At 43.1% G+C, this 144179-nt stretch overlaps 3 protein-coding genes across 3 annotated transcripts; all 3 read left to right on the forward strand.

The window, feature by feature from the left end:
* The first annotated feature begins 774 nt into the window (after positions 1 to 774).
* LOC141047811 (cytochrome P450 2K1-like) lies at positions 775 to 88686 on the forward strand. The gene is made up of 12 exons (XM_073543130.1): positions 775 to 984; positions 9708 to 9870; positions 10983 to 11132; positions 11545 to 11705; positions 69108 to 69270; positions 71198 to 71347; positions 71770 to 71930; positions 80706 to 80879; positions 82221 to 82362; positions 83204 to 83391; positions 83548 to 83689; positions 84879 to 88686. Exons 1-12 carry the CDS (start codon positions 790 to 792, stop codon positions 85064 to 85066), a joined length of 1977 nt encoding a protein of 658 aa, XP_073399231.1. The 5' UTR covers positions 775 to 789; the 3' UTR covers positions 85067 to 88686.
* Positions 11782 to 31446, forward strand: LOC141047810 (cytochrome P450 2K1-like). Its single transcript, XM_073543129.1, has 4 exons — positions 11782 to 13298; positions 27463 to 27650; positions 27807 to 27948; positions 29107 to 31446. Exons 2-4 carry the CDS (start codon positions 27534 to 27536, stop codon positions 29292 to 29294), a joined length of 447 nt encoding a protein of 148 aa, XP_073399230.1. The 5' UTR covers positions 11782 to 13298; positions 27463 to 27533; the 3' UTR covers positions 29295 to 31446.
* A 21847-nt stretch (positions 88687 to 110533) lies between the features above and the next one.
* On the forward strand, positions 110534 to 134257 carry LOC141047812 (cytochrome P450 2K1-like). Its single transcript, XM_073543131.1, has 9 exons — positions 110534 to 110879; positions 113469 to 113631; positions 115847 to 115996; positions 116415 to 116575; positions 121806 to 121979; positions 131114 to 131255; positions 132131 to 132318; positions 132474 to 132615; positions 133302 to 134257. The coding sequence occupies exons 1-9, from the start codon at positions 110685 to 110687 to the stop codon at positions 133487 to 133489; spliced, it is 1503 nt and encodes a 500-aa protein (XP_073399232.1). The 5' UTR covers positions 110534 to 110684; the 3' UTR covers positions 133490 to 134257.
* The last annotated feature ends 9922 nt before the right edge of the window (positions 134258 to 144179 follow it).

Below are 144179 nucleotides of genomic sequence, written 5' to 3' on the forward strand. Positions count from 1 at the left end.
TACGACGCCACTGCTGAGAATACAATTTTACCCAAATTCAATTAGAAAAAAATATTCACTACCGAAAACATGCATTAACGTGATTGGTTCTAATGAATGAAAGATAATAGAGCTATTACTGTAGGCGAGGAGAAAGCTTAACTAATACTGGGCTTATTCTAAACTTATGTCCTATGTGGCAAAACCTGATACAAATTTTGCGATGAGGTTCCCTTTCTTCAATGTAGACCACTGTTGGAGATGGCAACTTCAAGACACACATAGATGTAATTGTCAGACCTGTCCAAAAATGGAAAATGTTTTCAACCTCTTTCCCATCAAGTTCTGTTTAGCTGATTGCATTGGTAATTTATTAAAACTTTAATACACAAAATCTAATGCAAAAGGCTCGAGCACAAAAGATGTAAAGTTCATCATGACCTGCTATAACTGCAAATAGATTAATTTGTGTCCCCAAACATTAGTATGTGAACTTTACACCATGGCGCTGGTACAGCTGCAGAACAAATAAGATAAAAATTGCAAATCATATTCCTTTATCCCACTGGACACATCACGTTACAACACACCTTAGCCAACATTTATTTGGGTGAAATGTATAATGTTATGTATGTAAAAACAAGATTGTGCTATCTAAGCCAAGATTGTCTTACCAAGGTAAATGACAATTGACCAATTAGTTTTTAATAGGTTATTTGTGCCCTAGTAAAGATTAACACATGTAGGAAAAACAAGTCCATGTATAAGGACAGCAGCACAATCGGAACAGACTCTTCCCAGTACCTCACTATGGCTTTTATTGCCTACTTTTTGGCTAGAGCCGATGTGCTGGTATACTTTTCAATTTTCATTGCACTATTCATCTATTGGATAAATGGAATTAAGAAGAGCACAGCAAAGATGCCCCCTGGACCTATGCCTCTGCCTGTCATTGGAAACCTCAACCTGCTGGACCTGGAAAGGCCCCACGAATCTCTAATGCAGGTAGGATACTGTACTTACTGTATAGTCAATGGGAATGCAACATTATTTAGCTGGGGGCAAAGAAATTGGGGGTGGTTTCTGAATAAGACAGGTATGAATGGATTCATGGTGGGCCTTAAAGGTCTGGAGGTCTTGTTCTTTGCGGCATTATACACAAACCATTGATGTGAATGGGCATTGAGTAACTCTTCATTTTTTGTGGTGGCAAGGGAGAGAGATTGAATACTTACTGTCAGATTTCCCTGGAATAATAGCTGATCCCTCCAATTGCCAGTAGATAGACATTTTCTGATGAAACTATTGTTAAGGGACCATCTAATAAAATAGTGATTTTTCAAAGTCAAGAACCTCTTGAAGAGCCGTAGACTTGTCATGTTGCTGGAGATGCGTGCAACCATGTTCTGCTATCATGGTTTTATGTGTTAATTTGCAAAGTTAGTTCCTCATTCTTTTATCAAAACAATAGAAGAATAAAAAAAGGTTTAATAACAATACCATAGCATTTAATATATGGCCAAATGTAATTCTAATAATAATAATAATAAATTTTATTTTTATAGCGCCGACATATTCCGCAGCACTTTACATTTCAGAGGGGATTTGTACAGACAATAGACATTACAGCATAACAATAATCACATACAGTAGATTATAACAAATACCAAGAGGAGTGAGGGCCCTGCTCGCAAGCTTACAGTCTATGAGGAAAGAGGTAGACACGAAAGGTGGGTGGTAACAGTTGCCCTGATTGTATGGACCAGCCATAATGTTAAGTGTGTAACAGTACAGACACAGAGGGCTAATGGATGCATAAAGCATGTGGGAACATGATGCTGGGAACCTGGTTATGGTAAAACTTTTGGCTCTGCCACACAGGGATAGGTTAGGTTAATGTGTTGAGGTGATAGGCCAGTCTGAATAAATGCGTTTTCAGGACACGCTTAAAATTGTGGGGATTGGGGACTAATTGTATTGACCTGGGAAGTGCATTCCAAAGAATTGGCGCGGCACGTGTAAAGTCTTGGAGACGGGAGTGGGAGGTTCTGACTATTGAGGATACTAACCTCAGGTCATCAGCAGAATGGAGGGCGCGGGTAGGGTGGTATACTGAAACAAGGGAGGAGATGTAGGGTGGTGCTGAGCCATGGAGGGCTTTGTGGGTGAGGGTAATAAGTTTATACTGAATTCTGGAGTGGATGGGTAGCCAGTGTAATGACTGGCACAAGGTAGAGGCATCGGTGTAACGATTGGTGAGGAATATGATCCTGGCTGCAGCATTCAAGACAGATTGGAGAGGGGAGAGTTTGGTAAGAGGGAGACCGATTAGAAGAGAGTTACAATAGTCGAGACGAGAATGAATAAGAGAAACAGTAAGAGTTTTTGCAGAGTCAAAAGTAAGAAAAGGTCGAATTCTAGAAATGTTTTTGAGGTGCAGATGACAAGAGCGAGCCAGTGATCGAATGTGGGGGGCAAAGGAAAGCTCAGAATCAAGTATGACCCCAAGACAGCGGGCATGTTGCTGGGGAGTAATAGTGGAACCACACACGGAAATGGCAATGTCGGGTGTAGGTACATTAGTAGCGGGAGGAAACACAAGGAGTTCAGTCTTTGACAGGTTCAGTTTCAGATATAGTGAGGACATGATATTAGACACAGCGTTTAGACAATCGACAGTGTTTTCTAGAAAGGCTGGCGTGATGTCAGGAGAAGAAGCGTATAATTGGGTGTCATCAGCATAGAGATGGTACTGGAAACCAAATCTACTGATTGTTTGACCAATAGGGGCAGTGTACAAGGAGAAGAGGAGGGGGCCTAGAACCGATCCTTGAGGAACCCCAACAGTAAGGGGAAGGTGAGAGGAGGAGGAACCGGCAAAAGAAACAGTAAAGGAGCGGTCGGAGAGATAGGAGGAGAACCAGGAGAGAACGGTGTCCTTGAGGCCAATGGAATGGAGCATAGTGAGGAGGAGCTGATGATCCACAGTGTCGAATGCTGCAGAGAGATCCAAGACAATTAGCATGGAGTAATGACCATTTGATTTAGCTGTTAGCAGATCATTAGAGACTTTAGTGAGGGCAGTTTCAGTGGAGTGTAAAGAGCGGAAACCGGATTGGAGAGGGTCGAGAACAGAGTTTTCTGAGAGATAGCGGATAAGACGGGAGTGGACCAGGCGTTCCAGGAGTTTAGAGATGAAGGGAAGATTAGAGACAGGTCTATAGTTAGCGGCACAGTTTTGGTCGAGGGATGGTTTTTTAAGTAGTGGATGTATGATGGCATGCTTAAATGAGGAGGGAAAAATACCAGAAGAGAGAGAGAGGTTAAATATTTTAGTTAGGTGAGGGGTGACAGCAGGGGAAAGCGACTGGAGGAGATGTGACGGAAATGGGTCACTGGTGCAAGTAGTTGGGCGAGAAGATGCAAGGAGCCTGCTTACTTCTTCTTCTGTGACTGGTTCAAAATCAGAGAGTGAGTTAGATGCAGTGGGGGAGGGAGGACAGTGCATGGTATGAGGGAATTTGGAGATAATTTCCTGTCGGATCTGGTCAATTTTTTCTTTGAAGTAATTGGCCAGATCGTCAGCTCGGAGCTCCGTGGTTGGGGCCTGTACTCTTGGATTGAGTAGAGAATGAAAAGTGTCAAAGAGACGTTTCGGGTTATTGGACAGTGAGATGATGAGGGTGTTGAAATAGGTTTGTTTGGAGATGTGAAGGGCAGTGTTGTATGTTCTAAGCATAAACTTAAAATGGATGAAATCTTCGTGTAGATTGGATTTTCTCCACAGACGTTCGGCGCACCTGGAGCACCGCTGCAGGAAACGTGTTTGCACCGTGTGCCAGGGTTGTCGCCGTCTGCGTTGTGGTGTTCTATTTATAGGGGGTGCAAATTCATCCAGGGCACTTTGAAGTGTTTCATTGTAATGCTTCAATGCAGAATCAGGACATGAGAGGGAGGAGATAGGGGCCAATGAAGACTGCAAGTTCTTCAGAAGTTTCTGGGTGTTAATGGCCTGTATGTTTCTATAAGTCTGGACAGTGGGGGTGACCTGAGCAGCCTGGCAGTTCTTTATAGAGAATGAAAGAAGATTGTGGTCAGAGAGCGGGAGAGGGGAGTTTGCAAAATCATCCACTGCACAAAGCCGAGAGAACACCAAGTCGAGGGAGTTTCCGTCTTCATGCGTTGGAGAATTAGTAAGCTGCGAAAGGCCAAATGAGGAGGTTAGAGATAAAAGGTGAGTAGCAGATGGGGAGAGGGGAAGAGCAATGGGGATGTTGAAATCTCCCATGATGAGGGTAGGGATGTCACAGGAGAGAAAATGTGGAAGCCAAGTGGCAAAATGATCCAGGAACTGATGGGAGGGGCCGGGAGGACGATACACCACCGCCACTCGCATGGAGAAGGGGGTGTAGAGTCTGACGGCATGGACCTCAAAAGAAGGGAAGACAAGTGAGGGTACTTGAGGGATAACCTGAAAGGTACATTTTGGTGATAGGAGCAGACCAACGCCTCCACCAGCTCTATTGTCTGATCTTGGGGTATGAGAGAAGTGTAGCCCCCCGTATGAAAGAGCAGCAGCAGCGGTAGTATCTGACTGCTGGATCCAGGTTTCAGTAAGAGCCAGGAGGTTAAGAGAATTAGAAAGGAAGAAGTCATGAATGAAGGAGAGTTTGTTACACACTGAGCGAGAATTCCAAAGTGCACAATTAAGAGAGACAGATGGCATGCAGGGAATATTAATAAGATTAGAGGGGTTTCTGAGTGTAGCAGTGGGGGGGTTTGACTTTCTATAACATGGGGGACCAGGGTTGGGAGCAATGTCTCCTGCAACTAGGAGAAGGAGGATAGAAAGAGTGAGCAGATGGTTAAGTGATTTGTGAGAGCGTCTCTGGTGTTGAATGGTGGGACTGGCTGGATCTGTGCAATTTAACAATGTGAAAAGAGCATGAGTGCTATACATAGGAGAGGAAAGAAGCGAGGGGCCAATATGGATGGAGTGTGGAGAGTTAATTCCAATATCATTTCCAAGAGCGTTTATCATTTCATTCGAAAACTTTGGCTGATGTTATATTATGAGGTTGATTGTCTCTCCTGGTGCTATAACATTTTCCAATATCCTGGGGAGCATTTCTACCATTAGTAAAGTTGGGCATTGCTGTTGGACTTTCTTTGGGATCAACAGAGATCACCACCATGGATCAGAAAAGCCAAATCTGCTCTGGTCAACTGATCACTGTAACAGATTATTTTGGGTGAGCATCCACTTTAATATTGTTCATTATTGGGATCACAGTTTTGTTGGTTTCTTTCTCACAACACTTTGCAAAAAAACATTTTTAGCAGTTCCTAGTAGCTGTGGGAAATATAATTTGTATAGATGGCGGAGGTCTTTATTGGTTGCACGGTCCCTGACTTCTACACAGGTTGTATGTCTTTTGATTATGGCAGGACTTCATAGTTCATCTTTCTAAACTTTTTCTATGCTATTTCAATCTATGCAAGTACATTTTAAGGGTTAACATCTGAGAAAGTGCAAAATACGTGGATATATAAAATGATCAAAGAAGAACTAAAACGTTATGCATTTTTTATATTTTGCAGGCTCTTTTCATGGCTGTAGATTGGTGGGTGGTTAAGGAAATATGATCCTCACAAATCACTGAAAAGTTGGTGGAGAAGTATGCAGAGACGGAGGCAGGAAAGCAAAGCTTCTGCCCGAGTGAGCACACAGAACGTAGTAAAGACACATTAGAAAGTAATAGACTCTATTATATTCATACTCTGTTTTGTGTTCTCTCATGAACAAGAGCTGTGCACTCCTGGCTCACAGGCTGCACATTTCTCTGCCATGTTTGAGGCGATTGGTGAGGGTCTCAGGACCCAGGATCCCTCCATAAAGTGTCTTCAATATATAGAATATTTTATAAAAGTTATGATACTCTTTAAATAGTTGATTATCAGGATCCCTGTTTATAGTTATGACCCAAACTGAACTCCAAACAAATTAAATTAAACTCAAAAGTCAAGCTAGACAATTATGAGCGTGGGCGACATTCTTGCATGGTGGATCTAGGGTGCCAACCTCCATGGGCAGGTAGGGCTATTGAGAGGGCATTGTCTGACCTATCTCATCCTGTAGTTCACTTGGCACAATAGTGGATATTCAAACTACTTGGGCCATTATATATTTGGATAATTTGGGAACTTCAATGGTAATTTTTTTACTTTTAATTTTGAAAAATAAAGGTTATCTTTTATTGGGGGAATCTCTATATATAAAAGTGAATGTATTTATGTGTGTGTATCACCAACCAATCATAAAGCATCTTTCATTTCACCAGAGCTGTTCAAAATAAGCTCAGCTGTGATTGGTTACTATGAGCAACAGTTTTCCTTGCAACCAATCACTAAGCATCTCTAATTTCACCAGAACTGGTTAAAAGAAGCTGAGCTGTGATTGGTTGCAAGTTTTCCCACTTGACAACACCTCAGCAGACACTGACATGGTGGGAGAAATCTAGCATCCCTGGGAACATAAGCTCCCAGCCATTGTCTGCCCCCTGAAAGGAGCACAGAGCACATGACAGAAATGAATCCCCCCTCCCGTGGATCATTGGTATGCAAGTTAGGGCGAATCCACTCAGCATTTTGGTACTGACTCCAGGCCTTTCTTAAAGGGATCTCTGGTATGGAAGGCAGGGCAAATCCATCCAGTGCTTTGGTTCTGACCCCATGCCTCTCTTAAAGGGATCCTCAATATGGAAGTCAGGGCAATTGCCTTCAAATGCTCTGGTACTGACCCCAGGCTCTCTTAAAGGGATCTCCTGTACGGAAGTTAGGGAAAATCCCTCAGCGCTCTGATTCACACCCCAAGGTTCTATTAAAGGGATCATTGGTATGCAAGTCAGGGCAAATCCATCCAGTGCTCTGGTTCTGATCCCAGGCTTTCTTAAAGGGATCCCTGGTATGGAAGTTAGGGCAAATCCGATCTGCACTTTGGTACTGACCCCAATCCTCTCTTAAAGAGATCCCAGGTATGGAAGTCAGGGCAATTGCCTTCAAATGCTTTGGTACTGACCCCAGGCTCTCTTAAAGGGATCTCCTATGCGGAAGTTAGGGCAAATCCCTCAGCACTCTGATTCTGACCCCAGGCTTCTATTAAAGGGATCACTGGTATGCAAGTCAGGGCAAATCCATCCAGCGCTCTAGTTATGATCCCAGGCTTTCTTAAAGGGATCTCCGGTATGGAAGTTAGGGTAAATCCCTCTGTGCTTTGATTCTCTCCCCAGGCTTCTATAAAAGGGATTATTGGTATGGAAGTCAGGGCAAATCCACTCAGCGCTCTGGTTCTGACGCCCAGCCTCTCTTAAAAGGATCCCCGGTATGGAAGTTAGGATCGTTCTACTCAGCGTTCTGGTTCTGACCCCAGGATGACGGGATGATGTGGGATATTAGGGGTAGTAGTCCAGTGGCTCTAGCTGACAGGATGATGCGGGATATTAGGGGGAGTAGTCCGGTGGCTCTGACTGATGGGATGATGTGGAATATTAGAGGTAGTAGTCCGGTGGCTCTGACGGGATGATGTGGGATGTTAGGGGTAGTCGTCCGGCGGCTGTGATGGGATGATGTGGGATATTAGTGGTAGTTGTCCGGTGGCTCTAGCTGATGGGATGATGTGGGATATTAGGGGTAGTAGTCCAGTGTCTCTGGCTGACAGGATGATGTGGGATATAAGGGGTAGTAGTCATGTGGCTTGGACAGGATGATTAAAAACACATGTGACATGCACACATATGAACAAGTCGGTAGGACACTGTTCATACCACCCACTGACTCAAACACAAACAGAGAGCACAGAATTACAATTGTGCAGAAATATCCTGCAGTAAAACATATAACAGTAGTCAGCAAGTGCTGATAAAAAATGATAACAAATACAGGGTATTTAGTCGATACGGTTTTTTGCAAAAAAATGTATACAAAGCTGCCTCACCACGTCAAGGTAACCCCTAATGAAGCAGTCCCTATCTAATGTATTTAAAACCTGAACATGTGAACAGTGTCTAAATGAACAGGATGAAGACAGGCGCTTCCTAGTATGGGCACATGGTGCAAGCCAGCTCTTTATGTGCGTGTCACACAAGAGAGGGGTGGGGTCTCTCAAATCATGCATAGGCACGGAAAAAACTGGATTAAAAACACATGTGACATGCACACATATGAACAAGTCAGTAGGACACTGTTCATACCACCCACTGACTCATCTTTTTATCAGCACTTGCTGACTACTGTTATATGTTTTACTGCAGGATATTTCTGCACAATTGTAATTCTGTGCTCTCTGTTTGTGTAGGATGATGTGGAATATTAGGGGTAGTCCCGTGGCTCTGGGTGACAAGACGATGTGGGATATTAGGGGTAGTAGTCCGGTAGCTCTGGCTGGAGGGAAAATGAGGGATATTATAGTGAATGTTGCTATGCGGAGTGGGCGGGGCTTTATATATATATAGATATAATATATCAGCTTTATATATATATATAGATATAATCATTATAAATTGTTATAACTAACCGTAGTTAGTTATTATGCCCGGGCAGCGCCGGGCTCTTAAGCTAGTTCTATATATTAGTCAAACCTCGCAGAGTAATGAGACTGAGTTATGGGAATTTTTTTTTCTCAGATATGAGACCACTAACAATCACAGCCCAACTTGTGGTTCCAATAATCTCTCAGAGCATGCCTTGCACTGACTTACCTATGCAGGGTGCAACTTCTTCTAGAGTCACACATTGTCTCTTTGCCCAGTTCTCCTGGTGCAGGTCAAAATTTCTCATCACTGCCTCAAGTCATAGAAATTCCCAGTTAAGGCCACAACACTTCTCCAGTCACAGTTACTCAAACTGTTTTAGGCTACAGTACCATATTGCATTCAGGACAGGAATTGAGGCGCTACACTTGGTGGCTACACTTTAAAATTGAGCCAGAGAGCTTAGTGGTTGAGGAGTATTCTTTTTTACTCTAACATCAGATCACTTACAATCACAGCCAGAATCGCTCAACTGTTACAGCATGCTTTCCACTATCTAACGGTTCTAACCTATGCAGGGCGCAACTGCTTCTAGAGACACACACAGTGTCTTTGCTCAGGTCTCCTAGTGAAGGCCATCATTTCTCACTGCTGGCTCAGGTCTTAGAAGACTTCTATTTGAGGCCACAGCTTATCTTCAGCCACAGTTTCTCAAACAGTCTTTAACTATAGTACCCATTAGCGTCCAGGTCATAGCTCCTCTCTTACTGTCTTTGGGAACAGTAGACATTTTAAGGCAGGCAGACTGATGTATTCAATTTCCCAAAGTCACCAAAGGAGCTTCTAAGTCCAGAATCCTTCTTAAGGTCAGGACATTCCATCAGTTAGCTTGGATCCTTCAAGCACTGGCTATTTCCAACTCTCTCCTGCCAGGCTTAATTTTTTAGCTGTTCCGATCAGATCTTTCTTTACGCCTCTTGTTCCATTACTTTAGTGCTAAGGCAAAATTGCTAGATCATATAACAATTTTTGCATATTTCCCCAGCTTCATTGTCTCAACTGCAACTGTGGCTTGTTGGAAGTTTATCTTTAATAGCTCTATTTAGGTGACATTGTGGTTTGAGAATACATGTTTTGTCTTTACAGAAGTATGATTCAGGTTAATGTTTTATAAAAACAAACAATGATGATATTTTGCAGCTTTCTGAGAAGTATGGTGAAGTATTTACTTTGCATTTTGGACCCAAGAAAATGGTGATACTTGCTGGATATAAGATTATAAAGGAAGCACTTATAACGCGAGCTGAGGATTTTGGAGAACGGGCGACTTCTCCAGTCTTCGATATCATCTCTAATGGACATGGTATTTATAGAACTATAATATTGTGCATTCTATGAATCGCAAAATCCACAATGGTGACCTGTTAAGGGAGCAGAATACTATAAAGTCTAGTAATTATAGCTGATTCTACTAATAAAAGATTCACTAAAAACATCCACAAAGGTCATTTATGAGTGAATATTATGAATTGAAGGTAACTTTAAACATGTAAGCCAACTCTTAGAGGTTGCGTAATGACTGCAGAAAGTCGTAGCGGCTAGTGGCAATACTTCTGTATTCTTCTTATTCCTACTTTATTGTCATCATCATTCTACATCCTTTTTCTCATTTTCATATATGTTTTAAAACTTTTTTGTGAATTTTTCACAAATTAATATACATTAAAATGAAGTTGCTGATATTCATTGAACAAATCCAGAGGAACAAACAACTGAACATTTTTTATTAGTCAAGGGTGAACATGAACAAGAAAGACACAAAAGAAAAAGGGAAGAGAGGGTGGTGCTCAGGTTATTCCTAGAATGTAACCAACAGTCCTGTTTTTAACTTTTATCCACCTTCTCCTTCATCTTTCTATTTCATCTCCTCCTTCTATTCACCATTCTTCTTCCGTTTCCATCTTTTCATTCATCTTCCTCACGATCATGTTCAGTCTTCTTCTTTTTTCATTTTGTTCTTTTCTTTGATTTCATCTTCTTTCTTTTTGTTTTTTCTTTATCTAATTATTCATCTACTTCATAATTCCCTTCATTTTTTATCGTATGTTCACCTTATCTCTTTCCTGGCTTCCTTTCCATTTCCTTCATCATCATTATCATAACATCATCTTTATTATTATCATCTACATTTTACTTTTCTTCCTTTGTTTTTTCTTCTTCATTCATCATTTTCTTCTATAACTTTCTTCTTCAGTTTTATCATAATTTTCTTCATTCTCTCTTACTTACTTATCCTGTTTTTCGTCTCTTTTTTGTGGGTTTCATTTATAAATGCAATTTTTAAGTCACTGAATTAAACTTCTTCAACTATTAAAAGAAACACTTGTTGGATTGTTTAGATTACTAAAGGCTATTTTCTTTTCAGTTTGACTAATTAATACTTAGAAAAGTTTTTCATATTTAACAATACTTTAGGTATAATACTTTCTAATGGAGAAACATGGAAATCCATGAGGAGATTCACGCTATCAACACTTCGAGACTTTGGAATGGGGAAGAAAAGTGTGGAAGCCAGAATTCAAGATGAATTAATGCCCCTTATAGAAAGTTTTAGATCTCACAATGGTAAGATACATCATTCACATTTATCTAATAGCTTTCATATACTCTAACTTCTTGTCTGTCGCTTTCTACAACCCGGTCTACAAAATCCACATTGTCAATCTGCAACATAGTTAAACTACAATGTTATTCAGAGTGTGTGTAAACCCCCATTCACATATCGTAGAGGGTACACCACAGTGTGAAGTTTTTGCTCTACATTTGCATCACATTTTGCTGCACTTGGAAAAGATCTGCAGCATCTAAACATATCATTAGGATTTTAATTGGCTGTAGAGTTTCTCCAATTATCAATTGTTTGTTTCAGTAATCTACTGTCATTACTGAAGGTAATTTTGACCTGAGAATACAATATCTGGAGCATTTTTTTATTCATATTTTATTTTATTATATATATATATATTTGTTATTTTAGGCAAACCATTCGATACTCACATGCTGATAAACAGTGCAGTTTCCAATGTAATCTGCTCTATTATCTTTGGGAAAAGGTTTGAGTATGGTGACCCAACGTTTGAAAAATTAATCAAAATGTTTGATGAAAATGCCAAACTGGTCGGTACACCCAAAGTGATGGTAAGAAAACCTTCAGATCTTATATCTAACCTTTTTAGTGAATTCTCAGAAGAGTAGTTTCAGGGTCACCTTTAGGGCTAATTGTAGTGCCATCATGAACTCAGGCAAATGGACCCAAACTCATCTTTTGGTTCTCACCCAATATCCTCCAGTTGTTTCCATTATAAAATAAAAGTGCCCTGTATAGCAGATGATGATGTACAAACTTGGTTCCGTAGATGGTTCGTTACAATTTATGTACAATATCGAATTAATATTCTGTTTCCCCTTTTTTACATTTAGTGGGTTTACTGTTATTCGCTTCCCCCCCCTCCTCAGCTTGCTGAACGTAGCTTCATCTGTGAATATCACAGATGCGATAGTTTTCCGCGCTTGCTTATTAAAAAAGGCCTCTGGCGCTTGCGCAGTATGGCTTCCTCAGCACTGCGCGGGTCTTTGCTATGCATCCGGCGGCCAGGAAGTGTATCCTGCATTTGCAGACTTCCAGGGCATAGACCGCGCTGAAAAATACCGGTGCATGTGTAGTACTGATTATATGAATAAGAGCCACGGTAAGAGTTTTTGCTGAGTCAATAGGTAAGGTCAAATTCTAGATATGTTTTTGAGATGTAAGGTTAAAACCAGAAGTTTACATACAGTACACTATATAAAAAGACACATGCATGTTTTTCTCGATATCTAGCATGAAATGAGAATAAACCTTTCCTGTTTTAGGTCAATTAGTATTACTATAATTATTAATATTTGCCAAATGCCAGAATAATAAGAAAGAATGTTTTAAGACATTTTTATTACTTATTGCAAAGTCAAAAGTTTACATGCATTTCATTAGTATTTAGTACCATTGCCTTAAACTGAATGACTTGGGTCAAACGTTTGGGATATGATCCAGGTTTGTAGGTCGCCTTGCTCGCACCTGCCTTTTCAGCTTTGCCCATACATTTTCAATAGGACTGAGATCAGGAATTTGTGATGGCCAGTCCAAAACATAGACTTTGTTATCCTTGATCCACTTTTTTACCATTTTGTCAGTTTGCTTCTGGTCATTGTCCTTTTGAAAGACCCATTTCCGCCCAAGCTTTAACTTCCTGGCTGATGTCTTGAGATGTTGCTTCAGTATTGCCAAATAATCTTCTTTTCTCATGGTGTCATCTATTTTGCGATGTGCACCAGTCCCTCCTACAGCAAAACAACCCCACAACATGATGCTGCCACCCCCGTTTTTCACAGTTGGGATGGTGTTCTTATGTTTCTAAGTTTCTCCCTTTTCCTTACAAACATAACAATGGTCATTATTAGTGATGAGCGAGTATACTCGTTGCTCGGGTTAATATGCACATGTCAGACCAAATCACGTTCATCTCTGGGACACAGAACCCGTCTCCTTCCTGAGCAGTATGATGGCTGGACATTCCCATCTTGTATGTACTTGCATATAATTGTTTCTACAGGTGAACGAGGCAACTTAAGGTACCTTGAAATTGTACCCAAGGATGAGCCAGACTTGTGCAAGTCCACAATTTTCTTCCCAATATCTTGGCTAATTTCTTGAGACTTTCCTATGTTGCAACACAAAAAAGCAGTGTGTCTCAGGTATGTATTAAAATACATCCACAGGTGTGTCTCTAACTCAAATTTTTCCAAAAAGCCTATCATAAACTTCCAAAGACATGACATCATCATATGGGCAGTCCAGAATTGTTTAACCCCTTTCTGACATCAGACGTACTATCCCGTCCATGGGACCCGGGCCCCTATGCCCATGGACGGGATAGTACGTCTACCGCGATCAGCGGCGCCCACTTGGTGAGCGCCGCTGATCGCGGCCGGGTGTCAGCTGATTATCACAGCTGACACCCGGCACAATGTGTCAGGGGTGGTCACGGACCGCCCCCGACACGTTAACCCCTTGCACACCGCGATCAAACATGATTGCGGTGTACCGGGGGTTAAAGGGAAGCATCGGCAGGGAGGGGGCTCCCTCCGTGCTTCCCTGAGCCCCCCACGGCAGCGCAATGTGCAGCGCTGCTGCGGGGGGCTCCTTTCCTGCAGGCCCCCGAATCCAAGATGGCGACGGGAGCCTTCGGGGGCCTGCAGGAAGCTGGCTTCCTCAGTGCCTGCAAAGCGCAGGCATGAGGAAGCCTTCTGCACTGCCTGTGACAGATTGCTGATCTGTCACAGTGATTTGTGATGTGACAGATCAGCGATCTGTCACAGGACAGTGATGTCCCACCTGGGACTATTTAATAAAGTTAAAAAAAAATAAAAAAAAGTGTTAAAATAAATTTAAAAAAATCGCCAAATAAATTAGAAAAAAAAAAACAATAAAAGTACACATATTAGTTATCACCGCGTCCGTAACGACCCGCCCTATAAAACTGTCCCATTAGTTAACCCCTTTAGCGAACTCCTTAAAAAATAAAAATAAAAAACAAAGCAAAAAATAATGATTTATTATCATACCGCCAAACAAAAAGTGTAATAACGCGCGATCAAAAAGACGCATATAAATATCCATGGTACCGCTGAAAACGTCATCTTGTCCCGCAAAAAATGAGCCACCACACAGCATCATCAGCGAAAAAATAAAAAAGTTATAGCTTGCAGAATAAAGCGATGCAAAAATAATTATTTTTTTTATAAAATAGTTTTCATTGCATAAAACCGACAAAACATAAAAAAACGACCTAAATGAGGTATCGCTGTAACCGTACTGACCCGAAGAATAAAACTGCTTTATCAATTTTATCGCACGCGGAACGGTGTAAACGCACCCCCCCAAAAGAAATTCATGAAACGCTGGTTTTTGTTCATTCTGCGTCCCAAAAATCGGAATAAAAAGCGATCAAAAAATGTCACGTGCCCGAAAATGGTACCAATAAAAACGACAACTCTCAATATGTGGTGATGCAAAAACTATTTTTACAATAAAAAGCGTATTTTAGCGTGCAACAGCTGCCAAATATAAAAACCGCCATAAATAGTAAATCAAAACCCCCGTTATCACCCCCTTAGTTAGGGAAAAATAATAAAATAAAAAAAAGTATTTATTTCCATTTTTACATTAGGGTTAGGGTTAGGGCTAGGGCTAGGGCTAGGGTTAGGGTTAGGGCTAGCGTTAGGGCTAGCGTTAGGGCTAGGGTTAGGGTTAGGGCTAGGGTTAGGGCTAGGTTAGGGCTGAGATTAGGGTTAGGGGTGTGTTGGGGTTCGGGTTGGAGTTATAATTGGGGGTTTCCACTGTTTGGGCACATCAGGGGCTCTCCAAATGCAACATGGCGTCTGATCTCAATTCCAGCCAATTCTGAGTTGAAAAAGTAAAATGGTGCTCCTACCCTTCCAAGCTCTGCCATGCGCCCAAACAGTGTTTTACCCCCACATGTAGGGTATCAGCCTACTCAGGTCAAATTGCAAAACAATTTTTGGGGTCCAATTTCTCCTGTTACCCTTAGGAAAATAAAAAATTGGGGGCAAAAATATCATTTTTGTGGAAAAAAATGATTTTTTTATTTTCACGTCCGAGCGTTATAAGCTTCTGTGCAGCACTTGGGGGTTCAAAGTGCTCACCACACATCTAGATAAGTTCTGTGGGGGGTCTAGTGTCCAAAATGGGGTCACTTGTGGGGAGTTTCAATAGTTTAGGTACATCAGGGGCTCTCCAAATGCACATGACACCCGCAGACCATTCCATCAAAGTCTGCATTCCAAAACGTCACTACTTCCCTTCCGAGCCCTGACGTGTGTCCATACAGTAGTTTTCTCCCACATATGGGGTGTCAGCGTACTCATGACAAATTGGACAACAACTTTTGGGGTCCAATATCTCCTGTTACCCTTGGGAAAATGAAAAAATTGGGGACTAATTGATCATGTTTGTGGAAAAAATACAATTTTTTTATTTTCATGCCCGGGCATTATGAACTTCTGTGAAGCCCTTGGGGGTTCAAAGTGCTCACCACACATCTAGATAAGTTCCTTAGGGGGTCTCGTTTCAAAATGGTGTCATTTGTGGGGGGTTTCCACTGTTTAGGTACATTAGGGGCTCTCCAAAGGCAACATGACACCCGCAGAACATTCCCTCAAAGTCTGCATTCCAAAACGTCACTACTTCCCTTCCGAGCCCCGACGTGTGTCCATACAGTAGTTTTCTCCCACATATGGGGCGTCAGCGTACTCAGGACAAATTGGACAACAACTTTTGGGGTTCAATTTCTCCTGTTACCCTTGGGAAAATAAAAAAAATGGGGACTATTTGATCATGTTTGTGGAAAAAATACGATTTTTTTATTTTCATGCCCGGGCATTATAAACTTCTGTGAAGCCCTTGGGGGTTCAAAGTGCTCACCACACATCTATATAAGTTCCTTAGGGGGTCTAGTTTTCAAAATGGGGTCATTTGTGGGGGGTTTCCACTGTTTAGGTACATTAGGGGCTCTCCAAAGGCAACATGACACCCGCAGACCATTCCATCAAAGTCTGCATTCCAAAACGTCACTACTTCCCTTCCGAGCCCCGACGTGTGCCCATACAGTAGTTTTCTCCCACATATGGGGTATCAGCATACTCAGGACAAATTGGACAACAACTTTTGGGGTCCAATTTCTCCTGGTACCCTTGGGAAAATAAAAAAATGGTGACTAAAAGATCATGTTTGTGGAAAAAATACGAATTTTTTATTTTCACGCCCGGGCGTTATAAACTTCTGTGAAGCACTGGGGGGTTCAAAGTGCTCACCACACATGTAGATAAGTTCCTTGGGGGGGTCTAGTTTACAAAATGGTGTCATCTGTGGGGGGTTTCCACTGTTTAGGTACATCAGGGGTTTTCCAATCGCGACATGGTGTCCGATCTCAATTCCAGCCAAAAACGTCAAATGGCGCTGCTTCCCTTCCGAGCTCTGCCATGCGCCCAAATAGTGGTTTACCTCCACATGTGGGGTATCAGCGAACTCAGGACAAATTGCACAATAACTTTTAGGGTCCTGTTACCCTTGGAAAAATAAGAATTGAGGGTGAAAAGATCATTTTTGTGGAAAAAATATGATTTTTTAATTGTATGGCTTTATGTTATAAACTTCTGTGAAGCCCTTGGGGGTTCAAAGTTCTCACCACACATCTAGATAAGTTCCTTAGGGGGTCTAGTTTCCAAAATGGTGTCATTTGTGGAGGGTTTCCACTGTTTTGGTACATCAGGAGTTTTCCAATTGCGACATGGTGTCCGATCTCAATTCCAGCCAAAAACGTCAAATGGCGCTGCTTCCCTTCCGAGCTCTGCCATGCGCCCAAATAGTGGTTTACCCCCACATGTGGGGTATCAGCATACTCAGGACAAATTTCACAATAACTTTTAGGGTCCTGTTACCCTTGGAAAAATAAGAATTGAGGGTGAAAAGATCATTTTTGTGGAAAAAATATGATTTTTTAATTGTACGGCTGTATGTTATAAACTTCTGTAAAGCCCTTGTGGGTTCAAAGTTCTCACCACATTTCTAGATAAGTTCCTTGAGGGGTCTAGTTTCCAAAATGGGGTCACTTGTAGGGGGTTTCCACTGTTTAGATACATCAGAGACTCTCCAAACGTGACATGGCGTCCGATCTGAATTCCAGCCAATTTTGCATTGAAAAAGTCAAACGGCGCTCCTTCCATTCTGAGCTCTGCCATGCGCCGAAACAGTCGTTCCCCCCACATACAGTGGGGCAAAAAAGTATTTAGTCAGTCAGCAATAGTGCAAGTTCCACCACTTAAAAAGATGAGAGGCGTCTGTAATTTACATCATAGGTAGACCTCAACTATGGGAGACAAACTGAGAAAAAAAAATCCAGAAAATCACATTGTCTGTTTTTTTTTTCCTTTTATTTGCATATTATGGTGGAAACAACAGTGTTTGGCAACCTTGTGAAGACTTACAGAAAACGTTTGACCTCTGTCATTGCCAACAAAGGATATATCACAAAGTATTGAGATGAAATTTTGTTTCTGACCAAATACTTATTTTCCACCATAATATGCAAATAAAATGAAAAAAAAACAGACAATGTGATTTTCTGGATTTTTTTTTCTCAGTTTGTCTCCCATAGTTGAGGTCTACCTATGATGTAAATTACAGACGCCTCTCATCTTTTTAAGTGGTGGAACTTGCACTATTGCTGACTGACTAAATACTTTTTTGCCCCACTGTACATACATACTACATATATACTACATGCATGCAACATACATAGTACATGCATGCAACATACATACATACTACATATATACCACATTCAAACAATGTAAAGAACATATAGCCAGCTCACTATAAAGGAGTTCCTCTTAATGCAATAGTCGGTGTTCACCTTATATTCTGCACGGATCCAGGCAGGGAGTATGCCCCAACAAATAGAAATATAAGAATGTTACCAATTGATTGGAGTTCCTCATATTTTTTTTATATGATTTAATGGATTAATAAAGAAGAAGATTTTATAATTCTGGTGAACTTTCATCTTTTTGCTGGATCCCAATTCTCTTATATTTCTACATATATACCACATATATACTAGATGCATGCAACATACATATATACTACATGCAACATGCATACTACATATATACCACATGCATGCAGCATGCATACAACATATATACCACATATATACTACATGCATGCAACATACATATATACTACATATATACTACATGCAACATGCATACTACATATATACTACATATATGCAACATACATATATACAACATATACATGTCATGCATGCAACATGCATACTACATATATACTACATGCATACTACATATATACCACATGCATGCAACATACATAAAACATATATACTACATGCATGCAACATGCATACTACATATATACCACATATATACTACATCCATGCAACATACATATACACTACATATATACTACATGCAACATGCATACTAAATATATACTACATGCATGCAACATACATATAAACAACATATATACGACATGCATGCAACATGCATACTACATATATACCACATATATGCTACATGCATGCAACATACATACTATATATACCACATGCATGCAACATACATACATACATACATACTACATATATACTACATGCATGCCACATGCATACTACATATATACTACATGCATGCAACATACATATATACTACATGCATGCAACATGCATACTACATATATACCACATGTATGCAATGTGACGAACAGCCCACGGCCGTTCGTCCACTTACGGGCGACACTAACGGGGGTCCCGCTGCCACCAAAACGCGACGGACAGCGGACCCTGTGTCACCACTATGTCACAATCCCACCACTGACACCGGTGTATCAGCGGACGGAGGGGCGTGACACAATGCCGGCACACGGCTATCACAGGCGCAGTGGGGCTTATCTTAGTTATCCCAACACTGGCACCATGTGACCAAAAATATCCAGCAAGCTAATCTCGCTCTACAATTTGCCGCAGGGGGAGTTTAATTTGGATGCCCCACCACTGCTATCAATCTTCCAAGTACTGCGGGGATTTATGTATATCCCACTTTCTCAGTTCCACTTTGGAACTCGCAGCTCTCCGGCGCCCCCCTTACCCTCAGGTCAGTCAGGGAACTGCACCTAGGATAATTAGTCGCCGGACGGGCTGCCTGTTGTGAACCGGCAATTAGGCTTCTGCAGTAAGGGAATTATCAGCTGTGGCCGCAGCCCCTCATTCAGCTATATAAGACCCTTCTAGACTGCCAGCAAGCCGCAATAGCCGTGCACAACGTGCTGCCACCAGTCACGGTTACTTAATTCACAGTGTTAAATTAAGAGGGTCCGTGGCAAACCCCTTGAATTAGTAGCGATTATCTATCAAAGGCGTATAGTTCGAGTCTTAGAGCATAGAGACAGATCTAAATAATTATTTCATTTATTTTCTGAAAGAGGACAGTGATTACAGATAAAAGTTGCTATAAAATTGAGACATAAAATATGTACAGTACAGGTATAAAATAAAAGTGGAGAAAACAAAGAGAGTACACTCACAGTTCCATATTGTTCCTTAGGCAGACCATGCGGCTAAGGTGGGTGGAGGCGGAGCTGCACTTCTCCGCTCATCTGGGGATCTTTCTAGCACGACGACTTGAGCTGTTCTGCTCTGGTTTTGTCCAGGAAATGCTTTATAGACTTGCTATGTGACATCACGGAGAGATGCATGCTGGGTTAATCCCACCTCTCTCCTTTGGATGTAGAATTACACTAGAAAACTTATACTAATCATAACTCCATGGGGGCAGCCCGCACAGACACATATAGGGCATCATTGGTTGTGATTTGTTGAGTACAATAATTCAAGACCAAATATGCAGTAGTTCTGATACACCGTTTAGCTGGAACACATATCTCAGGTTCTGAAAGGATTACGCTTCGCCAGAACCACGGCAGCGACGCTGTGACCGCCCGGATTACAAAAATGTGATTTTCATATCTCTAGGGTATTTGGTTCTTATGGTATAGTCTCTCATAGTTTTATTCGTTTCAAACAAAGAAGTTTTTCCCGCTCTGAAGAGGAGAGAAGGAAACAAATGGTTGTAACAGCAGGGGGTCTCCTATTACTAGTGCGAACACAGGCTGTAGAGGAGGGGGGGTGGCACTGCTCTGTGTGTGTGTGAAGGGAGGAGGGATGAAGCTGCAGAGCTAGCAGCCTGGATTGTCATATCTGCCAGATCTTTCTGGAAAGTTACAACAGAAAACATCATATTTTGTGGACAAAACCCCATACCTCACAGACATTGTACATCACATGTAGTATGCATGTTGCATGTGGTATATATGTATGTTGCATGCATGTAGTATATATGTGGTATATATGTAGTATGCATATTGCATGCATGTGGTATATATGTAGTATGTTGCATGCATGTAGTATATATGTTGCATGTGGTATATATATGTTGCATGCATGTAGTATATATGTGGTATATATGTAGTATGCATGTTGCATGCATGTAGTATATATGTTGTATGTATGTTGCATGCATGTAGTATATGTGGTATATATGTAGTATGCATGTTGCATGCATGTGGTATATATGTAGTATGTATGTATGTTGCATGCATGTAGTATATATGTAGTATGCATGTTGCATGTAGTATATATGTAGTATATATGTATGTTGCATGCATGTAGTATATATGTGGTATATATGTAGTATGCATGTTGCATGCATGTGGTATATATGTAGTGTGTATATGTGTATGTATGTATGTTGCATGCATGTAGTATGCATGTTGCATGCATGTAGTGTATATGTAGTATGTATGTAGCATGTAGTATGTATGTTGCATGTATGTAGTATATATGTAGTATGCATGTTGCATGTAGTATATATGTATGTTGCATGCATGTAGTATATATGTGGTATATATGTAGTATTCATGTGGTATATATGTAGTATGTATTTATGTTGCATGCATGTAGCATATTTGTAGTATATATGTAGTATGCATGTTGCATGTAGTATATATGTATATTGTATGCATGTAGTATATATGTGGTATCTATGTAGTATGCATGTTGCATGCATGTAGTATATATGTTGTATGTATGTTGCATGCATGTAGTATATGTGGTATATATGTAGTATGCATGTTGCATGCATGTGGTATATATGTAGTATGTATGTTGCATGCATGTAGTATATACATGTAGTATGCATGCTGCATGTAGTATATATGTATGTTGCATGCATGTAGTATATATATGTAGTATGCATGTTGCGTCCAGTATATATGTATGTTGCATGCATGTAGTATATATGTGGTATATATGTAGTATGCATGTTGCATGCATGTGGTATATATGTAGTATATATGTAGTATGCATGTTGCATGTAGTATATATGTATATTGTATGCATGTAGTATATATGTGGTATCTATGTAGTATGCATGTTGCATGCATGTAGTATATATGTTGTATGTATGTTACATGCATGTAGTATATGTGGTATATATTTAGTATGCATGTTGCATGCAAGTGGTATATGTAGTATGTATGTTGCATGCATGTAGTATATATGTAGTTTGCATGTTGCATGTAGTATATATGTTGTATATATGTATGTTGCATGCATGTAGTATATATGTGGTATATATGTAGTATGCATGTTGCATGCATGTGGTATATATGTAGTATGTATGTTGCATGCATGTAGTATATATGTAGTATATATGTAGTATGCATGTGGTATATATGTATGTTGCATGCATGTAGTATATATGTGGTATATATGTAGTATGCATGTTGCATGCATGTGGTATATATGTAGTATGTTGCATGCATGTAGTATATATGTTGCATGTGGTATATATATGTTGCATGCATGTAGTATATATGTGGTATATATGTAGTATGCATGTTGCATGCATGTAGTATATATGTTGTATGTATGTATGTTGCATGCATGTAGTATATGTGGTATACATGTAGTATGCATGTTGCATGCATGTGGTATATATGTAGTATGTATGTTGCATGCATGTAGTATATATGTAGTATGCATGTTGCATGTAGTATATATGTAGTATATATGTATGTTGCATGCATGTAGTATATATGTGGTATATATGTAGTATGCATGTTGCATGCATGTGGTATATATGTAGTATGTATGTATGTTGCATGCATGTAGTATGCATGTTGCATGCATGTAGTGTATATGTAGTATGTATGTAGCATGTAGTATGTATGTTGCATGTATGTAGTATATATGTAGTATGCATGTTGCATGTAGTATATATGTATGTTGCATGCATGTAATATATATGTGGTATATATGTAGTATTCATGTGGTATATATGTAGTATGTATTTATGTTGCATGCATGTAGCATATTTGTAGTATATATGTAGTATGCATGTTGCATGTAGTATATATGTATATTGTATGCATGTAGTATATATGTGGTATCTATGTAGTATGCATGTTGCATGCATGTAGTATATATGTTGTTTGTATGTTGCATGCATGTAGTATATGTGGTATATATGTAGTATGCATGTTGCATGCATGTGGTATATATGTAGTATGTATGTTGCATGCATGTAGTATATATATATATGTAGTATGCATGTTGCATGTAGTATATATGTATGTTGCATGCATGTAGTATATATATGTAGTATGCATGTTGCGTCCAGTATATATGTATGTTGCATGCATGTAGTATATATGTGGTATATATGTAGTATGCATGTTGCATGCATGTGGTATATATGTATTATGTATGTATGTTGCATGCATGCATGTAGTATATATGTAGTATATATGTAGTATGCATGTTGCATGTAGTATATATGTATATTGTATGCATGTAGTATATATGTGGTATCTATGTAGTATGCATGTTGCATGCATGTAGTATATATGTTGTATGTATGTTGCATGCATGTAGTATATGTGGTATATATGTAGTATGCATGTTGCATGCAAGTGGTATATGTAGTATGTATGTTGCATGCATGTAGTATATATGTAGTATGCATGTTGCATGTAGTATATATGTTGTATATATGTATGTTGCATGCATGTAGTATATATGTGGTATATACAGTCATGGCCAAAAGTATTGACACCCCTGCAATTCTGTCAGATAATACTCAGTTTCTTCCTGAAAATGATTGCAAACACAAATTCTTTGGTATTATTATCTTCATTTAATTTGTCTTAAATGAAAAAACACAAAAAGAATTGTCCTAAAGCCAAATTGGATATAATTCCACACCAAACATAAAAAAGAGGGTGGACAAAAGTATTGGCACTGTTCGAAAAATCATGTGATGCTTCTCTAATTGGTGTAATTAACAGCACCTGTAACTTACCTGTGGCACCTAACAGGTGTTGGCAATAACTAAATCACACTTGCAGCCAGTTGACATGGATTAAAGTTGACTCAACCTCTGTCCTGTGTCCTTGTGTGTACCACATTGAGCACGGAGAAAAGAAAGAAGACCAAAGAACTGTCTGAGGACTTGAGAAACCAAATTGTGAGGAAGCATGAGCAATCTCAAGGCTACAAGTCCATCTCCAAAGACCTGAATGTTCCTGTGTCTACCGTGCGCAGTGTCATCAAGAAGTTTAAAGCCCATGGCACTGTGGCTAACCTCCCTAGATGTGGACGGAAAAGAAAAATTGACAAGAGATTTCAACGCAAGATTGTGCGGATGTTGGATAAAGAACCTCCACTAACATCCAAACAAGTTCAAGCTGCCCTGCAGTCCGAGGGTACAATGGTGTCAACCCATACTATCCGTCGGCATCTGAATGAAAAGGGACTGTATGGTAGGAGACCCAGGAAGACCCCACTTCTTACCCCGAGACATAAAAAAGCCAGGCTGGAGTTTGCCAAAACTTACCTGAAAAAGCCTAAAACATTTTGGAAGATTGTTCTCTGGTCAGATGAGACAAAAGTAGAGCTTTTAGGGCAAAGGCATCAACATAGAGTTTACAGGAGAAAAAAGAGGCATTCAAAGAAAAGTACACGGTCCCTACAGTCAAACATGGCGGAGGTTCCCTGATGTTTTGGGGTTGCTTTGCTGCCTCTGGCACTGGACTGCTTGACCGTGTGCATGGCATTATGAAGTCAGAAGACTACCAACAAACTTTGCAGCATAATTTAGGGCCCAGTGTGAGAAAGCTGGGTCTACCTCAGAGGTCATGGGTCTTCCAGCAGGATAATAACCCAAAACACACTTCAAAAAGCACTAGAAAATGGTTTGAGAGAAAACACTGGAGACTTCTAAGGTGGCCAGCAATGAGTCCAGACCTGAATCCCATAGAACACCTGTGGAGAGATCTAAAAATGGCAGTTTGGAGAAGGCACCCTTCAAATATCAGGGACCTGGAGCAGTTTGCCAAAGAATAATGGTCTAAAATTCCAGCAGAGCATTGTAAGAAACTCATTGATGGTTACCGGAAGCGGTTGGTCGCAGTTATTTTGGCTAAAGGTTGTGCAACCAAGTATTAGGCTGAGGGTGCCAATACTTTTGTCCGGCCCATTTTTGGAGTTTTGTGTGAAATGATCAATGTTTTGCTTTTTGCTTCATTCTCTTTTGTGTTTTTTCATTTAAGACAAATTAAATGAAGATAATAACACCAAAGAATTTGTGATTGCAATCATTTTCAGGAAGAAACTGAATATTATCTGACAGAATTGCAGGGGTGTCAATACTTTTGGCCATGACTGTATGTAGTATGCATGTTGCATGCATGTGGTATATATGTAGTATGTATGTTGCATGCATGTAGTATATATGTAGTATATATGTAGTATGCATGTTGCATGCATGTGGTATATATGTAGTATGTTGCATGCATGTAGTATATATGTTGCATGTGGTATATATATGTTGCATGCATGTAGTATATATGTGGTATATATGTAGTATGCATGTTGCATGCATGTAGTATATATGTTGTATGTATGTATGTTGCATGCATGTAGTATATATGTAGTATGCATGTTGCATGTAGTATATATGTAGTATATATGTATGTTGCATGCATGTAGTATATATGTGGTATATATGTAGTATGCATGTTGCATGCATGTGGTATATATGTAGTATGTATGTATGCATGTTGCATGCATGTAGTATGCATGTTGCATGCATGTAGTGTATATGTAGTATGTATGTAGCATGTAGTATGTATGTTGCATGTATGTAGTATATATGTAGTATGTATGTAGCATGTATTTAGCATGTAGTATGTATGTAGTATGTATGTTGCATGTATGTAGTATATATGTAGTATATATGTAGCATGTATGTAGCATATATGTAGTATGTATGTAGTATGTATGTAGCATGTATGTACAATGTAAGTAGTATGTATGTAGTATGTATTTTTTTTTACATTCAACACATTAGGCTAGTTTCACACTAGCGTTTGTGAGCGCAGCGACGGCCTGCGTACGGCCGCCGCTAAGCCCCGCCTCCTGCCCCACCTCCACCAGTATCTCCGCCTCCGGGTGCAAGACATTGCATGCGTCATGCGTCCCCTATCTTCATCACAGAGGGCGCAGGCCGTGCGCAGTCTGCGCACAGTCTGCGTTTGGCGGCGCATGCGTCCTTTTGACGGTGCGCCGAGCACAACCAAAATGCAACAGGTTGCGTTTGGCGCTGCTCGGCGCACCGTCAAAAGGACGCATGCACCGCCAAACGCAGACTGTGCGCAGACTGCGCACGGCCTGCGCCCTCTGTGATGAAGATAGGGGACGCATGACGCATGCAACGTCATGCGCCCGTAGGCGGAGATACCGGTGGAGGCGGGGCAGGGGCGGGGCTTAGCGGCGGCCGTGCACAGGCCGTCGCTGCGCTCAAAAACGCTAGTGTGAAACTAGCCTTAGCCAGATGATGGGACTACTACTGTCCCATCATTGGCTAATGTGTCAATCACCGTCATGGTAGCAGGCATCGCCCAATGGGACTTGTAGTCCCATCGGACGATGCCTGCACAGACCCCCGCAGCCTGCACAGACCCCCGGACAGTCGGCACAGACCACTGGCAGGCCGGCACAGCCCCCCGGCAGGCCGGTACAGACCCCCGGGCAATCGGCACAGACTCCCGGGCAGTCGGCGCAGGCCCCCGGGCAGTCGGCACAGACCCCCGGCAGGCCGGTACAGACCCCCGGCAGTCCGCACAGACCCCCGGGCAGTCAGCACAGACCCCCCCGGAAGGCCCGAACTGACGGCGCATCATGATGCGCACAGGCCGAGCATCATGATGACGTCATTTCGGCAGCCAATCAGAGCCACAACAGTGGCTCATTGCATTATGGGAACTTCCGATTCCGATATCCGGTATTGAAAAAATATCGGAACTCGGTATCGGAATTCCGATACAGCGAATATCGGCCGATACCCGATATTTGCAGTATCGGAATGCTCAACACTACTATAGACCACTAAATCACCTCTTCCTGAACACTACCACTTTACCCAGATTTTCTATTATTTATACACTTTTGCATAATATTCTATATACTGTATAATGGCCGGCTTTTTGATGACCGCCACAGTAGAAGTCAATTTTTAATTGCAGTTTACTATAATTGTACAAACAAATGATCAATTAAGTTGAGGTAATTCTAGTATAAATTTTTTGCATTTATTGCATGTTTTATATTTCTTAATATTCTAGCATGATGCTGACACCCACCCTAGACAGGGACATGTGATTTTTAACAGAGTGTGACACTTAGATTGCACCTAAAATATATTTTCTCATAGCCAATAAAAATCCAAGTTTTAGTCTCTTCAAGCATTAGAACTTTGTTATATGATGGAGTATACCGGGAATTCTTGATGTAATCTCCAGCAGTCCAATAGAGAATGAATGTAGCGGCAGTGCCCATGCTTGATCTCCATTTAAAAATATCCTGTCATGTTCCCAAATGGTATTAACCTGAAGATATAGGGTTAATATGCAGGTTAGTAACATTCCAAAGGTGCCTGGCCACTGCACTGAAAGCTTGGCTATTGGGAGGAAATTAACGTTATTCCTCTCAGCAGCCTCTGGCTTTCAGTCATAGTGGCGCAGCCGATGTGGCTTCAGTCACCGATCAGTACGTAGAGAGCGTCAGCTGTAACCAAGCCCTAGCACTGACTGACCATACAACTCACAGCAAAAGCCTATAAATTATATTAAATAAATGCATTGGTATTGTTGTGCAAGTACAAAATATAACAAAATATGTTTTCTTTTGCTTTATAGAGAAGGTACAGGAGGAAATTAAGACACATATTAATCCTGGACAGTTGCCGACAGTTGAAGATCGGAAGAAAATGCCTTATAAGGATGCAGTAATACATGAAATACAAAGGTTTGGAAATATTGTCCCATTGAACATTTCGCACTCAACTCCAACTGATGTGTATTTGCGGGGTTACCTGATCCCAAAAGTGAGTTTATGTAAAAAAATTGTCCTTATGTTCAAGTACTGTAAGCATTTACCTATTAGTAAAAGGGACTGCTATGGGGTCCACAGCCATCCAAATAATCCCAGATTTTTTAAATTTATATAATAAAAAATATATTTGCTGATTTATTGTTCACAGGGCATAGAGGTTATTCCATTCCTGACATCAGTTCTCTATGACAAAACTCAATGGAAAACCCCCTATGATTTCAATCCTAATCACTTCTTGGATGAAAATGGGACATTTTTCCGACATGACGCATTTATGCCATTCTCAGTAGGTAAGTAATGAGGAGCATTAAGATGAAAAATCAAATCATTTTACATGTCAATAAACTGACAAAACACTGTCCAACAGAAGGATCATATTTTAACAAGGAATAATATATATATATATGTTTTCTAAATCTCATATTTTTCTTCCAAAAAGTTCAAAAATATTCTATGGTCGTATTAAGATGCTCAGAATATGCATGTGCACTTTATATATTTTTTGTAATATAGCCTAGAGTAATAATAATAATTGTATTAATTCACCACCAACATATTATACAGCACTTTACAATAAGGTTATGTGCCCACGATCTGGAACTGTCAGCGCTTTGGATGCAGCATTTGTTCACTGCATCCAAAGCGCTGCCTTCTATTGAACCAAGGTAAATCCGCATGTGTTCACTGAACAATGCAGATTTACCGCATTCAATACATCATGTTGATTTAATTTTTTCTTGTGGAGACGTCTTGAAAGACGCTCCCCATGTCAGTGTCCATGGGTGTTCCGCCGGCGTACATGCACGTATAGAATAAGCTGGGGCTTGGTCTCGATACTAAACATCCTGGAGCCTTGAAAAAGATGTATTCAATTAACAATGCTTTCTAGGGGGTTCTAGGAAAGTTTTGTGATTTTATTGAGGTCTCCTTTTTTCCAGGACACTCGCAGTAGTTTAGAGACATTTGGAAAGTATGCATTATTTCCTATTTATTTCATTACTACAAGTGTTAGGAGTCACACTACCGTACAATACGGCTGAGTGCTATATGATAGGACATTGCAAAGTACTCAGCCCAGTGTTACTCTATGAGGCAGCTCACATCTGTGATTATTTTCTCATGCCGAATTGAGAATTGCATAAGTCTATGGGTGCGAGTGACACAATTCGCAGCACACGTTGTATGCCGACACCGTCAGCAGAGGAGATGGAGAATTTAATTTCTCTGCCGCCTCCACACTTGTGCTCCAATCCTCTCTGTTGCAAGAGGATCGGAGCGCAGTAGCAGGACATTTGGCTCCCGCTTGCAGCAGAGCAGGACCCGAGGGTCATTAGCATATCGCATCTGATGAGCTCGCATCCGATGCCATACGCTAGTGTGACTCCGGCCTTAGAGCCAAAATCTACTTTCAACATGACATTGTTAACTCAGTAATCCCATTTCTGCAGGAAGAAGAGCTTGTGCTGGGGAGGCCTTGGCCAAGATGGAACTTTTCCTGTTTTTTACTGGACTTCTTCAAGCATTTACTTTCTATCTGCCTCCAGAAGTTTCCAGAGAAGACCTCAATCTCAAGCCTGGCGTTGGATTCACATTAGTGCCCACACCATACATGACATGTGCAAAGTCAAATTATTAGTTTGTGGTGAAATACAGAGACAACACAGAGACTGATGTTTTTTGTTTCATTATGTTTTAATATATTTAATTTTCTATTTTTTATCTCATTTTCAAATCTCTTTAGTTGAAATCTGTGGAATAAATCTTGCAATGATCTCCAATTATCTTAATTGATCTTTAAACTAAAGGAATCTTTTTTAGTTTTAGTAAATTCTGATAGGCTTTTTTGATTGGTGGGGACCCCCTTACACATTAGGCTAAAGTCGAACAAACATCTAATCTGTATAGGGGCCCCTGACTTTTCACCAACTAATGAAGTCAGGAGAAATTAAGTTCAGTCATTATGAAGGTAAATGCTGTAAGCTTTCTCCACTTTTGCCATGAAACATTCACAAACCAAGAGTACACATATTTTGGGAAGTCAGTAGAGATAGCTATTAGTCAAAAGAGGCTGACATTTTTCTAGGTTTATCGGCTCTTGTAGATCACTAATCAGGGTCCGGGTCCATTCCCCATCACCTTGACTGATTACCATGTAAATATTCAGAAAAGGGAAGACGTGAAAATGGTCATTACATCCAATGGCGTAAGACAGAGGAAAGTTCTCTAAGGGCCTCCAGCTATGGTGAATGATTGTAATTGCTGCTGTTATTATTGCGCACACATGCAGGGAAATAATGTACTGGTATATAGATGTGTATCCCTGCACATCAGAATATTATTGCCTGTAAAAATACAAATTCTATTAAGATCTGTGACATCGGCGGGTATGCCCGCCGATGCCCCTGCTGCTGCGGCGCGCGCCGCAGCGTTCCCTCACCTGCGCGCTCCCGTCCGGTCACGCGCCCGCCGTCCTCTCGGCCTCACGGCGGCTCCTGGCTCCCGCCCCCTGGTTCGCGCACGCCACCTCCCACGCCCTCTCTCCAGCGGTGGGCGGCGCTGAGGGGCGGGTCCAGGGGACGCACTTCCGGGGGTGTGCTGTATTTCAGGCGTCCTCGCTGTCAGGAGGACGCCTGATGATTGTGTAGTTTCTCTGCACCCTCTGGCCTCTACAGTTTTCCTGTAGTTTAACCTCTCTCTGCCTGTTTCTCCCTGTCGTCCTCAGTCTCGTGTCTCCCTTCCCACCCAGCCTGCCTGGGCGCTGTCTTCCTTCCATTCCCTGTGCCGTCCTCTGTCTCCAGTCCGCCTAGGTCTTCCACTTGTCTTTCTCCCGTAGTGTTCCTCCCCTGTGCCACTGGTCCTTGCTCGTTATTCGCTCCGTCACCTTCCCAGTCCTTTTGTCCGTGGAGCCGTCCCTCTTGGTTCCGGCTGTCGCGCCTCCGTCCTCTGTGGTCCTGCCCCTAACGATCCCTGTATAGGGGTCGGTCTTCACCTGGCGTGCTCGGCCCAGGGGCTCCGGATCCGTGACCCAGAGGGTCCACTCTCTACGTAGTGTTCCCTCAATATTACAGTATCATCAGGCCATGGACCCCGCCGGTGCCGCGGCTGCCACTCAAAAGGAACTGCTTTTCCTTAGAGAGAATCAGACCCGTATCATGTCATTCATGAAGTCCATGGACTCCCGGCTCTCCGCTCTCCAAACCGCAGACCCAGCGCACGCACCCCTCTTAGTCAGTCTCCAGCAGGAGCTCGCACAACAGCGCGATGCTCAGTCTCACATTTTGGGGTATATGGCGTCCGTGGATGATCGGCTGCTTTCTTTGCAGTCCTCTGCGGCCGCTTCCTCCCAAGCCCGGGACGCCGTCTCTTGTCCCCCTCCCCGTCTCGGTAAACCGCCCAGGTACTGTGGGGACCCAAAATTGTGTAGGGGATTTTTAAATCAATGCAGATTGCACTTCGATCTGTTACCCCAACAGTACCCCACGGATCGTGCTAAGGTGGCCTTTATAATCTCCCATCTAGAGGGGGAGGCGTTGGCTTGGGTGAACCCCTTATGGGAGAGGGATGACCCGGTGGTGACCAACATTCAGTGTTTTTTGGAGACATTCCGTAAGGTTTTTGATGAACCTGGACGTCATGCTTCCTCTACAGAGGCCCTTTTTAACCTCAGCCAGGGGTCCCTCACGGTAGGGCAATACGCCATCCGTTTCCGGACCTTGTCCTCAGAGCTGGGGTGGAATAATGAAGCCCTGGTTGGTGCGTTTTGGAGAGGCCTTTCTAGTAAAATCAAAGACGAGTTGGCCGGGCGTGACCTTCCCACCACCCTGGAAGATCTCATCTCCCTTGCTACCAGTATTGACCTGCGTTTTCAGGAACGCGCTAGAGAGTCAGCCAGGGAGAAGAGGCCCTTTAGATTATACCAAGCTCCCATTCCGCGCTCCGTTGCTCCCCCTAGTAACCCTACCCCTGAGCCTATGCAAGTAGATCGCATCAAGCTGTCTGAACTACGGCGGAAGGAGAGGATGACCAAGGGACTCTGTCTCTATTGTGGAGGGGCCAATCACTTCATACGCACTTGCCCTGAGAGACCGGGAAACGCATCCGCCTAGGCCAGGTAGGAGAGGGCCCCCTAGGTGATTCTACCCCTTCTCTTCCACTTACTGTTTCAGCTCTGCTTATTTCAGGTCGGGGGCGTAGCTCTGTGGAGGCGTATGTGGACTCGGGCGCGGCAGGCAACTTCATCCACCAGGAGGAGGTTGACAGACTCCAGATTCCCGTGGTCGTCCTAAGTAACCCTCGAGCAATCACCTCCGTTGATGGCAAACCTCTTCCTGGGCTCATCACCACGGTAACCACTGAAGTAAACCTGCAAATTGTCGCACTTCATTCTGAGAAGATTGCCTTTTATGTCCTGCCTCAATTATCCCACACCATTCTCTTGGGACTACCTTGGCTTAGGCGGCATGAGCCAGTTGTCGACTGGCGCTCCGGAGAGATCCTGCGCTGGGGGCACGCCTGCCATGTAAACTGTTTGCGTACCCTGGTTCGTTCCCATCCTCAGTTTAAGTCTGCAGACCTCCCTGGTCTTCCTGTGCCATACCACGCTTATGCTGATGTTTTCTGCAAGAAAGAGGCGGATTCCCTGCCTCCGCACCGGCCTTATGACTGCCCCATCGACCTGATTCCTGGAGCGGTCCCTCCCAGAGGTAGAACATACCCTCTCTCTCCAGCCGAGACCTCTGCCATGACGGAATATATCCACGAAAATCTGTCCAAGGGGTTTATCCGAAAGTCCTCCTCTCCCGCGGGCGCGGGTTTTTTCTTCGTCCGGAAGAAAGATGGTTCACTGCGGCCTTGCATAGATTACCGGGGCCTGAACAAAATCACCATCAAAAATCGTTACCCCCTTCCGTTGATTCCGGAGCTTTTTGACCGACTGAGAGGAGCCCGGATCTTCACGAAGTTAGACCTGCGGGGAGCTTACAATTTGGTCCGGATCCGTGCTGGGGACGAGTGGAAGACGGCCTTCAATACCCGTGACGGGCATTATGAATACCTAGTCATGCCATTCGGCCTTTGCAATGCCCCCGCTGTGTTCCAAGAATTTATCAATGAGGTATTCCGGGATCTACTTTATTCCTGTGTTGTCATCTATCTGGACGACATTCTCGTTTTCTCCCCCGATCTGCCCTCTCATCGCAAAAGTGTACGCTTGGTCTTGCACCGCCTTCGAGAGAACCAACTCTACGCCAAGATCGAGAAATGCCTTTTTGAACAGTCGTCTCTACCCTTCTTGGGATATGTCGTCACCGACTCCGGTCTAAGGATGGATCCCGAAAAACTCCGTGCGGTACTCAAGTGGCCCCGTCCAGTGGGGATTAAGGCCATCCAGCGGTTTCTTGGGTTCGCAAATTATTACCGTCAGTTTGTGCCTCACTTTTCTACGGTTACCAAACCCATCACGGACCTGACCCGCAAGGGAACGAAGCCCAATACCTGGTCCCCTGAAGCGGAAAATGCCTTCCAAACTCTGAAACGTTCCTTTTCGTCAGCACCCATTTTGCATCGGCCTGTGACCAGCAGACCCTTTGTCCTGGAAGTGGATGCCTCCTCCACTGGAGCGGGGGCGGTCCTGTCCCAGCAGGCTTCGTCCGGACGACTGGTTCCTTGCGGTTTTTTTTCTAAAGTCTTTTCACCGGCGGAGTGCAACTACTCCATTGGAGATCGAGAATTACTGGCCATTAAGATGGCCTTGGCCGAATGGCGGTATTTACTCGAGGGGGCTGTACATCCCTTTACCATCCTCACGGACCACAAGAACCTGGCTTATCTGCAGTCTGCCCAAAGGCTCAATGCCCGGCAAGCCCGGTGGGCCCTGTATTTCTCCCGCTTTGACTTCCAACTTCGCTTCCGACCCGGTAATAGGAACGTCAAGGCCGATGCCCTTTCCAGGTCGTTGCAGTCTTCAGAGAGGGATGAAGTCCCATCCTATATTATCGAGCCGACTAAGATGATCACCGTGGCTCCTGTGAATTTTGCTATCCCTCCGCCCGGTAAGACCTTCGTCCCTTCAAGCAGACGTATAGAGGTGTTGGGTTGGGGACATTCCTCCAAAATTGCTGGACATGTTGGGACAAAGAAGACTCTCTTACTGCTGTCCCGGTATTACTGGTGGCCCACGCTTCGCCAGGATGTGATGGACTACGTGGCCTCTTGCACAATCTGTGCCCAGAATAAGGTGGCTAGGACTTTGCCCGCCGGTCTTCTTCACCCGTTGCCAGTTCCTGAGGCCCCCTGGCAGCAGATCGCCATGGATTTCGTGACTGACTTACCCCGCTCAGCCGGATGTACCACCATCTTAGTCGTGGCAGATCGTTTTTCCAAAATGGCCCATTTTATTCCCTTACCGGGACTACCATCCGCCCCGAAGTTGGCTGAGATCTTCATTCACCAGGTCTTCAGGCTGCATGGTCTTCCTCAGCGGATTCTGTCGGATCGGGGGGTCCAGTTCACCTCCCGCTTCTGGAGGGCACTCTGCCGGCTTATGGGTACATCTCTTGACTTCTCCTCCGCATATCATCCTCAGACCAACGGGCAAGTGGAGCGAATTAATCAGGGGTTAACCACCTTTCTACGTCACTTCACCAACGCTCATCAGGACGACTGGGTTGCGCTCTTACCTTGGGCTGAATTCTCGCACAATAATCATCCCAGTGAATCTACCACTAAGTCACCTTTTTTTGTGGTAACCGGTCAGAACCCAGGTATTCCGTTGCCTTTCTCCACCTCTACAGGAGTACCCGCAGCCGATTCTCTTGCTAAAGAATTCTCGCAGATTTGGAGTGAGACCAGGGACGCGCTCAAAAGTGCCAACGACCGAATCAAGAAACATGCGGACAAGAGACGGAAGGACGTGCCCCCATACCATCCTGGTGACAAGGTCTGGCTTTCAACTCGACATATCCGTCTGAGAGTTCCCTCTTACAAGCTGAGTCCTCGGTACATTGGACCATTTGAAGTGATTGGACGTATTAATGCAGTGGCTTACAAACTGAGGTTGCCTGCTTCGCTCCGGGTGCCCAACGCTTTCCATGTCTCGCTCTTGAAACCCGTAGTCCTGAATCGGTTCCAACCAGTTTCCATCGTCCCTCCCTCACCTGCGATCTCGGACAACGTCTTCGAGGTCAAGGACGTCTTGGCTATGAAAAGAGTCCGGGGTAAGACCCTTTTTCTTATCGATTGGGTGGGTTTTGGTCCCGAGGAGAGGTCCTGGGAGCCTGAGCCTCGGGAGAATATCAACGCCCCTCACATTCTGAAAAAGTTTTTGGCCAATCTCAGTAAGGGAGGACGTAAGGGGAGGGGTACTGTGACATCGGCGGGTATGCCCGCCGATGCCCCTGCTGCTGCGGCGCGCGCCGCAGCGTTCCCTCACCTGCGCGCTCCCGTCCGGTCACGCGCCCGCCGTCCTCTCAGCCTCACGGCGGCTCCTGGCTCCCGCCCCCTGGTTCGCGCACGCCACCTCCCACGCCCTCTCTCCAGCGGTGGGCGGCGCTGAGGGGCGGGTCCAGGGGACGCACTTCCGGGGGTGTGCTGTATTTCAGGCGTCCTTGCTGTCAGGAGGACGCCTGATGATTGTGTAGTTTCTCTGCACCCTCTGGCCTCTACAGTTTTCCTGTAGTTTAACCTCTCTCTGCCTGTTTCTCCCTGTCGTCCTCAGTCTCGTGTCTCCCTTCCCACCCAGCCTGCCTGGGCGCTGTCTTCCTTCCATTCCCTGTGCCGTCCTCTGTCTCCAGTCCGCCTAGGTCTTCCACTTGTCTTTCTCCCATAGTGTTCCTCCCCTGTGCCACTGGTCCTTGCTCGTTATTCGCTCCGTCACCTTCCCAGTCCTTTTGTCCGTGGAGCTGTCCCTCTTGGTTCCGGCTGTCGCGCCTCCGTCCTCTGTGGTCCTGCCCCTAACGATCCCTGTATAGGGGTTGGTCTTCACCTGGCGTGCTCGGCCCAGGGGCTCCGGATCCGTGACCCAGAGGGTCCACTCTCTACGTAGTGTTCCCTCAATATTACAAGATCTATAATTACAGCATATTATTTTATACATCACAGTGCAACATGTGGCTCACTGTTGGAGTTTCTGACTTGCAGGATAGGAGTCGTTAATTAAAATCCTAGGAAAGTCATTCGCTAAAATTAATTATTTAAAGGGAGTCTATGAGCCCAAACTGACATTATAAACTAAGCACCTCGCTTTGTAGATGATATAGCCCCTATAAAAAAACAAAAATTTAATGTTCTAATATCTGCCACTGTTCTGTAGAACCTAAAGCATAAGTAATTGGGGTGCTGAGTGAACCGTAAAACCCACTGGTTTTGCAAACTTCCATCACTGGTGAACAACAGCGCTGGCTGCATTGTCGGCAGGTAAAGCTCAAGCAAATCAGTGCTGTAATTCACCAGTGATAGAGAAGGGAGCATACACAATCAGTGGGTGGAATGGTGCCCTGGACCTCTTGACTAAGCCACTGGTGCACCGATTAGTCTAATTATCGTATGTGATTGAACTTCACCACTCTTTCCCAACACTTGTTACCTCTCTGGGTTGACTATTCCTATACTTCCAGCACACTCTCCAGAGCTAACCAACTGGCCTGATAATGCATTCAGCCAACAGTACTCCTACGGTAGCCTACAAGAGACATTCACAGGTTTTGCCTTATAAATACTGATGCAGCCAGAAATAAGGATGTGTGGATAAGGACTTATTCTCAGTTCTGAAACCCAAGAACAGGGTATTCAATAAAGGAAGCAATCAAAGAGTCCACTTAACATTTTATTCAGAAAATAGATCATACATAAAAGCAAGTGCAAACAAAAACAAATTCAAAATGTTCAAAAGGAACTCTGGAGGGAGAGGGGTATGCTCTCAGAAAAAGTGGTGATAAATTTAAATCACTATAATAATGTACCTGAATACAAAACACATGTACATAGCATCATGTATATCAAGTACAAAATAGAATTATCAGGCAATAATTACATTAGTTATTTAAAAATTAATTAACATAATGTACATGGTAGGTAGAGGTTCGAGAGTTAATAATGATACATTTCCTCCGTCCCAAATAATGCCTTCTAATCGTCAATTGTTATCTATTTTAAAGGGGCTGGGAAGAAATATAATTCATGATCCTGGGGAAGTAAATAAAGTGCAAGTGCTAATACATTTCACAGATAGTACAGTACATGCAGATTGTTGTACGAAAAATCACCATAGGAGGACAAACCTCAACCCCCTCACACCACTCTGTTATGATCGAGTCACCGTAGGAGGCAGACACAAAAATAGAAGCTACGTCCAGAAAACCGGAGAAGTTGGCAACTATCAGATTGCAGACCCCTGAACCTATCAACACAACTAGCAGTAGCCGTGGGGGGTTCCTACGGTGCCCTAGACCCCTCGATCACAGCCGGAGAGCTAAATAGCCTAAAGACAGAAAAGGAAATCTAAACTGCCCCAGAGCAGACCCCAAAGTAAAAGGCAGCCCCCAACATATAATGACGGTGAAGCAAGATGAAAAAACACTCACACAGACAGAAAGATAGGCTGAGCAAACGATGGGGCCCAAGCTCACTAAAATAGGACAGGATAGGAGAGCTGCTGTCTGCAATCTGCAAAAACCCTATGAAATACATAACCCAACAGGCTGATATGGAAAAAGGCTCTGAAGCAGCTAGGCTTCAAAAACTAAATCAGCACTCAGGTATTTTCTGAAGACAGAGCTAAAAGAATTCAGCTCACCCCAGCAGGGAATGACAGAAATCCAGCAAAACAAAAGTCAAAGCACAAATGCAAAAGGCAGAGCAGAAAACTTAGCTTTAGGAGAGCAGGAATTCAGACTGGTATCCAAGGATCCCACAGAGTAATCACCCGCAGGGCAGAAGGGCATCGACAGCCTTATATGCAGTCAGTGACTCCACTCAGCCAGTCATCATCATTAGTCTCAGATGTTTGATAATCAGGCTCACTACCTTTCTTAACCAGCAGAGGGAGTTCATCGGGCCTGAGTGGTGAAGGGGAAAATGAACTCACAACAGTACCTCCCCCTTGAGGAGGGGTCACCGAACCCTCAACCAAGCCACCAGGGCGATCAGGGTGAGCCCAATGAAAGGCACGCACCAAACTTTTGGCATGAATATCAGAGGCAGAGACCCAGGAATTATCCTCCTGACCATAACCCTTCCACTTAACCAAATACTGGAGTTTCCGTCTAGCCAGACGGGAATCCAGTATTTTCTCTACCTCATATTCCATGTTACCTTCCACCAATACAGGGTCTGGAGGTGCCACCCCCGGAACAACAGGCTCAACAAACCTCTTCAACAAAGACTTAAGGAACACATTATGGATTTTAAATGTGACAGGAAGAGCCAAACGAAAAGAGACCGGATTAATAATCTCCAAAATCTTGTAAGGTCCAATAAACATAGGCTTAAACTTAGGAGAAGCCACCTTCATAGCAATATTTTTTGACGATAACCACACCATATCACCAACCTTAAACTGGGGACCCATGGTCCTATGTCGGTTGGAAAACCGCTGGTCCTTTTCCTGGGAGAGAGATAACTTATCCACCACTTGGTCTCAGATCTGGTGCATTCTCTCCACCACAGTGTCAACACCTGGGCAGGCAGAGGGCTCCACCTGCCCTGAAGAAAATCGAGGATGAAACCCAAAGTTACAAAAAAAAGGTGACATCAAAGTGGCAGAACTAGCTCTATTATTTAAAGCAAATTCGGCCAAGGGCAAAAATGAAACCCAATCATCCTGATCAGTGGAAATAAAACATCTCAAATATGACTCCAAGGTCTGGTTTGTTCTCTCTGTCTGCCCATTGGTCTGAGGGTGAAAAGCAGAGGAGAAGGACAACTGAATTCCCAGCTTGGAACAGAAAGTTCTCCAAAATCTAGACACAAACTGAATTCCTCTGTCAGATACAATGTTCTCAGGAATCCCGTGCAAGCGACCCACCTGTTGCAAAAACAATGGCACCAACTCAGAGGAAGATGGCAACTTAGGGAGTGGTACAAGATGGACCATCTTAGAGAATCTATCACAAATCACCCAAATAACAGTCATTCTCTGAGAGACAGGCATATCAGAGATAAAATCCATTGAAATATGGGTCCATGGCCTCTTGGGGACAGGCAAAGGCATCAACAACCCACTAGAGCGAGAACACGATTTAGACCGGGAGCAAGTCCCACAGGACTGCACAAAATTCCTGACATCACGAGACAAGGAGGGCCACCAAAAAGACCGACTCACCAGATCTCTAGTACCAAAAATACCTGGATGACCAGCCAAAGCAGAGCAATGAACTTCAGACATCACTCTCTTCTTCCACTGGTCAGGAACATACAACTTTCCACTGGGACAATGCTCAGGTTTGTCCTCCTGGAACTCCTCCAGAGCACGTCTCAAATCGGGCGAGATGGCAGAAAGAACTACCCCTTCGCCTAAGATGGTAGCAGGCTTGGTCACCACAGGAGAATCAGCAAAGAAGCTCCTAGAGAGGGCGTCTGCCTTGACATTCTTAGTTCCAGGAAGAAAAGAAACCACAAAATCAAAACGTGTAAAAAACAAGGCCCACCTAGCCTGTCTAGGGTTCAAGCGCTTAGCCGACTCTAGATAAATCAAATTCTTGTGGTCAGTGAGGACCACGACTTGATGCTTAGCTCCCTCCAACCAATGTCTCCACTCCTCAAATGCCCATTTCATGGCCAACAGTTCCCGATTCCCCACATCATAGTTACGTTCAGATGGAGAGAACTTTCGGGAAAAGAAAGCACAGGGATTCATTTTAGATGTCACAGGATCCTTTTGGGACAAAACAGCTCCTGCACCAATCTCAGAAGCATCCACCTCTACCTGGAACGGAAGCGAGACATCAGGTTGCCGCAAAACCGGGGCGGAGGTGAATCTTCGCTTCAGCTCCTGAAAGGAAGAAACAGCCTCTGTAGACCAATTTAATACATCAGCACCCTTCTTAGTCAAATCAGTCAATGGCTTGGCAATACTAGAAAATTTTGCTATAAATTTCCGATAAAAATTAGCAAAACCCAAAAACTTCTGAAGGGCCTTCAAAGAAGTGGGCTGAACCCAATCGTAAATGGCCTGTACCTTGGCCGGGTCCATTTCAATAGTTGACGGAGACAAAATAAATCCCAAAAAAGAAATCCTCTGTACTCCAAAAAGGCATTTAGATCCTTTGACATACAGGGAATTCTCCCTCAAGATCCGGAACACAGTCCGAATATGTTCCACATGAGAATCCCAATCCTTGGAGAAGATCAAAATATCATCCAGATAGATAATCAAAAATTTATCGACAAAATCTCGGAAAATATCGTTCATGAAGCTCTGGAAGACAGAAGGGGCATTAGTGAGCCCAAAAGGCATCACCAGGTACTCAAAATGTCCCTCTGGAGTATTAAACGCCGTCTTCCATTCATCCCCATGCTTAATGCGAATAAGATTATACGCCCCCTGAGGTCAAGCTTGGTAAACCAGCAAGCACCTTTAACTCTAGAGAATAGATCCGAAATCAGGGGTAACGGATACTGATATTTAACAGTAATTTTGTTGAGAGCACGATAATCAATAAAAGGTCTTAATGATCCATCCTTTTTGGCTACAAAAAAAAAACCGGCACCTAAGGGTGACGAGGATGGTCTAATATGACCCTTCTCCAACGCCTCCTTAATATAGGATCGCATAGCCTCGTGCTCGGGTACAGATAAATTGAAGAGCTGACCCTTGGGGAATTTACACCCCGGGCTCAGTTCAATTGCACAGTCATAACTCCTATGAGGAGGCAGAGACGCAGACTCATTCTCACTAAATACATCATAAAAGTCCGCCAAATAGTCAGGAACATCATGCGTCTGAGGAGAGGTGGAAAACACCGGAGCCTCACTAAAGGCACACTGACAACCCCAACTCACCACAGACACAGATTTCCAATCCAAAACTGGATTATGAATTTGCAACCAGGGAAACCACAGAACAATGGTATCATGCAGATTATGCAACACCAAAAATCTGCAATTTTCTTGATGGTCTGGGGCGACCCGCATTACCACCTGGGTCCAAAACTGAGGTTTATTTTTTGCCAAAGGAGTAGCATCAATCCCCCTCAAAGGGATAGGCGTCTGCAGAGGTGTCATCGGAAATCCACAAGGTTTAGCAAAATCCAAGTCCATTAGGTTTAGAGCTGCTCCCGAATCCACAAAAGCCTTGGCGGAAAATGTGGACAGGGAACAGATCAGAGTAATAGCCAGAAGAAACTTAGGTTGAACACCACCAACTGAAAACGTGTGTGCAAAGCGTTTCTCTCGTTTAGGACAGACAGAAATAATATGCGAGGCATCTCCACAGAAAAAACACAACTTATTACGCTGCTCTCTGGACAAAACTCTATCACATTGCATAGGTTCAGACATTTGTTCAACAAGTGGCAACACTTCTCGTGCAGTTTTGCGTTCGCGCAAACGCCGATCAATCTGAATGGCTAATGACATAGAATCGTCAAGACCAGAGGGAACAGGAAATCCCACCATAGTATCTTTTACGGCTTCTGACAAACCCTTCCGAAAGAGAGCAGACAGGGCATTATCATTCCAGGTAGTAAGTACCGCCCACTTTTGGAATTTTTGACAGTACGATTCTGCAGAATCTTGACCCTGGTTCAATGCCAGCAGGGTCTTTTCAGCCTGATCAATGGCATTAGGTTCGTCATACAACAACCCCAAGGCTTGAAAAAATGCGTTCACATTAGTCAGAATAGGATCATCAGGTTTCAAAGAAAACGCCCAATCCTGGGGATCGCAGCAAAGAGTTGACAATTTTAACCTGCTGCGTGGAGCTCCCTGACGAGTTAGGCTTCAAGGCAAAAAATAATTTACAATTATTTTTGAAATTCAAAAATTTAGACCGATCCCCAAAAAACACATCAGGTGTGGGAATCTTTGGTTCAGCAGCATGTGAATGAGCAAGGTAGGCGGAAATTCCCCGCACTTCCGCAGCGAGCTGCTCCACGCGATCAGACAATTGCTTTATCTCCATTGAGAGAAAAAAAAATTCCCCCTACGGCCTCAGAGATATAGAAGAAAAAATATACACACTTTTTTTTTTTTTTTTTACAATTCTTTCCTGCTACTGAGTACCCTAGGATCTGCGGTTTGGCGGGTGATTCTGTTATGATCGAGTCACCGTAGGAGGCATACACAAAAATAGAAGCTACGGCCAGAAAACCGGAGAAGTTGGCAACTATCAGATTGCAGACCCCTGAACCTATCAACACAACTAGCAGTAGCCGTGGGGGGTTCCTACGGTGCCCTAGACCCCTTGATCACAGCCGGAGAGCTAAATAGTCTAAAGACAGAAAAGGAAATCTAAACTGCCCCAGAGCAGACCCCAAAGTAAAAAGCAGCCCCCAACATATAATGACGGTGAAGCAAGATGAAAAAACACTCACACAGACAGAAAGATAGGCTGAGCAAATGATGGGGCCCAAGCTCTCTAAAATAGGACAAGATAGGAGAGCTGCTGTCTGCAATCTGCAAAAACCCTATGAAATACATAACCCAACAGGCTGATATGGAAAAAGGCCCTGAAGCAGCTAGGCTTCAAAAACTAAATCAGCACTCAGGTATTTTCTGAAGACAGAGCTAAAGGAATTCAGCTCACCCCAGCAGGGAATGGCAGAAATCCAGCAAAACAAAAGTCAAAAGCACAAATGCAAAAGGCAGAGCAGAAAACTTAGCTTTAGGAGAGCAGGAATTCAGACTGGTATCCAAGGATCCCACAGAGAAATCACCCGCAGGGCAGAAGGGCGTCGACAGCCTTATATCCAGTCAGTGACTCCACTCAGCCAGTCATCATCATTAGTCTCAGATGTTTGATAATCAGGCTCACTACCTTTCTTAACCAGCAGAGGGAGTTCATCGGGCCTGAGTGGTAAAGGGGAAAATGAACTCACAACACCACTCCAATGCCATTTCATTCCTGATTCATCAGGGAATGTGGTAAGGGGGGAGATGCAAACAAATATATAAGGAGATCACAGCTGCACATGATTATTAATGAGTAATGCCATATTACTGGGCACCGTCAGTCGCACTTGCGTCCAGGGAACACATTCGGAGGTGAAGATACTGAGCATGTCACTGAAGGGCGTGTTGCCTTTGATGACTCGCCTCCGAGTCAGTCCATTCCCGATGCGAGATGCGAGCCAGGAGAATACGCACCACTGCGCATGACGCTCCCCACAGCCATTTTGATACAGGGAAGTCAGATGATTTTGAAAGGCTAGAGTATGGGTATCCACTCACACACACAAACTCAAATGATACTAGCATGCCCGCGTGCGCCGCTGGGAGCCTTTTAAACCTTAGGCTCCACCCCAAACACTCACGCCCAGCCAGACGTGACATCACCCGCTGGCCAATCCAGAGCTGCCACATCATGGACATGCTCAGTAAGGTGATCTCTGGACTTAGCCTCCAGAGCGCAATGCAGCACCTCCATATACCTAGTTGCCATGGCCTTGCCTGGAGAGCCAACAGTAGCCAAGCTTACGCCACAGCCTGAGCAAGACGCTGGGACCAATATCTGTGCTGAGCAGCACTCACAGTGGCCGGACCTGAATGGGAAACCACAGTGCCAGGCAATACTTGGGATCTACCCCGCGCAGAGGAAGAATCCCGGCGCCTAACACTTGTATTAACAAAATAACACAAAAAGAACAAAAATACAAAAGGTGAAAAAACACAAAAGTGTGTAAACCGGTGATGTTGTGAATTTAAATTCTGAATTAAAAAGTACGTATGCAAGGGAAATGTAACAAAAGACAATATGCCATACAATTTGTGCTACTTATTAAATGAAATGCAGATTGTGAAGTGAAAATGGTGAAAAAAAACAATGATTGTGTGTGATAAAAAATATATATGATAATGAAGAAATTATGCACTTGCGTGTATATACTGTACATGCTAATGACAGACATGCATGCATACACAAAAAATAGTAAAGAATTATAGATAATGAAAAAATAAATAATACAAAAACAAATATATAAAGGAATAATAGAAAAATAAAAAAATATTAAAACATATATAGATCAAAATAATAACATTAAAAACACTGATGATTGAATAATAAATAAGAAATTAAATAAATATAAATATATAACCAAAATAAAAAGTGAAAGGATAAATAATATAACAAGCCATCAATCACCACCACTTTAATACAAATATACAGTATATACAGATCATAGCATAACATTCGCAAATAATTTGTACAATATGATTTTCTGGATTTTAATTTTGATATTCTATCTCTCAATGTTAAAACTAGCCTACCCTTAAAATTATAGACTGTTCAAGTCTTTGTCAGTGGGCAAAGTTAAAAAATCAGCAAGGGATCAGCACTGCACAGATCCTCAGCACTAAGGTTTAGCACTTCAAAGGGTTATTCAGCATCTTTTCCATATTACGCATCACTCAACAGTTTTATATAGGCAAGAACTATAAAAAACAAGTTAGCTATGAAAGTGACAAATTACATAAAAAATTTATCTCAAACAAAGAGACCAACCAAGGGTGACATTAGGAAGGGGAAAGTGTTTATCATGTTTATCAAGTTTCTCCAAGACTATCATTTACAGGTGTGTTTGGCTCATATTCTGCTTTGTTTAGTTTCATGTTAAGTTTAAGTTAGAAGAAATAATAAATCTGCCTCAATATATAATGTTTAAAAAATAAAATATTAATTTCTAATTTGAGAAGTGAACCATTTTTTGGTAAAAAAAGTTCCTCAATGATGATCTGATTATTATTATTATTGTGCATTTATATAGCGCCATTTATTCCATGGCGCTTTACATGTCAAAAGGGGAATTATAGAAAGGGTAATGTATACAAGAATAATAAACAAGTGTCAGACAAGGGACGCACAAGTACATAAGGAGAGGGGGACCCTGCCCGCGAGGGCTCACAGTCTACAGGGATGGGTGAGGATACAGTAGGAGGGGGTACAGCAGATCGTGCGGTGGCTCAGTAGACCGAGGATCATTGCAGGCTGTAGGCTTGTCGGAACAGGTGGGTCTTCAGGTTCTTCTTGAAGGTTTCCGTTGATGGTGAGAGTCTGATGTGTTGCGGCAGGGAGTTCCAGAGTATGGGGGAAGCACGGGAGAAGTCTTGTATGCGGTTGTGGGAAGAAGAGATAAGGGGGGAGTAGAGAAGGAGATCTTGAGATGATCGAAGGTTGCGTGCGGGTTGGTACCTAGAGACCATGTCACAGATGTATGGAGGAGACAGGTTGTGGATGGCTTTGTATGTCATGGTTAGGGTTTTGAATTGGATCCTTTGGGCGATAGGAAGCCAGTGAAGGGCCTGGCATAGGGGGGAGGCTGGGGAGTAGTGGGGAGACAGGTAGATTAGTCGGGCAGCAGAGTGTAGGATGGACTGGAGCGGTGCCAGAGTGCTAGAGGGGAGGCCAGAGAGTAGGAGGTTGCAGTAGTCGAGTCAAGGCGGGAGATGATAAGAGCGTGCACTAATGTTTTCGTCATTTCGTGGTTGAGGAATGAGCGGATCTGGGAAATATTTTTGAGTTTGAGGCGACAGGAGGAGGCGAGGGCTTGGATATGTGGTTTGAACGAGAGCGTAGAGTTGGGGTATAACCCTAAGGCACTGAGCGTGCGGGACTGGCTAAAGAGAGCAGCCGTTGACATTGATGGATAGGTCTGGTGGAGGGGTAGAGTGAGATGGGGGAAAGATGATAAATTCTGTTTTGTCCATGTTCAGTTTGAGAAAGTGAGCAGAGAAGAAGGCTGAGATAGCAGACAGACATTGTGGGATTTCAGTCAGTAAGGAGGCGAGGTTGGGTCCAGATAGGTAGATCTGCGTGTCATCGGCGTAGAGGTGATACTGCAAACCGTGGGATTCTATGAGCTGTCCCAAGCCGAAGGTATAGATGGAGAATAGTAGGGGTCCTAGGACAGAGCCTTGGGGAACACCGACAGACAGGGGGCGAGGTGAGGAGGTGGTGTGCGAGAGGGAGACAGTGAATGTTCGGTCTGTTAGGTATGATGAGATCCAGGATAGGGCCAAGTCTGTGATGCCAAGAGATGAGAGAATCTGTAGCAGGTGGGAATGGTCTACGGTGTCGAAGGCAGAGGACAGGTCCAGGAGAAGGAGGACAGAGTAGTGTCGCTTGCTCTTGGCGGTTAGTAAGTCGTTAGTGACTTTAGTTAGGGCAGTTTCAGTTGAGTGATGCGGTCGGAAGTCAGATTGTAACCAATCAAAGAGGGAACAGGAGGAGAGGTGGGAGGACAGTTCAAGATATACATGCTGTTCCAGTAGTTTTGAGGCATAAGGGAGAAGAGATATTGGGCGATAGTTAGACACAGAGGATGGGTCAAGGGAGGGCTTTTTGAGGATGGGTGTGATTGAGGCATGTTTGAAGGATGAGGGAAAGACACCATTTGTAAGTGAAAGGTTGAAAAGGTGTGTTAGAGATGGGATGAGGTCTGTCGCCAAGTTAGGGATGAGGTGGGATGGGAGTGGGTCAAGGGCACAAGTGGTGAGGTGTGATCTTGACAGAAAGGTGGAGAGCTTATCTTCTTTCATGGTGGAGAAGCTGGCTTTTGCAGAACAGGGCTGAGCGGCTAAGAGGGGCATTGGGGGCTGCGGGCCAAAGTTTTGTCTGATCGTGTCGATCTTCTGCTTAAAGAAGGAGGCAAAGTCTTCAGCAGAGATGAGAGGAGGGGGAGGAGGTGCTGTGGGACGGAGTAGAGAATTGAAAGTGCTGAAGAGCTGTTTAGGGTTCAGAGACAGGGAGGATATGAGAGATGCGAAGTAAGTTTGTTTTGTGGCAGAGAGCATGGAATTAAAGCTGGCAAGGGACTGCTTGTATGCATTGAAATGCTCAGTAGAATGGGTTCTCTTCCATCTCCGCTCAGCGGCCCTGGAAACCCATCGCAGTTCTTTGGTCAGGCTGGTCAGCCAGGGCTGCCTGTTGATTGTTTGAGTTTTGCTCTGCATGAGGGGGCGGCCGAATCAAGTGTTGATGTTATTGTGGTGTTATAAAAAGTGGCAGCAGCATCTGTGTCATGAAGGGAAGCTATGTCTGTAAGAGGGAGAAGGGATTCAGAGAGTGATTGTAAATTGAGGTGTTTGAGAATCCTGCGAGGGTGAGCGAGATTATGGAGCGGAGGTTGCGCAGTAGGAGAGGAGAGGGAAGACAATGTCAGCAGCACCAACAGAACAGACTCTTACCAGAACTTCACTATGACATTTATTGCCTACTTTATGGCTAGAGCCGATGTGTTGGTATGCGTTTCAATTTTCATTGCATTATTCATCTGATGATAGTCTATGTCACTACTGAGCTTCCAAAGATCAGCTGCAAACTGCGATAGACAATAAAAAATGTTCAATTTTCTATCGGTGACACAGCTGCGAATAAAACTTGACATAGTTTCAATAAAAAAGTTAAATGGCCTACCCCAAAAATGCAATAAATTGATTGGTCCTCATGAATGAAAAACAATACCGCTAATTCTGTAAAAGAGGAGGAGCCTCAAATAATACTGAGCTAATTCTGTAGGTCATGTCCTAAGTGGCCAAGATTGTCTAACCAAGGTAAATGCAATGGGTCAGTTTATTATAGGTTATTTGTTCCCTAGTAAAGATTAACACATGTAGGAAAAATAAGCCCACATGTTTAAATATAAGGACAGCAGCACCAACAGAACAGACTCTTACCAGAACTTCACTATGACATTTATTGCCTACTTTATGGCTAGAGCCGATGTGTTGGTATGCGTTTCAATTTTCATTGCATTATTCATTTATTTGATAAATAAAATTAAGAAAATCAAAAGGAAAAAATGCTCCCTATGATTTCAATCCCAATCACTTCTTGGATGAAAATAGGAAATTTGCGTGATACATTTATGCCATTCACAGTAGGATAGTAATGAGGACCATTAAGGTACAAAATCAAATCATTTTCCATATCACTCAACTGACAAAACACTCTCTAACAGAATGATCATATATTATCAAGAAACAATATATTTTTTCTAAATCCCATATTTTTTCCGCAATATATTTCAAAACCATTCTACGATTATATTAAGATGCTCAACATATCCATGGGCACTTTTTAATTTTTCAGCAATATAGCTAGAGTTAGAGTTGAGCGACTTTTGGTTTTTTAGGGTCGAGTTTTGTTTTGTGAAACCCGACTTTTCCAAAAGTCGGGTCGAGCAAGATAGGCCGACTATAGGGAAAAGTCGGGGTCGTCCCGAAACACGAAACCCAATGTAAGTCAATGGGGAATAAAAGTCGGCAGTGAGAGGAGGACAGGAAACACACCTACAGTGCCCATTTGAATGCCAAAAGCATCAATTCTTCTTACTTAAGCTTGTCAACCTTAATTAACTTCATAATACAAGTTACGCACTGAAAAATGGGGGTTATTTTGCTAAAGTTGTGGGGGGGAGGGCTGGCTCCTGGCTCCAGGTTTTCATGTGCCCTGGGCGAAAGAGCGCCCCTTTAACACATACCACAACTCATCATGCTCCGATACGGCAGAGAAATAGCGGTATAGTACAATGAAAAATACTTCACTTTTTACATCTCATGACAAGGCCCATCTATTTCTCCATACAGAATCATTGGTCCCATATAATGTTTGAAACAGTATATGATGAGCTACACATAATGCTACAGTATATGTTGGTCCCCATGGATGAAGCTCCACTGTCTTATGGGCCCAAATAATGCTCCAAACATAATGGGCCCCATTTCTAATGCTCTAGTGTATAATGGGCCCTGTAAATGCTGCTCCAGTGTCTGATGTCCACCTTTGGAATGTTCCAGTGTATGGTGGGCCCCATCTATCATTCTCCAGAGTATAGTGCTCCCCAAAAATTGCTGTCCCAACATTGAAAACAATCAAATAAGTCTCCTCGCTAGGGAATCCCTGTACTAGTCTGGACTCCTCGTCGTTCCCATCTTCCATCTCACTGCACAGTATTTCAACCTTGCAAGTGCTGTGATCTTGAGCAAGCAGGGGGGGCCCACTTTTTTGGCGACGGCACTGGCACAGGGCCCCTGATAGTACGGTGGTGTGTCTGATGGCGGGTGGGCCGAACCTGCACTTTCACCTGCAGCTTCCTCTTTGTCACCGTGTAAGATGGAACTGTATATGGGAAGGGTAACCTGAGTTTCATCAGGGTCAGATTCAGGCCGTGTAGCGTGCGAGGGGAATGTAGTGGTCTGGGTCAATGTACCAGCAGATTCATCGAGCAGTGGCTGGGCATCAGTGCACTTGTGTCGCCCCCAGGAGTACGGTCGCCACAGTGGCATTACCTTCCTCCTAGGGAGTGTGATGTCATGCTTGGGAGCAATGAAGGATCTCTCTAGCAGGTTAACTGATTGGGCGGCGTTATTCCCACGAGTCGTGACCCTCCAAACAGCGTTCATGAAGGCAAAGTGTTTGTTTTACGTGGGCAGTATGGTTGCAAAGCTGAACCTTAAAGGAATGTCCAGAAGGGCACCACCAGGAGTGGAGTCTACGGTTTAATTCGACTCCACCTGGGAAACCTCAACCATGCCAGCTACAGAAAAGATGCACACATTGCAAGCTTAATTCCGTTAACGAACGAGACTCCGTCATGCCCCGCGGTCCGAGTCCGGCTTACTAGAGGGACACGTGAGGCTCTGGCACATGAGATTGGCCAATAACTGGTGTGTCATGCCCTTACATGTCCGTGGCTGCATGTGCGCTACACTGAAAAGGCCAGCGTTTGTCGCTTACAGGTGCAGATAACCCGCTGAACAACGTTAGTGATGGGGATCACTGATTACAATTATTACCCGCGAACAATGATTTCCCAGTAAGTGCAGGTCAACCGCAGTTCCAGAATTAGGCCTAACCGTCATTCCTGAAAAAATGAAAAACTTACGTGTGCAAACCACAGGTGCTGTAGCTTGCTTAACAGCTCGCCAGCCGTTCTCAGGCCCATTATGGATTACACGTGATTGCACAAAGGTGAGAAAGGGTACCGTATCCCCAGATAACATGTATGGATAGCATAGTGTACACATTCAAAATATATGTCTATACATCAGGAGGCAGGCTCAGACGGTGTCAGGCACAGTATGGATTTGACGGCCCAGACTACACAGCGGAGGAGCAGGGAGAGGTAAATATTGCAAATGCTGGAGCCCTGCCCAAGCAAGGGGGGCCCACTCGTGGGCGTCGGTACTGGCACTGGGCCCCTCATAGTACGGCGGTGTGTCTGACGGCGGGTGTGCACCACCACCGTCAGAGACACTTGATTGCACTATGAGGGACCCTGTGCCAGTGCCCGCGCCCAAGAGTCGGCCTACCCACCTGTCCAGGGCAACGGCACTCGCACGGTGTCGTGCGCTAGGTGGTGACCCCGGCCATGGGGGGGGGCAGCCCATTCAGGGCGGTTTACAAAGTGGCATATGTTGATGTGGGACATTCAGCTACTGCAAAAGGCGAAATAGGTCAAGTTCGCGGAATAGAAGGAGGGCCAAAGCAAGCCATTTTTCTGGTAACCTATGTGTCATCAAGGGAAGGTGGGACAAAATCCTTGGAAACCCATGCATGGTTCATTTTAATGAAGGTTAGATCATCCACATTTTGGGTTGACTGACGGGTCCTTTTTTCTGTCAGGATTGATCCAGCTGCACTGAAGACTCTTTCCGATAGCACACTTGCAGCTGGGCAAGCGAGCTCCTGTAAGGCTTATTGTGCCAATTCAGGCCAGGTGTCCAGTTTAGCGGCCCAATAGTCAAAGGGGAATGACCTGTGTGGGAGAACATCGATATGGGAGGAAAAGTAGTTTGTAACCATAGTTGACAACTGCTGTCTCCTGTCACTTTCCATCGATGCAGTATTACCAGTTGTGTGAGCGGTACTTGAAAAATCAGTCCACAACATTGTCATGAAACCCCTGTCTCCAACGCCACTTCTGCTGTGTGCACCACGAACACCTCTGCCAAGCTGCCCCCGGCCCGTACGGCTCGTCTGAGAACCATCACCGCTGCTGTGTGCTGGGATTGCCTCAAGCAACCGATTTACCAGAGTTGCTTGTTTATTAGCCAATATTAGTTCAAGGTTCTCCTGTGGCATGATGTTTTGTAATTTGCCTTTATAGCGTGGATCCAGGATGCTGGCCAACCAGTAGTCGTCATCGTTCATCATTTTGGCAATGCGGGGGTCCCTTTTTAGGATCTGCAAGGCATAATCTGACATGTGGGCCAATGTTCCCGGTGTCAATGATGCACTGCGAGTGCTGGTTGGAGGAGCACTTTCTGGCAAATCCACATACCTCCAGTCACGCACAAACCCTGTACCAGACCTTGCCATGCCAACATTTTCACTTGCCCCACGAGATGCATCCTCCTCCCCTAAGTAATCATCCCCATCATCCTCCTCCTCCTCTTCTTCCTCCACCTCGTCAAGGAGAGGTCCCTGAGCAGACAATGGCTGAATGTCATCAAGGATTCCCTCCTCGTCAACATTGGCTGCAGACGCCTGCTCCTTAAGGTGCATCAAAGTTTGCATGAGCAGACGCATAAGTGGGATGCTCATGCTTAGGGTGGCGTCGTCTGCGCTTATCAGCAGTGTGCATTCCTCAAAACACTGAAGGACTTTACAGAGGTCTTTCAGCTTCGACCACTGCACACCTGTCAACTCCATGTCTGCTCTCAAAGTGCCTGGCCGTGTATCCTCCCACAAATGCATTATGGCCTGCCTCTGCTCGCACAGCCGCTCAACCATGTGCAGGGTGGAGTTCCACCTTGTTGCAATGTCGATAATGAGGCGGTGGTTGGGAAGGTGGAGCAATCGCTGCAGCTTCTGCATACGAATGGAGTGTACAGGCGACTGGCGGATGTGCGCGCACAGTCTTCGCACCTTCTGGAGCAGGGCTGTTAACTCCGGATAATTTTTGAGGAAGCACTGCACCACCAGGTTCAAGGTGTGAGCCAAGCAAGGTATGTGGCTGAGTTTTGAAATGGCTATGGCTGCCACAAAATTATGGCCGTTATCACTAACTACCTTGCCTGCCTCAAGATGTACACTGCCCAGCCATGACTCAGTTTGTCGCTGAAAGTACTCGGCCAGCACCTCGGCGGTGTGTCTGTCGCCCAAACACATCATCTGCAACACAGCCTGCTGACGCTTTCCACTAGCTGCTCGATAGGGGGACACCTCGTGTGCAACAGTGGCAGCTGCAGATGGAGTGCTCGTACGACTGCGCTCTGTGGACGAGCTTTCGCTTCTGGAGGAGGAGGAGGAGGAGGAGGAGGAGGGTCGAATGCCTACAGCCAGCTGTTTCCTATACCGTGGGCTAGGCAGCACTGTCCCACCACCGATGTACCCTGTGGACCCTGCATCCACCACATTAACCCAGTGCGCAGTGATGGACACGTAACGGCCCTGGCCATGCCGACTGGACCATGCATCAGTTGTGAGGTGCACCTTTCCACTCACTGACTGCTTGAGTGCATGGACAATGCGGTCTTTCACATGATGGTGGAGGGCTGGGATGGCTTTGCGAGAGAAGAAGTGGCGACTGGGTAGGTCATAGCGTGGTAATGCATAGGCCATGAGTTCGCGGAAAGCTGCGCTTTCCACCAACCGAAAGGGCATCATCTCAAACGAGATTAGTTTGGCAATGTGGGCGTTCAAACCCAGTGTACGTGGATGAGAGACTGAGTACTTTCTTGACCTACTCATAGTGTCTGGGAGGGTGAGCTGGACTTGAGAGCGGCATATGGTGGAAGTAGCGTTGGACAGGGCGGACTGAGAGAGGGTTGATGATGGTGATGGAGTTGGTGTTCTTTCTGATGGCCTAGATTCAGTATTTCGTTGATATAACAGTGGGATTCCCTGACTGCTGTGGCCTTGCAACGACACCGCAACATTTGTTGCTGTGCTGACCGGTGGGCTTACAGTGGGGGAAACAATGTAGCATTGCTGACTACCTTCTTTGTGATCAATTGCACATGTGGTACTTGAGGTTTGGTGTTGTGTCCACGCTTGCAAGTGCATGCTGGTTAAATGTCTAAGCATGCAACTGGTATTCAAATTTTTCAGATTTTTCCCTTGGCTAAAGGTCTTTGCGCACTTCTTACAGATAACCTTGGCCTGATCATGAGGATTTTGTTCAAAAAAGTGCCACACTGCACTCTTCCTACTTTGGCAGACATTTTGCGGCCTAGCACGCTATGATATTTTGACCCTCTGGACAAGCTGTCCAGCAACTCTTTTGATTTTTGGAACCTGTCTTTGGAGTGCTCCATGCCTGCCAGATAACAGCTGTTGCGATGTCGATGTCTGCTGTGGATGCTCCTCATCTGAGCTATTGGTAGCAGCACCCTCTTCCCCCAATGGATGCCAATCTGGGTCAACAACTGGGTCATCCATCACCTCCTCTTCAATGTCATGTGCACCTTCCTCTGTGTCACCGTGTATGGTGGTATAGTGTGCGGGAAGGGGCACCTGAGTCTCATCAGGGTCAGAATCTGGCTCTGTACACTGCGAGGACAATGTAGTGCTCTGAGTGAATGTACCAGCAGAATCATCTATCAGTGGCTGTGCATCAGTGCACTCCATGTCAGATTCATCTTGGCCTGGGTAATTCACCATTTCACTTGATAATCCAGGCATGGTATGTGAAAACAGATCCATGGAGTAATCAGTAGTATGGCCTGCGTCATCCTTCAATCTTGGTTGGGGTGAAGGACACAAGGAAAGGTGTGGTTCATGAACATGAGCCTCCAATGACGACTCAGTGCTTTTACTTTTTACAACTGAAGAAGAGGAGGCGATAGAGCTGGAGGCTGAGTCAGCAATGTAAGCCAAAACTTTTTCCTGCAGCTCTGGCTTTAAAAGCGGTTTGCCAACTCCTAGAAAAGTAAGCCTTCGAGGCCTTGTGGAGCCAGACGATGACGCAGGCTCAACACCTCCTGCATTCGGTCCTATTTTGCTTTTGCCACTACCATCAGATCCACCACCAACACCATCATTACCAGCTGCCAACCCCCGCCCAATTCCACGGCCTCTTCCACCAGCCTTCCTCATTTTTGGTAGAAATGTAGACAAAATCCAACAAACTATATAGTAATGTAAAACAAGGTACAAGGTGTCTATAGGACAGGGGAGATTTTGAATTTCTGCACACACTTGTGGACACTGGACACTTATGGATTGTGTGAGGCCCACTGAATATCAGAGCGCTATGTCACAGGCTCGATGGCACAGGTGTGAAAAAAGTGACTACAGGATAAGGGAGATTTTGAATTTCTGCACACACTTGTGGACACTGGACACTTATGGATTGTGTGAGGCCCACTGAATATCAGAGCGCTATGTCACAGGCTCGATGGCACAGGTGTGAAAAAAGTGACTACAGGATAAGGGAGATTTTGAATTTCTGCACACACTTGTGGACACTGGACACTTATGGATTGTGTGAGGCCCACTGAATATCAGAGCGCTATGTCACAGGCTCGATGGCACAGGTGTGAAAAAAGTGACTACAGGATCACGGAGATTTTGAATTTCTGCACACACTAGTGGACACTGGACACTTTTGGATTGTGTGAGGCCCACTGAATATCACAGCGCTATGTCACAGGCAGAAATTGGCTAGTGTATCAAACTACAAGGTGTATATAGAATTGGGCAGAATAGGAATCTCCCTAGAGTGTAGGTCTGTAAGAACGGAACAAGTCCTCCACTTATCCTCCCACAGTGACACACAGATAGCTTCACTGTGGCCGTGATAACAGCCGTTACACGGTACTGAGAGGAGCGTGCACGTACACGGCTGTCCGGTGTACGTAAAATTGTCAAGCTCTGTGTTTTTTAAGTATACGGACTGACACACGCTGTCTCTCTCTAGTTTTGAATGTGATCAAACAGCAAATATATTTAACTGTTTGAAAGCTAGACAAAACTAGAAGGAGCAGGTCTGTAAGAACGGAACATGTCCTCGACTTATTCTCACAGAGTGACACACAGATAGCTTCACTGTGGCTGTGATAACAGCCGTTACACGGTACTGTGTGAGGAGTGTGCACCGCTGTATGGTGTGAAAAAATGCACGCTCAGTACCTCAGCAGGACAAAAAAAAAAATTGGGATTGCTTTTAAAAAAGCAGTTTGCAGAGCAGTGGGTAAACAGCAATGCAGCCGTCAGGAAGCCTTAGAAGGCAGCCTAACAACCAACACCGCTGATCCACCAAAATATAGCCTCCCCTTGCACTGCACACACAGTGACTGGTGTGTTGTACAGGCAAAATCGCTAGCAGCAGAAGCAGTTTTTTTTTCTTCTTCCCTGCCTAACGCTCTCCCTACAGAATCAGCAGCAGCAACCTCTCCCTATGCTAAGATCGGCAGAAGTAAGATGGCGGTCGGCGTGCACGCCCTTTTATACCCCCTGTGACGCCCACCAAAGCAAGCCAATCACTTGCATGCCCTTCTGAAAGATGGTGGTGACCCCTGCCTATGTCATCACGTTGCCCACAGTGTCCGTGGATCCTGATTGGCTGAAAAAGAGCGCAAAACAAACTTTTGAAACGCGACTTTGGCGCGTAAGTCGCCGACCTCGTGGCCGACCTCATCCTAGGGTCGGGTTTCGTTTCATGAAACCCGACTTTGCCAAAAGTCGGCGACTTTTGAAATTTTTCGACGCGTTTCGCTCAACTCTAGCTAGAGTCATTTCACAAAGTTTTCTCTATGTTTTGCTTTGCCTGGGGCAAGAATTCAGTTTGCTACTTTGCCCCTCTATCTAAATACCCCGACCAAGGCAGAGTGTGACGTCCGTGAGTTGCGAGTCTGAGCTGCACGTAAGACAGCACCCGAGGAACCCCGAGACCCTTTACCCCCATACAGGGATCTGGAATTACAGCGGAGCCCAAGAGGTAGCTGCCTGTGAGAGCAGCGGACCGGAACAGGATGGTCGCCAGGAAGGGACTAAAAACCGGGACCGAAAGCGTAGTCAGGAGTCAAAAGTCAGAAAACGGGCGGGCAGCAGAGGTACAAAAATCGGCAGGCAGTAGCAGATTCAAAATCCAGGCGAAGGTCAGAGTCAAAAGACTGGGCGGGCAGCAGAGGTACAAAATCGGCAGGCTGTAGCAGAATCAAAATCCAGGCGAAGGTCAGAGTCAAAAGTAGCAATTAAACACTAGAACACTGGGGAAACCAAGACTATCTCTGGCGGCCTGCAGGACAGGCTCCAAACTATTTGAAGGCTATGGCTATCCCTCACAGACTCACAGCCTGATGACCTAATCTGGGTCGCCCCCAGAACCAGGCCAGATGGCGATGCACCAACCCCTTCACCTCTGACTTTAGAGTGAAGCCTGCGCCCACCAGACGCCTGGGCAGGGGCTCCTTCTCTGTCACCACCATCACCCACAGGAGAAACACGGCAATGCCCAACGACAGAGGCATGCGTCAAAGGAGCGGGAACACATGAGGACATAGCCCTCCTATTGCCAGCACCACCAGTCGAAGGAGTCCGGCACCTCCCAGCGGCCGAGGCAGAAACACCGGTCCCCGAGTCCAATGGCGATGTGACAGTCTGGTGCTTCCCATTGGCCGAGGCAAGAACACCAGCCCCTGAGTCCGACGGCGACTTGACACAGAGTTGTTTGGTCGAGCCCCGCTTAAAGTTAGCAACAGGCCCCATACCCAAGGTGTGCCTTTGATATTATGGTTCTTTTAAAGAGAACATGTCAGCTTAATTTTGTAATGAGAAGTAAAGACATAGCTGTGATCTCACGTTAATACTCTTTAAATTGATACCTTTGGTGAAAAAATACGCTTTGTGGTTCCTCTTTTATCAGCATTTCTAGTTTTCTGCTAACTACATTTTGGTGCACAGGGGTGGACTGTACACTGGGTCTTCTCCTCCCTGTCTGTGAGTCTACAGACCTCTGCCTACCTCTGATCTTTGATTGAATTGCCTACTCTGTTTAAAATGTCAACAGTGACCTGTCATTCAAAGAGCAAGAAGAAGGGAAGGGGAATCACAGCGTAGGAGGAGAAGACTCAAAGTACAGTTCATCCCCTGTACACCAAAATCCAATTAGTGGAAAACTTCAAATGCTGATAAAAGAAGAACCACAAAGTGGATTTCTTCACCAAAGGTATCAATTTAATTAGAATTACAGCGCCATTACAGCCATGTATTTACTTTACAAAATTGTGTTCACAGATTCTCTGCTGCTTGGTCTTGCTCTCCGATATTTAAGCTCATGAAAACCAGTATTAATTTATAAATGGTGTTTGCTACATCAGGGGCAAAAAAGGGAGCAATGTCAAACTTTTCATCCCTTTTCAAAAACCACTTTTGGAATTGGCATCTTTATGGAGGATAAAGCATTATAATAATATTCTATGAATGCTGAGGCTTAGTTTGAATACAAAACATCCCTGTGCCATACACAGAAAAACTTCAGTCAACAATGATTTCCATGGCGTTTAAGGAATTTTTTGTGACTTGCAGGAGATTAGGAAGTGTTAGGGCCAAAAGTTAGGACCAAGATCTTATTTTAACATGACATAATTAAATAAATAATCATATTTCTACAGGAAGAAGAGCTTCTGCTGGGAAAAGCTTGGCCTAGGTAGAACTTTTCTTTTTTACTGAACTTCAATTGTCAAGCCCAGCATTGGACTCAGATGTGTCTCCACACTATTCATGACATGTGCTTTTGTTCATTATATTTTAATATATATATATATTTTTAAATTTCATTAACAATTATCAGGTGATCGCTGTGTTAGGCTAGTTTCACACTAGCATTACCGGACGCAGCGCAGGGCCGCCGCTAAGCTCCGCCCCGACCATGCCCCCTCCGGTCTGCTCCTCCTAGAATCATAGAATCATAGAATCGTAGAGTTGGAAGGGACCTCCTGGGCCATCTGGTCCAACCCCCTGCTCAAAGCAGGATTCGCTAAATCATCCCAGTTAGATGTCTGTCCAGCCTCTGTTTGAAGACTTCCATTGAAGGAGATCTCACCACTTCTCGTGGCAGCCTGTTCCACTCATTGATCACTCTAACTGTCAAAAAGTTTTTTCTAATATCTAATCTGTGTCTCCTCCTATTCAGCTTCATCCCATTGCTTCTAGTCTTTCCTTGTGCAAATGAGAATAAAGTTGATCCTTCTACAATGTGACAGCCCTTTAGATATTTGTAGACAGCTATTAAGTCTCCTCTCAGTCTTCTCTTTTGCAAACTAAACATTCCCAAATCCTGCAACCTTTCCTCATAAGACAGGGTTTGCAGACCGGTCACCATTCTGGTCGCTCTTTTCTGAACTTGCTCCAGTTTGTTGATGTCTTTTTTAAAATGTGGTGCCCAAAATTGGACACAATATTCCAGATGAGGTCTGACCAAAGAGGAGTAGAGGGAAATAATTACTTCACGTGATCTAGACTGTATGCTTCTGTTAATACATCCTAGAATTGCATTTGCCTTTTTTGCTGCTGCATCACACTGTTGACTCATATTCAGTCTGTGATCTATTAGTATACCCAAGTCTTTTTCACATGTGCTGTCACTTAGCCCTATTCCTCCCATTCTATATATGCTTTTTTCATTTTTATTGCCCAGATGTAGTACTTTGCATTTCTCCCTGTTAAAAACCATTCTGTTAGTTGCTGCCCACTTCTCCAGTTTATTTAAATCTTTTTGAATCCTCTCTCTCTCTTCTCTAGTATTAGCTATCCCTCCTAGCTTTGTGTCATCAGCAAATTTAATCAGTTTACCCTCAATTCCTTCATCTAAATCGTTGATAAAGATGTTGAACAATACAGGGCCCAGGACAGAGCCCTGTGGTACCCCACTTGAGACATTCTTCCAACTGGATGTGCAGCCATTTACGACCACTCTTTGGGTCCGATCACTAAGCCAGTTATGAATCCACCTAACAGTTGCCTTGTCCATTCCATACTTAGTCATTTTTTCAATAAGGATTGTATGAGAGACTTTGTCAAATGCTTTGCTGAAGTCAAGATATACTATATCTACAGCATTTCCTTGATCCACCCAATCAGTAATACCATCATAGAAGGAAATTAAATTAGTCTGACATGACTTATTAGTTACAAACCCATGCTGACTCTGTTTAATCACTTCATTCTTATCCAGGTATTGACATACATGTTGTTTAATAATTTGTTCAAAGATCTTTCCTGGTATAGAAGTCAGACTCACCGGCCTATAGTTGCCTGGGTCCACCTTCTTCCCCTTTTTGAAGATAGGAACAACATTTGCTCTTCTCCAGTCTTCTGGCACTTCTCCTGTTCTCCAAGAATTTTCAAAGATTATGGAGAGGGGTTCAAAAATTTCTTCTGCTATCTCCTTCAGTACTCTGGGGTGTAATTCATCTGGACCTGGAGACTTGAATACATTTAGGTTAGCTAAGTGTTTCCTCACTATCTTTCTGTTTATAGATATCCTGGATTCTTCTATTCCCTTAATAGGACAGTGAATAACAGTTGATGTTACATTTCCTTTCTGAGAGAAAACAGATGCAAAATAGGAATTTAAAAGTTCAGCCTTCTCAACATCCTGTCTTACCATTTCATCATTTTCATCCTGTAAAAATCCTATAGCATCTTTGACTTTTCTTTTACTTTTGACATATCCCCAAAATCCTTTATTATTGCTTTTGACATCTCTTGCAAGCCTCAATTCATTTTCAGCTTTAGATAATCTGATTTGTGCCTTGCAGGTTCTGCAGACAGTATTATATTCTTCTTTAGATATGCCTCCTTCTTTCCATTTTATAAACATTTTTTGCTTCCTTTTTAGCATGTGCTTAAGTTCTGTGTTCATCCATCCTGGTTTCCTTAAATGCTTCCTATTCTTCCCTCTTTTCGGAATTGTTAACAACTGTGCTTTGAGAATTTCATTTTTCAAGATTTCCCATCCTTCCTGGACATTTTTGTCTTTAAGGATATCCAGCCATTGGATCCCTCCAATTCTCTTTCTGAATCCCTTAAAATCTGCCTTTCTGAAATCTAACCTTGACGTCTGAGTCTTCACAGGTCTTCCGCCTCTAGTTATCCAAAATTCTAAAATAGCATGGTCGCTACCTCCTAGGGTCCCAGCCACTTTTACCTCCTCAACCATTTCCTCCCTGTTTATAAGGATTAGATCCAAGGTAGCAGTTCCCCTTGTTTTCTCCTTTACCTTTTGGAAGATAAAGTTGTCAGCAAGAGAGGATAAGAATTTCCTTGACCTGTTAGCTTTGCCTGAGAGAGATTCCCAACAAATGTCTGGATAGTTGAAATCTCCCATGACAACTATGTCATATTTTTTGGAGAACTTGGCCATTTGATGCATAAAGAGTTCATCCATATCTTCAGCTTGCACAGGCGGCCTGTAGTAAATGCCTACAATGGTGTCCTTTCCATTGTTCTGTCCTTGTATTCTTACCCAAACAGTTTCCACAGAACTCCCAGTCTCTGAAGCTTCAATCTCTGTGCAGATATACGCATTTCTAACATACAATGCGACACCCCCTCCTCGTTTATCAAGTCTGTTTCTTGCAAATAAGTTGTATCCTTCTAGTCTTGTATTCCAATCATGTGTATTGTCCCACCAAGTTTCAGTGATTCCAATGACATCATATTTCTTTTCCTGTGTTAGTATTTCCAATTCTCCTTGTTTGTTGCCCATGCTTTGTGCATTAGTATAGAAACATTTTAGTTTGTGATTGGTTTCTCTTTCTCCAATATTTTTTTTAATTAGATTCTTTCGTCTTTGTTCTTCCTTTCCACTTCTAATAGCAGAGTTCTCAGTAGCATTTGTCAGGTGTATGGCTTTTTCTGGTCTTTTGCTTCCCTTCCCATGTTGTTCTAGTTTAAAGCTCTCCTTACAAGTGTAGCAAGGCGACTTCCAAATACCTGCTTTCCAGTCTTCGTAAGGTGCACCCCATCTCTAGCAAGTAGTCCATCGTATAAGTAGTTCACTCCGTGATCCAGAAATCCAAATCGTTGCTGACGGCACCATCGACGTAGCCAGTTGTTCACCTGCAGAATCTTATTCCACCTCCTTGTTCCATGGCCATCCACTGGGAGGATGGAAGAGAAGACCACCTGCGCTCCCAGTTCTTTCACTTTCTTGCCTAAGTCTTCAAAGTCTCTGCAGATGGTTTCCAGGTCGTTTCTTGCGGTGTCATTTGTCCCCACATGTAGTAGCAGGAATGGGTAGTCATCTGTAGGTCTGAAGAGTCCTGATATCCTGTCAGACACATCTTTAATTTTTGCACCTGGAAGACAGCACATTTCTCTTGAAGTTATATCCGGTCTGCAGATAGCGGCCTCTGTTCCTCTCAACAGGGAATCCCCCATGACCACCACTCTCCGTTTCTTCTTCACAATATTTTTCTTTCTCCATCCAGGAGGACTCTGAAGGCGTACAAGGTTGCTGTTTGTTGGCAAAGTCTTATCCTGATGTATTTCTTCATCGTTTTCCTGCGTGAGAGCCTGGTACTGGTTTCTGAGCAGTATGGGTGCTGACTGCCTCCTGATCCTCCTGCTTCTCTGGGTCACATGTCTCCAATCCTCTGTTTCTTCAGGTGCACTTCGAATTTCTTCTCTTTCTGTAACATGAAGAGATAATTCTGCTCTGTCCAAGAACTCTTCACCTTCCTTAATGATCTTCAACGTAGCTAACCTCTCTTCGAGATTTTGCAACTTTTCCTCCAACAGGGTCACAAGCTTGCATTTGTGGCATGTGAAGTTTGGCTTTTCCACTGGTAAATCTGTGAACATGTAGCAATAAATGCAGCTCACCAAATGGCTCCTGGCCTCTTCCATCTTGAGATTTCTTAAAAAGATGAAAGATGAGCCGATTTCCTCTTTTCAGCTGCAACGGCCAAAACCCAGTGATCGTTGAGCTCGCGGAGACTCTTCACTTATCCCAGAAGGCACTGGGAATATGCAAATGATCTCCTCAAGACTCTTCCCCTGGTTTCTCCGATTTCCTCTTTTCAGCTGCAACGGCCAAAACCCAGTGATCGTTGAGCTCGCGGAGACTCTTCACTTATCCCAGAAGGCACTGGGAATATGCAAATGATCTCCTCAAGACTCTTCCCCTGGTTTCTCCGATTTCCTCTTTTCAGCTGCAACGGCCAAAACCCAGTGATCGTTGAGCTCGCGGAGACTCTTCACTTATCCCAGAAGGCACTGGGAATATGCAAATGATCTCCTCAAGACTCTTCCCCTGGTTTCTCCGATTTCCTCTTTTCAGCTGCAGCGGCCAAAACCCAGTGATCGTTGAGCTCGCGGAGACTCTTCACTTATCCCAGAAGGCACTGGGAATATGCAAATGATCTCCTCAAGACTCTTCCCCTGGTTTCTCCGATTTCCTCTTTTCAGCTGCAACGGCCAAAACCCAGTGATCGTTGAGCTCGCGGAGACTCTTCACTTATCCCAGAAGGCACTGGGAATATGCAAATGATCTCCTCAAGACTCTTCCCCTGGTTTCTCCGATTTCCTCTTTTCAGCTGCAACGGCCAAAACCCAGTGATCGTTGAGCTCGCGGAGACTCTTCACTTATCCCAGAAGGCACTGGGAATATGCAAATGATCTCCTCAAGACTCTTCCCCTGCATGCGATCAACGTACCCTATATTTAGTATGCACAGGGACATAATAAGGCTTCTATTTTGAGGGTCAGATGTGGACTGCCCTTGTCAGGGCAGGAGTCATGGGGGTCAGGATATGGTAGCTCTTACAGGGCTGAATAGGGTGAATGCACTTCCCTGTCTCCTGACTACGCATGACTTCTATTGGACATCTGACGTGGACGTCTTCCATACATATATGGTGAGATCATTCCATTTTATTGTGTTCATGGATTCTCTCTACATGACATCTTTATAAATATGCATGAACAGATAATTTCCCTGATAACCTGAACAGGGCAGAGGTATCTTTCGTTTTCTTTTTAGAATATTGTTGAATTGTATAACCTTTAATAAGGAAGCTGTTCACTGGCAGTTCTTGGTCTTATAAGCTTGTTGTCTTGGACCATTGGTATTTTGTCTAGTCCTCTCAAATTTTGGGACTAGGAATTGTCACAGGTATATTCTTTTTGTAGTCTGTTTTGTGTATTTTACGGACACACTCTGTTATAGCCTGTGACACATAGATCTAGTGTGTTTTATCTTCACTACATCTTGTCGTAGCTTTTATTCTATCATATTAAAAGTTATGTTTTTCTCAATTGCTGATTTATCTAATTATTTGTGAGATTTGTGGTTTTATTCACCACGTGTTGCTGCTTCTTTGAGGGCTATATTTACTCGCCTTCGTCTGGGGATCCTTGTCAGTGACACGTCTGTTCTGGCTGTGTGTCTGACCCCTGATATGCTTGCATACTGTGTAGTCCATTTGCCTTCTCATGTATGATCCAGTCTGTTTCTGGCTCTGACCTTTGGCTTGCTACTCTTACTAATCTCCGGTCTGCCCCATTTGTACTGCCCCGCTGTCTTCGGTTACCTGACCTTCTGCTACATCCTGACCACTCTCAGCATCTCAATTTTTGGCACTTCATCGACCTCCTGGCTTGACTTAGGCACGTTTAGACTACTTTCCGGTTTCTTCGCTCACTGCCATTACTCGGCATCTGGTTCCGCCTTCGGCCACTCCCCGGTGGTAACGTGATTCAGGCCCTGGGCTCTGGCAGGTAATCTCACCACAGTGCTCCCCTTTCACCCCCTGTCCTTCTGTATTTTGTGCACACACTCCAGCTGTAAATCTGCAGCAAGGTCCTTAGTACTTTACAAGACTGTAGCCAGAACATTATCGCTCAATCGTGAGGGACACAGATTTGATATTCTACGGGATGCCAGCTTAGGGGACCACGTTCCTGGCTGGAAGAATACAGATCTGCTCCATTGGCCATCGCTGAACCATGGATTCGTTTGGGGTAGTCAGGAATGGGATCCACTGGTCACCTGGCTCCATGGAGATGGTCGAAGAAGCCAGGTCGTGACCCTCTAGTCAACTGGCTTTGTACCTCAATGTTCTGTCATCTTCCTAAGCTTGTCGTTACCTACTCTCTGTGCGTGCCACAGTTGGGGTAGTTGGCCCTGGAAGCTCTGAAGTCACAGCTGCTCTTATCCCTGTGAGTCAGCAGAAGGGTAAGACTGTAATATGCACCATCTGGGGTATTTTACTGCGACTGTTCTATGTGTTATTTGCATGTTTTTGTCCATCAATAAAGTATTGCAGCACTGTTTTACCCTCACCCTGTGTTGTCTGAGTAATAATATGCCCACGGTAAAAGGAGAGCGAGCGTTCAGTCGCCGCCATTTTGGTAGAAAAAAAATTAGTCTCCATCAAGATGGTGCTAGTGTTGCTTGTGCAGTAACATCTATTTGAACGTGATAGATGGTAATGTGTAGGTGCCACCTCCGGTGCCACTTTACAAGAAAAAAATTGGCTACATCAAAATGGCGCCAGTGGCAGCTCCTGTGCAGTATCATCTATAATGGCGCCAAACTGACTGTAGGTGTCTGTAGATTACTGATTAGAATCCTGCTGACAGGTTCACTTTAGACACTGTTTTGGTCGAAAGGTCCCCCAATGATATTCTAATCTCGTCACTGCTGAGCTTCTAGAGATCAGCTCAGCTGCAATCCCTGATGGAAGACAGAAAAAGGTTTTCAACTTCTTTACAGCACCACTGCTGGGAATACAATTTTATCCAGATTCAATTAAAAACAAAATATTTACTATCCAAAACATGCATTAACTTGATTTGTCCTCCTGTATGAAATATAGCTGATACTGTAGGTGAGGAGGAACCATCTACTAATACTGGGTTTATTCTGTAGATCATGTTCTACGTGGCAAAACCTGGCACAATTTTCTCGATGAGGTTCACTTTCTTCAATGTAGACCACTGTTGGAGTTGCGACTTCTAGGCTCCAATACATGTAATTGTCAGACGTGTCCAAAAATGGAAAATCTTTTCAACCTTTTGCCCACCAAGTTCTGTTTAGCTGATTACATTGGTAATTTATTAAAACTTTAATACACAAAATCTAATGCAAAAGGCTCGAGCACAATAGATATAAAGTTCATCCTGCTATAACTGCAAATAGATTTATTCATGTCCCCAAACATTAGTATGTGAACTTTACACCATGGCGCTGGTACAGCGGCAGAACAGATAAGATAAAAATTACAAATCATATTCCTTTATCCCACTGGACACATCACGTTACAACACACCTTGGCCAACATTTTTTGGATGAAATGCATAATGCTATGTATGTAAAAGCAAGATTGTGCAATCTAAGCCAAGATTGTCTGACCAAGGTAAATGGCAATTGACCAATCAGTTTATTATGGGTTATTTGTGCCCTAGTAAAGATTAACACATGTAGGAAAAATAAGGCCCAAGTGTATAAATATAAGGACAGCAGCACAATCAGAACAGACTCTTACCAGTACTTCGCTATGGCTTTTATTGCCTACTTTTTGGCTAGAGCCGATGTGTTAATATACTTTTCAATTTTCATTGCACTATTCATCTATTGGATAAATGGAATTAAGAAGAGCACAGCAAAGATGCCCCCTGGACCTATGCCTCTGCCTGTCATTGGAAATCTCCACATGGTGAACCTGGAAAGGCCCCACGAATCTCTGATGCAGGTAGGATACTGTACTTACTGTATAGTCAATGGGAGTGCAACATTATTTAGCTGAGGGCGAAGGAATTGGGGGTGGTTTCTGAATGAGACAGGTATGAATGGATTCATGGTGGGCATTAAAGGTCTGGAGGTCTTGTTCTTTGCTGCATTATACACAAACTATTGATGTGAATTGGCACTGTGTACTCTTCGTTTCCTGTGGTGGCAAGGGATAGAGATTGAATACTTACTGTCAGATTTCTCTGGAATAATAGCTGATCCCTCCAATTGCCAGTAGATAGACATTTTCTGATAAAACTATTGTTAAGGGACCATCTAATATAATAGGGATTGCTCAAAGTCAAGAACTTCTTGAAGAGCCGTAGACTTGTCATGTTGCTGGAGATGCGTGCAGCCATAGTCTCCTGTCATGGTTTTATGTGTTAATTTACAAAGTTAGTTCCTCGTTCTTTTATCAAAACAATAGAAGAATAAAAAATGGAGTAATGACAATACCACAACATTTAATATAAGGCCAAATGTAATTCCAATACCATTTCCAAGAGCGTTTATCATTTAATACGAAAACTTTGGCTAATGTTACTGTATATTATGAGGTTGATTGTCTCTCCTGGTGCTATAACATTTTCCAATATCCTGGGGAGCATTTCTTCCATTAGTAAAGTTGGGCATTGCTGTTGGACTTTCTTTGGGATTAACAGAGATCACCACCATGGATCAGAAAAGCCAAATCTGCTCTGGTCAACTGATCACTGTAACAGATTATTTTGGGTGAGCATCCACTTTAATATTGTTCATTGTTGGGATCACAGTTTTGTTGGTTTCTTTCTCACAACACTTTGCAAAAAAACATTTTTAGCAGTTCCTAGTAGCTGTGGGAAATATAATTTGTGTAGATGACGGGGGTCTTCATTGGTTGCACGGTCCCTGACTTCTACACTGGTTGTAAGTCTTCTGATTATGGCAGGACTTCATAGTTCATTTTTCTGAACTTTTTCCATGTTATTACAATCTATTCAAGTACATTTTAATGGTTAACATCTGAGAAAGTGCAAAATACGTGGACATATAAAATGATCAAAGAGGAACTAAACCTTTACGCATTTTTTATATTTTGCAGGCTCTTTTCATGGCTGTAGACTGGTGGATCATTACGGAAATGAGATCCTCACAAATCACTGAAAAGATGGCATAGAAGTGTGCAGAGCCGGAGGCAGGAAAGCAAAGCTTCTGCCCGAGTGAGCACACAGAACTGAGTACGGATACATGAGAAAGTAATAGATTCTATTACATCAATACTCTGTTTTGCGTTCTCTTATGAACAAGAGCTGTGCACGTCTGGCTCACACGCTGCACATTTCTCTGCCATGTTTGGGGCGATCGGTGAGGGTCTGAGGACCCAGATTCCCTCCGTAAAATGTCTTCAATATATAAAAAAAAGTTTAAAAGTTATGATACTCTTTAAATAGTTGATTATCAGGATCAGTGTTTATTGTTATACCTCCAACTGAACTCCAAAGAAATATTTCTAAACTCAAAAGTCAATGAATGTGTTGATTCATCATGAGCTACTAAATGTCTAGACGATGGTGAGTGTGGGTGAAATTCTTGCATGGTGTATCTTGGGTGCCAACCTCCGTGGGCAGGTAGGGCTATTGAGAGGGCATTGTCTGACCTATCTCATTCTGTAGTTCACTTGGCGCAATAGTGGATATTGAAAACACTTGGGCCATTATATATTTGGATAATTTGGAAACTTCAATGGTAATTTTTCACTTTTAATTGTGAAAAATAAAGGTTATCTTTTATTGGGGTAATTCTATATATTAGTCATACCTTGCAGAGTAATGAGACTGAGTTATGGAATTTTTTTTCTCAAATATGAGACCACTAACAATCACAGCCCAACTGCTCAGTGGTTCCAATAATCTCTCAGAGCATGCCTTGCACTGTCTTACCTATGCAGGGCACAACTTCTACTAGAGACACACACTGTCTCTTTGCCCAGTTCTCCTGGTGCAGGTCACAATTTCTCGTCACTGCGTCAAGTCATAGAGACTCCCAGTTCAGGCCACAACACTTCTCCAGTCACAGTTCCTCAAACTGTGTTAGGCTATAGTACCGTTTTGCATTCAGGGCAGGAATTGAGGTGCGATGTTTGGTGGTTACCCTTCAAAACTGAGCCAGAGAGGTTAGTGGTTGTGGAATAATATGAGTATTCTTTTTTACGCTAACATCAGATGACTTACAATCACAGCCAGAATCACTCAATTGACACAGCATGCTTTACATTATCTTACCTATGTAGGGCGCAACTGCTTCTAGAGACCCACACTGTGTCTTTGCTCAGGTCTCCTGGTGAAGGCCACAGTTTCTCACTGCTGGCTCAGGTCTTAGAAGGCTTCCATTTCAGGCCACAACTTACCTTGAGCCACAGTTTCTCAAAAAATGTTTAACTATAGTACCCATTAGCATCCAGGCCATAGTTCCTCTCTTACTGTCTTGGGAACAGTAGTGTTACGTGGACCCGTCCTGTGTGACGCGACCCGCAAGCCGGTAACTGTAAACAACAAGATGCGGCACGTGATACAGTCCTGTGTGACACGGCCCGCAGGCCGATAACTGTAAACAACAAGACAAGGGAGAGGGAACACAGTTACAACGGTGGGCCCTGCGATAGGGAAAGGGGACGTGGAGACCTTCTGCACTCCCCTGAGTCAGCGTCCCTAACGCTCCTAATGTTCACTATAACGGTTCCGCACCGGGCGCCGCTCAGGATACCTGTCGCCCTAGCACAACCTACAGCTATCCCTTGCTAGGAAGCTGGGTGGCGCAGGCACTGGCCCCACCGCTGTACTAATACACACAAAGGAAAAACACAAACAGGGAACACCACTTAGCTTTACTCTGTTGCACTTGCTCCTGGCAACAGAGTCCACCACCAGAATGCAGCTCTCCTCCTGAAACGCTGCCACCAAGCTCTGTCAGAGCTACAAGGAAATCCCCTATGACTCCTTCAACACAAGCTAAGACAGTGCAGCAAGGAACGTTCTCCAGCTCCTTCCTCCACCAAGGATGATTGAAATGAATACTATCACCAACACTGATTGCAACACCTGTGACTCTTTTATAGCAGAGCCAGCAATCACACCTGCATATCATAAACATGTGCACTTAACTAAAGAAACAGAGTGCAATAACGCTCACCACCACCGGGGGGCAAATTTAGAGCAAAAGATACCACAGTGCAATAATCCAAATGACCACCGGGGGCAAAAACATCTCTAAGCACAGCTTGAGAAAAAAAAAGGTTACCTGTGCTTTTATCTGTCCTGATCCCGCATGGATCATGACAAGTAGTCGTTTCAAGGCAGGCAGACCAATGTATTAAATTTCCCATGGTCACCAAAGGATCTTCTAAGTCCAGTTTCCGTCATAAGTTCAGGACATTTCTTATGTTAGCTTGGATCCTTCAAACACTAGGTATTTCCAACTCTCTCCTGCCAGGCTTAATTTTTTAGCTGTTCCGAACAGATCTTTCTTTATTAGCCCTGTTTAATTGACATCGTGGTTTGGAAATACATGTTTTGTCTTTACAGAAGTATGACTCAAGTTAATGTTTTATAAAAACAAAGAATTATGATATTTTGCAGCTTTCTGAGAAGTATGGTGAAGTATTTACTTTGCATTTTGGACCCAAGAAAATGGTGATACTTGCTGGATATAAGATTATAAAGGAAGCACTTGTAACGCGAGCTGAGGATTTTGGAGAACGGGCAACTTCTCCAGTCTTCGATATCACCTCTAATGGACATGGTATTTATAGAACTATAATATTGTGTTTTCTATGAATTGTAAAATCCACAATGGTGACCTGTTAGAGGAGCAGAATACTATAAAGTCTAGTAAATATAGCTGATTCTGCTAATAAAAGATTCACTAAAAACATCAACAAAGGTCATTTATGAGCAAATATTATGAATTGAAGAACAATTTAAACATGTAAGGCTAGTTTCACACTTTCTTTTTTTTGCAGCGCGTTTTTCCCGCAAAAAAACGCATTGAAAAAACGCATACATAAGCATACAACTGCTGCGTTTTTTTCAAGCATTTTTATGAGCATGCATGAAAAAAACGCAGCGTTTTTATGCGTTTGTATGCGTTTTTAGCGCGTTTTTACCGCGTTTGCGTTTTTTCCAACATTTTTAGGTGGCCCCTCACACTACCCAAACCATGACTTTACTAACCCTAACCCTGACCCTAACCCTAACCCTAACCCTGACCCTAACCCTAACCCTAACCCTGACCCTAACCCTTAACCAAATCATACTTAACCCTAACCCAAACCCTAAACCCTAACTAACCCTAACCCTAACCCTAACCCTGACCCTAACCCTTAACAAAACCATACTTAACCCTAATCCTGACCCTAACCCTGACCCTAATCCTTAACAAAACCATACTTAACCCTAATCCTGACCCTAACCCTGACCCTAACCCTAACCCTAACCCTGACCCTAACCCTAACCCTCACCCTAACCCTGACCCTAACCCTTAACAAAACCATACTTAACCCTAATCCTGACTCTAACCATGACCCTAATCCTTAACAAAACCATACTTAACCCTAACCCTGACCCAAACCCCAACCCTAACCCTGACCCTGACCATAACCCTAACCCTAAACCCCCTTAACTAACCCTAACTCTAACCCAAACCCCTAAATTCCATGGTTTAAAAAAAAAAACGCATATGCAAAAAAACGCATACATGAGCATGCCAGTGCGCACATATGCGCATCCATAGGCTATAATGGCCATTTTTAGCGCAAAACGTGCGCATATGTGCGCATGCGCTTTTTTGCAGGGCCAAAAAATGCAACATGCTGCGTCTGGAAAATCCCAACGCACACCCCAAAAAAACGCAGCGCATGAAAATCGCATACATGCGCTTACCAGCGCGCAGGTATGCGCACCCATGTTAAATATAGGGGAAAAAACGCATGCGCAGGTGTGCGTTTTTTTCCAGCGCTAAAAAACGCAAATGTGAAACCAGCCTAAGCCAACTCTTAGAAGTTGCGTAATGACTGCAGAAAGTCGTAGAGGCTGATGGCTATAATTCAGCATTCTTCTTATTCCTACTTTATTGCCATCATCATTTTACACCCTTTTTCTCATTTTCATATGTTTTAAAACATTTGTGAATTTTTCACAAATTAATATACATTAAAATGAATATGATGATATTTATTGAACAAATCCAGGGGAACAAACAACTGAACATTTTTTATCAGTCAAGGGTGAACATGAACAAGAAAGACACAAAATAAAATGGGAAGAGAGGGAGGCGCTCAGGTTATTCCTAGAAAGTAGCCAGCAGTCCTGTTCTTAACTTTCATCTACTTTCTCCTTCATCTCCTTCTACTTCTATTCACCATTCTTTTTCTTTTCTGTTTCTTCTCTTCTTCTTTCCTCTTACTTTTGTAGCATTTTCTTATTTTTCATTTTCTTCTTTCTCGTTATTAATAAAATTATTATTGTGTATGACAACCTTGGTTGTCAATTTATATGTATTTTCTTATTTGTGGCTGTTTTTTTTACAAATGCAATTTTTCAATCACAGAATTAAACTTCTTCAGCTTTTAAAAGAAACCACTTGTTGGATTGTTTACATTACTAAAGGCTATATTCTATTCAGAATGGTTAATACTTACGAATGTTTTTCATATTTAACTATACTTTAGGTATAGTATTTTCTAATGGAGAAACATGGAAATCTATGAGGAGATTCACGCTATCAACACTTCGAGACTTTGGAATGGGGAAGAAAGGTGTGGAAGCCAGAATTCAAGATGAATTAATGCCCCTTATAGAAAGTTTTAGATCTCACAATGGTAAGATACATCATTCACATTTATCTCATAGCTTTTATATACTCTTAAGTTCTTGTTTGTCGCTTTCTTCAACCCGGTCTACAGAATCCACATTGTCAATTCGCAACTCAATTAAACTACAGTGTTATTCAGAGGGGTTTTGTGGCTCCCATTCACATATAGTAGAGGGTACACCACAGTGTGAAGTTTTTGCTCTATATTTGCATCACATTTTGCTGCACGTGGAAAACATCTAAACATATCATTAGGATTTTAATTGGCTTTAGATTTGCTCAAATTATCACTTTGTTTGTTTGTTTGTTTGTTTCAGTAATCTACTGTCATTACTGATGGTAATTTTGACCTGAGGTTAAAATATCTAGAGCATTTTTTTATTCATATTTTATTGTACATATCCTGTATATGTCTATTTGTTATTTTAGGCAAACCATTCGATACTCACATGCTGATAAACAGTGCAGTTTCCAATGTAATCTGCTCTATTATCTTTGGGAAAAGGTTTGAGTATGGTGACCCAACGTTTGAAAAATTAATCAAAATGTTAGATGAAAATGCCAAACTGGTCGGTACACCCGCAGTGCTGGTAAGAAAACCTTCAGATCTTACATCTAACCTTTTTAGTGAATTCTCAGAAGAATAGTTTCAGGGTCACCTTTAGGACTAATTGTAGTGCAATCATGAGCTCAGGCAAATGGACCCAAACTCATCTTTTGGTTCTCACCCAATACCCTTAAGTTGTTTCCGTTATAAAATAAAAGTGCCCTGTAGATGATGATGTACAAACTTGGTTTGTTACAATTAATGTACAATATCTAATTAATATTCTGCTCCCCTTTTTTAAATTTAGTGGGTTACTGTACTGGAGCAGAACAGTTCTTTTCAAACTTTTACCAAATACAGTCGGTATAAGATGAACATAATTGGAAGTTTAAAGGGAACCTGTCACCAGGTTTGGTCGATACGAGTTAATGCCACCGCCTTTCAGGGCTTACGGTATATACAGCATTCTATAATGCTGTAGGCAAGCCCCCAATCCAACCTGCAAGAGAAGAAAAATAACTTTTATTATACTCACCTATGGGGTGTTCCGGTCCGATGGCTGTCGCAGGTCTTGGTCCGGCGCCTCCCATCTTCTTGCGATGCCACCCTCCTGCTTGCTTCATGTGGATGTGAAAAATGAAGATGAATGACCTCATGGAGATCAACATCCAACACTGCGGAGACACCATCACATGTTTCTCAACGCAGTGATGCTAGAGCAATGCCCCCATCCCTTATGGGAAATATGCAAAAACATGTAAATCAACAGCCGCGGAGACACCATCACATGTTTCTCAACGCAAGCAATGACTAGCCAGGTCTTTCACCGGGAAGGAACAACCACGGGAAGGGCAGTCTCCAATGAAGGAAACCACCTATGCCAAAACATGGTATCCATCCACAGACAGCTGTTTCAGGGTATTGCCCCTCATCAGTGTGGAGTAGGAAACTGGCTAGTAGGAGCAATGCCTAGTAAAGACTGTGAAAAATGAAGATGAATGACCTCATGGAGATCAACATCCAACTCTGCAGAGACACCATCACATGTTTCTCAACGCAGTGATGCTAGAGCAATGCCCCCATCCCTTATGGGAAATATGCAAAAACATGTAAATCAACAGCCGCGGAGACACCATCACATGTTTCTCGATGAAAGCAATGACTAGCCAGGTCTTTCACCAGGAAGGAACAACCACGGGAAGGGCAGTCTCCAATGAAGGAAACCACCTATGCCAAAACATGGTATCCATCCACAGACAGCTGTTTCAGGGTATTGCCCCTAGTCAATGTGGAGTAGGAAACTGGCTAGCAGTAGCAATGCCTAGTAAAGACTGTGAAAAATGAAGCCAGTTTCCTACTCCACACTGATGAGGGGCAATACCCCGAAACAGCTGTCTGTGGATGGATACCATGTTTTGGCATAGGTGGTTTCCTTCATTGGAGACTGCCCTTCCCGTGGTTGTTCCTTCCCGGTGAAAGACCTGGCTAGTCATTGCTTGCGTTGAGAAACATGTGATGGTGTCTCCGCGGCTGTTGATTTACATGCTTCATGTGAATGACACATCCCTGCGTCATCCACACAGGCTCCCCGGTATCGTGCTCCTGCGCAGGCGTACTTATCTGCCCTGTTGAGGGCAAAGCATATTCCTGCAGTGCGCAGGTGCTGGGCCTCTCTGACCTTTCCCGGTGACTGCGCACTGCAGTACTTTGCAAGGACGCATCAGCCACATGAAGCAAGCAGGAGGGTGGCATTACAAGAAGACGGGAGGCACAGGATCAAGACCTGCAGCACCCATTGGACTGAACCGCCCTGCAGGTGAGTATAATAAAAGTTATTTTTATTCTCTTGCAGGGTGGATTGGGGGCTTACCTACAGCATTATAGAATGCTGTATATAAGCCCTGAAAGGCAGTGGCCGTAACTTGTATCAGCCAAACCTGGTGACAGGTTCCCTTTAAGGAAGCAGACTGCTATGGAGGCTAGATAATACTGATTGCATTCCTATATTGATTTATTATTTGTACAGCACCAACATATTTCTCAGCACTTCACATTTTAGAGGGGACTTGTACAGACAATAAAGACATTACAGAATTATACATAACTCAGATACCAAGAGAATTGAGGGCCCTGCTCACAAGCTTACAATCTGGGGAGGGCATGAAAGGTAGATTTTAAAAAGTGCTTGCGTTGTATGATCCAGCCATCAATATAATAAATGGGGTACTCACATAATGCTGCACGAACAAGTCACCAGCCAGTATGTGCACAAGTACTGACAAAGAGTGCTATTAAGTGCATAAAGCATGTGTGAATAGATGCTGCGAGGGTCTTGATTTTGAAGAAAATGTTCTTCAAAAATGTCTGGGGTTGTGCATTCCAAAAAAATTGGTGAAGCATGCAAGAAGTCTTGATGATTGGAGTGGGAGGTTTGGATTATTGAGGATGTTAGTTTTAGGTCATTATGTGTGGAGGGCACGGATAGGATGGCATACTGAGATGAGGGAGGAGATGTACGGTGTTGTTGAACCGTAGAGCATTTTGTGGGTGAGAGTGATAAGATTATATTGGACTCTGTAGTGGATGGATAACCAGTGTAATGGCTGGCACAGAGTAGAGGCATCGGTGTAGTGGTTGGAAAGGAATATGATCCTGGCTGCTACATTGAGGAAAGATTGGAGAGTGCAGCATTTAGAGGGAGACCGATTAGTAGAGGGTTGCAATAGTCCTGATGAGAATGAATAAGAGAAAGGGTAAGAGTGTTTGCTGAGTCAATAGGTAAGAAAGGCGAAAATTTTAGAGATGTTTTAGAGATGTATGGTTAAAACCAGAAGTTTACATACACTATATAAAAAGACACATATGCATGTTTTTCTCAATATCTGGCATGAAATCAGAATAAACCTTTCCCGTTTTAAGTCAATTAGGATTACCATAATTATTAATATTTGCCTAATGCCAGAATAATGAGAGAATGTTTTAAGGCATTTTTATTACTTACTGCAAAGTCAAAAGTTTACAAACATTTCATTAGTATTTGGCACTAGAGTTGAGCGAAACGGGTCGAAAAATTTCAAAAGTCGCCGACTTTTGGCAAAGTCGGGTTTCATGAAACGAAACCCGACCCTAGGATGAGGTCGGCCACGAGTTCGGCGACTTACGTGCCAAAGTCGCGTTTCAAAAGTTTGTTTTGCGCTCTTTTTCAGCCAATCAGGATCCACGGACACTGTGGGCAACGTGATGACATAGGCAGGGGTCACCACCATCTTTCAGAAGGGCATGCAAGTGATTGGCTTGCTTTGGTGGGCGTCACAGGGGGTATAAAAGGGTGTGCACGCCGACCGCCATGTTCCTCATGCTGATCTCAGAATAGGGAGAGCTGCTGCTGATTCTGTAGGGAGAGCGTTAGGCAGGTAAGAAGACACCAAAAACTGCTTCTGCTGCTAGCGATTTTGCCTGTACAACACACCAGTCACTGTGTGTGCAGTGCAAGGGGAGGCTATATTGTGGTGGATCAGCGGTGTTGGTTGTTAGGCTGCCTTCTAAGGCTTCCTGACGGCTGCATTGCTGTTTACCCACTGCTCTGTAAACTGCTTTTTAAGGGTACGTGCACACGCTGCGGATTGTGGTGCGGATTCATCCTCGCGGATTTTGTAAAATCCGCAGGTGAAACCGCAGTTCAAAAGACCTGCGGTTTTACCTGCGGATTGCTCTGCGGTTTTGCCCTGCGGTTTTTCATCTCCTCAATGGAGGAGATGGCAAACCGCAGCAGTCGGGACGACCCTGACTTTTCCCTATAGTCGGCCGATCTTGCTCGACCCGACTTTTGGAAAAGTCGGGTTTCACGAAACGAAACTCGACCCTAAAAAACCAAAAGTCGCTCAACTCTATTTGGCACCATTGCCCTTAAACTGAATGACTTGTGTCAAACATTTGGGATATCTTTCCACAAGCTTCTCACAATAGTTGGTCGGAATTTGGGCCCATTCCTCCTGACAAAACTGGTTTAACTGATCCAGGTTTGTAGGTCGCCTTTCTCACACCTGACCATTCAACTTTGCCCATAAATTTTCAATAGGATTGAAATCAGGGCTTTGTAATGGCCACTCCAAAACATTGACTTTGTTATCCTTAAGCCACTTTGTTACCATTTTGGCAGTATGCTTCTGGTCATTGTCCATTTAGAAAACTCATTTACGCCCAAGCTTTGACTTCCTGGCTGATGTCTTGAGATGTTGCTTCAGTATTGACACATAATCTTCTTTTCTCATGATGCCATCTATTTTGTGAAGTGCACCAGTCCCTCCTGCAGGAAAACAACCCCACAACATGATGCTGCCACTCCCATGTTTCACAGTTGGGATGGTGTTATTAGGCTTCCAAGCTTCTCCCTTTTCCCTCCAAAAATAACGATGGCTATTATGACCAAAAAGTTCAATTTTAGTTTCATTAGACCACAGGATATCTCTCCAAAAAATAAGGTCTTTGTTCCTGTGTGCAATTGTAAACATTAATCTGGCTTTTTTATGTTTCTTTTGTAGTAATGGCATCTTCCTGACAGAGTGGCCTTTCAGCCCATCTTGATACAGTACTCGCTTCACTGTGGATATTGACACAATCTTACCAGCTGCCACCATCATCTTCACAAGGTCTTTTGTTTTTGTCCTTGGGTTGATATGCACATTGTTAGGGCTGGCTGAACGCACCAAACATAAAATAATAGTAGCGGTGCGTTCGCAGCCCGGGGTCCACCGTGCAGAGGTGGTACACTGCTGCTCAATGATGGCGGAAGCTCAATATGTCGGTATAATGGCCGAACACACGTGGGTTAAATGTCACCTGGTGTGCACAGGGTGAACTCTGTTGCTTCACAGAGCCACCGAACCGCTAAACACAAATACCGAGCCTGTTCAAGCTCACAGAGCTCCGGGAGATGAACGCTCAGTATATGGTCACAGGACTCGGACCAAGGACACTGGCCGGCATCCTTCTAGACCTACTGAGTGTGCAGCAACGCAACCGCAAACGCCACTAACCGAGGCTGACTGCCATGGTACGATAGTGCCCTGTAGTAGGCGACACCATCGGACGCTAGTGCTGTGGACTGATGTGCACTGTGGCCTATAACTTAGCCACTGACTGGTGCTGACTCTAACACTGATGCCCTAACCACATGTGTAATAACCAAGTGAGGGGAATCTTAATGAATCACTCACCAGGTGCATGCATCCGTCATCATCCACACATATAGCAACTAGAGTCTATACTAGTGCATGGCCGAGCGGCCATGCGAGTCTTTTATAGCCGAGACCTTCCGGAACCTTCCAGATCCCCCTGATGGACCAATCAGAACTGGAGAAGGACCTGAGCACGTGACTCCCGATCCCCAATGGGAATCGTCCCATGAGCATGCTCAGTGGAGCGACAGAGGGACTTAGATTCTGGAGTCTTCTGCCACTGGCCAGGCTGCATTGTCAAACCTGAACCAGAGGTGGCAGCAGCAACCGATCCCACACTGCTGGTCTGGGCAGAGCGATGAGACCGCCGAGTCTGCTGAGCAGGCTCCACTGCGGCCGAAGGAGAATGGGAGACCGCCGAGTGCAAGGCTCTGGATTCCTGCTGTGCAGTGGCAGGAACCCGACGCCTAACACACATGTTGGACAAAAGCACATTCATCTCTGGGACACAGAACGCATCTTCTTTCTGAGCAGTATGATGGCTGGACATTCCCATCTTCTTTGCACAGATGAACAAGGCACCTTAAGGTATCTTAAAATTGTACCTAAGGAAGAGCCAGAATTGTGCAAGTCCACAGTTTTCTTCCTGATACCTTGGCTAATTTCTTGAGACTTTCCCATGATGCTACACAAAGAAGCTGTGTGTTTCAGGTGTGCATTAAAATACATCCACAAGTGTGTCTCTAATTAACTCAAATGTTGCCAAAAAGCCAATCAGAAGCTTCCAAACACATGACATCATCATATGGGCAGTCCACAATTGTTTAAAGGCACATTAATCTTAGTGTACGTAAACTTTTGACTTTGCAATAAGTAATAAAAATGCCTTAAAACATTCTCTCTCTCTTTCATTATTCTTGCATTTGGCAAATATTAATAACTATGGTAATCCTAACTGAGCTAAAATGGGAAAGGTTTTTACTGATTTCATGATAGATATTGAGAAAAACAATCATGTGTGTCTTTTTATATTCCGGTTTCAACTGTAGGGGATATGAGCAAGCGAGTGATGTAATGTGGGGAATGAAGGAAAGATCTGAGACAAATATGAACCCAAGACAGTGAACCTGCTGTTGGAGAATAACGGTAGAACCACACACGGAAATGGCAAAATCAAGAATAGACATCTTAGAGAAGGAAGGCAACAAAATGAGTTCAGTTTTTGTCACGTTCAGAGTTAGAATGAAAGACAATCAATGGTGTTTTGTAATAATGCGCAAGTGATGTCAGGAGACGATGTGTATAATTGGGGGTCATCCTCATAGAGATGGTACTGAAAACCAAATCTACTGATTGTTTGTTCAATAGGGGCAGTGTATAAGGAGAAGAGTGGAAGGGCCAAGGACTGATCCTTGAGAAACACCGACAGTTAGGGGAAGAGGAGGGGAAGAGGAGCCAGAAAAAGATACAGTGAGGGAGTAGAGTCAGAGAAGTAGGAGGAGAACCAGGAGAGAACAGTGTGTGTCCTAGAGGCCGATAGAATGGAGCATAGTGAGGAGAAGCTGGTGATCCACAGTGTCGGATGTTGAAGAGAGATCCAGGAGAATCAGCAAGGAGTAGTGACCATTAGGTTTAGCTGCTAGTGGATCTCATAGCTGTTTTTCATATTTCATGTAAAGAATAAGGAGCTTTTTAGTATTCTCATTGATAAATGGTACTGAGTTCATTATAGCATACAGATAAGTTGCTAGGTAACAATGTAGATTTTTGATTTCATCAGGTTTTTATGAACATGTGCAAAGGTCATTGTGAAAGGAGGGAGAGCAGGGACAGCTGTGACATCGCCTTTTGTGATTGGTGGATCATGTTTTATCAGCTGTGTATAGAGGTGTCACTAGTCATTGTAGTCCTACCTCTGATAATTTGGAGTCTGCTTCAAGCTCTTCCTGAAAACAAAGGAACTATGAGTCTGAAAAATCCCCAGTGCCCATTGTGAAAATTGCAAGATTACTATTGTGTTTTTGTAATAAAAATCTTAATAGTAAAAAGAAAAAAAAATCTATGAAACACAAACAGTAGGTCATTTTTGTCATTTTCTGATGATAGTTTCCCTATAAGTGAATTATTTTTAGGTGAAAAATTAGACACAGCCGAAGCATTACTCTTTCATAAAAAGGAGACCCTGTTTCTAATCGTAGTTCATGCCTATAATTAATTGATTGATGTGATATGCCCTCTCTTTGATAAAGAGGTTTGTACTATAATATTGTACAATGCTCTACAGAGATCATTATTACTCTCATTAGTTCTTGTCCACAATGAGGGACACAATCTAAATCTGTGTCTCACTCATATACACACCAGGACCAATGAGCCTACCCGTTGTCACGATCCATCTTTGGATGTGTCAGAGTCTGGACTCTCTTATATAAACCTTTTTCCATTCTGGCCCTCGGGGGTTAATATGGAGTTTTGCCCCGGTGGCAGCTGGTGTTACTGCATGTTTAATTAGTCTGCAGGTGGTGACCAACCCCCTCCTTCCTATAAAAGGTCATCAGCTGCTGTAGCTCACTGTTGGTAATACTGGTCATTTGGAAGCCAACCGTTCTGAAGAGAGAAGCTGTCCTAAGCAGTGGCGTTTGCAGCTGATCTGGAGCAGTGGTTATTCTGCTGGAAGCTGTGTTCAGGTGCCTTACTCTGCGGTCCGGTGCATGACTGCAGGGCAAGCGAAGTGTTGTTTGTTTTTCCCTGTCTGTTATTTTCCTTGGTGTCTTATTAGTACAGAGGTGGGACCAATGTCCGCACTTGCCAGTTCCCTAGTAAGGGATAGGTGCAGGGCAAGTGAGGGACCTAGGTATCGTGGTTGGCGACAGGTTGAAAGAACCTGTATAGGGAACGTGAGGAGAGTTCAGGGCTCTTCCTTAGGCGAGTGCAGGAGGTGTCCACTTCCCCGTTCCCTATTGTAGGGCCCACCATTGTAATTGTGTCCCCGGTGTTCCCTTACCTGTCTTGGTTGTTTTTGTGACCGACCAATCGTCGGGTCGGGTCACGCAGGGCAAGTCACCCTGTGACACCCGTATGCTTTTTAGAATATGGGAAAAAAGTGGAGAACCCAGAGGAAACCAATGCAAACCTACAATGAGAACATGCCAATTTAGGTCCCATTTACACATGTTTTGCATATATGTTTTGTGTTTTCTTATTTGCTACTATTATAGTCTATGGCCTTTCACAAACCCAAAGTCATGTCCGATTTTGATCCATTTTGGGGATAAAACTTATCGATTTCAGTTAATTTGTGCAGTGTCTGTTTTTTACTGAGTAATGCTAGTAGAAGCTTGGGAAACTTGTGTTTTTTTTCTCATATGAGAAAAATGGATGACACGCATGAATGGTAAAAAGAAATCCAACCACAAGGACCAAAAATGTATACAATTGGATTCAATACACTGATAAAAGTGATGTAGAAAAAAAAGTGAACGGGGCCCAATTCAGAGAATAAACTTGGCTGGATTCTAACCTAGGCTCCTGGTGATGTAGCGTGGAGCGCCACTGTCTGGCCAAGCTGCTCCCGATATCCACCGTTATTGAATATATTTTTTGTTGCAAGAAAATCTAAAGAGGAATTGTTGTTTTCACAGATCTATAATTATTATCCCTTCCTCGGATCACTCCTTGGTCTACATAAGAAGCTAAAGCAGAACATGGAAGATATGAAGAGTTTTATTTCCCAATGTTCGATGAATCGACAATTGGATTTCGATGCAAATGACATCACAGGATATATCGATGCATATCTTCTGAAGCAGGAACAGGTGCGTTAACGGTGCATGTGTTACCTTAATTTTCCTTTATTAGATCAAAAGGGTGTGATATCAATTATTCTGGGAACATCTAATGATTTTACTAGCTACTTTGTCACGGTTGGTTTTAGGCGACATGTGACCTTGTGGCAGAAAATAAACGAGAGACCAATAAATGCTGAACTATAAAGACCAACAACACAATCATGTTGCGTTACCACAGAAGGTCTTGTGCTGAGAGCAAAAGCAATGATCTATGGACTGAATGTACGTCAGGCAGAGGTCTGGGAGTAGCAGCCCAATTAAGTAACCTGGCAATCACCTGGGACTTTGAACACCTGGAGACAGCCAGCGCCTCCCAGTCTCAGATTGGGTGACTGAGCTGTCAATCAAAGTACTGATATCATGAGCATGTCTCTGTACCAGATTGGACGGCTGAGCTGTCAGTAACTGCATCCCAGACACACTGAGGGGTGAAACCGTAACGTTTCCTTAATACTACCCATTTAGGAAGCTATAGTCATGAGTAGTGATGGGCGAATCCCCCAATGATCGGGATCGGCGGGTTCACCCGAGTTTTTTTGTAAAGGTCGAGCTTGGGGCCGGAGATGATGGGAACTTGTGTCTGAACCCCGAACTTGGACTATACAGATATGGGATGGGGAGGGGGGGCTGTAAAGCAAAGCATAAAATTATTAATAAATATTATAATTATACTTACCGGTCCAGTGACGCGTCTTCCTGTCTCGCTGTCTCCCAGCCGAATCTACTGCTGGGGCCGCTCATTAACTTCCTGGTTTTTCACTCCACTGCCTGGCACTCCACAATTTTCAGTTGTCGTCAGCAGTGTTCGTTCGGTGACGTCAGGGTTCACCCCAGTTCATGGCCTGAGCCATGATCACGGGTGAACCCTGACATCACCGCACGAACACTGCCGGAAAAAGCCTAAGACAGCTGAGTCCATTGAATACCGCCGGAAGTTAATAAGCGCCCTGGAAAGTGATGCGGCTGGGAGACAGCGGGATGGCAGGATGCGTCGTTGGACAGGTAAGTATATTTATTATTTATTATTAATTTTATGCTTTTACCCGAACTGGACTGGAACTGGAAGTCCGCGTTCGGGACCTTGTGATCGAACACTATGTGTTCGGTATGGGTCCATAACTTTACAGTTTGGGATCGCCCATCCCTAATCATGAGAAGATTACTGAGACAAACTAAGTGTTTCAGGCTAAAAAAAATTTAAGTAAAAGGGGACAGTGTCTACCAAATAAGAAACCGAAGAAGGTGATAATTACCTAGGAACAAGCTGACTATAATAACATTGGGAATATTTGTGTTATGTAATTTTAGGAAACAACGAAAGCTCAGACATATTTTAATGAAGAAAATCTAATTAATTCCACCCTGGATCTCTTCGCTGCTGGAACTGAAACTACATCTACAACAATTCGCTGGGGAATTTTATTGATGATGAAGTATCCAGAGATTCAAAGTAATTCTTGATATATTTTTAAAAGTTATGTGAGACTGTAGGTGAGAAGCAAAGGTCTCTAAAGACGACCAAGTCACCTCTTCCTGAAGGCTACCACTTTACCCAGATTTTCTGCTATTTATTCACTTTTGCATAATATTCTATATACTGTATTATGGACGGCTTTTTGATGACTGCCCCTGTAGAAGTCATGTTTTAGTTGAAATTTATTATAATTGTGCAAACAAATTATCAATTAATTTGAGGTAATTCTAGTATATATTTTTTGCATTTATTTCAAGTTTTATATTTTTTAATGTTTTAGCATGATGCTGCCACCCACCCTAGACAGGGACATAGATTGCACCTAAAATATCTTTTTTCATAGCCGATAAAAATCCAAGTTTTAGACTCTTCAAGCTTTAGAACTTTGTTATATGAAGGAGTATACCGGGAATTCTTGATGTAATCTCCAGCAGTCCAATAGAGAATGAATGCAGCCACAGTGCCCATGCTTGATCTCCATAACCTGTCATGTTCCCAAATGCTATTAACCTGCAGATATAAGGATAATCTGCAGGGTAATAGCATTCCAAAGCTGCCTGGCCACTGCACTGAAAGCTTGGCTACTGGGAGGAAATTACCTTTATTCCTCTGGGCAGCCTCTGACTTTCAGTCATAGTGGCGCAGCTGGTGTGGCTTCTGTCACCGGTCAGTACATAGTGAGCGCCAGCTGTAACCAAACCCTAGCACTGACTGACCATACAAATCATAGCAAAAGCCTATAATATATTAATTAAATACATTGGTATTGTTGTGCAAGTACAAAATGTAACAAAATATGTTTTCTTTTGCTTTATAGAGAAGGTACAGGAGGAAATTAAAGCACATATTAATCCTGGACAGTTGCCGACAGTTGAAGATCGGAAGAAAATGCCTTATACTGATGCAGTAATACATGAAATACAAAGGTTTGGAAATATTCTCCCATTGAACATTTCACGCTCTACTCCAACTGATGTGAATTTGCGGGGTTACCTAATCCCAAAAGTGAGTTTATGTAAAAAAATTGTCCTTATGCTCAAGTACTGTAAGCGTTTACCTATTAGTAAAAGGGACTGCTATGGGGTCCACAGTCGTCCAAATAATCTCAGATTTTTTAAATTTATATAATAAAAAATATATTTGCTGATTTATTGTTTACAGGGCATAGAGGTTGTTCCATTCCTGACATCAGTTCTCTATGACAAAACTCAATGGAAAACTCCCAATGACTTCAATCCTAATCACTTCTTGGATGAAAATGGGAAATTTTTCCGACATGAAGCATTTATGCCATTCTCAGTAGGTAAGTAATGAGGAGCATTAAGATGAAAAATCAAATTATTTTACATGTCAATTAACTGTCAAAACACTGTCCAACAGAAGGACCATATTTTAACAAGGTGATGTTTTCTAAATCTCATATTTTATCTTCCAAAAAGTTCAAAAATATTCTATGGTCGTATTAAGATGCTCAGAATATGCATGTGCACTTTATATCTTTTTTGGAATATAGTCTAGAAAAATAATAATAATTATATTTATTCAACGCAAACATATAATACAACACTTTACAATAAGGCTATGTGCCCACGATCTGGAACTATCAACGCTTTGGATGCAGCGTATGTTCACTGCGTCCAAAGCGCTGCCTTCTATTGAACCAAGGTAAATCTTTATGTGTTCACTGAACCATGAGGATTTACCGCATTCAATACATTATGTTGATTTAATTTTTCTTGTGGAGACGTCTTGAAAGACGCTCCCTATGTCAGTGCCCTTGGGTGTTCCGCCGGCGTACATGCACGCATAGTGTAAGCTGGGGCTTGTTCTGGATACGAAACATCCTGGAGCCTTGAAAAAAGTTCTATTCAGTTAACAATACTTTCCAGGGGGTTCTAGGAAAGTTTTGTGATACTCTTGAGGTCTCCTTTTTTCCGGGACACTCGCAGTAGTTTAGAGAGATTTAGAAAGTATGCATTATTTCCAATTTATTTCATTACTACAAGTAAGTTACACTACCGTACAATACGGCCGAGTGCTATGCGATAAGACATTGCATAGGACTCGGCCCAGTGTTACTCTATGAGGCAGCTCACATCTGTGATTATTTTCTCATGCCGAATTGGCATGCGAGAACAATCGCAGCATGCTGTGTTTGGCACCGAGACTTGGCCGAGTGTTGGCTCACTCGCACCCGTATAAGTCTCTGGGTGCGAGTGACGCAATTCACAGCACACGTTATACGCCGACACCGTCAGCAGAGGAGATGGAGAAATTAATTTCTCTCCCTCCCCCACACTTGTGCTCCAATCCTCTCAGTGCGAGAGGATCGGAGCACAGTAGCAGGACACTTGGCTTCCGCTCGCAGCAGAGCAGGATCCCAGGGTCATTGGCATATCGCATCTGATGATATACGCTGGTGTGACTCCGGCCTTAGCGTCAAAATCTACTTTTAACATGACATTGTTAAGTCAATTATCCCATTTCTATAGGAAGAAGAGCTTGTGCTGGGGAAAGTTTGGCCAAGATGGAACTTTTCCTGTTTTTTACTGGACTTCTTCAAGCATTTACTTTCTATCCGCCTCCAGGAGTTTCCAGAGAAGACCTCAATCTAAAGCCTCGCGTTGGATTCACATTAGCACCCACACCATACATGACTTGTGCAAAGCCAAACTATTAGTTTGTGGTGAAAAACAGAGACAACGCAGAGACTGATGTTTTTGTTTGATTATATTTTAACCCCTTCAAGACCCAGCCTATTTTGACCTTAATGACCAGGCCATTTTTTGCAATTCTGACCAGTGTCCCTTTATGAGGTAATAACTCAGGAACGCTTCAACGCATCCTAGCGATTCTGAGACTGTTTTTTGTGACATATTGGGCTTCATGTTAGTGGTAAATTTAGGTCGATAATTTTTGTGTTTATTTGTGGAAAAATCAGAAATTTGGCGAAAATTTAGAACATTTCGCAATTTTCAAATTTTGAATTTTTATTCTGTTAAACCAGAGAGTTATGTAACACAAAATAGTTACTAAATAACATTTCCCACATGTCTACTTTACATCAGCACAATTTTGGAAACAAAATATTTTTTTGTTAGGAAGTTATAAGGGTTAAAAGTTGACCAGCGATTTCACATTTTTACTACAAAATTTACAAAACCAATTTTTTTAGGGACCACCTCACATTTGAAGTCACTTTGAGGGGTCTATATGGCAGAAAATACCCAAAAGTGACACCATTCAAAAAACTGCAGCCCTCAAGCTACTCAAAACTACATTCAAGAAGATTATTAACCCTTCAGGTGTTTCACAGGAACTAAAGCAACGTGGAAAGAAAAAATGGACATTTTAATTTTTCCAACAAAAATTTTCTTTTAGCATCAATTTTTTCATTTTCACATGGGTAACAGGGTAAAATGGATCCTAAAACTTGTTGGGCAATTTCTCCTGAGTACACCGATACCTCATATGTGGTCATAAACCACTGTTTGGACGCATGGCAGGGCTCAGAAGGGAAGGAGCGCCATTTGACTTTTTGAATGGAAAATATGCTGGAATATTTAGCGGTTGCCATGTCGCGTTTGGAGAGCCCCTGTGTGCCTAAACATTGGAGCTCCCCCACAAATGACCCCATTTTGGAAACTAGACCCCCTAAGGAACTTATCTAGATGCATAGTGAGCACTTTGAACCCCCAAGTGCTTCACAAAAGTTTATAACGCAGAGCCGTGAAAATAAAAAATATTTTTTTTTCCACAATTATTTTTTAGTGCGCGATTTTTTATTTTCACAAGGGTACCAGGATAAATTGGACCCAAAAAGTTGTTGTCCAGTTTGTCCTGAGTACGCTGGTACCCCATATGTGGGTGGGGACCACTGTTTGGGTACACGTCGGGGCTCGGAAGGGAAGTAGTGACATTATGAAATGCTGACTTTGATGGAATGGTCTGCGGGCATCATCTTACATTTGCAGAGCCCCTAATGTACCTAAACTGTGGAACCCCCCCACAAGTGACCCCATTTTGGAATCTAGACCCTCCAAGGAACTTATCTAGATGTGTGGTGAGCACCTTGAACCCCCAAGTGCTTCACAGAAGTTTATAACGCAGAGCCGTGAAAATAAAAAAATAATTTTTTTTTCCTCAAAAAAAAAGATTTTTAGCCAGCAATTTTTTTTTCACAAGGGTACCAGGATAAGTTGGACCCCAAAAGTTGTTGTCCAATTTGTCCTGAGTACGCTGGTACCCCATATATGGGGGGAACCATTGTTTGGGCACACATAAGGGATCGGAATGGAAGTAGTGACGTTTTGAAATGCAGACTTTGATGGAATGGTCTGCGGTCGTCGTTACATTTGCAGAGCCCCTGATGTGCCTAAACAATAGAAACCCCCCACAAGTGACTCCATTTTGGAAACTAGACCCCCCAAGGAACTTATCTAGATGCCTGGTGAGCACTTTGAACCCCCAAGTGCTTCACAGAAGTTTATAACGCAGAGACGTGAAAATAAAAAAAAAAAAATTTCCACAAAAATAATATTTTAGCCCCCATTTTTTTATTTTTGCAAGGGTACCAGGAGAAATTAGACCCCAAAGTTGTTGTGCAATTTTTCCTGAGTACGCTGATACCCCATATGTTGGGGTAAACCACTGTTTGGGCACACGTCGGGGCTTGGAAGGGAGCACCGTTTGACTTTTTGAACGCAAAATTGGCTGGAATCAATGGTTGCACCATGTTGCGTTTGGAGACCCCCGTGATGTGCCTAAACAGTGGAAACCCTTCAATTCTACCTTCAACCCTAACCCCAATACACCCCTAACCACAGCCCCCAACCCTAACCCTAACCCTCTTTCCAACCCTAACCCTATTTCCAACCCTAACCCTCTTTCCAACCAACCCTAACCCTCTTTCCAACCCTAACCCTAATGGAAAAATAAAAATAAAAATAATTTCTTTATTTTATTAGCTGTTCCTGCCTATGGGGGTGATAAACGGGGGGTTTATTTACTTTTCTTTCTATTTTGATCACTGTGAGAGTTTATCACAGTGATCAAAATGAATGAAAGGAAATTGCAGCCGGCGGGCGCACTGCGCATGCGCCCGCCATTTTCCAATATGGCGGCGCCCATTTTCCGGGACCGCGGGACACCGGGAGCCATAGCGGCACTCGGTGAGTACTGCGGGGTGGGAGGGGGGGCGATCGGAAGGCAGGGGGAGCGGAGGGAAGGTGGGGGGAGATGATGACAGTGGCGGCACATCTCAGCTGTCATTCAGTGGCGGGGGGCAGATCGCCCCCGTTAACCGGTGGGGGGGTCGGATTGGTGTCACCAGCCATGTCTGATGCTACAGAAGTGTCAGACATGGCTGGATTGTAATAATTTCATCAATTTTCATTGATGAAATATTACTATCGCTCTGATTGGCTGTTTCACTTTTAACAGCCAATCAGAACGATCGTAGCCACGTGGGGGCGAAGCCCCCGTGGTGAAGTACAAAGCCCCCTGTATCTGCGGGTCGGGTGACCTTTCAGTGAGTGACCTAGGTCACCCGACCCGCAGAGGGGCTTTGAAGTCATGACACAGGGTATGCGTCATTGGTCGGAATGGCACCGACTTTCATGACGCATACGCTGTGTCACTGGTCGTGAAGGGGTTTTCTATTTTTTTTAATATCATTTTCAAATCTCTTTATTTGAAAGCTGTGGAATAAATCTTGCAATGATCTCCAATTATCTTAATTGATCTTTAAATTAAAGGAATCTTTTTTAGTTTTAGTAAATGCTGATAGGCTTTTTTTGATTGGTGGGGACCCCCTTACACATTAGGTTAAAGTTGGACAAACATCTAATCTGTATAGGGGCCCCTGACTTTTCACCAACTAATGAAGTCAGGAGAAATTAAGTTCAGTCATTATGAAGGTAAATGCTGTAAGCTTTTTCCACTTTTGCCATGAAACATTCACAAACCAAGAGTACACATATTTTGGGAAGTCAGTAGAGATAGCTATTAGTCAAAAGAGGCTGACATTTTTCTAGGTTTATTGGCACTTGTAGATCACTAATCAGGGTCTTTGGACCATTCCCCATCACCTTGACTGATTATAATGTAAATATTCAGAAAAGGGAAGACATGAAAATGGTCATTACATCCAATGGCGTAAGACATAAGACAGATTGATTGTAATTGCTGCTGTTATTATTGCGCACACATGCAGGGAAATAATGCACTCGTATATAGATGTGTATCTCTGCACATCAGAATATTATTCCCTGTAAAAAATAAAAATTATATTAAGATCTATATCTGCAGCATATTATTTTATACATAACAGTGCAACGTGTGGCTCACTGTTGGAGTTTCTGCCTTACAGGTTAGTAGCCGTGAATTAAAATCCTACGAAGGTCATTCACTAAAATTGGTTATTTAAAGGGAGTCTATCAGCCCAAACTGACATTACAAACTAAGAACCTAGCTTTGTAGGGGACATAGCCCCTATAAAAAAAACAAAATTTTAGGCTATGTGCACACGTTGTAGATCTTTAGCGTTTTTGCTGCGTATTTGCAAAAACGCATGCACAACGCAACCCATTGAATTCTATGGGATTCCGCATTGCTGTGCTAATGATGCGTACTTTTCCGTGGCAAAATCGCATCGTGGAAAAATAAGCAGCATGCTCATTCTTTTTGCAGAATCGCAGGTATTTCGCACACATAGGAATGCATTGATCCGCTTACTTTCCACATGTGGCTATGCCCACCATGCGCAAAGTAAGTGGAATATGTGCGAATAGTACCCAGGGTCTGGAGGAGAGGAGACTCTCCTCCAGGCCCTGCGTACCATATCCCTGTTAAAAAAAGAATTAAAATAAAAAGTTGTGGTATTCTCACCTTCCGGCGGCCCTTGCAGCCTTCCCGGTCCTTACCGATGCTCCCGGCAACTCCCGTTCCCAGTGATGCCTTGCGACAATGACCTGTGATGATGTAACGGTCTCGCGTGATGCTACGTCATCTGGGGTCATTGTCGCAAGGCATCACTGGGAGTGGGAGCTGCCGGGAGCATCGGTAAAGACCGGGAAGGTTGAGGGGGCCGCCAGAAGGTGAGAATATCACGATTTTTAAAAAAATTATTTTTAACATTATGTTCTTACTATTGATGCCGCATAGGCAGCATCAATAGTAAAAAGTTGGTCACACTTGTCAAACACTATGTTTGACAAGTGTGACCAATCTGTCAATCAGTTTTCCAAGCGGTGCTACAGATCACATGGAAAACGCTAGCATTCTGCAAGCTAATTACGCTTGCATAATGCTAGTTTTACGTGGGAATGCCGCATGTGGACTTGCCGCATATTTATCGCAGCAGGGAGTTGCGGAAATTTCCGCGGCAATTCTGCACGTGTACACATAGCCTTAATGTTCTAATATCTGCCTCTGCTCGGTAGAACCAAAAGCATAAGCAATTGGGGTGCTGAGTGAACCGTAGAACCCACTGGTTTTGCAAACTTCCATCACTGGTGAACAACAGCGCTGGCTGCATTGTCTGCAGTGAAAGCTCAGGCAAACCAGTGCTGTAATTCACCAGTGATAGAGGAGGGAGCATGCACAATCAGTGGGTAGAATGGTGCACTGGAACTTTTGACTAAGCCACTGGTGCACCGATTAGTCTAATTATCGTATGTGATTGAACGTCACCACTCTTTCCCAACACTTGTTACCTCTCTGGGTTGACTATTCCTATACTTCCAGCACACTCTCCAGAGCTAACCAACTGGCCTGATAATGCATTCAGCCAACAGTACTCCTACGGTAGCCTACAAGGGACATTCACAGGTTTTGCCTTATAAATACTGATGCAGCCAAAAATAATGATGTGTGGATAAGGACTTATTCTCAGTTCTGAAACCCAAGAAAAGGGTATTCAATTAAGGAAGCAATCAAACGAGTCCACTTAACATTTTATTCAGAAAATAGATCATACATAAAAGCAAGTGCAAATAAAACAAATTAAAAATGTTCAAAAATAGCTCTGGAGGGAGAGGGGTATGCCCTCAGAAAAAGTGGTGATAAATTTAAATCACTATAATAATGTACCTGAATACAAAATGCATGTACATAACATCATGTATATCATGTACAAAATAGAATTATCAGGCAATAATTACATTTATGATTGATTATTTAAAAATTAATTAACATAATGTACATGATAGGTAGAGGTTCGAGAGTTAATAATGATACATTTCCTCCGTCCCAAATAATGCCTTGTAATTACTAATTGTTATCTATTTTAAAGGGGCTAGGAAGAAATATAATTCATGATCCTGGGGAAATAAATAAAGTGCAAGTGCTAATACATTTCACAGATAGTACAGTACATGCAGATTGCCATACGAGAAATCACCATAGAAGGACAAACCTCTACACCACTCCAATTCTGTTTCATTCCTGATTCATCAGGGAGTGTGGTGAGGGGGAGATGCAAACAAATATATAAGGAGATCACAGCTGCACATGATTATTAATGAGTAATACCACATTACCGAGCACTGTCAGTCGCGCATGCGTCCTGGGAACACATCCAGAGGTGAGGATACTGAGCACGTCACTGAGTGTTGCCTTTCATGACTCGCCTCCAAGTCAGTCCACTCCCGATGCGAGATGCGAGCCAGGAGAATACGCACCACTGCGCATGACGCTCCCCACAGCCATTTTGTTACAGGGAAGTAAGATGATTTTGAAAGGCTAGAGTATGGGTATAGCTCTGTAACTACTGTGTGACGTATATAAGGCAGGGAATGATGGCAGGTTAGCACTTGTTGTTAGGGTTGGCGAAATGCACTAATTGAAATATAAATTAAAAGTGCGATCGCAATCCGGGGTCCACCGTGCAGACATGTAACCTTCTGCTAGTGTGAATAATGACGGAACTAAATAGCGAGCGCTCACCTTAAACACACTGTGTTAACGACACAAAGTGTGAACAGAAGTCAGAGTGCCAGGCTCAGTTACTTCACAGAGAAGTACTATTTAAAGTAAGTGAAGTACTTCACCCTGTTTAACGTCACAGGGCAAATTAGCACGTGTGCTAACTTGCTCTCCATCTCAACTGTGCGAACTGCAAACATGTAGGAAGCAGATGCCGAGCCACGGAAAAGAACTCAAATGACGCTAGGTACAATACCCTGTTGCTCTCCTAGTATAGCTAAAGGTTTGCACTTTCTCTGTAACTCAACTGTGCTAACTGCTCACTTGAAGGAGACAGATGCTTAGCCAAGCGGAAGTTCCCCAGTCCTAACCCTACCGGCCAAGGAGTATAGTCTCTGAGCAAAGACTGACACACAAACATGCAAACAGAGAGGCAGAGTATCCACTCACACACATACAAACTCAAATGATACTAGCGTGCCCGCATGCGTCGTTGGGAGCCTTTTAAGCCCTAGGCTCCACCCCAAACACTCACACCCAGTCAGACGTGACATCGCCCGCTGGCTAATCCAGAGCTGCCACATCATGGACATGCTCAGTAAGGTGATCTCTGGATTTAGCCTCCAGAGCGCAGGGCAGCACCTCCATATACCTAGTTGCCGTGGCCTTGCCTGGAGAGCCAACAGTAGCCAAGCTTACACCACAGCCTGAGCAAGACGCTGGGACCAATATCTGTGCTGAGCAGCACTCACAGTGGCTGGACCTGAATGGGAAACTACAGTGTCAGGCAATGCTTGGGATCTATCCCGCTCAGAGGAAGAATCCCGGCGCCTAACACTTGTATTAACAAAATAACACAAAAAGAACAAAAACTACAAAGGTGAAAAAACGCAAAAGTGTGTAAACCGGTGATGTAGTGAGTTGAAATTCTGAATTAAAAAGTATATGTGCGTATGCAAGGGAAATCTAACAAAAGACAATATGCCATATAATTTGTGCTACTTATTAAATGAAAAGCAGAGTGTGAAGTGAAAATGGTGAAAGAAAACAATAATTGTGTGTGAGAAAAAATATATATGATAATGAGGAAATTATGCACTTGCGTGTATATACTGTACATGCTAACCACAGACATGCATGCATACATACACAATAAAATAGTAAAGAATTATAAAAGAATTATAGAAAATGAAAAAAAACAGATAATGAAAAAATAAATAATACAAAAACAAATAAATATATAAATGAATAATAGAAAAATAAAAAATATTAAAAAATATATAAATCAAAATAAATAAAAAATAATAAAATAAAAAATATTGATTATTGAACAATAAATAAATAAGAAATTAAATAAATATAAATATATAACAAAAATAAAAAATAATATAAAGTGAAAGGATAAATAATATAATAATATAACAAGCCATCAATCACCACCACTTTAATACAGATATAGAGTATATATATATATATCAGAGTATAACATTCTAAAATAATTTGTACAATGTGATATTCTGGATTTTATTTTTGATATTCTATCTCTCAATGTTAAAATTAGCCTACCCTTAAAACTATAGACTGTTCATGTCTTTGTCAGTGGCCAAATTTACAAAATCAGCAAGGGATCAGCACTGCACAGACCCTCAGCACTAAGGTTTAGCACTTCAAAGGGTTATTCTGCATCTTTTCCATATTGCGCCTAACTCAACAGTTTTATAAAGTGTTTAGCGGCAAGGACTATAAAAAACAAGTTAGCTATGAAAGTGACAAATTGAATAAAAAATTAAGCTCAACCAAATAGACTCACCAAGGGGTGACATTAGAAGGGGAAAGTGTTTATCATGTTTAGCAAGTTTCTCCAAGTCTATCACTTAGGGTAGGCCACTGGGGTGTATTTGGCTCATATTCTGCTTTGTTTAGTTTCATGCTAAGTTTAAGTCAGAAGAAATAATAAATCGGCCTCAATATATAATGTTTCAAAAATAAATTCTAAATATTAATTTAATATTGAACCATTTTTTGGTTGAAAAGTTCCTCAATGATGATCTGATGATAGTCTATGTCACTACTGAGCTTCCAAAGATCAGCTGCAAACTGCGACAGACAATAAAAAATGTTCAATTTTCTTTCGGTGACACAGCTGCGATTGAAACTTGACATCGTTTCAACAAAAAAATAAATGGCCTCCCCCAAAAATGCAATAAATTGATTGGTCCTCATGAATGAAAAACAATACCGCTAATTCTGTAAAAGAGGAGGAGCCTCAAATAATACTGGGCTAATTCTGTAGGTCATGTCCTAAGTGGCCAAGATTGTCTGACCAAGATAAATGCAATGGGCCAATCAGTTTATTATAGGTTATTTGTGCCCTAGTAAAGATTAACACATGTAGGAAAAATAAGCCCACATATATAAATATAAGGACAGCAGCACCAACAGAACGGACTCTTAACTGTACTTTGCTATGGCTTTTATTGCCTACTTTTTGGCTAGAGCCGATGTGTTGGTATGCGTTTCAATAACCATAATCTTTATTTTTATATAGCACTAACATATCCCGCAGCGCTTCACAGTTTTGCACACATCATCGCTGTCCCCGATGGGACTCACAATCTAAATTCTTTGGAATGTGGAAGGAAACCGGAGTACCCGGAGAAAACCCACGCAAACACAGGGAGAACATACAAACTCCTTGCCGATGTTGTCCTTGGTGGGATTGGAACCCAGGACTCCAGCTATCCACTGAGCCACCGTGCTGTTCCAATTTTCATTGCTTTATTCATTTATTTGATAAATGGAATTAAGAAAATCAAAAGGAAAAAATGCCCCCTATGATTTCAATCCCAATCACTTCTTGGATGAAAATAGGAAATTTGCATGATACAGTTATGATATTCACAGTAGGAAAATATTGAGGACCATTAAGGTACAAAATCAAATCATTTTCCATATCACTGAACTGACAAAACACGCTCTAACAGAATGATCATATATTATCAAGAAACAATATATTTTTTCTAAATCCCATATTTTTTCCACAAAATAATTCAAAACTATTCTATGGCTATATTAAGATGCTCAACATATCCATTGACACTTTTTAATTTTTCAGCAATATAGCTAGAGTCATTTCACAAAGTCTTCTCTATGTTTTGCTTCGCCTAGGGCAAGAATTCAGTTTACTACTTTGGCCCCCTATCTATATACCCCAACCGAGGCAGAAACACAGATAAACACAGTACAGCAAATGTGAAAAAATACTCTGCTGTAAAAAAATATCTAACAATAAACAGCAAGTGCTAGTAAAAAGATGATAACAAGACAGGGTATTTAGTTGATACGTTTTTTGCAAAAAATGTATACTAAGCCGCTCTACCAAACGTCAAGGTATACCCATATCAGAGCAGTCCTAACCAATGTACTTAAAACCTGATCATGTGAACAGTACCTATATGAGCACGATTCAGAAAGATAATGTCTGATGTGGACACGCTGTGCAAGTCGGCTTTATGTGTGCAGAGTTGTTTGGTTGAGGCCCACTTAAAGTCAGCACCAGGCCCCATACCCAAGCTGTGCCTTTGATATTATGGTTCTTTTAAAGAGAACTTGTCAGCACAATTTTGTAATGCGAAGTAAAGACATAGCTGTGATCTCACTTTAATACTCTTTAAGTTGATACCTTTGGTGAAAAAAATCTGCTTTGTGGTTCCTCTTTAATCAGCATTTATAGTTTTCTGCTAACTACATTTTGGTGCACAGGGGTGGACTGTACACTGGGTCTTCTCCTCCCTGTCTGTGAGTCTACAGACCTCTGTCTACGTCTGATCTTTGATTGAATTGCCTACTCTGTTTAAAATGTCAACAGTGACCTGTCATTCAAAGAGCAAGAAGAGGGGAAGGGGAATCACAGCGTAGGAGGAGAAGACTCAAAAAACAGTTCATCCCCTGTACACCAAAATCCAATTAGTAGAAAACTTCAAATGCTGATAAAAGAAGAACCACAAAGTGGATTTCTTCACCAACGGTATCAATTTAATTAGAATGACAGTGCAATTACAGCCATGTATTTACTTTACAAAACTGTGTTGACAGATTCTCTTTAAATTACGGTTTCAAGCATGTGTAAAGAAGAGTAGGAACTACTAGTTGAAAATGTCTTCATATGCTGCTTGGTCATGCTCTCAGATATTTAAGGTCATGAAAACCAGTACTAATTTATAAATGGTGTTTGTTATGTGGTAGGGGGCCGGATTGGGGGGTGGTCCACTGCTTACCACGACCAGACGATGCAAAGACGAGACGGAGGCAGATTTCAGTTGTAACAGGTCCGAGTTTATTGGCCGTCCTCCAGACGACCTTAGCTATGCACCGCAGTTCCTTTACAGCTCTCCGTTTCCAGGCCCGGGTACCTTTCACCTTTCCTTTAGTCGTGATGACGTCCCTCGCGGATCTTTCAGTGGGGCTGTCCTAGACCAATCTACCGCCAGTGCTTCACCTGCCGAGGTCATCGTCTAATTGCTACCCCCGGGGCCTCATCTGTCCTGCGGTACGTCGTGTCAGGGCCAGCCCCCTGACTGTCTTCTCCTGTCAGTCCCCTGGTCGAGCTCTTCACCGTTCTCCATCTTCTGTCCTGAGTCTTCCTCTGCTGAGCTCCTCCCGGGACTTGCCTCTGGAACCCCAACCAGTCCTATTTATCCCCTCTCTCACTGGGAATTTCCCTCCTGGGTTCCTATCTCCCCGCCCCCCATGACTAAGCAGTTTTTATAGCCATAAGCTGATGTTAAGTCCTGAACTACACTCCCCCCTGCCATCTTGTGGTCAAATTTTGGTACTGCACTCCCTTTTCTGTCTTTCCCTGCTGTTACCTTTCTGTTATTGCCAATCTCCATCTGTAGTGCACAAATCGTCCCCTCCTACTTCCAGTCAAGTCTGTCCGTCAAGTCACCTTGCCCACACTCCCCCTTCCTTTGTCCATTGTTGTCCCGACAATCATACTCCCTACCTACTTCGTCCTAAAGCTTGTCCACAGTCTGTTGTCGGACTGGTTGTTGGGTCAAACCCACTGCCCACGGGGGCCGAACCAAACCGGGAGCACCATGCTCCGAGCAGCCTACTGCTACTCGCCAGCGCCCACGTCACGTGACTTCTTTCAGGTTGGCGAGGTCCACCCGGACTACTCTACGGCGTGTACCTTCCACTGCTCTCCCCTTCTACTACCTTCAGCTGCCCAGAACGCCATGACTGAGGCCTTTTGCGTACCGGGTCATCATTGGTGCCCGCCCGTCCTTTGGGGTGCTCGTGGTGTCGGGGACCTGACTGACGGATCACTGTCTGGTTCGATATCTCTCCTCTCTTCATCCTTCACTTAAAAGAGTCATGGTCGGTGTCTTCATTACATCTACCTCGTACCCGGGACCTGTTACACACACATTTTTTTTGGTTACACACACTACTCATTAAATCAACTTTTAACATACCGTATATATAATTACCACTACTTTAATAACAATAGGAGTTACTCAACCGGAGTAGCCCTCCCTTTTTTTTTCCGTCTTCTCTTTTTTTTTTCCTTTTCTTCATAACATTTTCTCACAGCATCTTTAAAATAGAATATAACTACTCCCCCTTCCTTTAGCATTAGTACTTCCTCCTTCACACCCCCGCTATATCAGGAGAAAACAATAACCAATAAAACATTTTCCTTAACTTGGATGCATAACTGTCCTTTTAGGCCTGCACAACGGTGCAGCGATATCCCGGTAGTCTGGGCCATCTCCTGGTGGCCGATGTTACACCAATTCAGCAGGGAACTCCACAGCCATGGAGCTCCCGGGGTGTCTCGACTGTTCCTGGGCCCCGACTGTTCTCTTTGCCCAGGGCTCAGGGGTCATCTCCCTCCTGAGATATGCCTCAAAAGGGGTAGAAGGGGCCGAAGGTGGTTCCACAACACGCGTTCCGCGCCAGTTCTCTGCTTGGGAACCAGCAGTCCACCACCGGTGGTGGCGTGGGCGTGCTCATCTCTGCCGACGTGGTGGCTTCTTCCCATCCGGCCCCCAGTTCCTGCAGCTCCAACCGCAAGTGAGGGACCGGGGTCGTTGACCGATGAGAAGCGGAGCGGCAAAGCTGGGACCTGCTAGTGTAGATGGCAGACGGCTCCGCAGAGGCGGTGATGCCCGATGACCCAGCCGAAGCCGCAATCCGGAGTGGGGCTGGAGCAGCCATGGACCTTGATGGGCAGGGCGCAGCCGCGGTATGGAGTGCGGCAGAGGCAGCCCCGGGTATCCGTGAGTAGGCCGCAGCTGGAACCATGAGGAACCAGAGGTGGCCGTGGGTGCTGCCGGGTAGGCCGCGGCCGGCACCGCAAGTGAACCAGAGGCGGCCACGGAGCAGGCCGCAGCCAGGGCCAAAGATGGAGTAGCGGCGGCTGTCAGCAAGGAGGCCGTGGAGACAGACGGCCCAGCCTCCGCGGTGGACTGGAGCAAGGTCATGGCAGCGGCAAGCCGAGACTGGTAGGCCCCCACCGGGGTGTGAAGTGCGGCAGGGGTGGCCACTGGTCTGCTCCACGCCGGCGACGCGGGACGGGGCGTCGCTGCAGGTGGCGGCTCGGGGTCATCGGCGAGGGCGTTGGTCGGCCCTGCGGGGGCCACAGAGTCTTCAGGAGCATGGGGTGTGGGAACGGGACCTGCCTGCGGGGCCGCCGGCCAAGCCGGGGGAACACTCACCTTCCCCGGTGCCACAGCTCCTTCCAGGCCATTCCACCATTCTCCCAGGGGTCGGTGCGGGGAGTCGCTGATCTCCGCTGCTCCTCCGCAGCTCCCGGTCAAGTCATTGGAGGCCCGCTGCTGTTCTTCATCCCGCCATCCGGCAGGACCAACCTCCAGGCCCGATAGTTCCGCAGAGGGGGTCGGTAACAGTTCCCCCAGCGGCTGCCCCGGGTAGTCGACTTCAGCGCCAACCTCCTCCTGCCCAGCGGTCACCAGCGCTGGAGAGGCATAGAGACTTTTTCGGGTTTTCCTCTGATGATTCCAAACACAGTCCCAATTTGTATTCCACTCGGCACCATCTTGCAAAGTTTCTTTCCCGGTCAGGACCCTCTGATGACAACCAATGGTCCGGAACAAAGTCTCAAACTTGTAATCCAGAGGTGGAGCAATCCAAGTCCTTTTGGGTTCTCCAGGCGCAGGCCTGCCATGGAAGATGTCGTATTAGCGGCGGCGATCCTGCCGATTACGCCAAATGTGGTAAGGGCCAGGATTGGGGGGTGGTCCACTGCTTACCGCAACCAGACGATGCAAAGACGAGATGGAGGCAGATTTCAGTTGTAACAGGTCCGAGTTTATTGGCTGTCCTCCTGATGACCTTAGCCATGCACCGCAGTTCCTTTACAGCTCTCCGTTTCCAGGCCCGGGTACCTTTCACCTTTCCTTGAGTCGTGATGACGTCCCTCGCAGATCTTTCGCTGGGGCTGTCCTAGACCAATCTACCGCCAGTGCTTCACCTGCCGAGGTCATCATCCAATCGGTACCCCCGGGGCCTCGTCTGTCCTGCGGTACGTCGTGTCAGGGCCACCCCCCTGACTGTCTTCTCCTGTCAGTCCCCCCGATCGAGCTCTTCACCATTCTCCATCTCCTGTCCTGAGTATTCCTCTGCTGAGCTCCTCCCGGGACTAGCCTCTGGAACCGCAAGCAGTCCTATTTATCCCCTCTCTCACTGGGAATTTCCCTCCTGGGTTCCTATCTCCCCGCCCCCCATGACTAAGCAGTTTCTATAGCCATAAGCTGATGTTAAGTCCTGAACTACACTCCCCCCTGCCATCTTGTGGTCAAATTTCGGTACTGCACTCCCTTTTCTGTTTTTCCCTGCTGTTACCTTTCTGTCATTGCCAATCTCCGTCTGTAGTGCACAAATCGTCCCCTCCTACTTCCAGTCAAGTCTGTCCGTCAAGTCACCTTCCCCACAGTTATATCAGGGGCTAAAAAGGGAGCAACATCAAACTTTTCAGTCCTTTTCTAAAATCACTTCTGGAATTGGCTCCCTTATGGAGGATAGAGCATTATAGTAATATTCTATGAATGCTGAGGCTTAGTTTGAATACAAAGCATCCCTGAGCCATACACAGAAAAACTTCAGTCAACGATGATTTTCATAGCATTCTAGGAAATTTTTGTGACTTGCAGGAGGTTAAGAAGTGTAAGGGCCAAAACATAGGACAAAGATCTTATGTTAACATGACATAGTTAAATAAATAATCATATTTCTACAGGAAGAAGAGTGTTAGGCGCCGGGATTCTCCCACCTCACGGGGTAGATCCTAAGCCCATTCTGCTTCTACCACAGTGAAGCCTGCTCAGCAAAGACATCGGTCTCGGCGTTTTGCTCAGACTCGTGCTGTTCGTTTAGTTACTGCTGGCTCTCCAGTTACAGCTATAGTAGCTAGCAATAGGCTACGGTGAACAGACATTCCTGAGGCTAAAGGGCCTGTCACACTAAGCGATATCGCTAGCAATATCGCTATAACGTCACTGGTTTTTGTGACGTTATAGCAATATCGCTAGCGATATCGCTATGTCTGATACTTACCTCCGACCGCTCCCCCGCTGGTTATCACTGATCGCGCGAGAGCGTCCTGGACCGTTTCTCGTTGTCAGCTTCCTGCTGTGACGACGAGCGATGTGTGGACGCGGGTGGGAGGACGTCAGGATCGCCTCGTCTCACAGGTAAGTAGCGACCCCCGACCTCTGCGATGTCGCTGGTGAGATCTGCCTGTGTGGGAGCTCACTAGCGACCACTTAGCGATGTAACAGCAATCCTGACCGCGTCATATCGCTGGTCGGGATCGCTGGTACATCGCTAAGTGTGACAGTACCTTAAGTCCAGGAATCACCCTATTGAGCATGCTCGTGAAGTGGCTCCGCCATTATTCACTAGCAGCAGGTTATCGTCTCTGCACTTTGGACCCCGGGTTGCGAATGCACTTTATTACTTACTTTACTTAGTGCGATCCACCAACCCTAACAAAGAGCTTCTGCTGAGGAAATCTTGGCCTAGGTAGAACTTTTCTTTTTTACTGGACTTCAATCTCAAGCTCCGCATTGGACTCGGATGTGTCCCCACACCATTCATAACATGTCTGAAGCCAAATTATTAGTGTATATGCTGTGTTATTTGAGTCAAAGAATACTCACAAAACTTAATGATCTAAATCTCATAATGGTTTTTTAGTTGTAGTAACACTGATAGGATTTTTTGATTAAGTGTATCTTCTGGTACAAATATATATTTGAATGTCCGGCAACTGAACGTAGTTTATCTTTTGTAAGATCAGTTTGTTTTCTTCTTATGCCTTTAGTTTCCGGCATAGCAAAAATATAACTTTTAGAGCCCCCATACACGGTGTGTATGAGAGCCTCCCGACTCTCCCTTGACTAATGATGTCAGGAAATCAAAAGTATGGCCATTTTTAAGGTAAATACCCTATTCTTTTATTTCCTTGGATGATGAACCATTGCTAGATGTATTCCGAGTCAACTTTCTCCATTAGCTGTTGGCCATTTCTCCAAATAGTTGTTGGCTGAATTAGTAGAACTTTCTCGAGGTTTATCGGCAACTTTCTCTAGGTTTATTCCTTTGATTGATATCAGTGCACATATTCTGTAGAGGGAAGTCCTGCAAAGGGTCGTTACACCCAATGTCATAATTGGTAATGTAACAAAGCAAATTACTCTAAGGGTATGTGCACACGTTGCGGATTACCCTGCGGATTTTTCTGCAGAGAATTCGCATCTCTTGGCAGAAACCGCAGAGTAAAACGCATGCCGTTTTCCTGTGGAATCATTGCGGTTTTCCAGCGTATTTGATGCGGATTCTAGTGCATTTTGGCTGTCCAGAATTGTAGTAAACTTTGTCCCTTGTGCTTCTGGATAGAGAGAATATTTGCATGTGCCAGAATGGAAAACACAGCTGCGGATCCGCCAAAACAATTAACATGTTGTGGAAAATAAATCTTCTCCAGGTGGAGTTGGAGGTTGGTGGTGGTCCCGTTTTGACTACCATCAATTTAATTGACTCTTGTATTGTGACAGTTTATAAGATAGGGACAGTTAGGCTTGAGTCCCCAGTCAAGGTAGTGGCCATTGACTCCTCTCCTCTCACCCGAGAGGGAATCTATTTTGTGTCTGAGGTCTTCTCATTAAGAGTGGGCCCTGCTCATGTGGAAAACATAAGCTGTTTTGTCATGACTAATTTGCCTGCAGGTCTTGTATTAGGTATGCCTTGGCTTCAACGCCATAACCCTGCTATTGATTGGGTAACTGGGGAAATTGTTCAATGGGGGTACAATTGTACCAGCGTGTGTTGCAATTCTGTACCCATGTCCATCCAGTTAAAATCTGTATCTGTGTCGTCTGTCGGTCTGGAGGGTATTCCGGAGTACATAAAGGACTTTGAAACGTGTTCTCCGAAAGCGAGGATGAGGCGCTTCCACCACATAGACCTTTCGATTGTGCCATTGACTTAGCTCCTGGGGCTAAACTTCCCAAGGCTCATTTATTTAATTTGTCGGGGCCCAAGTGCCAAGCCATGAAGGAATATATTGCAGAGAATCTCCGCAAAGGGCATATTCGTCCTTCTGTCTCACCTGTAGCCACTGGGTTCTTTTTCGTTAAAAAGAAAGATAGTGGTTTGCGGCTATGCCTCGACTTTCGAGAACTCAACAAGATTACCGTGAAAAACACGTATCTCCTACCCCTCATTCTGGATCTGTGTAATCAACTTTTGGGGGCCAAATGGTTTTCCAAACTTGATTTACATGGGGTCTATAACCTGATAAGAGTTCGTGAAGGGGATGAGTGGAAAACGGCGTTTCTCACGTCTGAATGACTGTTTGATAACCTGGCCATGCCCTTTGGTCTGACTAATGCTCCTGCTGTCTTTAAAATTTTTATTAATGTCATTTTTTCTGATCTGATTGGGCGCTTTGTGGTCATTAATCTAGATGACATTTTTGTGTACTCCCCTGATAGTCAAACCCACTTGCACCATCTGCGAACGGTTCTTCTGAGACTTAGAGAAAACCATTTGTATGTTAAGTTGGAGAAGTGCTCGATCTTTGTACAGGAATTGTCTTTTTTGGGATTGTCTCTTGTGAGGGTTTTCGCATGGATCCGAAAAAAGTTCACACTATTACGGATGGGGTTCAACCTCATGATTTAAAGGGTTTGCAATGCTTTCTGGGCTTCACAAACTACTATCGTAAGTTCATTAAGGGTTTTTCGCAGGTGGTTAAGCCCCTAACTGATCTCACACTCAAGCGGGCCGACGTTAAGAATTGGTCTATGTCGGCGAAAAATTATTTTCTGACTTTAAAAAAGGTGTTTTATTTCCGCTCCAGTGTTGGTCCAGCCAGACCCATCTAGACCTTTTATTGTAGAGGTCGACACTTCTGAAGTGGGAGTGGGGGCAGTGTTGTCTCAGGGTCCTGCTACGCTGACCAACCTCAAACCTTGTGCCTTCTTTTCCAGAAAGTTCTCTTCTGCCGAGAGAAATTACAATGTGGATAATAGAGAGCTTCTAGCTGTCAAGTTGGCCTTTGAAGAATGTAGGCAATTTTTTGGTTGGGGCTGTTCATCCTGTTACCATGATCACTGATCACAAAAATTTAGCATATATCGAGTCTGCCAAAAAATAGACCCCCAGGCAAGCCCGGTGGTCGCTTTTTTTTTCCCGGTTTCAATTTTCTATAATCTTCCGTCCAGGGTCTAAGAATGTTAAGGCAGATGCATTGTCCCCAAGCTTTGATCCGGAGTCTCCTCCTGACCCTCCATTCTCCATTCTTCAACCTGGGGTGGTGTTAGCTGAAATCTCATCTGATTTGCAGAGAGACATTTTTGAGGCCCAGGCTCTGGCTCCCAGTAATAAGCCTATGGGTAAATTGGTTATACCGGAACACTTCCGTATTTGACTCCTGCAGGAGTTTCATGAGTCGGCATTGAGTGCTCATACAGGTATTTTGGCCACCCGGGAGACAGTTGCTTGGATTTTCTGGTGGCCCTCTTTGGTTGCAGATGTTAAAAGGTTTGTATCTGCATGTGGAGTTTGTGCCCGTTCCAAAAATTCTCATTGCCGGCTGGGGAATTGGTGCCTTTGCCAATTCCAGATAGACCATGGACACATGTGTCCATGGATTTTATCACTAATCTCCCTCCATCCAGGGGTATCTTCATTGTATGGGTGGTGGTGGATAGATTTTCCAAACAGGCTCATTTTGTACCTATTCCTGCATTGCCGTCTGCTGAAACCTTGGCCAGGTTGTTTATGCAGCATGTGGTTCATCTGCATGGGGTGCCTATGAATGTGGTGTCTGACAGAGGTGTGCAGTTTGTGGCCAAGTTTTGGAGGACTTTATGTAAGAAGTTGGGAATCACTCTGTCTTTTTCCTCTGTCTATCATCCAGAGTCTAATGGGGAAACTGAATGCACTAATCAGTCCCTGCAGCAAATTCTGAGATGTTTGGCATCTTTCAGACAGGAGGACTGGTGTGATGCGTTACTGTGGCAGAGCTTGCTTTCAATGGTCCCAGATCTTCTCTGGACCCCTGCCTGGTCCTTTGCCCTGCCAGACTTCTACATATGGCACTCTAGCCCGTCCCGTTTACTCACTCCGCTGTGGCTTCTTTTCTACTTCATTTGTTCTCTAAGTGAGGTTTGAGAAAGACCCGACATAGGGTCGAAATGTTACCTCAACACACTATTCCTCTGTGGTGTCTTCAATAAAACTTATTTGCATTGAAAAAGAATACAATTTTTGAGTGCAGCTGTTTTCCCTTTACTTCAGGCTGTCCAGGGGCAGAGGGTATGGTGCAATGCTTAAAGACCCTGTGGGTGGAGGTTCAGCAAAACATCATCAAGGCCCAGGGAAGGTATAAATGTTTTACGGACAAGAGAAGGGGATCAGGACCCACATTCCTTGTGGGTGAGAAGGTGTTATTAAGCTTAAGGTCCCCTTGGCCAAAATGGGTTCTAAGATCATTGGCCCATACAAAATTGTGGAGGCCGTCAACCCGGTGGCCTACAGGTTACAACTTCCCGCTTCCTTTAAAATATCTAATACTTTTCACAGGTCCCTTCTGAAACCATTGGGATCGGTTGAGGAGGACTCCTCGTTAGTGTTGAGCATTCCGATACCGCAAGTATCGGGTATCGGCCGATACTTGCTGTATCGGAATTCCGATACAGACTTCCGATATTTTTTCAATATCGGAAGTCGGCATCGGAATCGGAAGTTCAAAGTTGATTGACAGCCTGACGTCATCATGATGCGCGGTGTGTGCGCATCATGATGCGCCGTCATTTCGGGCCTTCCGGGGGTCTCTGCCGGCCTGCCGGGGGGCTGTGTGGACTGCCCGGGGTCTGTACCGGCCTGCCGGGGGGCTGTGCCGGCCTGCCGGGGGGCTGTGTGGACTGCCCGGGGTCTGTACCGGCCTGCCGGGGGGCTGTGCCGGCCTGCCGGTGGTCTGTGCACCCTGTGGGGGTCTGTACCGGCCTGCCGGGGGGCTGTGCCGGCCTGCCGGTGGTCTGTGCACCCTGTGGGGGTCTGTACCGGCCTGCCGGGGGGCTGTGCCGGCCTGCCGGGGGGCTGTGCTGATGTCCGGGGGTCTGTGCAAGCATCGTCCGATGGGACTATAAGTCCCATCTGGCGATGCCTGCTACCATGACAGTGATTGACACATTAGCCAATGATGGGACAGTAGTAGTCCCATCATCCGGCTAATGTGTTAAATGTTAAAAAAAAAAAAAAAATACTACATACATACTACATACATTCTACATACATACTACATGCTACATACATACTACATATATACTACATGCATGCTACATACATACTGCATGCTACATACATACTACATACATACCACATATATACTACATACATACTACATGCATGCTACATACATACTACATACATACTACATGCATGCTACATACATAACATATATACTACATGCATGCTACATACATACTACATGCTACATACATACTACATACATGCTACATACATACTACATACATACTACATATATACTACATGCTACATACATACTACATACATACTACATGCTACATACATACTACATATATACTACATACATACTGCATACATACTACATGCATGCTACATACATACTACATGCATGCTACATACATACTACATATATACTACATGCATGCTACATACATACTGCATGCTACATACATACTACATACATACCACATATATACTACATACATACTACATGCATACTACATACATACTACATGCATGCTACATACATAACACATATATACTACATGCATGCTACATACATACTACATGCTACATACATACCACATACATACTACATACATACTACATACATACTACATGCATGCTACATACATACTACATGCTACATACATACTACATATATACTACATGCATGCTACATACATACTACATGCTACATACATACTACATACATACTACATGCATGCTACATACATACTACATACATACTACATGCATGCTACATGCATGCTACATACATACTACATGCTACATACATACTACATATATACTACATGCATGCTACATACATACTACATGCTACATATATACTACATGCTACATACATACTACATGCATGCTACATACATACTACATACATACTACATGCATGCTACATACATACTACATGCTACATACATACCACATACATACTACATATATACTACATGCATGCTACATACATACTGCATGCTACATGCATGCTACATACATACTACATACATACTACATGCTACATACATACCACATATATACTACATACATACTACATACAATACATTCATACAATACATACATAGACATACAGTACATATAACATAGAGTAACATACTTACCAATACTTGTCACATTGTTCCCCGAAGCCATTGTCTTTTAAAGGAATAAATATTAACATAACAAACCACAAAAATACTCACCCACGATCCGAAGCAGTCCACGAGTGTGTCCCACGACGATCTTTGGTAGAGAACTGCAGCATCAGCTGATGCCGCCGTTCTCTACGGGCTGCAGGAATCCAATGACGGAAGGTAGGTATCCTTCCGCACTGTATTCCTCCGCCACTTAAAAAAAAAAAAGTCCCTAGTCTCACTTTATGCCATTGCTGTGTGGGAATTTCCCACGCAGCAATGGCATAAAGTGAGACTAGGGACTTTTTTTTTTTTAAGTGGCGGAGGAATACAGTGCGGAAGGATACCTACCTTCCGTCATTGGATTCCTGCAGCCCGTAGAGAACGGCGGCATCAGCTGATGCTGCAGTTCTCTACCCAAGATCGTCGTGGGACACACTCGTGGACTGCTTCGGATCGTGGGTGAGTATTTTTGTGGTTTGTTATGTTAATATTTATTCCTTTAAAAGACAATGGCTTCGGGGAACAATGTGACAAGTATTGGTAAGTATGTTACTCTATGTTATATGTACTGTATGTCTATGTATGTATTGTATGAATGTATTGTATGTAGTATGTATGTAGTATATATGTGGTATGTATGTAGCATGTAGTATGTATGTAGTATGTATGTAGCATGCATGTAGCATGCAGTATGTATGTAGCATGCATGTAGTATATATGTAGTATGTATGTGGTATGTATGTAGTATGTATGTAGCATGCATGTAGTATGTATGTAGTATGTATGTAGCATGCATGTAGTATGTATGTAGCATGTAGTATATATGTAGCATGTAGTATGTATGTAGCATGTAGTATGTATGTAGCATGTAGTATGTATGTAGCATGCATGTAGTATGTATGTAGTATGCATGTAGTATGTATGTAGCATGTAGTATATATGTAGCATGTAGTATGTATGTAGCATGCATGTAGTATATATGTAGTATGTATGTAGCATGTAGTATGTATGTAGTATGTATGTAGTATGTATGTGGTATGTATGTAGCATGTAGCATGCATGTAGTATGTATGTAGTATATATGTAGTATGTATGTAGCATGCATGTAGTATATATGTAGTATGTATGTAGCATGCAGGATGTATGTAGCATGCATGTAGTATATATGTAGCATATATGTAGTATGTATGTAGCATGTAGTATATATGTAGTATGCATGTTGCATGCATGTAGTATATATGTAGTATGCATGTTGCATGCATGTAGTATATATGTAGTATGTATGTTGCATGTAGTATATATGTAGTATGAATGTAGCATGTATGTAGTATGAATGTAGCATGTATGTAGCATGTAATTTTTTTATTTTTTTTTACATTCAACACATTAGCCGGATGATGGGACTACTACTGTCCCATCATTGGCTAATGTGTCAATCACTGTCATGGTAGCAGGCATCGCCCGATGGGACTTGTAGTCCCATCGGACGATGCCTGCACAGACCCCCGAAGCCTGCACAGCTCCCCGGCAGGCCGGCACAGCCCCCCGGCAGGCCGGCACAGCCCACCGGAGCCTGCACAGACCACCGGCAGGCCGGCACAGCCCCCCGGCAGGCCGGCACAGCCCACCGGAGCCTGCACAGCCCCCCGGCAGGCCGGCACAGCCCACCGGAGCCTGCACAGCCCCCCGGCAGGCCGGCACAGCCCACCGGAGCCTGCACAGCCCCCCCGGCAGGCCGGCACAGCCCCCCGGCAGGCCGGCACAGACCACCGGAGCCTGCACAGACCCCCTGGCAGGCCGGCACAGCCCCCCGAAAGGCCCGTACAGACCCCAGAGAGGCTGTACAAGGCAAAAACAGGGTTTTTCTTATTCCGATACCGGAAGTCCCATAGACTTGAATGGGACTTCCGGTATCGGAATCGGCGATACCGATACTTTTTTTTAAGATCGGCCGATCCATTCCGATCCGATACTTTGAAGTATCGGACGGTATCGCTCAACTCTACTCCTCGTCCATCAGTCCTCCTGTCTTGGGTCTCGGCCGGTTCAGTGCATGCTGACTGGTTGGTTCGGGTTTTTCATGCCAGGCATCCTGAGAAGACTTGGGTCCAGTGGCCCTCTGTTAAGAGGAGGGTACTGTCATGGTTGTGGACAGGGTTCCTTCCCTGTCCTCTCAGGGTTAATTTTGTATGGACTCCTTTTGGTTTGGGGAGGGCTATATTTACGCGCCTTCGTCTGGGGATCCTTGTCAGTGATACATCTATTCTGGCTGTGTGTCTGACCCCCTAGTGTGCTTGCATACTGTGTAGTCTGTTTGCCTTCTCATGTGTATTCCGGTCCGTTTTCTCATTCTGTGCATTGCTTTGTGATTCTGTGATTACTGTCTATTTCTAGCTCTGACCTTTGGCTTGCTACTCTTACTAATCTCCTGTCTGCCTCGTTTGTACTGCACCGCTATCTTTGGCTACCTGACCTTCTGCTACATTCTGACCACTCTCAGCGTCTCACTCTTTGGCATTTCATCGAACTCCTGGCTTGACTAACGCATGTTTAGACTACTCTCCAGTTTCTCCGGTCACCGCCGTTACTCAGCTTCTGGCTCCACCTCCAGCCACTCCCCCGGGGGTCACGTGTTTCAGGTCCTGCGCTTCGGCAAGTAATCTCACCGCAGCGCTCCCCTTTCACCGCCTCTCCTTCTATAACTCATGCACAGACTCCAGCTGTAAGTCTGCAGCAGGGTCCTTGATATTTTACAAGACTGCAGCCAGGACATCATTGCTCCATCATGAGGGACACAGATTTGATTTTGTACAGCATGCCAGCTTAAGGGACCACATTCCTGGCTGGAAGAATACAGATCTGATCCATTGACCATCGCTGAACCATGGATACATTTGGAGTAGTCAGGAATGGGATCCACTGGTCACCTGGCTCCATGGAGATGGTCGAAGAAGAAGCCAGGTTGTAACTCTCTAGTCAAATGTCTTTGTACCTCAATGGTCATCTTCCTAAGCTTGTCTTTACCTCCTCTCTGTGCATGCCACAGTTGGGGTAGTTGGCCCTGGAAGCTCTGAAATCACAGCTGTTGTTCTCTCGGTGAGTCAGCACAAGGGTAAGATTGTAATGTGCACCATCTGGGGTATTTTGCTGCGACTGTTCTATATGTTATTTGCATGTTTTTGTGGATCATTAAAGTATTGTAACATTGTTTTACCCTCACCCTGTGTTGTCTGAGTAATAATATGCCACTGTAAAAGAACGGGCGTTCAGCCGCCACCATTTTGGTAGAAAAAAACATTAGTCTCCATCAAGATGGTACTAGCGTTGCTTATGCAGTAGCATCTATTGGAACGCGATAGATGGTAATGCGTAGGTGCCACCTCCGGTGCCACTTTACTAGAAAAAATTGGCTACATCAAAATGGCACCAGCGACAGCGCCTGCACAGTATCATCTATAATGGCGCCAAACTGTAGGTGTCTGTAGGTTGCTGATCAGAATCCTGTTGACAGGTTCACTTTAGACACTGTTTTGTTCGAAAGGTTCCCCAATGATAATCTAATTTCACTACTGCTGAGCTTCTAGAAATTAGCTGCAATCCGTGATGGAAGACAGAAAAAGATTTTCAATTTCTTTACGGCACCACTGCTGGGAACACAATTTTATCCAGATTCAATTGAAAAAAAAATATTTACTATCCAAAACATGCATTAACTTGATTGGCCCTCCTGAATGAAATATAGCTAATACTTTAGGTGAGGAGGAACCATCTACTAATACTGGGCTTATCCTGTAGATCATGTTCTACGTGGCAAAACCTGGCACAATTTTTTCGATGAGGTTCACTTTCTTCAATGTAGACCACTGTTGTAGTTGCGACTTCTAGGCTCCAATAGATGAAATTGCCAGACGTGTCCAAAAATGGAAAATCTTTTCAACCTTTTGCCCACCAAGTTCTGTTTAGCTGATTACATTGGTAATTTATCAAAACATTAATACACAAAATCTAATGCAAAAGACTTGAGCACAATAGGCGTAAAGTTCATCCTGCTATAACTGCAAATAGATTTATTCATGTCCCCAAATATTAGTATGTGAACTTTATCCCATGGCGCTGGTACAGCTGCAGAGCAAATAAGATAAAAAATTGCAAATCATACTCCTTTATCCCACTGGACACATGACATTTTAATACACATTGGCCAACATTTATTTGGATGAAATGCACATTGCTATGTATGTAAAAACAAGAACATCCAAGCCAAGATTGTCTGACCAAGTTAAATGGCAGTGAGCCAATCAGTTTATTATAGCTTATTTGTGCCCTAGTAAAGATTAACTCATGTAGGAAATATAAGGCCACGTAAATATAAGGTCAGGAGCACAATCAAGAACAGACTCTTACCAGTACTTTGCTATGTCTTTTATTGCCTACTTTTTGGCTAGAGCCGATGTGTTGGTATACTTTTCAATTTTCATTGCACTATTCATCTATTGGAAAAATGGAATTAAGAAGAGCACAGCAAAGATGCCCCCTGGACCTATGCCTCTGCCGGTCATTGGAAATCTCAACCTGCTGGACCTGGAAAGGCCCCACGAATCTCTGATGCAGGTAGGATACTGTACTTATTCTATGGTCAAGGATGGTGCAACATTATTTATGTGAGGGATAAGGAATTGGGGGTGGTTTCTGAATGAGACAGTTATAAATGGATTCATATTGGACATTAAAGGTCTGGAAGGTCTTATTCTTGCTGCATTACACACAAACCATTGATGTGAATGGGCATTGTGTAACTCTTCATTTCCTCTGTGGTGGCAAGGGAGAGAGATTGAAAATTTACTGTCAGATTTCCCTGGAATAATAGCTGATCCCTCCAATTGCCGGCAGGTAGACACTTTATGATGAAACTATTGCTAAGGGACCTTCTAACAAATAGGGATTGTTCAAAGTCAAGAACCTCTTGAAGAGCTGTAGACTTGTCATGTTGCTGGAGATGCGTGCAACCATGTTCTGCTATCAGTTTTATGTGTTAATTTAAAAAGTTAGATCCTCATTCGTTTATCAAAACAATAGGAGATTAGAAAATGGATTAATGACAATACCATAGCATTTACTATATGGCCAAATGTAAAGACACATTAGAAATTAATAGACTCTATTATATCTATAATCTGTTTTGCAGTCTCTCATGAACAAGAGCTGTGCACTCCTGGCTCACACGATGCACATTTCTCTACCATGTTTGGGGTGATCGATGAGGATCTCAGGACTCAGACTCCCCTTGTAAAGTTATTCTTCAAAATATAAAAAAGTATAAAAGTTATGATACTCTTGAAATAGTTTATTATTATCAGTAATAATGTTTATAGTTATGCTCCCAACTGAACTCCAAAGAAATTTGTCTAAACTCTAAAGTCAATGAATGTGTTGATTCATCATGAGCTCCTAAAGTTTTAGATGATGAGCGTGGGCGACATTCTTGCATGGTGTATCTAGGTTGCCAACCTACCGAGGCAGGTAGGGCTATTGAGAGTCATTGTCTGACCTATCTCGTCCTGTAGTTCACTTGGCACAATAGTGGATATTCAAACGACTTGGCCCATTATATATTTGGATAATTTGGGAACTTCAATTGCAATTTTTTACTTTTAATTGTGAAAAATAAAGGTTATCTTTTAATGGGGGAATTCTATATATTTGTCAAAACTTGCTGAGTAGGCTATAGTACCATTTAGCATTCAGGACAGGAATTGAGGTGCTAAGCTTGGTGGTTACACTTCAAAATTGAGGTAGAGAGCTTAGTGGCTGTGGAATAACAGGAATATTCTTTTTTACTCATAAGATCAGATCACTTACAATCACAGGTATAATAGTCAGGGCTCAAGCAACTGCTACAGCATGCTTTCCACTATCTTACATATGCAGTGCGCAACTGCTTCTAGAGACAAACACTGTGTTTTTGCTCAGGGTGAAGGCCACAGTTTCTCACTGCTGGCTCAGGTCTTAGAAGACTTCCATTTCAGGCCACAGCTTATCTTCAGCCACAGTTTCTCAAGCAGTCTCTAATTATATTACACATTAGTGACCAGGTCATAGCTCCTCCCTTACTGTCTTGGGAACAGTACCATTTCAAGGCAGGCAGACTGATGTATTCAATTTCTCAAGGTCACCATAGGAGGTTCTAAGTTCAGTTTTTGTCTTAAGGTCAGGACATTCCTTCTGTTAGCTTCCTTCAAACACTAGCTATTTCCAACGCTCTCCTGCCAGACTTAATTTTTTAGCTGTTCGAACAGGTTTTTACACCTGTTGTTCCCTAACTTTAGTGCTAATGCAAAATTCTTTGATCATATGACAATTTTTGCATATTTCCCTGTCTGCAAACCCTGTCTTGTGAGGAAAGGTTGCAGGATTTGGGAATGTTTAGCTTGCAGAAGAGAAGACTGTGAGGAGACTTAATAGCTGTCTACAAAAATGTCAAGCAATGACAGGTATTAACCCGGTCAGAAGGAGTGCAGTGAAGGGGGAGGTGGGATTAAAATCTTCTTTTTATGGCACCAGGTGACTGCCACCTGAGGAAGACAAATGATCCTGTCGAAACGTGTTGTGGATTATGCAATAAAAAGAAGATTTTAAACCCATCTCCCCTTCTCTGTGCTCCTTCCGACTGGGTTAATACCTAGCATCGCATTTACTCTCCTCTCTAGAGGTACCCAGCTGGAGCTGCATTGTGCTCGAAACTGCGCATGGCTGGCGCTCCTTAATGACCGCTATTACCACTATCTGAACTACAAATATCTAAAGGGCTGTCACATTGTAGAAGGATCATCTTTATTCTCATTTGCACAAGGAAAGACTAGAAGCAATGGGATGAAACTGAATGGGAGGAGACAGATTAGATATTAGAAAAAACTTTTTGCCAGTTAGAGTGATCAATGAGTGGAACAGGCTGCCATGAGAAGTGGTGAGTTCTCCTTCAATAGAAGTCCTCAAACAGAGGCTGGACAGACATCTGTCTGGGATGATTTAGCGACTCCTGCTTTGAGCAGGGGGTTGGACCAGATGGCCCAGGAGGTCCCTTCCAACTCTACATTTCTAGGATTCTATGACATTGTGGTTTGAAAATAAATGTTTTGTCTTTACAGAAGTACGACTCAAATTTATGTGATATAAAAACAAAAAAAATATGACATTTTGCAGCTTTCTGAGAAGTATGGTGAAGTATTTACTTTGCATTTTGGACCCAAGAAAACGGTGATACTTGCTGGATATAAGATTATAAAGGAAGCACTTGTAACGCGAGCTGAGGATTTTGGAGAAAGGGCGACTTCTCCAGTCTTCGATATCGTCTCTAATGGACATGGTATTTATAGAACTATAATATTGTGCATTCTATGAATTATAAAATCCACAATGGTGACCTGTTAGGGGAGCAGAATACTATAAAGTCTAGTAAATATAGCTGATTCTGCTAATAAAAGATTCACTAAAAACATCAGCAAAGGTCATTTATGAGCAAATATTATGAATTGAAGAACACTTTAAACATGTAAGACAACTCTTAGAAGTTGCGTAATGACTGCAGAAAGTCGTAGAGGCTGGTGGCTATAATTCAGCATTCTTCTTATTCCTACTTTATTGCCATCATCATTTTACACCCTTTTTCTCATTTTCATATGTTTTAAAACATTTTTTGTGAATTTTTCACAAATTAATATACATTAAAATGAATATGCTGATATTTATTGAACAAATCCAGGGGAACAAACAACTGAACATTTTTTATCAGTCAAGGGTGAACATGAATAAGAATGACACAAAAGAAAAAAGGAAGAGAGGGAGGCGCTCAGGTTATTCCTAGAAAGTAGCCAGCAGTCCTGTTTATAACTTTTATCCACCTTCTCCTTCATCTCTTTCTATTTCGTCTCCTTCTCCTATTCACCATTCTTCTTCCATTTCATTCTTCTCATTCATCTTCCTCATGATCATGTTCAGTCTTCTTCCTTTTTCATTCTGTTCTTTTCTTTGATTTCATCTGCCTTTGTTTTTTTTTTAAATCTAATTATTGATCTACCGTACTTCATGAATCTTTTCATTTTTTATGTGATGTTCACCTTATCTCCTTCCCGGCTTCCTTTCCATCTCCTTCATCATCATTATCATAACATCATCTGATTCTCGACTATTATGCCTTCACCATCTTTATTATTATCATCATCTTCTTCTACAACTTTCTCCTTCAGTTTTATCATAATTTTCTTCATTCTCTCTTTCTTACTTTTCCTGTTATTTTGTTATATTTTTCAAATTTTGTCCTCACTTTCGCCATCTTTTCTGTAATCATCATCTTTTTCTTTTGTTTCTTCTCTTCTTCTTTCCTCTTACTTTTGCAACATTTTCTTCTTTCTCATTTTCTTCTTTCTGGTTGTGTGCCCATGATGCGATTTTTAAGCGTTTTTGCAGCGATTTTCTGCACGAAAACGTTTAAAAATCGTGTACAGAACTCACCCCATGCATTCCTATGGCATTCCGCACATGCTGTGCTAATGCTGCACTTTTTTCCCCAGCGGAATCGCATTGCGGAAAAAATCGCAGCATGCTCATTCTTTTGTGCGGAATCGCAAAGAATTGCCGTGATTCCGCACCCATAGGAATGCATGAGAATCACTTACTTCCCGCATGTGGCTATGCCCACCATGCGTGAAGTTAAGCGTCTCATGTGCGGTTGGTACCCACGGTGTGGAGGAGAGGAGACTGTCCTCCAGGCCCTGGGTACCATACCCCTGTAAAAAAAAAAGAATAAAAAATAAAAAATCGGGGTATATTTACCTTCCGGCGTCCCGCGCTGCCTTCCCGGCCTCAGTGTTCCCAGTAATGCCTTGCGGCAAGGTCCTGTGATGACGTAGTCTCGCGTGACTCTAGCGGTCTCGTGAGATCGCTATAGCAACGCGAGACTACGTCATCACAGGTCTCGCAAGGCATCGCTGGGAAAGGGAGCGTCGCTGAGACAGCGCGGGACGTCGGAAGGTAAATATACCCTGATTTTTTACTTTTTTATCATTTTTAACATTCTATCTTTTACTATTGAGGCCGCATAGGTGGCGTCAAGAGTAAAAAGCTGCTCACACTTGTCAAACACTATGTTTGACGAGTGTGACCAACCTGTCAATCACTTTCCAAGCGATGCTTCAAATCACTTGGAAAGTGCTTGAATAATCGCACGCGAAAATCGCGGCAAAATCGCGATCATAATCGCGGTGAAATCGCGCTGAAAAAAATGCGCGATTTCTGGGAAGGAGTCCGGTTTTCACTGTCCAGATTTAAACACTACGTGGGCACATAGCCTCTCATTATTAATAAAATTATTATTATGTATGACAACCTTGGTTGTCAATTTACATGTATTTTCTTATTTAAGGATTTTTTTTTATAAATGCAATTTTTAAGTCACGGAAGTAAACTTATTCAACTTTTAAAAGAAACCACTTGTTGGATTGTTTAGATTACTAAAGGCTGTTTTCTATTCAGTTTGACTAATTAATAGTTATGAAAGTTTTTCATATTTAACTATATTTTAGGTATAATATTTTCTAATGGAGAACAATGGAAATCCATGAGGAGGTTCACGCTATCAACACTTCGAGACTTTGGAATGGGGAAGAAAAGTGTGGAAGCCAGAATTCAAGATGAATTAATGCCCCTTATAGAAAGTTTTAGATCTCACAATGGTAAGATACATCATTCACATTTATCTAATAGCTTTCATGTACTCTAACTTCCTGTCTGTCGCTTTCTACAACCCGGTCTACAGAATCCACATTGCCAATCCACAACATAGTTAAACTACAATGTTATTCAGAGGGGTTTTGTAGACCTCCATTCACATATAGTAGAGGGTACATCACAGTGTGAAGTTTTTGATCTATATTTGCATCACATTTTGCTGCACTTGGAAAACATCTGCAACATCTAAACATATCATTAGGATTTTAATTGGCTGTAGATTTTCACCAATTATCATTTGTTTGTTTGTTTCACTAATCTACTGTCATTACTGAAGGTAGTTTTGACCTGAGGTTACAATATCTGGAGCATTTTTTTATTCATATTTTATTTTATTGTATAAATATATTTTTGTTATTTTAGGCAAACCGTTCAATGCTCACATGCTGATAAACAGTGCCGTTTCCAATGTAATCTGCTCTATTATCTTTGGGAAAAGGTTTGAGTATGGTGACTCAACATTTGAAAAATTAATCAAAATGTTAGATGAAAGTGCCAAACTGGCCGGTACACCCAAAGTGCTGGTAAGAAAACCTTCAGATCTTATATCTAACCTTTCTAGTGAATTCTCAGAAGAATATTTTCATGTTCACCTTTAGGCTGTGTGCCCACGATGCGATTTTTAAGCGTTTTTGCCGCGATTTTCGGCGCGAAAACGTTTAAAAATCGTGTACAGAAAGCCCCCCCATGCATTCCTATGGCATTCCGCACATGATGTGCTAATGCTGCGCTTTTTTCCGCTGCGGAATCGCATCGCGGAAAAAATCGCAGCATGCTCATTCTTTTGTGCGGAATCGTAAAGAATTGCCGCGATTCCGCACCCATAGGAATGCATGAGAATCGCTTACTTCCCGCATGTGGCTATGCCCACCATGCGCGAAGTTAAGCGTCTCATGTGCGGTTGGTACCCACGGTGTGGAGGAGAGGAGACTGTCCTCCAGGCCCTGGGTACCATACCCCTGTAAAAAAAAGAATAAAAAATCGGGGTATATTTACCCTCCGACGTCCCGCGCTGCCTTCCCGGGCCGCAGCGTTCCCAGTAATGCCTTGCAGCAAGGTCCTGTGATGACTTAGTCTCGCGTGACTCTAGCGGTCTCGTGAGATCGCTATAGCAGCGCGAGACCAACATCATCACAGGTCTCGCAAGGCATCGCTGGGAACGGGAGCGCCGCTGAGACAGCGCGGGACGTCGGAAGGTAAATATACCCCGCATAGGCGGCCTCAATAGTAGAAAGCTGGTCACACTTGTCAAATACTATGTTAGACGAGTGTGACCAACCTAGCAATCACTTTCCAAGCGATGCTTCAAATCGCTTGGAAAGTGCTTGAATATCGCACGCGAAAATCGCGGCAACATCGCGAACATAATCGCTGTGAAATCGCGCGGAAAAAAATGCGCGATTTCTGGGAAGGAGTCCGGTTTTCATTGTCCGGATTAAATCGCTACGTGGGCACATAGCCTAAGGACTAGTTGTAGTGCAATCACAAGCTCAGGCAAATGCACCCAAACTCATCTTTTGGTTCTCACCCAATACCCTCCAGTTGCTTCAGTTATAAAATAAAAGTTTCCAATATAGTTGGTTTTGTACATGATTCCTTACAATGAATGTACAATATCCAATTAATATTCTGATTCCTCTTGCTCAAATTTAGTGAGTTACTGTACTGAAACAGAACACTCCTTTTCAAACTTTCACCAAATACAGTGGGTATACAATGAACATAAAAGGGAGTTTAAGGAAACAGACTTCTATGGTGGCTAGATAATACTGATTGTGTTTCTCTATTGATTTATTATTTCTATAGAACCAACATATTTCACAGCACTTCACATATTAGAGGGGACTTGTACAGACAATAAAGACATTACAGAATTACACATAACTCAGATACCAAGAGGAGTGAGGGCCCTGCTCGAAAGCTTACAGTATACGAGGACAAATTAATTTATAAATATAATAAATAGGGTACTCAGATAATGCTGCATAAAGGAGTCACCAGCCAGGCAATTTTAGAATAGACATCTTCGTGAAGGAAGGAAACACAACGAGTTCAGTTTTTGACACATTCAAATATAAACGGAATTACAATCACTGGTGTTTTGTAAAAATGCGCAAGTGATGTCAGGAGACGATGTGTATAATTGGGTGTCACTCTCATAGAGATGGTACTGAAAACCAAATTTACTGATTGTTTGCCCTGTAGGGGCAATATATAAGGAGAAGAGAAGGGGGGCCTAGAACCGATCCTTGAGGAACATAGACAGGGAAAGAGGAGAGGAAGAGGAGCTAGCAAAAGATACAATAAGAGAGTGGTCAGAGAGGTTGGAGGAGAATCAGGAGAGAACAATGTCCTAGAGGCTGATAGAGTGGAGCATAGTGAGGAGGAGCTGTGATCCACAGTGTCGGATGCTGAATATAGATCCAGGAAAATCAGCAGGTTTAGCTGTTAGTAGATCTCATAGCTGTTTTTCATGTTTCATGTTAGTGAATAAGGAGCTTTTTAGTATTCGCACTGATAAATGGTACTTAGAACCTTATAGCACACAGATAAGTTGCTAAATAATAAAGTATAGTCTTTAATTAATTAATTAAAGGGAATAATATTACCTATTGAATATGTAGGTACGTGTGACGACTGGGGGGTGGTCCTTTTTTTCGCCGCAAACAGACTGGAGACAGAAACCGATGCACGTTCAACGAGTCCTCTTTATTGGGCATCCTCCCGATGACCACAGAAGCATGACAGCTTCTGTATACACAGGCCCGAGTACCTTCACCTTCTTCTCTTTCCTAAATTGACGTCCCTCGCAGTTCTATCGCTGTGGTTGCCCTAGGTCTACCACCACTGCGCTTCACCTGTCCGAGTCCGTCCGTCTGGTACCCCAGGGGCTTCCTCTGTTCTGCGGCTTTCCTGTCGGGGCCACCCCTCCAGACTGTTTCTCCTTCTAGTCCCTCCTGGAGTTCTTCCTCTCTCAGTCTCTTCCTCCTTCTGTCTCCTCCTCTGCTGAACTCCTCCTCCTGGACTGGCTTCCTTCTGGAACTCTCTGTCCCTTTTTATTTCCCTCCCTGGGAATTCCCCTCTCGAGTCCCCATAACTCTGCCCAACATGACTATGCAGTTTCCTAGCCTTAAGCTGCTGTTAAGCCCTTTTCTCACTGCTCTCTGCTTCCATCTTGTGGCCAAACCTTAGTTCTGCACCATCTCCTTTTTCTGCTGTTCTTTGTCTCCCCCTAGTGGCCAAAACCCAGTACTTCACCATCTTTCACTGTCTCTAGCTGTCTCCCAACATGTCTATACAAATTTACGTCATGTATATCTACTGAATATCTTATATTCATTTTCCTGCTTCAGACAGGTCCATAGGTAGGTCCACTTCCCTAGAAATACATCAAGTTTTTGTGAGCATGTGCAAAGGACATTGTGAAAGGAGGGAGTGCAGGGACAACATTGATTATCGCCTATTGTGATTGGTGGATCCTGTGTTATCAGCTGTGTATAGAGGTGTCACTAGTCATTGTAATCCTTCCTCTAATGATATGGAGTCTGCCTCAAACTCTTCCTGAAAGCACAGGAAGTATGAATCCAAAAATGCCCCAGTGGCTATTGTGAAAATTGCAAGATTACTATTGTTTTTTTTAAATAAAGATGTTAATAGTAGAAAGAAAATATATATGTAACACAAACAGTAGGTCATTTTCTTTTGATAGCTTCCTTATAAGTGAATTATTTTTATAATTATACACTTCTCCTGATATCACGCCTGCCTTTTTAGAAAACACTAGTGATTTTCTTACTGCTGTCTTTAACATCATGTCCTCCCTCTATCTGAAACTGAACCTGTCAAAAACTGAAATCGTTGTGTTTCCTCCCTCTACTAACCTCCCTATGCCCAACATTGACATTTCCGTGTGTGGTTCCACTATTACTCCCCAGCAACACGCCCACTGTCTTTGGGTCATACTTGATTCTGAGCTTTCATTCACCCCCCCACATCCGATCACTGGCTCGCTCTTGTTATCTGCACCTCTAAAACATTTCTAGAATTCGACCCTTTCTTACTTTCGACTCTGCAAAAACACTTACTGTTTCTCTTATTCATTCTCATCTGGACTATTGTAACTCTCTACTAATCGGTCTCCCTCTTACCAAACTCTCCCCTCTCCAATCTGTCTTCAATGCTGCAGCCAGGATTATATTCCTCATGAATCATTATACCGATGTCTCTACCTTGTGCCAGTCCTTACACTGGTTACCTATCCACTCCAGAATCCAGTAAAAACTTATTACCCTCACTCACAAAGCACTCCATAGCTCAGCACCACCCTACATCTCCTCCCTCGTTTCAGCCTACAATCCCACCCGTGCCCTCCGTTCTGATAATAACCTGAGGTTAACATCCTCAATAATCAGAACCTCCCACTCCCGTCTCCAAGACTTTTCATGTGCTGCACCAATTCTATGTAATGCACTACACAGGTTAATATGATTAATCCCCAATCCACACAGTTTTAAGCGTGCCCTGAAAATCCTTTTTTTCAGACTGGCCTACCACCTCAACGCAGAAACCTAACTATCCCTGTGTTGCACATTCAAACTTTTTACCATACCCAGGTTCCTCGCATCATGTCCTCACATGCTTTACGCATTTAATAGCAATCTGTGTCTGTACTGTTACATACTTAGGCTGATAGCCAGTTCATGCAGCATTACATGAACACCTGATTCTTACGATATGGCTGGCCCCAACAATGAGAGCAATTGTTACTATCCACCTTTCGTGTCTCCCTTTTTCCTCGTAGATTGTAAGTTTGCGAACAGGGCCCCCATTCCTCTTGGTATCTGTTTTGATCTAAGTGTTTATTGTTATGCTGTAATGTCTATTGTCCATACAAATTCCCTCTAAAATGTAAAGTGCAGCGGAATATGATGTCACTATAGAAATACAATTATTATTATTTTTAGGTGAAAAACTAGACACAGGTGAAGCATTACTCTTTCATAAAAAGTAGACCCTTTTTCTAATCCTAGTTAATACCTATAATGAATTGATTGACGTGACGTGTCCTTTTTTGATAAAGAGGTTTGTACTATAATATTGTACAACGCTCCACAGAGATCACCATTACTCTTATCAGTTCTTGTCCCCAATAAGGGTCACAATCTAAGTCTGTGTCTCACTCGCATACACACTAGGACCAATGAGCCTACCCGCATGCTTTTTGTGGAGAACCCAGAGGAAACCAATGCAAACCTACAAGGAGAACATACCAACTTAGGTCCCATTTGCACAAGTTTTACGTATATGTTTTGTGTTTTCTTATTTGCTACTATCATAGTCTATTGCCTTTTCACATACCCAAAGTCATGTTCGATTTTGATCCATTTTGTGGATAAAACTTATCGATTTCAGTAAAGTTGTGCAGTGTCTATTTTTCACTGAGTAATGCTAATAGAAGCTTGGGAAACTGATATTTTTTTATATGAGAAAAATGGATGACACGCATGAATGGCAAGCCAAAAAATCCATCCACAAGGACCAAAAATGTATACAATTGGATCCAACATACTGATAAAAGTGATGTAGTAAAAAATTGAACAGGGCCCAAATCAGAGGTTACACCAGGCTGGATTCCTAGTGATGTAGGACGGAGTGCCACTGACTGGCCGAGCTGCTCCCAATATACACCGTTATTGAACTGGTCTGTACTTTTTGTTGCAAAAAAATCTAAAGAGGAATTGTTGATTTTCACAGCTGTATAATTATTATCCCTTCCTCGGATCGCTCCTTGGCTTCCATAGGAAACTAATGCAGTACAATAAAGATTTGAAGAATTTTATTTCCCAATGTTCGATGAATCGACGATTGGATTTAGATGCAAATGACATCACCGGATATATTGATGCATATCTTCTGAAGCAGGAACAGGTAGGTGCCTTAATAGTGAATATGTTATCTTAATTTTCACTTATGAGATCAAAAGGGTGTGATATCAATTATTCTGAGAACATCTGAGGATTTTATTATCTATTTTATCACGGTTGGTTTTAGGCGATTTATGACCCTGTGGCAGAAAGTAAAAGTGAGACGGTAAATGCTGAACTATTATACCAACAACACAATCATATTCAGTCAGCACAAAAGATCTTGTACTGAGATCAGAAGGACTGATCTCTGGGGCACTGCTAGGGTTGTCCAGGGTGAAGAGCACAATACTAAATGACAGAATTTTTTGAATTTTAAGATGCACCACAGGTTTAGGCAACATATGTTCTACCAATCAAAACTGTCCTGGCAGTGTTAAAAAGTGTGTGTTGGGTCAATGTCACAATTGTTAATGAGTGCCAGTGGGATGCCGTGCCAGTAATGAGTGGTGACGTGTGGCTCCTCCTCCCCGCATGGTTCTGCCTGACATGATCTAAGCATTATGTAAGTGTATTTACTGTTTTCATCCTCTTTATTTTGTAATTTGCATTGTACATATCTTATTGTCTCATTTTGTAAAGCCTTTTTTTATCTTCTATAAACACTGCCCATTTTTGGGAATAAACTATAAAATTTATTAGTTCTGTCTCCTTGCTCTGTGGTGAATGTACACGTGCCTGAAGTAATTACGCTAATAATTTGGGGGTTTGCTACGGACCCTCTTAATTAATTTATTGATCGAGAGAATCGTAGCTGGTGGCAGCGAAGTGTGGTCCCGGTTGGGTGGGTGAAGCTGGCAGCGACGGAAGGGGTTTTATAAGCTGATTGTGTGGTTGCGGCCAGATCATTTATAATTCCCTCGCTGCAGCGCGCCTAACAGCCAGTCCACAGTGAGGGCCTGTCCGGCGACCAATTATCCCAGGAATAGTTCCCTGACTGAGCTGAGGGTAAGGGGGGTGCCGGAGAGCTGCGAGTTCCAAAGTGGGACTGGAAAGTGGGATACCCATAAATCCCGACAGCTTGTAACATATTGTGGCAGTGGTGGGATAACCAAAATAACCCCCCTGCGGTAAATTGTTAGGGCAAGACTAGCTTGCTGGTTTTTATCACATGGTGCCAGCGTTGGGATAGCTAAGATAAGCCCCCCAGTGCCTGTGATAGCCTACCATGGAAACCTTCAAAAAGAACCTGAAGACCTACCTATTCCGACAAGCCTACAACCTGCAGCAACCAACGATCCACCAAACCGCTGCACGACCAGCTCTACCCTCGCCTACTGTATCCTCACCCATCCCTTGTAGATTGTGAGCCCTCGCGGGCAGGGTCCTCTCTCATCCTGTACCAGTCGTGACTTGTATTGTTTAAGATTACTGTATTTGTATGTATTATGTATACCCCTCCTCACATGTAAAGCGCCATGGAATAAATAATAATAATAATAGTTACAGGGCAGAATATGGAGGCAATAGATCTATGGGTCGCCCTCCCAGGGCTGTGGGGTACTCGTTACTGGGCCGGTCTCTCACAGAGGAATGTCACAGCAGCGGTGACCTGGTCCGTGGCTCTGGGTGCCCATGTAAAAGGGGTTAAGTGATGGAATAAAGTTTATGAGTGAATGATTCATGACGCCACCTGTGGTGTTCGGCAATGAAGATGTTAAGCCGATGCTGCAGACAGATCCTCTGGGATAGATGGTGTGGTGCAGCAATGATGTTGGGGCCCTCCACAGGTAGGGCAGTAGTCCCAGGGCAGTGTAGATGAAGTGATAGGGGAGAGACGTGGATGGTGCAGTGTAAGGCACAGAGATGTAGCAGTGCTGAGGGTGTTGCAGGAAGGAGGCAAGGACACAACAGGGTGCAGTTTCTTTACCTTTACTTTGCTTGGCAAATGCAGTCCAGGGTCCAGATTACAGATGGCACAGGAGCTGGCTAGCCTGGAAGCAATTTAGGAATCTCTCTATGCAGATGGGTTGTGTAGTCTCCTTCCTAGCGCTTATTTTTAGGTACTTGCAGTACTGTGTTACACTGAAGTTCCACTTGCTTATTCTCTTTAGAACTCCCTCGTATGGCAGACAGCTGTAGCCTTCCTTTTCTGGCTCACACATCGCTGTTGTGCCTCTGAGTCTTATGTGGGAATAGAGCATTTACAGCTTCCTATTCCTCCGGTTTCTGTTGCAGGACCATCAGTGTCCGTACAGCCTTGGAGACCGGGCTCCAGATCATGCGCTGTAGCTGGGAATGAGCCTGAACTCTCTGCTCAAACTCCCAGCTCTTCTCCTCCACGTCCACACACTTTGCCCTCCTCACATGAACTTCTCTTTTTCCTTCCTGGCCCCCAGAGAGTAGCTCTTCCCCCAATTTTGGTTCACAGCTCCCTCTGCTGACCTGGAATGGAAAGTGTGTATTGATAAACTGCCAGAGAGAGATCCCCTATTGCTTCCAAGCATGACATCACCCTCCCTAGGAGGAAGGCAATGCCACTGTGGCGACCATACTCCTGGGGGCGCCACATCTATTGTTAGTGTTTCTCTGCAGTGTGTGTTATAAATCCAATCCAAAACCAATGTCTTCTCTTACTGGACTTGTTCACTTTTCCCATCTTTTTCATCTAGCCCAGACCATTATGAAGACTTCTTCCAGCCACAATTTGTGTCTGCAGAGTAATGTTCACTGACATTTTGCATCCTTAATCTGTATCCATGCCCTTAGGTCCAAAAGCCTCTTACCCTGCGTAACTATTAGGCAACTTTGGAGAGGGATTTTCCCAGGACCCACCTTCCTCATGCCAGCCCTGTAGTCAGTAATTGTACTCGTATCACTGCCTTCTCCTGTCATACTATTAGACAAGTGGAAATCTAAAGGGTCTCCCATTATGGTACAGTTACTCTAGAGATGGCTTTTTTGCACAGGTACAAACCTACCAAATGGGCTGGGTTTAACTGGGGCTGGGACCTTGTATGTGAACGACCACATAACCGCCATATTGGCACATCTCTTTACTTGGTATTTTCATATTATTAAAAGTTATTACAGGAATCATGCAAGTCATTTAATCGAAATTGAGTTTTTGCATTCATTCATCAGTTGAAAACATTTAAGAGACACAACTTTGTTGACACAGCTCCAAAAGCACATATGTCAAACTCTGTCTCTCAGTCCAAATGTAAACCGCAGGAAGAGCATACTTGACCGGCGGTGCTGGGCGGGTCTCCTGCTGACATTGCACTTTCAACTGTATCTGCATGCTAGATGCCAATACAGTTGAAAGCACTGATGGAGAAGACGATCTCCCATCAGTTCCCCTCTGCGTCTGACATCTCAGCGCAGCGGGAGCAATGATGTCATTACAATGCACCTTCTGTATCAAGATATGCAGAGGATCTGATGACACCATGAAGTGACCTGAGCAGCGGGGAATGGACAAAGGTGAGTACTGTTGAGGAATTCACTGTGGGTGCATTATACTGTGTTTGGGGGCACTATTGTTTGCATCGTACTTTATTATTCAAGGTTTTTTATCCTTTGTTATTAGAAATTCAATTAGGCTATTGAGCCATATGCCTTTTCCGAGAACACATCTCTGAAGACCTTCAGTTTCCCCCAACAGACCCTTCAGACAAGCGGAGCATATTTGTAAATTTTTTAGACATTTCTTGCAACAATTAGGGCTCATTTCACAGTCTCCTTCTGATACTAATCAATAACAATATTGAGAATCTACAACCATGGAAGCCTCAGCACTAGAGTTGAGCGATACCGTCCGATACTTCAAAGTATCGGATCGGAATGGATCGGCCGATCTTTAAAAAAAGTATCGGTATCGCCGATTCCGATACCGGAAGTCCCATTCAAGTCTATGGGACTTCCGGTATCGGAATAAGAAAAACCCTGTTTTTGCCTTGTACAGCCTCTCTGGGGTCTGTACGGGCCTTTCGGGGGGCTGTGCCGGCCTGCCAGGGGGTCTGTGCAGGCTCCGGTGGTCTGTGCCGGCCTGCCGGGGGGCTGTGCCGGCCTGCCGGTGGTCTGTGCAGGCTCCGGTGGGCTGTGCCGGCCTGCCGGGGGGCTGTGCCGGCCTGCCGGTGGTCTGTGCAGGCTCCGGGGGGCTGTGCCGGCCTGCCGGGGGGCTGTGCCGGCCTGCCGGTGGTCTGTGCAGGCTTCGGAGGTCTGTGCAGGCATCGTCCGATGGGACTACAAGTCCCATCGGGCGATGCCTGCTACCATGACAGTGATTGACACATTAGCCAATGATGGGACAGTAGTAGTCCCATCATCCGGCTAATGTGTTAAATGTTAAAAAAAAAAAAAATAAATAAAAATACTACATACATACTACATGCATGCTACATACATACTACATGCTACATACATACTACATGCTACATACATACTACATATATACTACATGCATGCTACATACATACTACATGCTACATACATACTACATGCTACATACATACTACATATATACTACATACATACTACATACATGCTACATACATGCTACATACATACTGCATGCTACATACATACTACATACATACTACATACATACTACATGCATGCTACATGCATGCTACATACATACTGCATGCTACATACATACTACATACATACTACATACATACTACATACATACTACATGCATGCTACATGCATGCTACATACATACTACATGCTACATACATACCACATACATACTACATACATACTACATACATACTACATGCATGCTACATACATACTACATACATACTACATACATACTACATGCATGCTACATACATACTACATGCATGCTACATGCATGCTACATACATACTACATACATACTACATGCATGCTACATACATACTACATGCATGCTACATGCATGCTACATACATACTACATGCTACATACATACCACATACATACTATATACATACTACATGCTACATACATACTACATATATACTACATGCATGCTACATACATACTACATGCTACATACATACCACATACATACTACATACATGCTACATACATACTACATATATACTACATGCATGCTACATACATACTACATACATACTACATGCTACATACATACCACATATATACAATACATTCATACAATACATACATAGACATACAGTACATATAACATAGAGTAACATACTTACCAATACTTGTCACATTGTTCCCCGAAGCCATTGTCTTTTCCGGAATAAATATTAACATAACAAACCACAAAAATACTCACCCACGATCCGAAGCAGTCCACGAGTGTGTCCCACGACGATCTTGGGTAGAGAACGGCAGCATCAGATGATGCTGCCGTTCTCTACGGGCTGCAGGAATCCAATGACAGAAGGTAGGTATCCTTCCGCACTGTATTCCTCCGCCACTTAAAAAAAAAAAAGTCCCTAGTCTCACTTTATGCCATTGCTGCGTGGGAAATTCCCACACAGCAATGGCATAAAGTGAGACTAGGGACTTTTTTTTTTTTAAGTGGCGGAGGAATACAGTGCGGAAGGATACCTACCTTCCGTCATTGGATTCCTGCAGCCCATAGAGAACGGCAGCAACAGCTGATGCTGCCGTTCTCTACCCAAGATCGTCGTGGGACACACTCGTGGACTGCTTCGGATCGTGGGTGAGTATTTTTGTGGTTTGTTGTGTTAATATTTATTCCGGAAAAGACAATGGCTTCGGGGAACAATGTGACAAGTATTGGTAAGTATGTTACTCTATGTTATATGTACTGTATGTCTATGTATGTATTGTATGAATGTATTGTATGTATGTAGTATATATGTGGTATGTATGTAGCATGTAGTATGTATGTAGTATGTATGTAGCATGCATGTAGCATGCAGTATGTATGTAGCATGCATGTAGTATATATGTAGTATGTATGTAGCATGCATGTAGTATATATGTAGTATGTATGTAGCATGTAGCATGTATGTAGTATGTATGTGGTATGTATGTAGCATGTACTATGTATGTAGCATGCATGTAGCATGCATGTAGTATGTATGTAGCATGCATGTAGTATGTATGTAGCATGCATGTAGTATGTATGTAGTATGTATGTAGCATGTAGCATGTATGTAGTATGTATGTGGTATGTATGTAGCATGTAGTATGTATGTAGCATGCATGTAGTATATATATAGTATGTATGTAGTATGTATGTAGTATGTATGTAGTATGTATGTGGTATGTATGTAGCATGTAGTATGTATGTAGCATGCATGTAGCATGCATGTAGTATGTATGTAGCATGTAGTATGTATGTAGCATGCATGTAGTATATATGTAGCATGTATGCAGCATGTAGTATGTATGTAGTATGTATGTAGTATGTATGTGGTATGTATGTAGCATGTAGTATGTATGTAGCATGCATGTAGCATGCATGTAGTATGTATGTAGCATGCATGTAGTATATATGTAGTATGTATGTAGCATGTAGTATGTATGTAGTATGTATGCAGTATGTATGTGGTATGTATGTAGCATGTAGTATGTATGTAGCATGCATGTAGCATGCATGTAGTATGTATGTAGCATGCATGTAGTATATATGTAGTATGTATGTAGCATGTAGTATGTATGTAGTATGTATGTAGTATGTATGTGGTATGTATGTAGCATGTAGTATGTATGTAGCATGCATGTAGTATGTATGTAGTATGTATGTAGTATGTATGTAGCATGCAGTATGTATGTAGCATGTATGTAGCATGTATGTAGCATGTAGTATGTATGTAGCATGCATGTAGTATGTATGTATGTAGTATGTATGTAGCATGCATGTAGTATGTATGTAGTATGTATGTAGTATGTATGTAGTATGTATGTAGCATGCAGTATGTATGTAGCATGTATGTAGCATGTATGTAGTATATATGTAGTATGTATGTAGCATGTAGTATGTATGTAGCATGCATGTAGTATATATGTAGTATGTATGTAGCATGTAGTATGTATGTAGCATGCATGTAGTATATATGTAGTATGTAGCATGTAGTATGTATGTAGTATGTATGTAGTATTTTTTTTTTTTTTAACATTTAACACATTAGCCGGATGATGGGACTACTACTGTCCCATCATTGGCTAATGTGTCAATCACTGTCATGGTAGCAGGCATCGCCAGATGGGACTTGTAGTCCCATCGGACGATGCTTGCACAGACCCCCGGACATCAGCACAGCCCCCCGGCAGGCCGGCACAGCCCCCCGGCAGGCCGGTACAGACCCCCACAGGGATGCACAGACCACCGGCAGGCCGGCACAGCCCCCCGGCAGGCCGGTACAGACCCCCACAGGGTGCACAGACCACCGGCAGGCCGGCACAGCCCCCCGGCAGGCCGGTACCGACCCCGGGCAGTCCACACAGCCCCCCGGCAGGCCGGCAGAGACCCCTGGAAGGCCCGAAATGACGGCGCATCATGATGCGCACACACCGCGCATCATGATGACGTCAGGCCGTCAATCAACTTTAAACTTCCGATTCCGATGCCGAATTCCGATATTGAAAAAATATCGGAAGTCGGTATCGGAATTCCGATACAGCAAGTATCGGCCGATACCCGATACTTGCGGTATCGGAATGCTCAACACTACTCAGCACCAACCCAGCAGGTAAATTATCCAACACAAAACCGGAGATGGATTCAGAGTGGAGTGTTCCCACTTGGAGAGTGAAATCCACAATTACCCTCTTGACAAAATTCAAAATCTTGACAAATCTTGACAAAATTCCAGGCTAACGGTGTCCTATCAAGGGTGAATTTTTGGATGGGCCTTTCTAAACTGATTGTTCCTAACCCTAAATTCAGAACCAGTCCTGAATCAATAAAGCTAGCAGCAGACCCAAAGTCAGTGAATGCCAATATTGATAACACCTGGTTCTCAAAGGATAACACCGTATTTATCAATACTTTACCAGAGGAAGATTTTGCTTATGTGTTTTCTCCTCAACACGAAGACTTTCAATTCTAACCTCCAATGCTTCCACCTTCGGTAAATGGGTCTGCTGCAGGGAAGTATAACGTACAGCCTGCGGTTCAACACATCTCTCCCAGATTCTGCAATCCATTCGTATTGCCTGGGTCATGGCCTTTTTCAGAGAACAAGGGGCGTCATGAAGAACCAGAGTCCTTAAAGGTTTTGGAAAGCCCTTTGTGGAATTGGCTCCTGAGACCTGCATCGTTCCACAGAACTTTAGTGGACCACTGCCGGAACTTAGTACAGTAGTCCTCAGCTGTGCAACCCCCCTGTGCCAGGTTCATGATCTTAGTTATATATCAGACCTAAACTGTCAAAAAAGGCATCAACAGAAAACTGTTCTGGGTCTTCTGGGGACAAGGAAAATGCCCAGTTCTGAGGATCCCTTCTCAGTAGGGACATAGTTATTCCCACTCTTCCCATGATGACCGGAGGCGCATGGTAAAAAATAACTGACAGCTTTCCCTGAACGCCCTGGTATTTCTCTCCAGAAAATTAACCAGGGAGGGCCATTACAGGTTTGGGAGAGATCAACTGTACATCAAGGGGTACCGACGTCACAGCCCAAGCCGGCAGTGGTTGGCTGTAGGGTAGGAGGTCTTCAACAAATTAATTATCTGACCCTGCAATTAGCATTGAGATGATGTTTGGAGGTCAGAATACCAGGAGGATAGTAGATCAGAGCGCAAGGTGTTAAACTGATGGATGGTCAGAACAAGGTCAATCAATGAAAGATCTACAAACAGAACTCAAAGCACAGAGAGACAAACCACACTTAGCTGAATGTATGTCAGGCAGAGGTCTGAGAGTAACAGCCCAGTAAAATAGCCTGGCAATCACCTGGGACTTTGAACACCTGGAGACAGCCAGTGCCTCCCAGTCACAGATTGGACGGTCGCTATCAATAACTGCATCTCAGACAGACTGAGGGGTGAAACCATATCATTTCCTTAATATTTCCCATTCAGGAAGCTATAGTGAGGAGAACATTACTGTGACAAACTTAGTGTTTCAGGCCAATAAAAACTGAAGTAAAAGGGGACGGTGCCTACCAAATAAGAAACAGAAGAGGGTGATAATTACCTTGTAACAAGCTGATTATAGTAACATGGGGAATATTCGTGTTATGTAATTTTAGGAAACAACGAAAGCTCAGACATATTTTAATGAAGAAAATCTACTTTGTTCCGCCCTTGATCTCTTTGGTGCTGGAACTGAAACTACATCTACAACAATCCGCTGGGGAATTTTATTGATGATGAAGTATCCAGAGATTCAAAGTAATTCTTGATATATTTTTAAAAGTTATGTAAGACAGTAGGTGAAAAGCTGCAATCTCTATAGACCACCAAATCACCTCTTCCCTTAAGGCTACCACTTTACCCAGATTTTCTGTAATTTCTTCACTTTTGTATCATTCTATTTACTGTATAATGGCCGCCTTTTTGATGACCACCCCAGTAGAAGTCAATTTTTAATTGCAATTTCACTATAATTGTATAAACAAAATATCAATTAAGTTGAAGTAATTATAGTATATATTTTTTGCATGTATTGCATGTTTTATATTTTCTAATGTTCTAGCATTGATGCTGACACCCACCCTAGACAGGGACATGTGATTTTTGGCAGAGTGTGACATTTAGATTGCACCTAAAATATCTTTTTCATAGCAGATAAAAATCCAAGTTTTAGTCTATTACAAGTTTTAGAACTTTGTTATATGAAGGAGTATACCGGGAATTCTTGATGTAATCTCCAACAGGACAATAGAGAATGAATGGAGCGGCAGTGCCCATGCTTGATCTCCAAACCATTTAAACATAACCTGTCATGTTCCCAAATTCTATTAACTTTCAGATATAAGGTTAATCTGCAGGTTAATAACATTCTAAAGTTGCCCGTCCACTGCACGGAAAGCTTGGCTACTGGGAGCAAATTAACTTTATTCCTCTCGGCAGCCTCTGGCTGTCAGTCATAGTGGTGCAGCCGATGCGGCGTCAGTCACTGGTCAGTAAGTAGTGAGCGTCAGCTGTAAGCACACCCTAGCACTGACTGACAGCCCATACAAATCATAAAAAAAGTCTATAATATATTAATAAAATCCATTGGTATTGTTGGGCTAGTACAAAATATGCTTTCTTTGTCTTTATAGAGAAGGTTCAGGAGGAAATTAAAACACGTATTAAACCTGGACAGCTGCCGACAGTTGAAGATCGGAAGAACATGCCTTATACTGATGCAGTAATACATGAAATACAAAGGTTTGGAAATATTGTCCCATTGAATGTGCCACGCTCCACTCCAACTGATGTGTATTTGCGGGGTTACCTGATCCCAAAAGTGAGTTTATATAAAAAATTGTCCTTATGCTCAAGTACTGTAAGTGTTTACCTATTAGTAAAAGGGACTGCTAAGGGGTCCACAGCCATCCAAATAATCTCATATTATTTTAGTTTACATAATAAAAAATATATTTGCTGATTTATTGTTCACAGGGCATAGAGGTTGTTCCATTCCTGACATCAGTTCTCTATGACAAGACTCAATGGAAAACTCCCTATGATTTCAATCCTAATCACTTCTTGGATGAAAATGGGAAATTTGTCAAACATGATGCATTTATGCCATTCTCAGTAGGTAAGTAATGAGGAGCATTAAGATGAAAAACCAAATCATTTTACATGTCACTTAACTGACAAAACACTGCCCAACAGAATGACTACATTTTAGTAAGGAATAATATATATGTTCTCTAAGTCAGTCATTTAGAGAGATTTGGAGAGTATCTATTATTTCCAATTTATTTCATTACTACAAGTGTTATGCCAGATTCACACAACCGTACAATACGGTCGAGTGATATGTGATAAGACATCATACAGCACTCGGCCCAGTATTACTCTATGGGGCAGCTCACATCTGTGATTATTTTCTCAGGCCAAATTGGCATGCGAGTACAATCCCAGCATGCTGCGATTGTTACCGAGACTTTGCCGAGTCTTGGCTCACTGGCACCCATATAAGTCTATGGGTGAAAGTGACACAATGCACAGCACTCGTTATACACCGATGCCGACAGTGGAGGAGAGGGAGAAATTAATTTCTCCTCCTCCTCCGCAACTGTGCGCCGATCCTCTCTGTTTGAGAGGATCGTAGCACAGTAGCATGACACTCCCGATCGCAGCATAGCAGGAGCCGAGGGTCACTAGCAAATCACATCCAATGAACTCGCATCCAATGCCATACACTAGTGTGACTCCGGCCTTAGAGTCAAAATCTACTTTCAACATGACATTGTTAACTCAGTTTTCCCATTTCTGCAGGAAGAAGAGCTTGTGCAGGGGAGGCCTTGGCCAAGATGGAACTTTTCCTGTTTTTTACTGGACTTCTTCAAGCATTTACTTTCTACCCTCCTCCTGGAGTTTCCAGAGAAGACCTCAATCTAAAGCCTGGAGTTGGATTCACATTAGTGCCCACACCATACATGACATGTGCAAAGCCAAACTATTAATTTGGAGTGAAAAACAGGGACAACACAGAGACTGATGTTTTTTGCTTGATTATTTTAATACATTTTATTTTGTATTTTTTTAAATCTCATTTTCAAATCTCTTTATTTGAAAGCTGTGGAACAAATCTTGCAATGATCTCCAATTATCTTAATTGATCTTTAAACTAAAGGAAACTTTTTTAGTTTTAGTAAATGCTGATAGGCTTTTTTGATTGGTGGGGACCCCCTTACACATTAGGTTAAAGTCGGACAAACATCTAATCTGTATAGGGGCCCCTGACTTTTCACCAACTAATGAAGTCAGGAGAAAGGAAGTTCAGTCATTATGAAGGTAAATGCTGTAAGCTTTCTCCACTTTTGCCATTAAACATTCACAAACCAAGAGTACATATATTTTGGGAAGTCAGTAGAGATAGATATTAGTCGATTGAGACTGACCTTTTTCTAGGTTTATCGGCTCTTGTAGATCACTAATCAGGGTCCGGGTCCATTCCCCATCACCTTGACTGATTACCATGTAAATATTCAGAAAAGGGAAGACGTGAAAATGGTCATTACATCCAATGGCATAAGACATAAGACAGAGGAAACTTCTCTTAGGGCCTCCAGCTTTAGTGAATGATTGTAATTGCTGCTGTTATTATTGCGCACACATGCAGGGAAATAATGCACTCGTATATAGATGTGTATCCCTGCACATCAGAATATTATTGCCTGTAAAAAATACAAATTATATTAAAATCTATAACTACAGCATATTATTTTATACATTACAGTGCAACGTGTGGCTCACTGTTGGAGTTTCTGACTTACAGGATAGAGTCGTTAATTAAAATTGTAGGAAAGTCATTCACTAAAATTAATTATTTAAAGGGAGTCTATCAGCCCAAACTGACATTACAGACTAAGAACATAGCTTTGTAGGGGATATAGCCCCTATAGAAAAAACAAAAATTTAATGTTGTAATATCTGCCACTGTTCTGTAGAACCAAAAGCATAAGCAATTGGGGTGCTGAGTGAACCGTAAAACCCACTGGTTTTGCAAACTTCCATCACTGGTGATCAACAGCGCTGGCTGCATTGTCAGCAGTGAAAGCTCAAGCAAATCAGTGCTGTAATTCACCAGTGATAGAGGAGGGAGCATGCACAACCAGTGGGTGGAATGGTGCACTGGGACTTTTGACTAAGCCACTGGTGCACCGATTAGTCTAATTATCATTTGTGATTGAACTTCACCACTCTTTCCCAACACTTGTTACCTCTCTGAGTTGACTATTCATATACTTACAGCACACTCTCCAGAGCTAACCAACTGACCTGATAATGCATTCAGCCAATAGTACTCCCGAGGTAGCCTACAAGGGATATTCACAGGTTTTGCTTTATAAATATTGATAGACCCAAAAATAATGATGTGTGGATAAGGTCTTATTCTCAGTTCCAAAACCTAAGAAAAAGCTATGCAATAATGGAAGTGTTAGGCGCCGGGATTCTCCCACTGCCACGGGGTAGATGCCAAGCCTTGTCTGCCTCTGCGGTCTCCTATTCTGCTTCAACTGCAGGGGAGCCTGCTCAACAAAGACATCAGTCTTGGCATCTTGCTCAGACTCGTGCTGTTCGTTTAGTTACTTATGGCTCTCTAGGTACAGCTATAGTAACTAGCAATAGGCAGAGATGAACGTCTGTTCCTGAGGCTAAGTCCAGAAAACACCCTACAGAGCATGCTCATGAGGTGGCGACCTCTCATTGGTGGTCAGTCGTCAGCTGCTCAGGTCCTGTGGCTGCTCCGGATTGGTCCACGAGCAAGGTCCTGTCTGAATGGACTGATGTATAAAAGGGTCTCAGGTGCACAAACCCGTGCGCTAGTATCAATCATGTTACATGTGTCTGTGTGAACACAGCATCTGTGTGATCCTTGTCAGCATGTGCTCAGGGTCGGCTATACGCCGCTAGGAATTCCAGCTTAATCGGAGAGGAGCTTGCTTGTGTGGTTACAGGACTGGCTTTAGAGCCATTAGAAATTCCAGCACCCACGGAGAGGAGTTCTATGTGTGCACTCGCTGATTGTGTGGGATCACAGTAGCTTATATCTGTGAGCATGTTACGTTCCCTGTGAAGTGAACAAACAGAGGTTCGTATCTAGCGCCATTCCTCTAAACTTTGCCTCAAGCTGTGCCGGTCTGTTTAGAGGCAGCTCTATTTCTATGCTCACCCCTCTGAGAAGTTATCAGAGTAGGGTAATCTTCACTCAGTCCACACAGAGTGACGTTTAACCCCGCATGTTCTGTGTGATCGCTCGCCGCACTGCTCCGCCATTACTCAATAGCAGCAGCCTATCATCTCTGCACGGTGTACCCCAGGTTGTGATCGCACTTTATTACTTATTTTATTTAGTGCGATCAGCCAACCTTAACAGGAAACAATCAAAAGAGTCCACTTAACATTTTATTCAGTAAGTAGATCATACATAAAAGCAAGTGCAAACAAAGACAAATTAAAAAAGTTAAAAAACAACTCTGGAGGGGAAGGGGTATGACCTCAGAAAAAGTGGTGATAAATTTAAATCACAATAATAATGTACATGAAAACAAAAAGCATGTTCATAACATCATGTATATCAAGTACAAAATAGAATTATCAGGCAATAATTACATTTATGATTAGTTATTTAAAAATTAATTAAAATAATGTGCATGATGAAGTAGAGATTCTAGAGTTAATAATGATACATTTCCTCAGCCAAAAATAATGCCTTGTAATTGCCAATTGTTATCTATTTTAAAGGGGTTATGAAAAAATATAATTCATGATCCTGGGGAAGTAAATAAAGTGCAAGTGCTAATACATTTCACAGATAGTACAGTACATGCAGATTGTTGTACGAGAAATCACCATAGGAGGACAAACTTCAACCCCCTCACACCACTCCAATGCCATTTCTCTCCTGCTTCATCAGGGGGTGTGGTGAGGGGGGAGATGCAAACAAATATATAAGGAGATCACAGCTGCACATGATTATTAAAGAGTAATGCCATATTACCGGGCGCCGTTGGTCGCGCATGTGTCCTGGGAACACATCCAGAGAGGAGGACGCTTAGCACGTCACTGAAGGACATGTTACCTTTCATGACTCGCCTCCGAGTCAGTCCACTCCCGATGCGAGATTCGAGCCAGAAGAATATGCACCATGGCACATGACGTTCCCCACAGCCATTTTGTTGCAGGGAAGTAAGATGATTTTTAAAGGCTAGAGTATGGGTATAGATCTGTAACTACTGTGTGATTTATAGTATATATAGCAGTGAATGATGGCAGGTTAGCACTTGTATTACCAAAATAACACAAAAAGAACAAAAAATACACAAGGTGAAAAAACACAAAAGTGTGTAGACCAATTATGAGTGAAGTGAAATTATGAATTAAAAAGTATTTGTACGTATGCAAGGGAAATGTACCAAAAGTCAATATGCCATACAATTTGTGCTACTTATTAAGTGAAATATGGAGTGTGAAGTGAAAATGGTGGAAAAAAAATGATTGTGTGTGATAAAACATATACAGTATATGATAATGAAGAAATCATGCACTTGCGTCCATATACATGCATGCTTATATACACACGAAAAATAGTAAAGAATAATAAAAGAATTATATAAAATGAAAAATTTGGTAATGAAAAAATAAATAATGCAAAAATAAATATATAAATGAATAATAGAAAAATAAAAAATATGTAAAGAAAAATAGTAAAATAATAATATAATAAAAAAATAACATAAATATATTGATTATGGAATAATACATGATAAATAAATAATAAATAAATATAAATATTTAACAAAAATAAAAATAAAAAAGTTAAAGGATGAATAATAGAACAAGCCAACAATCACCACCACTTTAATTTAACTATATTAACAGATCATAATATACTGTAACATTCTCAAATATACTATGAGGAAATGCCACCCTAAGGGCTCATACTCACTTCTCGTGTGAGTCTCTCGCATGAAAACCTGGCACTGCCACCGGCACTGCAGCCGCACGCTCGGTCGAAGTGCCGGTGGCAGTGCCAGCTTTTCATGCGAGAGACTCACACGAGATTCGTGCGAGTCTCTCTAATACTGTAGATCGCATTAATGGCAATAGAGTTACATCGGCTACATCAAGCCTATATTGTCCATTATAAGGCAAAATTGTGGACACTGGAGATATGTGATCTACCCCCCAAAAAATGTGAGCAAAAACATAGTAGCATAGTAACATAGTTTTTAAGGTAAAAGAAGACTTTAACTCCTTAGTGATGGAGCCAATTTGCAGCTTAATGACCAGGCCAATTTTTACAATTCTGACCACTGTCACTTTATGAGGTTATAACTCTTCAATGCTTTAACGGATCCCACTGATTCTGATTGTTTTTTCGTGACATGTTTTACTTCATGTTAGTGGTAAAATTTCTTCGATATGACTTGCCTTTATTTATGAAAAAAATGGAAATATTAAATTTTTTTTGCCCTTAAATCAGAGCGATAAGTCAGACAAAACACTAAATAACATTTCACACATGTCTGCTTTACATCAGCACATTTTGGAAACAATATTTTTTGTTAGGAACTTATAAGGGTTAAAAGTTCATCAGTGATTTCTCATTTTTACAACAAAATTTACAAAACCATTTTTTTAGGGACCACATCACATTTGAAGTCAGTTTGAGGGGTGTACATGACAGATAATACCCAAAATTGACACCATTCCAAAAACTGCACCCCTCAAAGTGCTCAAAACCACATTCAAGAAGTTTATTAACCTTTTACATGCTTCACAGGAACTGAAGCAATGTGGAAGGAAAAAAATTAACATTTAACTTTTTTTTACAAGCATTTTACTACAGAACCAAGGGAAATAGCGCCGTTTGACTTTTTCATTGCAGAATTGGCTGGAATTAAAATCGGACGCCATGTCACGTTTGGAGAGCCCCTGATGTGCTTAAACAGTGGAAAACCCCAAAAAGTGACCCCATTTTGGAAACTAGATCCCTTAAAGAACTTATCTAGATGTATGATGAGCACTTTGAACCTCCAAGTGCTTCACAGTAGTTTGTAACGTAGAGCCATGAAAATAAAAAATCATATTTTTTCCACAAAAATTATATTTTCGCCCCAAAATTGTTATTTTCATAAGGGTAACGAGAAATTAGACCCCCAAAGTTGTTGCACAATTCGTCCTGAGTACGCTGATACCCCATATGTGGGGATAAACCACTGTTTGGCCTCACGGCAGAGCTCAGAAGGGAAGGAGCGCCGTTTGACTTTTTCAATACAAAATTAGCTAGAATTGAGATTGGATGCCATGTCGCGTTTGGAGAGCCCCTGATGTGCCTAAACAGTGAAATCCCCCCACAAGTGACACAATTTTGGAAACTAGACCCCTTAAGGAACTTATCTAGATGTGTGGTGAGCACTTTGAACCCCAAAGTGCTTCACAGAAGTTTATAACGCAGAGCTGTGAAAATAAAAAATCGTTTTTTTCTTCAAAATTTTTTTAAGCTGGCTATTTTTTATTTTCACAAGGGTAACAAGAGAATTTGGACCACAAAAGTTGTTGTGCAATTTGTCCTGAGTACACTGATACCCCAAATGTGGGGGAAAACCACTGTTTGTGTGCATGGCAGAGCTCGGAAGGGAAGGAGCGCTATTTTGGAATGCAGAATTTGATGGAATGGTCTGCAGACTTCATGTTGCATTTGCAGAGCCCCGATGCGATTAAACAGTAGAAGCCCCCCACAAGTGACCCCATTTTGGAAACTAGACCCCCAAGGAGCTTATTTAGATGTGTGGTGAGCACTTTGAACCCCTAAGGGCATCACAGAAGCTTATAACGCAGAGCCGTGAAAATAAAAAAATCATTTATTTCCACAAAAATGATATTTTAGCCCCCAATTTTCCCAAGGATAACAGGAGAAATAATACCCTCAGAGTTGGTGTGCAATTTGTCCTGAGTACGCTGATACCACATATCCACATATGTTGGGGTAAACCACTGCTTGGGCACACGTCGGGGCTAGGGAGGGAGGGAGCAGCGTTTGACTTTTAGAATGCAAAATTGGCTTAAATCAAAAGTCTCGCCATGTCGCGTTTGGAGACCCCCTGATGTGCCTAAATAGTGGAAACCCCTCAATTCTAACTCAACCCTAACCCCAACACACCCATAACCCTAATCCCAACCCTAACCATAACCCTATCCACAACCCTAACCCCAACAGACCCCTAACCATAACCCTAACCACAACCCTAACCCTAATCCCAACCCTAACCATAGCTCTAACCACAAACCTAACCCCAACACACCCCTAACCCGCCTAACCACAAACCTAACCCTAATCCCAACCCTAACTATAATCCTAACCACAAACCTAACCCCAACACACCCCATCCCTAATCCCAACCCTAACCCTAATTCCAACTCTAACCCTAATTCCAACCCTTACACTAATTCCAACCCTAACCCTAATTCCAACCCTAACCGTAATTCCAACAGTAACCTAACCCCAATTCCAACCCTAACCCTAACTCTAACTTTAGCCTAACCCTACCCCTAATGGAAAAATGAAAATAAATATATTTTCTTTATTTCATTATTTTTCCCTAACTAAGGGGGTGATAAAGGGGGGGGTTATTTACTATTTTTTTATTTTGATCACTGTGATCGGGTTTATCACAGTGATCAAAATGTACGCTGAATGAATGAATGAAATCTTGCCGGGTGCCGGCCAGCAGATCTCAGCGGGTGCACTGCGCATGCGCTCGCCATTTTCTTCCCGGAAGAAGATGGCGGTGCCCATGGAGGGGAAGCATGTGGGAAGTACCGGGGGGATCGGGGACCCTATTTCTCTCTCCTCTGATGTGCGACCACATCAGAGGAGAGTGAAATTAAATGACACATATACGGTTAATAATGGCGATCGCAAAAGCGGGGTCAGTAAAATCCAACCCGAATCATGTTCTCTGGAGTCTCAACTACTCCCGGCAGCTGAGACTCCAGAGAAAATCCCACTCTGGGGGGCGCTATACACTTTTTCCACAGCGCCATGAATACACGGCGCTGTGGTTTAAGTACCCTTAACTACCGCCGTTAAAAGGTGTATCAGCGGTCGTTAAGGGGTTAAGTCCATCTAGTTCAACCCATAGCCTAACACGTTGATCCTGAGGAAGGCAAAAAAAACCCATGCTGCAAATACTAAGCTCCACATTGGGGAAAATTAGTTTCACTGCTCTTATAGTAATGAATCCCCGTCTGTGATTATGCTTAAACCTTCTTTCCTCCAGAGGTAGAGGATGCCCCCTTGTCCCCGTCACAGGTCTAAGAGTAAAAAGATCATTAGAAAGGTCTTTGTACTGTCCCCTCATATATTTATACATTGTAATAAGTTGACCCCTTAGCCTTCGTTTTTCTAAACTAACTAACCCCAAGTGTAATAACCCGTCTTGGTATTGCAGACCCCTCAGTTCTCTTATAACCTTGGTCGCTCTTCTCTGCACCCGCTCTAGTTTACCTATGTCTTTCTTACACACGGGAGACCAGAACTGTACACAGTATTCTGAGTGTGGTCGCACTAGTGACTTGTATATAGGTAAAATTTTGTTCTCCTCATGAGAATCTATGCCTCCTTTAATACATCCCATTATTTTATTTGGCTTTGCAGCAGCTGCCTGACACTGGCCACTAAATGTGAGTTTGTTGTTCACCCATACACCCAGGTCTATTTCAGTAACAGTTTTGCCCAGTATTTTACAATTAAGCACATAATTAATTTTACATCTTATTTCTTCTGCCCAAGTGCATGACCTTACATTTATTCGCATTAAAGCTCATTTGCCATTTATCAGCCCAAGTTTCTAGTTTACATAAATCCTCCTGTAATATAAGATTGTCCCCATCTGTATTGATTACCCTGCAGAGTTTAGTGTCATCTGCAAATAATGAAATTCTACTCTGTATGCCCCCTACAAGGTCATTAATAAATATGTTAAAAAGAAGCGGGCCCAATACTGACCCCTGTGGTACCCCACTGCTAATCATGACCCAGTCCGAGTGTGCTCCATTAATAACCACCCTTTGTTTCCTAACCCTGAGCCAGTTCTTAACCCACTTGCACATATTTTCCCCCTATCCCCATTGTTCTCATTTTATGTATCAACCTTTTGAGTGGCACCATATCAAAAGCTTTTGAAAAGTCCATGTACACAACATCCATTACATTTCCTAGGTCCAGTCTGGAACTTACCTCTTCATAGAAGCTTATCAGATTAGTCTGACAGGAACGATCCCTCGTAAACCCATGTTGATATTGGGTCATGAGGTTATTCTTCTTCAGATACTCCAGTATAGCATCTCTTAGAAAACCTTCCAGAATTTTACCCACAGTTGAGGTTAAACTTACTGGCCTATAATTTCCAAGTTCAGTTTTTGTCCCATTTTTGAATATTGGCCTCACATTTGCTATACGCCAGTCCTGTGGTACAGACCCTGTTATTATGGAATCTTTAAAGATTAAAAATAATGGTCTATCTATGACTGTACTTAATTCCTGCAGTACTTGGGAGTGTATTCCATCCGGGCCTGGGGATTTGTCAATTTTAGTGATTTTTAGACACCGCCATACTTCCTGCTGGGTTAAGCAGGTGACATTTAATGGAGAATTTTTGTTATCACTGATCATGTTGTCTGTCATGGGATTTTCTTGTGTAAATACTTTTGAAAAAAGTCATTTAGCATATTGGCTTTTTCCTCATCCTCATACACCATTTCACTCAGACTATATTTAAGGGGACCAACACTATAATTTTTTAGTTTCTTACTATTTATGTAGTTAAAGAATATTTTGGGATTATTTTTACTTTCTCTGGCAATGAGCCTCTGTCTCAATCTTTGCTGTCTTGATTTGCATTTTACAGAATTTCTTTAATCTTCTGTATTTAGTTAATGCCTCATCACTACCTACTTCCTTTAATTCTTTAAATGCTTTCTTTTTGTCACTTATTGCGCACCTTACAGCTCTATTTAGCCATAGTGGTTTCCTCTTATTTCTAGCATGTTTATTCCCATACAGTATATATTGTGCACATGTCCTATTCAGGATGCTGATAAATGTCTCCCATTTTCTTTGTGTATTTTTATGTCTCAGGATATCGTCCCAGTTAATTGCACCAAGATCATCTCTCATCCGTTGGAAATTTGCTTTCCTGAACTTTAGTGTGCTTGTAACCCCTCTACTACACATCTTATTAAAGGATACATGAAAACTTATTATTTTGTGATCACTATTACCCAAGTGACCCCCAACCATAATATTTGATATGCGGCCTGGCCTGTTGGTTAATATTACGTCTAGCAGTGCCCCCCTTCTTGTTGGGTCCTGAACCAGTTGTGAAAGGTAATTGTCTCTCATAGTTTTCAGAAACCTATTACCTTTGCTGGAACTGCAGGTTTCAGTTCCCCAATGTATTTCAGGGTAGTTGAAGTCCCCCATAATAATGACTGCTCCTTGAGTCGCAGCTTCACCTATTTGCTTTAGGGGGATATTCTTTGTTGCGTCCATTATTTTTGGAGACTTATAACAAACCCCTATCAGTAATTTACTAGTTTTTCCCCCTCCCCTTATCTCCACCCACAGGGACTCTACATTTTCATTAGATTCACAAATATTATCACGCAGAATGGGTTTTAAGGATGATTTTACATATAAACATACACCCCCCATCGTTTATTTGTACAGTCATTTCTGAACAGACTATAGCCCTGTAAATTAACAACCCAGTCACGGCTCTCGTCCAGCCATGTCTCAGATATCTCCACCATGTCATAATTATGTTCCAACAAAATGAATTCTAATTCCTCCATTTTGTTGGCGAGGCTTCTGGCATTAGTATACATGCACTTTATGTATCTCTCTGTACCTCTATTCTTTCTTAAATTATTACATGTTCTAACCCCACCCCCATGCCACCCCCAATTTCTTCATTTGTTCCCAGGTCACTATCTGCACTATATTCCCCTCCTATAAAATGAATACCCTTCCCCCAATCCCTACTTTAAAAACTTCTCTAACCTTCTAGAGATTTTCTCTTCCAGCACAGCTGTACCCTTACCATATAGGTGCAGCCCGTCCCTAGCATAGAACCTGTAGCCAACTGAGAAGTCGGCCCAGTTCTCCAGGAATCCAAATTCCTCCTTCCTACACCAATTTCTGAGCCGCTTATTTATCTCCCTAATCTCCCGTTGCCTCTCTGGCGTGGCGCGTGTTACAGGTAGTATTTCAAAGAATACCACCTTGGAGGTCCTTGCTTTAAGCTTGCAGCCTGAATCCCTGAAATCATCTTTAAGGACCTTCCACCTACCTCTAACTTTGTCATTTGTGCCAATATGCACCATGACCGCTGGGTCCTCACCAGTCCCTCCCAGTAACCTGTCAACCCGATCAGCGATGTGTCAGGCTCGAGCACCAGGTAAGCAGCACACCGTTCCACGATTACTGTCTTTGTGACAGATTGCCCTATCTGTTCCCTAATAATTCAGTACCCCACTACCAGCACCTGTCTGGCCTGCCCTGCTCTCCTATTCCCCCCCTTACTGGAGCAGACAATCCTCCGGCTTTCAGAGGACATGCCTTGTTGCAGCAGCGCTACCCCG

This window comes from Dendrobates tinctorius, unplaced genomic scaffold (genome assembly GCF_039654945.1).
Source record: "Dendrobates tinctorius isolate UK_male_01 unplaced genomic scaffold, ASM3965494v1 ptg000129l, whole genome shotgun sequence".
Lineage (NCBI taxonomy): Eukaryota > Metazoa > Chordata > Amphibia > Anura > Dendrobatidae > Dendrobates > Dendrobates tinctorius.

Excerpts from the sequence above, each read along its gene's own strand:
- LOC141047811 (XM_073543130.1), top strand. The coding sequence starts at position 790 with ATGGCTTTTATTGCCTACTTTTTGGCTAGAGCCGATGTGCTGGTATAC. Across the intron at positions 71,348-71,769 it reads AAGTTTTAGATCTCACAATG|GCAAACCATTCGATACTCAC; the intron begins GTAAGATACATC and ends TTGTTATTTTAG. Across the intron at positions 71,931-80,705 it reads TCGGTACACCCGCAGTGCTG|ATCTATAATTATTATCCCTT; the intron begins GTAAGAAAACCT and ends TTGTTTTCACAG.
- LOC141047810 (XM_073543129.1), top strand. The coding sequence starts at position 27,534 with ATGCCTTATAAGGATGCAGTAATACATGAAATACAAAGGTTTGGAAAT. Across the intron at positions 27,651-27,806 it reads GGGGTTACCTGATCCCAAAA|GGCATAGAGGTTATTCCATT; the intron begins GTGAGTTTATGT and ends TATTGTTCACAG. Across the intron at positions 27,949-29,106 it reads ATTTATGCCATTCTCAGTAG|GAAGAAGAGCTTGTGCTGGG; the intron begins GTAAGTAATGAG and ends CCATTTCTGCAG.
- LOC141047812 (XM_073543131.1), top strand. The coding sequence starts at position 110,685 with ATGTCTTTTATTGCCTACTTTTTGGCTAGAGCCGATGTGTTGGTATAC. Across the intron at positions 115,997-116,414 it reads AAGTTTTAGATCTCACAATG|GCAAACCGTTCAATGCTCAC; the intron begins GTAAGATACATC and ends TTGTTATTTTAG. Across the intron at positions 116,576-121,805 it reads CCGGTACACCCAAAGTGCTG|CTGTATAATTATTATCCCTT; the intron begins GTAAGAAAACCT and ends TGATTTTCACAG.